This window comes from Clytia hemisphaerica, unplaced genomic scaffold (assembly GCF_902728285.1).
Source record: "Clytia hemisphaerica strain Z4C2 unplaced genomic scaffold, Clytia hemisphaerica genome assembly, whole genome shotgun sequence".
NCBI lineage: Eukaryota > Metazoa > Cnidaria > Hydrozoa > Leptothecata > Clytiidae > Clytia > Clytia hemisphaerica.
This window is the reverse complement of record NW_027104310.1, coordinates 92,309-225,535: the sequence shown is the minus strand read 5'-3', so window position 1 is coordinate 225,535 and position 133,227 is coordinate 92,309. Positions and strand designations below refer to the sequence as shown.

General features: G+C 36.2%; 8 protein-coding genes and 2 long non-coding RNA genes across 12 annotated transcripts; 4 read left to right on the top strand and 6 right to left on the bottom strand.

Moving 5' to 3' along the window:
- Window positions 1-5,210: 5,210 nt before the first annotated feature.
- LOC136817525 (uncharacterized) lies at window positions 5,211-5,669 on the bottom strand. The gene has a single exon (XM_067073852.1). It carries the CDS (start codon window positions 5,667-5,669, stop codon window positions 5,211-5,213), a length of 459 nt encoding a protein of 152 aa, XP_066929953.1.
- Window positions 5,670-13,745: 8,076 nt separating this feature from the next.
- LOC136817535 (mutS protein homolog 5-like) lies at window positions 13,746-66,421 on the top strand. Of its 3 annotated transcripts, XM_067073860.1 has the most exons (17): window positions 13,746-13,925; window positions 43,392-43,454; window positions 44,079-44,207; window positions 46,141-46,213; window positions 48,568-48,677; window positions 50,170-50,253; window positions 52,376-52,421; window positions 52,934-52,975; window positions 53,774-53,870; window positions 55,193-55,288; window positions 59,406-59,532; window positions 60,816-60,965; window positions 61,881-61,955; window positions 63,290-63,427; window positions 64,452-64,592; window positions 65,258-65,331; window positions 65,992-66,421. In XM_067073860.1, the coding sequence occupies exons 1-17, from the start codon at window positions 13,872-13,874 to the stop codon at window positions 66,113-66,115; spliced, it is 1,623 nt and encodes a 540-aa protein (XP_066929961.1). In that variant the 5' UTR covers window positions 13,746-13,871; the 3' UTR covers window positions 66,116-66,421. The 3 variants fall into 3 exon arrangements, with proteins under 3 accessions (XP_066929961.1, XP_066929962.1, XP_066929963.1); XM_067073861.1 differs by lacking the exon at window positions 65,992-66,421 and having other exon boundaries at window positions 13,826-13,925; window positions 65,144-65,261; XM_067073862.1 differs by lacking the exons at window positions 46,141-46,213; window positions 48,568-48,677 and having other exon boundaries at window positions 13,826-13,925.
- Window positions 15,616-18,270, bottom strand: LOC136817524 (nephrocystin-3-like). Its single transcript, XM_067073850.1, has 2 exons — window positions 17,593-18,270; window positions 15,616-17,000 (listed from the first exon to the last, which is right to left on the bottom strand). Exons 1-2 carry the CDS (start codon window positions 18,203-18,205, stop codon window positions 15,616-15,618), a joined length of 1,998 nt encoding a protein of 665 aa, XP_066929951.1. The 5' UTR covers window positions 18,206-18,270.
- On the bottom strand, window positions 21,480-31,742 carry LOC136817536 (kinesin light chain 1-like). Its single transcript, XM_067073863.1, has 3 exons — window positions 30,944-31,742; window positions 27,818-28,854; window positions 21,480-21,830 (listed from the first exon to the last, which is right to left on the bottom strand). The coding sequence occupies exons 1-3, from the start codon at window positions 31,554-31,556 to the stop codon at window positions 21,480-21,482; spliced, it is 2,001 nt and encodes a 666-aa protein (XP_066929964.1). The 5' UTR covers window positions 31,557-31,742.
- A 496-nt stretch (window positions 66,422-66,917) lies between the features above and the next one.
- LOC136817534 (transmembrane prolyl 4-hydroxylase-like) lies at window positions 66,918-77,435 on the bottom strand. Its single transcript, XM_067073859.1, has 10 exons — window positions 76,993-77,435; window positions 75,552-75,630; window positions 72,925-73,100; window positions 72,027-72,085; window positions 71,755-71,783; window positions 70,687-70,891; window positions 69,772-69,939; window positions 69,193-69,283; window positions 67,545-68,582; window positions 66,918-67,013 (listed from the first exon to the last, which is right to left on the bottom strand). The coding sequence occupies exons 1-9, from the start codon at window positions 77,389-77,391 to the stop codon at window positions 67,740-67,742; spliced, it is 2,049 nt and encodes a 682-aa protein (XP_066929960.1). The 5' UTR covers window positions 77,392-77,435; the 3' UTR covers window positions 66,918-67,013; window positions 67,545-67,739.
- Window positions 77,436-80,618: 3,183 nt separating this feature from the next.
- LOC136817533 (uncharacterized) lies at window positions 80,619-82,525 on the top strand. The gene is made up of 2 exons (XM_067073858.1): window positions 80,619-81,449; window positions 82,238-82,525. The coding sequence occupies exons 1-2, from the start codon at window positions 81,002-81,004 to the stop codon at window positions 82,447-82,449; spliced, it is 660 nt and encodes a 219-aa protein (XP_066929959.1). The 5' UTR covers window positions 80,619-81,001; the 3' UTR covers window positions 82,450-82,525.
- Window positions 82,526-84,897: 2,372 nt separating this feature from the next.
- On the top strand, window positions 84,898-94,152 carry LOC136817531 (uncharacterized). The gene is made up of 7 exons (XM_067073857.1): window positions 84,898-84,987; window positions 85,484-85,667; window positions 86,080-86,253; window positions 88,643-88,724; window positions 89,215-89,395; window positions 91,299-91,477; window positions 93,563-94,152. Exons 1-7 carry the CDS (start codon window positions 84,927-84,929, stop codon window positions 94,100-94,102), a joined length of 1,401 nt encoding a protein of 466 aa, XP_066929958.1. The 5' UTR covers window positions 84,898-84,926; the 3' UTR covers window positions 94,103-94,152.
- Window positions 94,153-96,777: 2,625 nt separating this feature from the next.
- Window positions 96,778-101,852, bottom strand: LOC136817527 (uncharacterized). Its single transcript, XR_010848109.1, has 3 exons — window positions 101,754-101,852; window positions 100,987-101,056; window positions 96,778-97,084 (listed from the first exon to the last, which is right to left on the bottom strand). It is a non-coding gene; the product is annotated as an uncharacterized lncRNA (long non-coding RNA).
- Window positions 101,853-113,302: 11,450 nt separating this feature from the next.
- Window positions 113,303-115,936, top strand: LOC136817530 (uncharacterized). The gene is made up of 2 exons (XR_010848110.1): window positions 113,303-113,662; window positions 115,183-115,936. It is a non-coding gene; the product is annotated as an uncharacterized lncRNA (long non-coding RNA).
- Window positions 115,937-117,467: 1,531 nt separating this feature from the next.
- On the bottom strand, window positions 117,468-125,974 carry LOC136817529 (uncharacterized). Its single transcript, XM_067073856.1, has 6 exons — window positions 125,857-125,974; window positions 124,815-125,171; window positions 123,875-124,171; window positions 123,308-123,598; window positions 122,417-122,536; window positions 117,468-118,722 (listed from the first exon to the last, which is right to left on the bottom strand). Exons 1-6 carry the CDS (start codon window positions 125,933-125,935, stop codon window positions 118,049-118,051), a joined length of 1,818 nt encoding a protein of 605 aa, XP_066929957.1. The 5' UTR covers window positions 125,936-125,974; the 3' UTR covers window positions 117,468-118,048.
- Between the last annotated feature and the right edge of the window lie 7,253 nt (window positions 125,975-133,227).

The window sequence follows — 133,227 nt, the reverse complement described above, 5'->3', positions numbered from 1 at the left end:
TATTTAAGAGCAAAATAAAATGCTATGAGTACATGATTCTTTATAAGAACAAACTATATAAGAACATAAGGCTTTGATTGCCAAAAGACTAAGAACATTTTAAGAACATTTTAGGGCTTTGCAGACTCTAAAGCACCATATTCCTTAAGAAAATGGACAAAAATACTCAAAAAAGGTGAAAATAAGAACATGTTACGAATATTTTTAGGCTTCAGACTCAAAAAGTTAAGAACATCCGAAGGCTTCAAAATTTTGGATGTCCTTATAAAAAAATGTGTATCACAATTCATGGAGTGAGATTAAGTTAATTGTCAAATATTGCAATTATGAAAGTCTATACTTGCTTACTGTAAAGAGATATACATATACCCCTGGTGAAGTTTCATCTCGCTTTCACACTGTTTTGGTTTTAAAACTGTAACAAAATTTAGCTGAGCAAGCAGATATCGAATTAATGGCAACAAAATAGTTATAACAAGGGATTGACTGATAAATCAACTATGAAATAACCTCAGCGGTATTGAGGGCTGCCATATCACAGAAGCGTAGGCAAGAGGGACGTAAAATTTGTGTATGAGAGCAGATTTTTTATGACACAGTTATATTATGAATAAAGTTTTGCAGTGTCATAAAAGTCTGCTCTCCTACAGAAAATATGCCCCATTGAGTTTCAAGCCCCAAGTGCTAGAGGCGAGACTCCTGGATGGGAAATGAAACCACTTATTTCCCATCCAGAACGCCCGCGCGTAGTTTTTACACAAACGCTGGAACCTTGCTTGAGAAGGGTTAAAGTTTCGCCTCTAGCCCTTCGGGCTTGAAACTCAATGATATGCCCCTCTTGTTTACGCTACTGCTGTCAAACATGATTTCCAGTTTTACATAATTACCCAACATGCATATCAACTTGGTGCCATTTCAGGGTCGAAATGAATCTTGGGTAATCAGTAGTGCTTGTGATAATGACTGCCCGTTCGCTAAACTCCAAAACCTCCAAAACTCTCGACCAATACACCTTTTCGACCGTAGTCGCGTGGTCAGTCGCGTGCCACTTAATTATTATAGGAGCGAAAAAAGGACGGTTTTAGAGGGATAAAGTGGACAAAAAATGCTTGCGCGGCAATTGGCGGCTACGGTGGAAAAGATGTATATAAAGTCGTCATCGAATGTAGTTAAGCCTTAACCTATCAACTAAACAAAATACAAGCACATTCGAAAAGTACATTCTATAAATATTCCAAACCTTCATTCCCAAATTTGTTATGTAGTTGTGTTAGCAAAGTGTATACCTAATCGGGGGAGGGGGTATCAGGTTTTAATTAGGCAAGGGAAAACTTTGAAGGGGGAAATCTTCGTCATCTAATTATAATTTTGTTACTTTTCCCCCAACAAAGTTTACAATTAGGTCAGTAAGTGATTTTTTGCTGGCTAGGGTATAAAATTTCGGATAAAAGAAAAAGAAATGTGATGAAATGTCGGGGAAAATTTGTTCGACGGGGAAAATTTCGTCGTCCTCTAAAAATTTTCGTCACTTTCCCACAACATTTCCGTGACTTTCAATTGATTGAAGATTGTGCGCAGGCAATAATTAAAGTGCTCTTAATTATCTTTTCAACGGTATTATCATTTGTTATATTTGAATAATTGGTTGGAAAACAGACTCATTGCAGACTTTTTAAAGCGAATGAGTTTAACAGATTGCGACATAACTGATCAAACTTCCTATGCTAATTTGTTCATAAAGAAATAGCTTTTCATCCAAATCCCTGAGTAAATGACTTCATCAATCAAATTATCAGTAATGACAAAAGGTCAATAAAAAGCTATAAAAAGTCAATTACGCTTTGCTAAGGCATTCAAATCTAAAGCTTTTATTGTTAATTAGGAGAACTTGTGATTTCAAAAGGGCAATTTGTTTTTTCTTATTTACAGCGAATGATCTCATTAAATAAAGGAACCTTGTTTTTCCCCTCGATGCTTTAAAAATGGCGCCTTGAAAACAAAATGGTGAATATTACTACTGTCAAAACAACGTTTCGAATTGTGCTATACGCCAAATATTTGAACTAACACAGGGGTCTTAATTAGGCCCGGTGAGCGACGAATTTCGCTGGTGAAAGGCACGAAAAGAATACAATTCACTTGTCTAAAAATTCGGTTTACCGCCTCAAGGACATTTTCACGTTAATCAACACACTGGGCTTTTTGCTAAGAATTCGCTAGCCCAGAATCTAGGATTCGCCGAAGTTAATTTTTCATTCGCCATCCTATCAAATACAAAACAAAACCCCTGTACTAAATATGGTTCCGGATACCGCCGAGTTGCTCTGGTATGGCTAGTAACTTTAACCTTTTTCTTCATATTTAGACCTTTGAAATTCTGCATATCGGGACTTAATCTTCATGATCCAATGTGTCGATGACATAAGTCTTCCCATTTAGCATAAACCTCCTATATCCCCTAAATAAACATACACTTGAGTGTCCATAACCCGAACAAACGCGGGCGACAAAAATTTGTCCAAATTAAAGAAATTTCGAGTTAGGCTTAAAAAGTATTGCTATCTGAAGGGACTATAAAACTTGTTCGAGTTATGGCGACATTCGAGTTCGAGTTAAAGAGACTACACTGTATTAGTTCAGAGGAAGATCTCGCAGAAGGTAATCCTTTTCCAATCCCAAGAAAACATGACATTTTTTCCTTTAGTCCTGACAAACAATATTTTTAGATTTGTTTCATCATCAATCTTTCATTTAGCTCTGATGTCATTTTGACGTCAGACAAACAAATTAAACTGTATTTGCGGAAAACCATATAAAAAACTTAAACAAGCTGTAACGCATTGTTCCCATAACAGCACTGTAGCTGTGGAATTTTGGGATTCAAAAATGCATTTCGGAGGAGAGGATAGCCGGGTTATTAAAACACAACTCATATAAAACACTAGATATAGCTACTCTGTCCCTGGCTAAATCATGACAAACATCAAATCAACCCCGTGGACACAAAAAATTACCCCTGGACATTGCAATTTTTTGGTATTTTTTCAATACCCCTGGACAATTCATCCTCCACCCCCCATGAACGGATTTTTTCTGGAAGAGCCCATTTCAACTTTTTTCAACCGTTATCAAAGCAAAGTATTGTTCTTCTTCAACTGCTGTGGCTTCAGAAAAGCAATTGGAGTCATCTCTCAAGTTGCTGTACTCATTCTCGAGTTTATCGAATTCAAGTCACAATAAGAAGTGTAACAAGAAGCTATCATCTCGTCCATGTTTTAAAAATTCAACATTTTTCGAAATTGGGTGCTTGTTGACTCAAAAAGTTCAATCAGGCGTTTATTTTATAACAGTTTCGAAAAGGAAATCTTTTGGGAAGATTTCGACTGTTTGGTTTGCGTGAATTTGTGAATGGGCTTTTTCACTTGCGTGAATGCGTGAATTGGAAAGCTTTGCGTGAACAAAAATTGCGTGAATTGCGAAAAAACATTGCGTGAATTTAGAAAAAAAATTTGCGTGATTGCTTGAATTGAAGGTCCGCTGGGGGGGGGGGGCTCTTTTATATAGGAGTTTAGAGTATTTCATGCATTTAGATGCATTTAAAGAATCTCCGTCATTCGGGTTTTATGGAAAGGTACCACTTAACTCTTATCATCTCAATAACGTGGGACGTTTGTAAATCTTTCTTCATCAAAAGATGACTCATCTTTCTCATACCTCCCACTTTTTGTTGATAAGCGACTTTATAGATTCCTTAATATACATTACTGATTGCTGAAAAAGTCATTCGTACAAAAACCATGACAAAATACATTTCTTTATAAGAACAAACTATATAAGAACATAAGGCTTCGATGGCCAAAATGCTAAAAACAATAAGAACATCCAAAATTTTTAAAGCCTAAAAATGTTCTTAACATGTTCTTATTTTCAAAAGCCTTCAAAAGCCTTAAATGTTCTTAGCTTGTTCTTAGAATTCGGCCATCGAAGCCTTACTCTTAGGTGCCAAATAAAGGGGGGGGGGGGGTTGGAAAATTTTTTCAAATCAAATATGGACTTTTAAAAACCCTAAAAAATAGACTAAAATTAGGCTTTTTAGAGTAAAACAAGAAACTTTCCTTTTGGTAGCTGGCAATTTTTTCAAAAATTAAAAAACGGGGGGTTCTAATAACGTCCGGGGGTGGTTGGAAAAAAATCGAAAAATTAACAAGCGGGGAGGTCCGTTTATTTGGCACCTAAGAGTATGCTCTTATATAGTTAGTTCTTATACCCAATTCGTTTGAATGCTCCACTGGAACAAGCCACTAGATAAAGTTGTATTACATTACCCTCCGCGTTTGAACCATCATCATCATTGTGTCAACATAATACAGTTAAGTCTCCATAACTCGAACACGCACGGGGAACACGAATTTGTTCGAGTTAAGGAAATTTTGTGTTATGGAGATTGGTTCATAGGGCTTTGTCAACTGAAGAGACCAGAAAGCACGTTCAAGTTAAGAAGATTATTATTGTGAGTTATTAATTTATTTTCAGTTGGTACATAAAGTAAAGGACCTAACGTCCTGTATATTTACGGCCTTTCTACTTTTGAGACAGACATTCGATTTATGGTGGTTCGAGTTAAAGAGACTCTACTCACTACAGTTTTTTTAGAAATATGTCAGACCGTCCTATCTATACATATCAAATTTCTTATAAGAGAAAACAAAACATCAACACTAACTACGTCACAAGTGAAACCACGAGGAAGTTCTCTAAGTATGAGTCATGTCTCAGACAGTAAACATACGAAACCTTGTAAACAAAATATACACCTTATTAATGAGACGAGATGACTCATCCAACTTGCTTTTTGTGAAATTCTTGTCTTCCAATAATAAATAGAGAAGTAAAGATGGCATCATTATACCCCTCACTGATCATAATCCATTTATTCAATAGATAATTATAATCCTATATACATTTTTTATAAGACATCCAAAATTTTGAAGCCTTCAGCCGTTCTTCAGTTTTAATCCTAAAAGTGTCCTTAACATACTCTTATTTTCACTATTGTTGGAGTATTTTTGTTCATTTTTCTTAGAAATTGGATGTTTTATAGTCTGCAAAGCCTTAAACTGTTCTTAACTTGTTTACTTGTTCTTACTTTTTTTCTTATTTATGAAGATTTACAGTCCAGGCACACGAGGGCCTCTAAAGCGATCTATCGTCTACAGGTACAAAGATTTTGATTCGTAGCGCAATGAATGTTCCATCCATGCCTTGGTTAGTTCTTCCTTGAACGCTTTGATGCTAGTAGCGTTGTAAGTCTCTTTTGGTAGCTGTTTCCATGCTGTCACACATCGATAATAAAACGACTTGGTCTGGACTCTAAATTCATCGTCTGCAAAGTTTGGTATCAGTTCGTAATCGTGAATTCGAGATGGAAGCACCCTGCGAATAAACTTTCCAACTGTGGTGTCCTTATCGTAGAAGTGCAAGTGTTTGTAGATCTGAACCATGTCTCCGAAGTGTCTTCTGAATTCGAGAGAAGGCAAGTCAAGTTCTCGTAGGCGCTGCTCGTATGGTAGATTACTTAACCTTCTGACCATCCTAGTGGCACGTCGTTGAACGCCCTCAATTAAGTTGATGTCCTTACGTAGTTTTGGTGACCATACAAGATTGGGCATACTCGAGATGAGGTCAGACAAAGGTTGTGTACAGAGTGAAGAATATGTTCTTCAAAGGATAAGTCAGAGTCTATCAAAAGACAGTATCAAAAGCTTTCGCAAAATCGAAATATATAGTGTCAACAACACTTCCGTTAGCTATACTTTCACAACACTTGTCCAAATAATTTAGGAGTTGTGTGACGGTGGAGCGGCGACTAATGAAACCGTATTGCTTGTTGGCTAGAAGCTTTTCGTCAGTTAGATGCTTCATAATGTGCTTTCTTATAAATGATTCCATTAACTTACAGACTACTGAAGTCAAACTAACAGGTCTGTAATTTATCGCAAGGTTTTGGGCACCCTTGCTTTTATAAATTGGAGTCACATGTTCCATTCCAATCTTTTGGTATTGTTCCCTCAGACAAGGTCTTGTTCATGATGATAGTCAGGGGTTCGGCTAGATGGTCAATCAGTTCAACTAACATTTTCGGGTGTATATCATCCGGACCGAAGGATTTACTCACGCCCAGCAATTTTATCTGTTTTCTCATCATATCTTCTGTTATGATGATGTTCTCAACTTGATTCTCCGTTCGTGTAGGAAAGTCGGGAATCGTTCCTGGGCGCTCATTGGTAAAGACGCTGCAAAACTGTTTTTGTAGGATGTTAGCCTTGTCGAGATCGTCGTGTTTAATCGACGATTTGTCATCAGGGTTTTCAAGTAATGGTGAGACTCCGCTTGATGACTTAAGTTTAGATCTTACATGAGACCAAAATATCTTTGGCTTTTCCTTGGATTTATCACAAATGCTTTTTTTCATAAGTCCTGCGGGCCTTTGACATCAAACGATTAACTCTGTTCTTCCAATAGTGTAATTGACACGATGACGATCTCTGTCGATAGGTGCAGATCTTAACCAACTTCTATGGAGCGTTTTTTTAGCTTGATTTCATCCTAAAGATTCTTATTAATTGGAACTTTACCTTTTTTCCTCCAAAAATCGTTTCCAACTTCTTTCAAAGGGACAAATCGATTTCTGAGATCGATGACAACTTTCTTGAACGATTCCCAAAGATCTTCCACTGATTTATTCACGAATGCATTTTTGAAACCTTCTTTCCATTCCCTCAACGTCGGGTCATTTTTCATTAATTTGAAATTTGCCGAAGCATAGATGAACCTTGTTTGCGTAGGTTTGGAGTAAGCGTAGCAAACGAAATTGAAAGCCAACGAACTATGGTCACTTTTTCCTAGTGGTCTTAGGTAGTCGAGATTCCTAATTTGGTTTTCTTCGCCTGTTAAGATCAAGTATCAAAATGTAAGAACAATTTAAGAACATGTCAGAGCACAAGGGAATACCAAATTTCAAGCGAAGGTTGTTTTATCCATATAAAGAGAACTATAGAAACAGCACAACCCTTTCAACAGAGTTCTGGAAGATCAAAGAGAAGAATGGAAACCCGACAGTTAGCAGGGAAAATAGTGTGCAACAAGAGAGCTTATATCCCGGAACAAACAACCGTTTGTTATGCTTACAGGAGAAATTTGAAATTGCCACCTATCCGGGTCGGAACTAGACTAGTAAACTAGTCGTTGAAGACAGACCCATATACAAAAAATTCAAGCTCCAAATAAAAAGAATCGAAGAGGTGAGGTTGCGTGTCTTTTCTGAATTTCAACGACTAGAAGCTTCTTCCCTCAAAAAACGTTGTTTAATTTTACAACCTTTTTTAGGTTTTTGAGAATCCATCCAACTTTTTTGACTAAATGATATTTCATAGTAACATTAAACATGGGAACATATAAATAAATGAGCATTTCCAAAAATACAATAAACAGAAAGAAAAATAAATGCAATCCCGCACGGGTCAGACATACAGAAATCTGTATGTCTCTCCTTACGAATTTAGGTGAAGAAAAAAAGGCGTTGGAAGAAGCTTTAGTCGGTTATTTTCCTTTTCTCTCACGCGCGCTGAATATTTAATTAGTGTTTACATTATTTGATTGACAGTTTTATTATAAGTAATAACCGACTAGTTTACTAGTCTAGGTCGGAACTTATTAAACAAGCAAACTGAAATCATCGCCAAATACCGTCACAGATGGTAATTTCTCAATTTCTCCTCGAGACTTTTTTTATAAGATCAAACTACCGGGTGCGCCACAAAAAAGTTTCTCTCTTTGAAACTAAATTTCTCAAAATCGAAAAATTCTTAAAGAACCATTCCCATTTCATTGGAAAGAAAAAAGATAAACTTAAATTTTGATGGGTCATTTATTAAATTCGGTTCATTAGATCGAAAGTTATGCTCAATTGAATACAAAAGTTACTTTCAGAAAGTGCTCGGAAACGTTGAAAATTGACCTATCAAATTGTATTTCAAATTTGGTAGTCGCAAAAGCCTTTACATGATTAAGAGCATTTTTCAGTAACTAAACACATAAATTTTGAAACTGAAGGGTCAACAAGAGTTTAAAATATTCATCAAAATCAATTTAATTTACTTTTACCGAAATTTTCATCAGATTTTTGGTTATAGACCGGAAAAAGTTTATGTAAGGCTGGATTAACCTCGAAACCCATATTTGATGTATTTTTAAGAATTTTACCAGATTTTTTGGCCTTTTTCGACGAATTTTCTTCCTTTTATTGAAATTCAACTTTCCTTTATATAACAAAAGATTATTTCGACAGCTAATTATCATTTTTTAATGACTGATTAGAAAATACTGATGTATCATGTAATTATGCTTCTGTTTAATTTGATAGGTCTATTTTTAACGTTTTCAAGCACTTTTTGAAAGTAACTTTTTTATTCAATTGAACATAACTTTTGATCTAATGATTCGAATTTAATAAATGACGCATCAAAATTTAAGTTTATCTTTCTTCTTTCCAATGAAATAGAAATGGTTCTTTTAAAAATTTTAGATTTCGAGAAATTTAGTTTAAAAGAGATAGTCCGGCGGCGATCCAGGATCACCCTTACAATTAGTAAATATGGGTTTTTATTTTATTTTCCCATCATATGGTCCCTTGGGACCCCAAAACCAGTTTTTGCCAGGCTGGCAAAGCTGGGGAAATTTTTTTATGGGGGTTTGAAGGGGGTAGGGTCATTTTAGCCTGGGGGTCCTTAGAAAGTCGATTTTTGAAGTTCTCATTTAGCTAAAACTGATTGTCCCATCAGATAGAGCTTGAAGAGTAGATCTCCAAAATGGGGTCATTTGTCTCATTTAGTGGACTTAGTCCCCCGGAATTGGCCGATACGTCTTCAGAAAGGCAATATTTTGTGCTGACGTCAGCATTTTTGAGAGAATTTCCAGCAAAAGATACCACTTTTAACAGATGCGTCTCGAAGAGTACTATCGATTAGAGGGGTCATTTATAGGGTTTCCTAGGCTAGATCATGAGATATTTGAGTTTGAAATTTTGCTGACTCAGCGTTTTTCAACGTTTTTTGCCCTTTTCTGCTGAGTCAGCAAAATTTCAAACTCTAATATCTCATGATCTAGCCTAGGAAACCCTATAAATGACCCCTCTAATCGATAGTACTCTTCGAGACGCATCTGTTAAAAGTGGTATCTTTCGCTGGAAATTCTCTCAAAAATGCTGACGTCAGCATGAAATATTGCATTTTTGAAGACGTATCGGCCAATTCCGGGAGACTAAGTCCGCCAAATGTGACAAATGACCCCATTTTGGAGATCTACTCTTCAAGCTCTATCTTATGGCACAATCAGTTTTAGCTAAATGAGAACTTCAAAAATCAACTTTCTAAGGACCCCCAGGCTAAAATGACCCTACCCCCTTCAAGCCCCCATAAAAAATTTCCCCCAGCTTTGCCAGCTTGGCAAAAACCGGTTTTGGGGTCCCAAGGGACCACATAATGAGAAAATAAAATAAAAACCCATATTTACTACTTGTAAGGGTTGATGCAAAAAAACCCTTTTCGCTGCCGGACTAAGAGAAACTTTTTTGTGGCGCACCCGGTATATATTTTTTTTTTTTTTTTTTTTTTTTTTTCTAGATATTTTCTTGTAAAATTTCACATCATATAACTTTTCTATACTGTGCTTTGTTAGTATCACATTTTTCTCTATTCCGCTAAGGAGTAACATTTTCATTGATTTTCTTATAAAGAATATATTTTATCTTTAGAAAAAAAAAAAAACTTTAATGGGATACATTTTCGCGGAGCTTTAATTTCGCGGTTGGGACTAAAGAAGTGTGCAAGCCATAAGAACATATGTATTCATTTTTGAAGCCTTCAGGTGTTCTTAACTTTTTGGGCTTTAAGCCTAAAAATGGTCTTAAAATGTTCTTAATTTCACCATTTTGTGACCATTTTTACCTGTTTTCCTAAGAAATTGGCTGTTTTAGAGTCCGCGAAGCCTTAAAATGTTCTTAACTTGTTCTTAACATTTTGGCCATCGAAGCCTTATGTTCTTATATAGTTTGTTCTTATTAAAAAAAAGTGTAACCCTCAAGCTTTTAATTTTTCACTCTGATCGAATGAGGTATGATCAAGTTAACACATTTTAATCTTTTCCTGTAATTTGATTAATGACGTCATTTTTGATAAGCTGTGAACGTCTCTCCCCCGGTCACGTACGTACATTATGTTATGTCTTAAAGTAACGGCACTTTGACTCATTTAAGTAATGTTCTCCAAAGCTTATTATGACCTCAACTGATCTCTTTGTCTACATTTATACGTTTTTTTATAAGCAACATGTTTATAAGGAACTTGAGGCTGAAAATGGTACGAAAAATAAGGAATTGTTAAGGAACTGCTCAGGCTCAGAATAATCAAATAAGTTAACGAACAGTAAGAGTTTCACTTGAACTTCAATCATGGACAAAAGGTTGTAGACAAATGAAATTTCATGAAGTCGTTGCATTGCTTTTGAGGGAACCACAAGCAAAAAATCAGCGTTTTGATACTGGTGTAAGCCAGTTAATCAAGCCCTTGTGGTTAGCCCTTGAAAGACTGCAGTGGGTGACTTTGAAAGACTTTGAACAACTTTGGATGGGTTTGGGAAGCACCCAGAACCTCTTGGGAACTTGTTTTTGATCGATATTGAAGCATTTTGCAAATATTGCAGAAGTCTACAAACCTTTTGTTCATGATTTTTGGACGCGTTTACAAAAACCTAAACAAAAATGTTCACAATACCAAATATTGATGAAATAACATTCAATAAACGACTTTTTCTGTATTGTAGTCAACACAGCATCAAAAATCAGTCCAAACTTAGCAGCTAAGTAAATAGTCTCGAGTTCCTGAGAAGGAACTTTGAGGCTAAAATTCTCTGGAAAAATAAAGAACTCCAGGCTACGAGCAAAGTTAAAGTCCCTTATAAAAGAACGTGTATTAAAAGTAGCAGCGTGTTTGTTTCGATATCAAACGGGACAGGACAAATTAATCATGTTTTGCATGAGTACACATTTTTCCGGTTAGCTGCTTCGTATAAAAAGTCACCAAAATTTCGAGTAAATAAATCATCTCATTGGCTAAAAGCAAAAACATAAAAAAAATGTGCAGAGTATGAGAAAAATGTGCTTTCTGTGCTCTTACTCTGGACATTTTTTTGTTTATGTTTTTGATTTAAGCCAATGAGATGGTTTGTTTACTCGAAATTTTGGTGACTTTTTATACGAAGCATTTATTTTTAAGTATAACAATCATTCTTTCAAAATAAACCAAAATCATCTAATTCTGATAAATCTACAGGTCAGAATCCTTATTTTAATGACGACCTACGTTTTGGGGGCCGTCTCCGATTTGGGGGCCGTCTCTGGGGCCATATACTGCAGCTAATTTTAGCATTCAATCTAGCTCAACTCACAGAATCTCGCTAACCGAAATACACTTCTTTTTTTTTTATTATTGAGCCTTAAATTGTTCTTATCTTGTTCTTATTATAGGGTGTAATTGAGGTATTTTAGGCGTTATACCCAATTTTTACTACTTTAACCCCTAAGTTGCTTGAAATTGAGTAATTTCAGGCTCAGCATTGTTCTTAAATTGTTCTTATTTTTTGGCATTTTTTAGCCTCATTGTTCTTATAAAATTGTTCTTATAAAAAAAAAATTGTAGACCGACACACGGTAAGTTTTTTTCAAAATATAAAAAACGCCTGTGCTACAGACTAGAGGAAATTAAAACAATATCCTCTCTCCAGAATCCATTTACACACTCTCTAACGTCAATATGTCAACACTTAAACCCACTTAAAACTGAGTATTGTTTATTTAAAAGTATGATTCATTCAGTTTTCGGTGTGTATAAAATATTAAAAAAAACACAGAGAATAACGCTCTGGATTTTCAAGGGTGGTTGAATTTTTATCGTATAAGGGAGCGTATTGAAGCGTAGAGCGTAGTTCATGAGAATATTATCGAAGATTCTTAAGTCGGACGAAATTACTACGAAATTGCACGTTTTTTATTTAAGAACAAACTTTATAAGAACATAAGGCTTTGATGGCCAAAATATTAAGAACATTTTAAGACTTTATGGACTCAAAAACATTAAGTTCCTTTACACAACATTACTCTCAAAATGGTGAAAATAAGAATATTTTAAGAACATTCTTCTCTCTCTTCTCTCTCTTCTCTTCTCACCTAAATCAAACTTTTTAACCCAAGTTCACCCCGGGATCTTTTACAACGCCCACTTTTAACGCCAACTTTGTAACACCCATTTAGATAGATATGGCCTCCGATGCATCGGAATGGGTCCTACCCACGGTGGAGTAGGAATCACAGCGCAAGCAGACATTGCAACCCTGCAGATGCGAGCTGCCGAGCCATGGTGCATACCACGACACTCGAACTACACGGGAGAACGGATGTCCTCGCCGGTGTAGAACCTCCTGAGTGTCACGGCACACCACAATGTCTGAAACACCCATTTGTAACACCCATTTGTACCGCCCACACGACTATTGTATCTGGAGACATTTTAAAATATTTGTTGTTCGAATCGTCCTGTATTCAATTTAAGCCACATTTGTGTTTTGATCTTCTTAACCATAATTACTTAAAATCCCGCCTGTCGCCCACATAATGTAAAACCCGCCCATCCCTAACTCACATTTATAGCAACACTTGCTGCTAAACCATAAGAGCCTATTCATGATAGGCACCACTGGGAGAGTCTTCTGAGAACTTTTTAGAATTTTCCACCCAATACGTCACTTAAACAATAGAAAAAGTGACGTATTGGGTGGAACAAAAACAGAAAATTTACATAATTTCGTGAAGTCATTGCAGTGGTGCATACCATGAATTAACCCAAAAGGCTATTTTACAATCTATCCACTATACTACTAAAAATCCTACACAAATGGCTTATCAAACGCCCACTTTAAACGCCCCTCCACCCTCGTATCAATCCCTTTTATGCCAACACGTTTTCAACACAGATATCTTATTCAAAACACTAGACAGAGCTACTCTATTTTTCCCAAGCAACAGCAGGTGAAGCAAAATAATGCGCCATCTTTGCTAGAAACCTTTGTTTTCACTGTCGATGACTGCAAATTTCAAATTTGCAAGGATCTCGCTAGCTATATTGTGACGTCACTTTATTCAAGATGGAAAATTATTTTGCTTTAGATAGGGTAGGAAAAGCTTCATCTAGTGTTTTATATAAGATATCTGTAGTATCAAGTACAGTCATTAAAAAACAACGAGAACCCATTAACCAAAAGAACCGCGATTTCACAATTTGTAAAGAGGATCAGGAAATCTCTTCTGTTCTGGCATTTCATAATTCATAGCTTCTGACGTCATTAACTAACATTCTTGAAATACCAAAGCAACTATTTTGGGAACGGCTTAAAAATTTGTGTGTCCTGGATCACTCTGTCATCTCCTTTTAATTTCAACCTCTTTAATTCGATTTTTTCTGGAATTCGAACTAGAACATTTATCTCGTAAACAATACTCTTCGTAATCCGAATCTCATAATTATTCGATGAAAATTTTTGGTCTCTTTCAGATGAATTTTAAAATCGCAAACTTAAAAATCCTTCAAGAAAACTTCCAATTTTAATATTTTCTTCTTTTTCTGAAATCAGGGATTTTGAATGGAACGAAATCGCAACAGGGTCATCAACTACTCAAAATTTGGTTTTTACGACCGAGCACAAACTTGCAAACCCTTGAAGAACGACAAAAATGCATCAATTTTTTTGCGCAAACAAGAAATATGGAAGCTTTGAACACTCTACAAGATTGCTTGAAAAACACAAAAAATATTATGGTATGAAAAGGTTTTACTTTTTAATTCTTATTTAAAATTTTGATCTACAGTCAATAGACCTTATCGGAGTTTTTTGATTTTTCTAAAACATCAATGCATTGTGGGATTGTTTCGGGGGGTATTACAAAGTAAATCCCTCGAGGAATTCCTAAGAGATTTCTATTGTAATACCTCCGAAACAATGCATCGCTTTTTTAGAAAAATAGAAAACTCCGATAAGATCTATTCTTTCTAATTCAAACCTTTGTAATTCGAATTTTTCCCTAATTCAAACGAAAGGATTGTTACCCTTGGCTAGAAAGTGGTATAAGATACTCGAATTTTTCTCTTATTCGAATAAAATTCTTTGTCCCTTGAAGCTCGAATAAGAGAGAGGCAACTGCAACTTATTAGCAATGTACAGTTTAGTTTAGTAATTTGGGAGATAAAGAGGTAAGCAAATCCATCTTCAGCCTCGGCCTGAACTCGACCTGTGACTTTACCAAAATATCCAATGTTGCAAGGTTGGCTGAAACTATTAAATAATAACCGACTGTTATTATAGCAGACTATTTGTCCTCGCTTTTATCAGGGTGAAAATGGGCCAAATCGTAAGAATACCCTAAGAATACCCTCTAGGATGAGTTTCACAATTTGATAAGAATACAGTCATTTTTTATTTGGTTAACAGAAAAAACTTTTTATTTTGTTAGACTTAGATTGAAACTTTGATGCAGAAATATAATTTTAGCTCCCAATGTGCACTCAAAAGTTCCAAATTCTCAAATAGATAATTTCTCATGTTTGCATAAATGTCAAGTCTAAAAAAGTAAAAATACATTAAGAATATGTCACCCTCAATTTTGGCAATTTCTTAAGAATTCTTCGTTGGAAAATAAGAACACGTTGCCACTAGGGACACAGGTGATGACACTCGAACAATGTAGGAAAGCATTTAGTTTTCCCAAGCCAAAAGCAAGACGAGCAACCCTTAGCAATGTCTGGCATATTACCCACACCCTTGTAGTAGTGGTGCCCAATCCCCATTGTTGTTTTATTTTTTTAAATTTTTATTTAACATACTCCAGATATCATATTATACAATGGTTCTTATCCCTATTAAAATAATTAAGAGTAAAATAAATCTATATTATTTGAAAACTTCATCATAGTGAAAATAATAGAATTTCGAAGAAAACAAGTAAGATACGGATTCTAGGCACTGAACCTGGTGACGCAAAAACAAAAAATATTGATCTAGAAATATTAAGACCTTAACTAATTCGCTAGCGATTGAAATATATCTATGAAATGTTAATTAAATTACTGCTAACGATTGAAATATATCTATGAAATGTTACCTAAATTCGCTAGCGGTTGAAATATATCTATGAAATGTTACCTAAATTCGCTAGCGGTTGAAATATCTATGAAATGTTACCACAAAAATGATGACAGAATGTATGATTAAAAGTAAATAGAAATTATGTTCTTAACTTCAATTTTTTCACTTCAGCTGAGTTAGAAATCTGAGAATTTCTGCCTGCCTGTCAAAAATACTTTGGGCAGCCTATAGTATTCAAAAATGTTCGGATTTAGCTGGCATTTTTGCTCTAGTTGAACCCGATGCGCTGTGCACGTTCGATAATTCAAAAAACGACAATAAAACTATAAAACTAAAAATATTAAGTCAAATTGTATTGGTATTTTACTAGTTAATCAATTCATTGCAAGCTTTTAAGAGTTCCTTACTTCGGACAGTATCTTCGTGGTTTTCACCGAACGTTGAGGTTTGTCTTCTAAAGACGTCTTCTAGTATAAGTATGGCTTTTCGATAATCATTTTGATCGTAATAACAATGAGCCAACCAGTATCTGGTATTCAGAGTATTCTGGTGATTTTCACCCAAAGTGAAAGTTCGTTTCTCACCTACATCCTGGAAAATTTGTATAGCTTTTTGGTAATCATTTTGTTCGTAATAACAAAGAGCCAACATGTATCTGGTATTCAGAGTATCCACGTGGTTTTCACCCAAAGTGAAAGTTTCTTTCTCACCTACATCCTGGAAAATTGGTATGGCTTTTCGGTAATCATTTTGATCGTAATAACAAAGAGCCAACCAGTATCTGGTATTCAGAGTATCCACGTGGTTTTCACCCAAAGTGAAAGTTCGTTTCTCACCTACATCCTGGAAAATTGGTATGGCTTTTTGGTAATCTTTTTGTTGGTAATAACAACGAGCCAACCAGTATCTGGTCTTCAGAGTATCCTCGTCGTTTTCACCCGAAGTGGTAGTTCGTTTCTCACCTACATCCTGGAAAATTGGTATAGCTTTTTGGTAATCTTTTTGTTGGTAATAACAGAGAGCCAACATGTATCTGGTATTCAGAGTATCCACGTGGTTTTCACCTAAAGTGAAAGTTAGTTTCTTACCTACATCCTGGAAAATTGGTGTGGCTTTTTGGTAATCATTTTTTTGGTAATAACCGCTAGCCAACCAGTATCTGGTCTTCAGAGTATCCTCGTCGTTTTCACCCGAAGTGGTAGTTCGTTTCTCACCTACATCCTGGAAAATTGGTATAGCTTTTTGGTAATCTTTTTGTTGGTAATAACAACGAGCCAACATGTATCTGGTATTCAGAGTATCCACGTGGTTTTCACCTAAAGTGAAAGTTAGTTTCTTACCTACATCCTGGAAAATTGGTGTGGCTTTTTGGTAATCATTTTGTTGGTAATAACCGCTAGCCAACCAATATCTGGTAAAAAGAGTATCCCCGTGGTTTTCACCCAAAGTGGAAGTTTGTTTCTCACCTACATCCTGGAAAATTGGTATGGCTTTTTGGTAATCTTTTTGTTGGTAATAACAACGAGCCAACCAGTATCTGGTTTTGAGAGTATCCTTGTGGTTTTCACCCAAAGTGAAAGTTTGTTTCTTAATAATATTTTCACAAAGAGGAATAGCTTCGGCCCACTTCCCATTTCCCCGTAGATTATTTGCTTTCCTCTTCATTTTCTCAATGCTTTCATCTGGTATTGTTTCTTGATTTTCAACAGCGTTCTTCGACAAAGGGTTGTCTTCCTCTCGAATATCTAAAACTATAAGCGTAATATTTGTTACTGGGGGCATTGGCCTGGATATGATAATTTTGTTTAAAGCCGATACATTTGGTCAGAAACTTTGGACGTGAAATCGACAATAGCTTTATTTAAACAAATTTCTTTGAAACCCACAAGAGCAACAAAAAAGATCACATTTTAAGAGCAAAATTTAAACAAAGAAATCTACCGTGGTCTGTATTAAATCATGAAAAATATTAGCATTTTGATTGGCTAAAAATGCTAAAAATGCGTTCAAAAATGTTATATTTCATATTTTCCACGAAGAAAATATAAGTTTTATTCAATACAAATTTGACACACCTATTCCTTGGGTGAATTATGGAATATTTATAGGGCCTGGGCAATACTTTTTGTGTTTGTTTGGCCACAATCTGACCCATTAATAATTTAAAGCGACCAAAGTTGAGCCCAAGTGCAATGCGCACGTTCGACTATGTTTATAATCAAAGTTAAGGTAGTTATCAGGAGAAAAATAATTTAGTGGATGGCTAGTTTTTATGAGGCTTTAAAACTTAGTTTTGCTGGCCTTTATCGATTCAATTTCTATAAAACGAGACAAAAAAATTACCTTTCAATTCATTCGTTGTCTTTTCTAATTTATTTGGGAAGATTCCTTTGGACGTCAAATCTTTTTCCAGAAGTTTGAGTTGATTCGTCAAATACTTTTCATCATTGATGTCACCAGACAAGTCAATATATAATTTGGTTGCTAGTGTTAATCCTAGATTCCCTTTCCAATCCTGAGGGTTTTTCATCGATGGATCAAGAAGTACAGCTACCATTGGGACTTTCGTGCTGGCGTAATCGAATTCAGCTCGACAGTTATCTCTATCAGTACCGAAGACCACTTTTTCGTGGTAACGTCTTGTAATGAAAGCAATAAAACATCTGGTGTTTTCGATCCCGTTTGCCATTTGTTCTCGTACGTTACCAACCATTCGTTCATTATCGAACCAAGTCACGTATCCCAATCCTTTGATCGCCTCGTTGATTTTCTCGACCTTTTTGTGATTAGTTATACCATCTTCACCCCAATCGTGAGATAAAAATACATCTGTTTTTACACAAGAATTGAGTTTTTCAGATGATGTAGAAGCGGCAGCCATTTTGAACAATCGTCTATGCTTGATTCCTACCTCGCTCAAACCTTCCACTTTCACCTCATAAACCGTAAATGACATTCATTATACGAGAAGACTTCCTTTATAAACAAAGGAATAATAAGCTTGTTTCTCTCCCGCTTTGTGCAAACAAGAAATTTGAGAACATTTTATTGTTGACTCTACTTAAAAAAAATATAAGAGGTTTTAGTCCTTCATTCTATATGACGCTTTTTTGTAAGAACCAGTTTATTTTCTTGCCTTCGAATCGAAAATAGCCTTATTTATTTACTAGCTCTTCAAATAAGAGCACTGTTAAGGCCTTAAAGCCATTGACCTTTTACATAGTTATAATGTTTGTTGATTCAGCAGATTGAAATAAATAGAATCTTTTGTAATGAATAAAGAAAAATGTGGAGCAAGATTTTTTTCTTCCATTTATCTACAAATTTGAATGGTCTCTTTCATTAAAATTTTGCTGACATCAGTTTCAGAGGAGTCGGGTGTATATAACACCGTATAATTCCTTTAAGATCAAAAAGGAAATAAAGACTCAGTATTTAACACGAGACAGCTTCCACAATGTATTATGATAGTAAGTGGTTGAACCGTAAGTGGTTGAACCGAAGGCTCTCAAAAATACAATTATTTTCCCCTATTACACATATAAATCTTACTACAACAGCGATAAATATACAATGAAATAATACTTATTTTAAACTACTATTTATATCCTGTTTATATTTCCTTCTTCAATAAGATAGATTAATTAATTGAGTACTTCAGTATTGATAAACAGAAACCTCTTGCTCAAAAGTTCTAAGTCCCCCGGACAAAATCTCCCAAACCCCGGTGGTCAAAATAGGGTGCCCAGACTGTCTCTGAAAACTAGGCTGTTTGAAAGAAACCGTAAGGATGAAAAATTTGAGCAAAGGTGGCAGGATACCCTCATCCTGTAATCTTTGTAATGTTAACTGTAATTTTTTATGCTCCTGACGTAAACTATATACACCCTGGCATGATATTCAATGCACCCTGGCATTTTCTCTTTGTACATTCTTTATGCGTGATTAAAATTACTAAGTTTTTGAGCTATCATTAATGTTAAGATTAGGGGTATGCACATTCGTTAATAGAATGAATTTTTTGACTGAATGTATATAATTTTGTTTTGGTTGAAGTTGCTAAGATAAGGAGAGCTTTATGGGAACAACGTGTGCATATCTGTAATCTGTCATCCCTTTTGAATACCACGCGACTTTTGTAAGAAGAGCTAATTTACAGAACGCAAATTAAAAGCGAAAGTGATATTTTTCGAAAACGTAAATAAATTCATGAATTTTGGCTTAGACTTGACTGTTCTTACTTTTTTGAAATTTTAAGCCAAAATGTTCTTACGATGTTCTCAATACCTTTCTTTACTCAAAAACTTAGAATGGGTTTAAAATCTGTTAAAATCAGTACTTATAAGAATTTCTGAAATCTGAGGCTTAGGATTGTTCTTAATTTGTTCGTAGGTTTTGGACAATTTTTACCCTCATGTTCTTATAAAATTGTTCTTATAAAGAAAAAAGCGTATAAAGCCTCATTGAATAATAGGTAGTTTTATAATATACGTGTGTTTTATAAGAACGTCCACAGTTTTTGAAACTAATTCAAATTTCCCTTAAAGGTAGAATTAAAGGCCATCTACTATACCATCTTTATCATCCCAAGGTTCTTTAAAAAAACGCAAGCTAATAAACCGGGGTTTGCGACGACGGGAACTGTCTAACTTACTCTGTTACAAAGCTTCTGTGTTTTATTGAAAACATTCAGCTTTTTTGAGCTTACTTACCTGAAATGATCAGTTTGTAAAACAATTTTTTTTCTTCGACAGCATAAAAAACTTGTTTTTGCGGCCGGATGAATCTCAACTGACTGTTATATAACAGACTATTTGTTCTCTAATCACATACCTTATCGGCCAAAACTTAGTCGGCCCTAAGTGACTAAATTTTGGCTTGGTGACTAAAATTTGGGCCGACTAAAAATTTAGAAATTGCCAAAGCTTAATTATAAGTCGTCCCTCAGTGACTCAATTTTGACGAGGTGACTAAAATTAGGGCCGACTAATAATTAAGACCGATTAATAGCTAAGGCCGACTAAGTTTTGACCGATAAGGTATTCAAGATATGAAGTCCACCCTACTGGGTCCTCACGAAGAAAGGATCTGGAAAATAACAACACATTGTGTTGCCCAGCCTCTACACGTCCTTTTTATAAGAACATCTAAATTTTTTGAAAGCTTCAAATGTTTTTAACTTTTTTAGTTTTAAAAGCCTCTTTTTTTCACCATTTTGTGATCATTTCTGTCCATTTTCTTAAGAAATTGGCCATTTTAGATTCTGCAAAGCCTGAAAATGTTCTTAACTTGTTCTTAGCATTTTGGCTATCGAAGCTTTATGTTCTTATATAGTTTGTTTTTATGAAAAAAGTGTAGGGACACTGATGCCATAATAATGACAGTCGAACAATGTGGGAAAGCTTTTAGTTTCTCGCATGCCTAGAGCAGGACGAGCAGCCCTCAACAATGTCTGGTATATTACCCACACTCTTGTAGTAGTGGTGCCCAATCCCCATCATTGTTTTTAAAATTTTATTTAACATACTTCGGGTTCCATATATACAATGGTTCTCATCCCTATTAAAATAATTAAAAGTAAAATAAATCAATATTATTTGAAAACTTCATCATAGTGAAAATAAAGAATTTCAAAAAAAACGAGTAAGATACAGATTCTAGGCACTGAACCTGGTGACGCAAAAACAAAAAATATTGATCTAGAAATATTAAGACCTTAACTAATTCGCTAGCGATTGAAATATATCTATGAAATGTTAATTAATTCGCTAGCGATTGAAATATATCTATGAAATGTTAACTAATTCGCTAGCGATTGAAATATATCTATGAAATGTTAACTAATTCGCTAGTGATTGAAATATATCTATGAAATGTTAACTAATTCGCTAGCGATTGAAATATATCTATGAAATGTTAACTAATTCGCTAGCGGTTGAAATATATCTATGAAATGTTACCACAAAAATGATGACAGAATGTATGATTAAAAGTAAATGGAAATTATGTTCTTAACTTCAATTTTTTCACTTCAGTTGAGTTAGAAATCTGAGAATTTCTGCCTGCCTGTCAAAAATACTTTGGGCAGCCTATAGTATTCAAAAATGGTCGGATTTAGCTGGCATTTTTGCTCTAGTTGAACCCGATGCGGTGTGCACGTTCGATAATTCAAAAAACGACAATAAAACTATGAAACTAAAAATATGAAGTCAAAATGTATTGGTATTTTACTAGTTAATCAATTCATTGCAAGCTTTTAAGAGTCCCTTGCTTCGAACAGTATCGTCGTGGTTTTCACCCAAAGTGGAACTTTGTTTCTCACCTACATCCTGGAGAATTTGTTTAGCTTTTTGGTAATCTTTTTGATCGTAATAACAATGAGCCAACAAGAATCTGGTAGTCAGAGTAGCCTCGTGGTTTTCACCCAAAGTGGAACTTTGTTTCTCACCTACATCCTGGAAAATTGGTGTGGCTTTTTGGTAATCATTTTGATCGTAATAACAATGAGCCAACAAGAATCTGGTATTTAGAGTAGCCTCGTGGTTTTCACCCAAAGTGGAACTTTGTTTCTCACCTACATCCTGGAAAATTGGTATAGCTTTTTGGTAATCATTTAGTTGGTAACTAGCCGTCACCCGGCGTCGCACCCGCCGAGTAGAGTGTTGTTGAACACATCAAAAGCCCTTTGGATGGTGGGGCACGGCGGGAAGGTAAAAAGATCTGATTTGTATATTGTAAGCCCAAAGAACAAAATATTACCACTTTTCACTAATCAAAACTCGGAAAACCGCATATTTCATGTTTGGTGACGTCATTTTGGCCCTAAGTGACGTCATCGAAAGGGTAATAAACTTTTTACTTCACTGAAATCAATTTGTCATTCATCCAAAAGATTCTCTTGATGATTTCCGATCCAATGAGGGGTCAACCATTGCTTAAATCCTTATCAAACTCGAGATATTGTATTTTTAAGGTTTTGATGACGTCATCGGACCCAAAATGCCTCAATTTGAATACATTTATTTTTGAGAGTTTCTATATACCCACTCTTATCCCTCCCAACTTGTTCTCCATAAATTTCCGATCCAATGAGGGGTCAATGACCTCCAAACTCCTTTCCAATCTCGAGATATCCCATTTTTTCTATTTTGATGACGTCATCAACTGAAAACGCCTGAATTTTCAGCCAAATTTTAAAGTCATACTCAAGCTATATAAACCCTCCCATCTTATTCTCCATAAAATTCTCGATCCAATGAGGGGTCACCGACCTCCCAACTCTTTTTCAAACTCGAGATATCGCATTTTGAAGTTTTTCCCAAATTTGTGACGTCATTGGGTCCTCTACCCCTAATGTTGTCAACGGTCAATTCGCGAATTTTGGAATTTTTGCGGTGAACGGGTAGCTTGTGCCCCAAGGGTCCCAAAAAAACAAAAAACGTCAATTATTTCCACGGGAAAGTGGGTTTTTAAATTTGCGAAAGATTTGCACTGCAACGACTTCTTTAAAAAAACGCTAATTTTCACTCTTCCCTTGACCACTTTCGCTTTCGTTTTCAACCACCCATCCATCCATCCAACCAAAAAATCGGTCACGTAGCTCTCGAACCCCCATCTCAAAAATCCATAATGGCTCCCCCACGGCTCATAGAGAATTAGACTTTTAGTATATAGACTAGCCGTCACCCGGCGTCGCACCCGCCGAGTAGAGTGTTGTTGAACACATCAAAAGCCCTTTGGATGGTGGGGGAGGGTAATAAGATTGAATTCTAAGCCGAAAAAACGAAATATTACCACTTATCAATGATTGAAGCTTGAAAAATCACATATTTTATGTTTGGTGACGTCATTTAGGACCTAAGCGACGTCATCGAAAGGGTAATAAACTTTTCACTCCACTGAAATTATTTCTTCATTGACTGAAAAGATTCTCTTGATGATTTCCGATCCAATGAGGGGTCAACCATTGCTTAAATCCTTATCAAACTCGAGATATTGTATTTTCTAGGTTTTGATGACGTCATCGGACTCAAAATGGCCCCAATTTGAATACATTTACTTTTGAAAGTTTCTATATACCCACTTTTACCCCTGCCAACTTATTCTCCATTAAATTTCCGATCCGATGAGGGGTCAACCATCTCCTAACTCCTTTCCAATCTCGAGATATTGGCAATATTATTGCATTTTTCCTGTTTTGATGACGTCATCAATTGAAAACGCCTAAAATTTAAGCCAAATTTCAAAGTCACTTTCAAGCCTTATAACCCCTTCCATCTTATTCGCCATAGAATTCTCGATCGAAAGAGGGGTCACCGACCTCCCAACTCCTTTTCAAACTCGAGATATCGCATCTTCAAGTTTTTCCCAAATCTGTGACGTCATTGGGTCCCTTTACCCCTAATGTTGTCAACGGTCAATTTCGCGAATTTTGAAATTTTTGCGGTCAACGGGTAGCTTATGCCCCAAGGGTCCCAAAAAGCTAAAAAACGTCAATTATTTCCACGGGAAAGTGGGTTTTTAAATTTGCGAAAGATTTGCACTGCAACGACTTCTTTAAAAAAACGCTAATTTTCACTCTTCCCCTGACCACTTTCGCTTTCGTTTTCAACCACCCATCCATCCATCCAACCAAAATCGGTCACGTAACTCTCGAACCCCCATCTCAAAAATCCATAATGGCCACCCCACGGCTCATAGAGAATTAGACTTTTAGTATATAGACTAGCCGTCACCCGGCGTCGCACCCGCCGAGTAGAGTGTTGTTGAACACATCAAAAGCCCTTTGGATGGTGGGGGAGGGTAAAAAGATCTGATTTGTATATTGTAAGCCGAAAAAACGAAATATTACCACTTATCAATAATCGAAGCTTGAAAAATCGCATAATTTATGTTTGGTGACGTCATTTTGGCCCTAAGTGACGTCATCGAAAGGGTAATCAACTTTTTACTCCTATGAAAGTATTTCTTTATTGACTGAAAAGATTCTCTTGATGATTTCCGATCCAATGAGGGGTCGACCATTGCTTAAACCCTTATCAAACTCGAGATATTGTATTTTTAAGGTTTTGATGACGTCATCGGACCGAAAAAGCCTCAATTTGAATATATTTATTTTTGAAAGTTTCTATATACCCACTCTTACCCTCCCAAATTATTCTCCTTTAAATTTCTGATCCAATGAGGGGTCAACCATCTCATAACTCTTTTCCAATCTCGAGATATCACGTATTTTCTTTTTTGATGACGTCATGAACTGAAAACGCCTAAAAGTTCAGCCAAATTTTAAAGTCGCACTCAAGCTTCATAACCCCTCCCATCTTATTCTCCATAAAATTATCGATCCAATGAGGGGTCACCGACCTCCCAACTCCTTTTCAAACTCGAGATATCGCATTTTGAAGTTTTTCCCAAATCTGTGACGTCATTGGGTCTCTTTACCCCTAATGTTGTCAACGGTCAATTCGCGAATTTTGAAATTTTTGCGGTCAACGGGTAGCTTATGCCCCAAGGGTCCCAAAAAACCAAAAAACGTCAATTATTTCCACGGGAAAGTGGGTTTTTAAATTTGCGAAAGATTTGCACTGCAACGACTTCTTCACAAAAACGCTAATTTCCACACTCTTCCCCTGACCACTTTCGCTTTCGTTTTCAACCACCCATCCAACCAAACAACCAACCAAAATCGGTCACGTAACTCTCGAACCCCCATCTCAAAAATCCATAATGGCTCCCCCACGGCTCATAGAGAATTAGACTTTTAGTATATAGACTAGCCGTCACCCGGCGTCGCACCCGCCGAGTAGAGTGTTGTTGAACACATCAAAAGCCCCTTGGATAGTAAAGGGGAAACTTTTGACTGATTTAATCCCAAATAACAAAAATTGTCACTCAAGAAAAAGAAGACCAATCAAAACTCGAAAAATCGTAAATTTAATGTTTTGTGACGTCATTTGGGTCCTAAATGACGTCATTGAAAGGGTAATAAATGTTTTACTTGACTGAAATCAATTTGTCATTTACCGAAAAGATTCTGTCGATGATTTCCGATACAATATGAGGGGTCAACCATTGCTTAAATCCTTCGCAAACTTTAGATATTCTATTTTTTATTAGGTTCTGATGACGTCATCGGGCCAAAGATGCCCGATTATATTTATTTTCGAAAGTCTCTTTATACCCACTCTTACCTTTCCCAACTTATTCTCTATTAAATTCCCGATCCAATGAGGGGTCAACCATCTCTTAAAGGCCGGTCCCCACTTGCGCGCGCTGTGATCGCAACTTTGGCTTCAATCGTTTTTGCTTGGAGAAAAGATTACGTCATAAAAACGCAGCGCGCGCTTGGAAAAAAAGTTGAATGTATTTCAACTTTTTTTTCAAGCGCGCGACCGTTACGTCATATCGCACCAATGGAGTTGCTTCATTTTTCTTTTGACCAATAGCGTGGAAGCTCTGCTCGAAGAAGAGCGATTGAAGCGCGCGCAAGTGGAGACCGGCCTTAACTCCTTTCCAATCTCGAGATATCGCCTTGTTGAGTTTCTTAGCTATCTTCCGTAAAAGCCCGGGCTATAAAATATACGGTCTATCACGTTGCTATGTGAACGGATTTAAAGAAAAATGGCGGATTCCCGATATAAACAAAACACAAGGAACAAAAATTAGAAAAAGTTTATTTTCCCAATTTTTCCCTCCCGATTTAAACCATTTTACTTTTTATATAGACATATAATGATTAATAACTGAATACTTTAAAAGGAAGAAGCTAAGCTCGAAGGCCAAAATCATTTAGACAGAAAACATGAATTTAGGGAGGGCAAAAAACTGGTAGGGTAAAAAATGAAAATATATCAAAATATTCATTGTTGCTGCTTCTTCAATATTTTTATAATGAGGTTTAATGTTAATTGAAGAGGTGCTATTGATAAATTTAATGTGTATAAATCTGAATGAAATTAGATATGATGGTGTCAATAACTATAACCTTTTCCTATTTACAACATAATAAAAATGATGGAAAATAAAGTGAAAGTGTATTTTTAATTTTGCTTATCATTGTTCTAGAGTTCTTGGTTAAACAACAACATTGTGATAAGGAAAAAGTCTAATATATAGTCATTGTCAATGATATTCAACCATACGTTTCAGATAATGTACACTATTGTACGTACCAAATATTCATTGTTGCTGCTTCTTCTTGCGCAGCACAGCCCGCAAGCAAAGTAAAGTATCAAAGAGAAACGTATAAGGCGGCAATCACAAATATCTTCATTTTGCGTCCTCGTTGGGTCTAAAATGTGAGTCGGTCGGTCGGTCTAAAATGTGAGTCGGTCGGTCGGTCTAAAACGTGAGTCAGTCGGTCGGTTCAAAAAGTGAGTCGGTCGGTCGGTCGGTCTAAAAAGTGAGTCGGTCGGTCGGTCTAAAACGTGAGTCGGTCAGTCGGCCTAAAAAAGTGAGTCGGTTGGTCGGTCTAAAACGTGAGTCGGTCGGTCGGTCTACAAAGTGAGGCGGTCGGTCGGTCTACAAAGTGAGGCGGTCGGTCTACAAAGTGAAGCGGTCGGTCGGTCTACAAAGTGAGGCGGTCGGTCAGTCTACAAAGTGAGGCGGTCGGTCGGTCTACAAAGTGAAGCAGCGGTTGGTCGGTCTACAAAGTGAAGCAGTCGGTCGGTCTACAAAATGAGGCGGTCTGTCGGTCTAAAAAGTGAGTCGGTCTACAAAGTGAGTCGGTCTACAAAGTGAGGCGGTCGGTCGGTCTACAAAGTGAGGCAGTCGGTCGGTCTCCAAAGTGAGGCGGTCGGTCGATCTAAAAAGTGAGTCGGTCGATCTAAAAAGTGAGTCGGTCGGTCGGTCGGTCGGTCGGTCGGTCGGTCGGTCCGCCGTGGAAATGAACATATTTGTGATTGCCGCCTACAAAGACAACCAAATTACTTGGATGTATTACCATGCAGCAAAAATATGCCACTCTCAATTGTTTCCATTGGTCGGTCTTTGGTCTTTGTTCATTTTGTTAAGATGGTTGGTTGCAATAAGCCCCATATGCCATAATAATTTCTGAAGAACAACTGTACAAATCCATAACAAAATGTTCTCTATTCAAGAAACAGGATACCATGACCATTAGACCATTCCCTATCCATGTACAAACGATGGCACCAGTGACCAGAGCAGAGAGACCAGATCAATCAATCAATATTAAAAAACCAAAGAGCTTCTTGCTTCTATCTGGTTTTATTTACTTTTACGAAAATTACCAGTAAAGTAGAATTTTGAAAACGGAGATACGCTTCCGAACCGGGCGACGTTTCCCGATCGGCAAGGAACCGTAGGCATGTTTTCCGGTGACGTATCTCAAAAGAAACGTACTCCGCCTCGAAAAAAGAACACTGTACTGTTTTCCCGCTCGGAGCTCGATTTAAAAAGAAACTTGGAAAAAAAATCCATAATGGCCACCCCACGGCTCATAGAAAATTAGACTTTTAGTATATAGATAACAATGAGCCAACAAGAATCTGGTATTTAGAGTAGCCTCGTGGTTTTCACCCAAAGTGGAACTTTGTTTCTCACCTACATCCTGGAGAATTTGTTTAGCTTTTTGGTAATCTTTTTGATCGTTATAACAATGAGCCAACAAGAATCTGGTAGTCAGTGTAGCCTCGTGGTTTTCACCCAAAGTGGAACTTTGTTTCTCACCTACATCCTGGAGAATTTGTTTAGCTTTTTGGTAATCATTTTGATCGTAATAACAATGAGCCAACAAGAATCTGGTATTTAGAGTAGCCTCGTGGTTTTCACCCAAAGTGGAACTTTGTTTCTCACCTACATCCTGGAAAATTGGTATAGCTTTTTGGTAATCATTTAGTTGGTAATAACAACCAGCCAACAAGAATCTGGTATTTAGAGTAGCCTCGTGGTTTTCACCCAAAGTGGAACTTTGTTTCTCACCTACATCCTGGAGAATTTGTTTAGCTTTTTGGTAATCTTTTTGATCGTTATAACAATGAGCCAACAAGAATCTGGTAGTCAGTGTAGCCTCGTGGTTTTCACCCAAAGTGGAACTTTGTTTCTCACCTACATCCTGGAGAATTTGTTTAGCTTTTTGGTAATCATTTTGATCGTAATAACAATGAGCCAACAAGAATCTGGTATTTAGAGTAGCCTCGTGGTTTTCACCCAAAGTGGAACTTTGTTTCTCACCTACATCCTGGAAAATTGGTATAGCTTTTTGGTAATCATTTAGTTGGTAATAACAACCAGCCAACAAGAATCTGGTATTTAGAGTAGCCTCGTGGTTTTCACCCAAAGTGGAACTTTGTTTCTCACCTACATCCTGGAGAATTTGTTTAGCTTTTTGGTAATCTTTTTGTTCGTGATAACAAAAAGCCAAAAAGGATCTGGTAGTCAGAGTAGCCTCGTGGTTTTCACCCAAAGTGGTAGTTTGTTTCTTAATAATATCTTCATAAAGAGGAATAGCTTCGGCCCACTCCCCATTTTTCAGTAGATTATCTGCTTTCCCCTTCATTTCCTCAATTCTTTCATCCGGTATTGTTTCTTGATTTTCAACAGCGTTCTTCCCCAAAGGGTTCTCTTCCTTTCGAATATCTAAAACTGTAAGCGTAATATTTGTTACTGGGGTGTTAACTTGAGTATAATAATTTTGTATAAAACAGATATTCGACAATAAAAATCGGATACCGAAAAAATGGAAGTATCGAAAGTACCAAGTATTTTTCTAAGTTTTGAAATTTTTTTAAATGAAATTTGAGATCTTTTTACGATTTTGAAATTTTGAAGGTAATGATTTATTTTTAATCCAAGCTAAATCTTTGATAGTTTCTTAAAGTTTTCTTTTTATTTTTGGAAGTTTAATTGTGTTTCTGTCCCTCACTGTTTACTTGACCACTTTGCGATTTTTCTGCAGAACCCGTACTGTTCAAACCATGTAGTTTACAAATGTTTAATCGCCATGTCCTTTGTAAGTTGTAGCTTTCCATGAAATTTAAGGAATTTACAATACTTTCATTGGTTGAATACCCAGTGATCATGGGTTAATTGTATTCTTTGAGAAATTGACACACGTCTAGAAGTTCTGCCCTACCCTAAATACCAGAACAATAAAACTTTAGATAGGACCCTTTATGGTAACATTTCGTGCTCTGTTTTTGACTAAAACATTATCTATTAAACCATTTTAAGCAAACATGATAAGGATGTGACTTTCATAGGACAGTTTAGTTGAGGATGATTTTGACCCCATCAATGATCCCATTAACTCTGCTTGAGGAATTACTACAAGAACAAAGCGGGAATTCCCCATAACATCCAGATACTTCAACTGAGTTCATAAAATTAATTTTCAAATTTCGATGCAATGAAAAAAAGCATAAAAACTACAGTTTGAAATCATCAATAATTGCTTTGGCACTTTTGATACAAGGAACTGTCTTCAAATTTGACAGAATTGCAAATTTAGGTGATCTTTCAATTTTGAATTTGAAATTTATGAAATTTCTCATTTTTTTAATTTTCAAAATTAAGAAAAATACTTGGCACTTTCGATACTTCCATTAGTAAAATTTCGCATTTCGGATATTTTTAGATATCGATAGCGGGAGCATGAATGAAAGAAGTGTCCTTATCATAAAAACGTAAAATTGTAAATGAATGACGGAATAATAAACAGACAATGGAGGAAAATGATTTCAAATATATTTGTAATCAAAGTGAATACAATGAAATCGACATGTTTAAATGAGCCGCTCGAAATTTTAACCAGTTAAACTATTTATCACACTTTTACTCGTATGTTTATAATCAAAGTTAACCCTTTAAGTGCCAATGTCGTTTATATCAGACATGGGCTATGTAGGAGGGCGAAGCTCTCATGTAATGCCCAGTTTGATTTAGAAATTGTCATTTTTGGTCTAACTCGTAGGAATTGGATTGGGCTTCATGGTCAAGCAAAAAAAAAAAATCAAAAGTAAGTCTTTCCAGCGGACTTTTAAGCCAAAAAGTCAAAAAAATGGAAAAATTTGACAAAATCCACTATTTTAAGATTGTGACCGTTTTTGACCGTTTTTTGACCATTTTTGGTCAACGAGTGATCCAAAAACCTCTAAATTTGGCCCTGCTTTACTTGATTCTGTCTTCCAGCGAATTAATTTGAAGTTTTACCATTGCGCATCTTGCTATCATTCAGGCAGGTCCTGAATTTGAACAAAGGAATCTACCGTAGTCTGTATTAAACACGGTGTATGAGAAATTATTCAGTGGCTGTTTTTGCCTACAGGTATATAACAATTTTAGTAATCGTCAACCAACATGAAAAATATTAGCATTTTGATTGGCTAAAAATGCGTTCAAAAATGTTATATTTCTTATTTTACACGAAGAAAATACAAGTTTTATTCAATACAAATTTGACAGACTTATTCCTTGGGTGAAATATGAAATATTTATAGGGCCTGGGCAATACTTTTTGTGTTTGTTTGGCCACAATCTGGCCTATTAATAATTTAAAGCTGCCAAAGTTGAGCCCAAGTGCGATGCGCACGTTCGACTATGTTTATAATCAAAGTTAAAGTAGTTATCAGGAGAAAAATAATTTAGTTGATGGTTATAGTTTTCATGAAGCTTAAAAACTTAGTTTTGCTGGCCTTTATCGATACAATTTCTACAAAACGAGACAAAAAATTACCTTTCAATTCATTCGTTGTCTCTTCTAATTTATTTGGGAAGATTCTTTTAGACGTCAAATCTTTTTCCAGAAGTTTGAGTTGATTCGTCAAATACTTTTCATCATTGATGTCACCAGACAAGTCAATATATAATTTGGTTGCTAGTGTTAATCCTAGATTCCCTTTCCAATCATGAGGGTTTTTCATCGATGGATCAAGAAGTACAGCTACCATTGGGACTTTCATGCTGGCAAAATCGAATTCAACTCGACAATTATCTCTATCAGTACCGAAGACCACTTTGTTGTGATAACGTTTTGTAATGAAAGCAATAAAACATTTGGTGTTTTCGATCCCGTTTGCCATTTGTTCTCGTACGTTACCAACCATTCGTTCATTGTCGAACCAAGTCACGTATCCCAATCCTTTGATCGCCTCGTTGATTTTCTCGACCTTTTTGTGATTAGTTATACCATCTTCACCCCAATCGTGAGATAAAAATACATCTGTTTTTACACAAGAATTGAGTTTTTCAGATGATGTAGAAGCGGCAGCCATCTTGAACAATCGTCTATGCTTGATTCCTACTTCGCTCAAAATTTCCACTTTCACCTCATAAACCGTAAATGACATTCATTATACGAGAAGACGTCCTTTATAAACAAAGGAATAATAAGCTTGTTTCTCTCCCGCTTTGTGCAAACAAGAAATTTGAGAACATTCTATCGTTGACTCTACTTAAAAAAAATATAAGAGGTTTTAGTCCTTCATTCTATATGACGCTTTTTTATAAGAACCAGTTTATTTTCTTATCTTCGAATCGAAAATAACCTTATTTATTCTAATTTGAAGAGCACTGTTAAGGCCTTAAAGCCATTGACCTTTTACATAGTTATAATGTATGTTGATTCAGCAGATTGAAATAAATAGAATCTTTTGTAATGAATAAAGAAAAATGTGGAGCAAGATTTTTTTCTTCCATTTATTTACAAATTTGAATGGTCTCTTTCATTAAAATTTTGCTGACATCAGTTTCAGACGAGTCGGGTGTATATAACACCGTATAATTCCTTTAAGATAAAAAAGGAAATAAAGACTCGCAGTATCAGTATTTAACACGAGACAGCTTCCACAATGTATTATGATAGTAAGTGGTTGAACCGTAAGTGGTTGAACCGAAGGCTCTCAAAAAAACAATTATTTTTCCCTATTACACATATAAACCTTGCTACAACAGTGATAAATATACAATGAAATAATACTTATTTTAAACTACTATTTATATCTTGTCTATATTTCCTTTTTCAATAAGATAGATTAATTAATTGAGTACTTCAGTATTGATACACAGAAACCTCTTGCTCAAAAGTTCTAAGTCCCCCGGACAAAAACTCCCAAACAGGGCCCACTTTTTTGCAAAGCAAAATAAACAATTTCTTTTCACCTAATTAATTTTTTCTTTTCTGTGCGCGTGCCAAATAAAAACGTTTAGAACCTTTCTAAAAGGGGACAGATGGACACTTAAATAAGTCTAATTATACTCTTTTGTTTTAAACGAACAAACTTAACAGTTTTCTTTCAGAAAATCAGAACAAAAAGGAAGCTGTTTTAGCCAAATAAGACAGGTCAAAATCGAAAATTTTCCGCCCCGTCGGCGCAAACCATGGTTGCGCCTCCTTAGTAACTATATTTTTGTTGGCCCCCTCACTTTCAAAATCGTGGCGCGGGCCCTGCCAAACCCCGGTGGTCAAAATAGGGTGCCCAGACTGTCTCTGAAAACAATCGGGTATACAATGAAATAATACTTATTTTAAACTACTATTTATATCTTGTTTATCTTTCCTTCTTCAATAAGATAGATTAATTAATTGAGTACTTCAGTATTGAGTATTGATACACAGTTAAACCTCTTGTTCAAAAGTTCTAAGTCCCCCGGACAAAATCTCCCAAACCCCGGTGGTCAAAATAGGGTGCCCAGACTGTCTCTGAAAACTAGGCTGTTTGAAAGAAACCGTAAGGATGAAAAATTTGAGCAAAGGTGGCAGGATACCCTCATCCTGTAATCTTTGTAATGTTAACTGTAATTTTTTATGCCCCTGACGTAAACTCTATGCACCCTGGCATGATATTCAATGTACTCTTGCATGATATTTATTGCACCCTGGCATTTTCTCTTTGTACATTCTTTATGCGAATTTTTTTAAGTTTTTGAGCTATCATTAATGTTAAGATTAAGGGTATGCACGTTCGTTAAGGTGTGTGTTCACCTTCCTTGACACATTCTCTTTAATTGATCATATCTTTAGAACAACAAATTTTTATACATCAAAAGTATATATTTTCTGAAAGCCAATAATATTCTCTTTCTAATGGTAAAAGTTTCAGCTGAATTTAAAAAACTGGGCAGGATATAATTAAAATCTTAAGAATTTTAACCTTACCTACTTCAAAGAAGTTAAAGTCACCCATAGCTTTTGAAATTTGAAAAAATAATTTCGATACTATGTTCCCAATAGATTGAACCAAGAAAATGTCTTAAAGTCTGTCCAGATATAATTGGCAGTGGAAACAAGAATGCCTGTAACTTTTGATAGTCAAATATATATAATTATGGAAATTTATTTTGCTTGTTTTAGAGAATCAAAAGCGCTATATTTGAATGTATTTTTGGTTCAAAAATTCGCGATTTTTAGCGGTTAAATTTGCAATTTTAAAATTTGAACTTTTTTTCTACTTACGCTATAACGTTCATTTTTACACCAGTGGTAGTTCAAACTTAGGTTAAGAAGTTTTTTAAATTTCAAGGCAAACAGAAAAGTTCTTCGGAAGATATGGGACCCGAAATACCCCTTGGTAGCACTTTTCTGTGAAATATCAGATCTCCAACTTATCACTAATGTTCTTACGATATTCTTACTACCTTTCTTCACTCAAAAACTTAAAATGGGTTTAAAATCTGTTAAAATCAGTACTTTATAAGAATTTCTGAAATCTGAGGAATAGGATTGTTCGTAATTTGTTCTTAGGTTTCGGCCAATTTTCAACCTCATGTTCTTATAGAATTGTTCTTATAAAGAAAAAAGCGTATAAAGCCTCATTGAATAATAGGTAGTTTTATAATATACGTGTTTTTTATAAGAACGTCCAAAGTTTTTGAAACTAATTCAAATTTCCCTTAAAGGTAGAATTAAAGGCCATCTACTATACCATCTTTATCATCCCAAGGTTCTTTAAAAAAACGCAAGCTAATAAACCGGGGTTTGCGACGACGGGAACTGTCTAACTTACTCTGGTACAAAGCTTCTGTGTTTTATTGAAAACGTTCAGCTTTTTTGAGCTTACTTACCTGAAATAATCAGTTCGTAAAATAATTTTTCTTCGACAGCATAAAAAATTTTTTTTTTGCGGCCGGATGACTCTCAACTGACTGTTATATAACAGACTATTTGTCCTCTAATCACATACCTTATCGGCCAAAACTTAGTCGGCCCTAAGTGACTAAATTTTGGCTTGGTGACTAAAATTTGGGTCGCCTAAAAATTTAGAAATTGCCAAAGCTTAATTATAAGTCGTCCCTCAGTGACTCAATTTTGACGAGGTGACTAAAATTAGGGCCGACTAATAACTAAGGCCGACTAAAACAAGGCCGACTAATAATTAAGGCCGACTAAGTTTTGACCGATAAGGTATTCAAGATATGAAGTCCACCCTACTGGGTCCTCACGAAGAAAGGATCTGGAAAATAACAACACATTGTGTTGCCCAGCCTCTACACGTCCTTTTTATAAGAACATCTAAAAATTTTGAAAACTTCAGATGTTCTTAACTTTTTGAGTTTTAAAAGCCTCTTATTTTCACCATTTTGTGATCATTTCTGTCCATTTTCTTAAGAAATTGGCCATTTTAGATTCTGCAAAGCCTGAAAATGTTCTTAACTTGTTCTTAGCATTTTGGCTATCGAAGCTTTATGTTCTTATATAGTTTGTTCTATGAAAAAAGTGTAGGGACACTGATGCCGTAATAATGACAGTCGAACAATGGTAGAAAAGTATTTAGTTTTTCGCAAGCCAAAAGCAAGACGAGCAACCCTCAACAATGTTTGGTATATTACCAACACTCTTGTAGTAGTGGTACCCAATCCCCATCATTGTTTTTTATTTATAAAATTTTATTTAACATACTTCGGGTTTCATATTATACAATGGTTCTTATCCCTATTAAAATAATAAAGAGTAAAATAAATCTATATTATTTGAAAAATTCATCATAGTTAAAATAAAGAATTTCGAAAAAAACGAGTGGGCGTTCTGGATAGGGAATAGGTAGCTTCGAAAGGAAATTTCCTATTCATATGTGTCACGAGTTTCGCCATTCGGGCTTGGAAATCAAAGGATTCTGGGCATTGAGCCTGGTGATGCAAAAACAAAAAAAATTGATCTAGAAATATTAAGACCTTGCAATCTGAATTGTTGTAAGTTTATGGTATAAGGCGAAAACTATGGTAAAAGATAAACTGAAAAAAACCTGACATAATATTGTCCATGTATTGAGATCTGGTCTTACTAGACACAAAAGGCTTTGGTTTAATTGAATAAAGATATGACTCTGTTTTAGAAATTTGAAATAGCATATAGCGAGTGAGATATTTTAAAACTTAGATTATGAGCTCAGTGCACTGGTATCAATTTAGGATCAAAGAAGTCAAAATAAAGCATAAAATATTAAATTCTAAGAAAAAATACATATATGACAATTAGTATTACATTTTGTTAATAAAAATCTGTAGAAGTCGAAATGGGTAACGAGAAATAGAAGGGCTTGGTAGAAAACTTATTATAGTATTGGAACATGGAATTGAAGGACAAGCTAGATTGAGGTGGGTGTATGTCAAAACAAATGTGCGTTCTGAGATGTATTGAAATTGAAAGACGCAAAAAGAAAATGAATTAGGATAACTAGATTGATAGAACAAAGCTTGAAACTAAAACAAAATTGGAATTCGAGAAAAATCGAGATAAACTCGTTCACAGACCCCATTGATTGACCTAGAAATATCTATTAAAAGTTAATTCAAAAATAATATGATATAATATCTTCCATGTTAGCTTAGGTATCAAAAATTTGGTCATGGGGACTGAAAACTTGAGACTAAATTTAAAAAAAGGTTCTTATTTTTTTGGAATTTTAGGCTTAGATGTTCTTACGATGTTCTCAATACGCTTAGTTTCTTTACTTTCAAACTTAAAATGGGTTTAAAATCTGAGGCTTAGGATTGTTCTTAATTTGTTCTTAGGTTTTGGCCAATTTTCAGCCTCTTGTTCTTATAAAATTGTTACTATAAAAGAGTGTATAATGAAATTGACAGGCGCGAAAAAAGGAGTTAGGATAAATTGTAAAAATTAAGCTAAAGATATTGCTAACGATTGAAATACATCTATGAAATGTTAATTAAATTGCTAACGATTGAAATATATCTATGAAATGTTAATTAAATTGCTAACGATTGAAATATATCTATGAAATGTTAATTAAATTGCTAAAATTGAAAATGAAATTGCTAACGATTGAAATATATCTATGAAATGTTAATTAAATTGCTAACGATTGAAATATATCTATGAAATGTTAATTAAATTGCTAACGATTGAAATATATCTATGAAATGTTAACTGAATTACTGCTAACGATTGAAATATCTATGAAATGTTAACTAAACTGCTAACGATTGAAATATATCTATGAAATGTTAACTGAATTACTGCTAACGATTGAAATATCTATGAAATGTTAACTAAATTACTGCTAACGATTGAAATATATCTATGAAATGTTAACTAAATTGCTAACGATTGAAATATATCTATGAAATGTTAATTAAATTGCTAACGATTGAAATACATCTATGAAATGTTAATTAAATTGCTAACGATTGAAATATCTATGAAATGTTAATTAAATTGCTAACGATTGAAATATATCTATGAAAAGTTAATTAAATTGCTAACGATTGAAATATATCTATGAAATGTTAATTAAATTGCTAACGATTGAAATATATCTATGAAATGTTAACTAAATTACTGCTAACGATTGAAATATCTATGAAATGTTAACTAAATTACTGCTAACGATTGGGATGAGCTGGAGCTTTTATAAGATACTTCACTAATCGGTCATTTGAAGTAATAGATATGACGCGTTCTTTAGAAAAAGTAATAAGATTGTTTTTATTAGAGGCTAACGACCAACCAAATCGCATTAGAGCTTGTAAAAACTCCAGCTTGTCCCTAACAATTGAAATATCTATGAAATGTTAACTAAATTACTAACAATTGAAATATCTATGAAATGTTAACTTCTAAATTACTAACGATTGAAATACATCTATGAAATGTTAACTAAATTACTGCCAACGATTGAAATATATCTATGAAATGTTAACTAAATTACTGCTAACGATTGAAATATATCTATGAAATGTTAACTAAATTACTAACAATTGAAATATCTATGAAATGTTAACTAAATTACTGCTATCGATTGAAATATCTATGAAATGTTAACTAAATTACTGCTAACGATTGAAATACATCTATGAAATGTTAACTAAATTACTGCTAACGATTGAAATATATCTATATAATGTTAACTAAATTGCTAACGATTGGGATATATCTATGAAACTTTACCACAAAAATGATGACAGAATGTATGATTAAAAGTAAATAGAAATTATGTTCTCATCTTTAATTTTTTCACTTCAGCTGAGTTAGAAATCTGAGAATTTCTGCATGCCTGTCAGAAATACTTTCGGAGCCTGAAGCTTTCAAAAATGGTCGGATTTTCCGAGTTGAACCCGGTGCTCTGTGATCGTTCAACTATAATAGTAAAAAAACCCTTCGACATAAACAAGTTATTTAAGTCACCTAAATTTACCTTATTGGTATATTTTACGAGCTCGTAAAAACAAATTTATCTAGTTAGTCCCGTATAAAAAAATAACCGTTTTTTTTTCGTATATGGACTATCAGAGACGTGGTTTCAAAGTGAACGTTCGCCTTTGGAAAATGGAGGTTCCTGGTAGTATTTCGACAGTATTGGTTGCTTTTCGTTGATCCAATCCAGTACGTTGAGGTTTGTCTTCCTAAATGGACGTCCTTCTAGTATAAGTATGGCTTTTTGGTAATCTTTTTGTTGGTAATAACAACCAGCCAACCAATATCTGCTATGCAGAGTATCCTGGTTGTTTTTACCCAAAGTGAAAGTTCGTTTCTCACCTACATCCTGGAAAATTGGTATAGCTTTTTGGTAATCATTTTGTTCGTAATAACAAAGAGCCAACCAGTATCTGGTATTCAGAGTATCCACGTGGTTTTCACCCAAAGTGAAAGTTCGTTTCTCACCTACATCCTGGAAAATTGGTATAGCTTTTTGGTAATCATTTTGTTGGTAATAACAAAGAGCCAACCAGTTTCTGGTATTTAGAGTATCCTCGTGGTTTTCACCCAAAGTGAAAGTTTCTTTCTCACCTACATCCTGGAAAATTGGTATAGCTTTTTGGTAATCATTTTGTTGGTAATAACAACGAGCCAACCAGTTTCTGGTATTCAGAGTATCCACGTGGTTTTCACCCAAAGTGAAAATTCGTTTCTCACCTACATCCTGGAAAATTGGTATAGCTTTTTGGTAATCATTTTGTTGGTAATAACAACGAGCCAACCAGTTTCTGGTATTTAGAGTATCCTCGTGGTTTTCACCTAAAGTGAAAGTTCGTTTCTCACCTACATCCTGGAAAATTGGTATGGCTTTTCGATAATCATTTTGATCGTAATAACAACGAGCCAACCAGTATCTGGTATCCAGAGTATCCTCGTGGTTCTCACCTAAAGTGAAAGTTCGTTTCTCACCTACATCCTGGAAAATTGGTATGGCTTTTTGGTAATCATTTTGTTGGTAATAACAACGAGCCAACCAGTATCTGGTATTTAGAGTATCCTGGTTGTTTTCACCCGAAGTGAAAGTTCGTTTCTCACCTACATCCTGGAAAATTGGTATAGCTTTTTGGTAATCTTTTTGTTGGTAATAACAATGAGCCAACCAGTATCTGGTATTTAGAGTATCCTCGTGGTTTTCACCTAAAGTGAAAGTTCGTTTCTCACCTACATCCTGGAAAATTGGTATGGCTTTTTGGTAATCTTTTTGTTGGTAATAACAACGAGCCAACCAGCATCTGGTATTTAGAGTATCCTGGTTCTTTTCACCCGAAGTGAAAGTTCGTTTCTCACCTACATCCTGGAAAATTGGTGTGGCTTTTTGGTAATCATTTTGATCGTAATAACAACGAGCCAACATGTATCTGGTATTCAGAGTATCCTCGTCGTTTTCACCTAAAGTGAAAGCTTGTTTCTCACCTACATCCTGGAAAATTGGTGTGGCTTTTTGGTAATCATTTTGTTTGGAATAACAATGAGCCAACCAGTGTCTGGTATCCAGAGTATCCACGTGGTTTTCACCTAAAGTGGTAGTTCGTTTCTCACCTACATCCTGTAAAATTGGTATGGCTTTTCGGTAATCATTTCGTTGGTAATAACAACCAGCCAACATGTATCTGGTATCCAGAGTATCTGCGTCATTTTCACCCAAAGTGAAAGTTTGTTTCTTAATAATATCTTCATAAAGAGGAATAGCTTCGGCGTACTTCCAATTTCTCCGTAGATTATCTGCTTTCTCCTTTATTGCATCTATATCTTTGCTTTGTATTGTTTCTTGCTTTTCAGCGGCGTTTTTCGCCAAAGGGTTGACTTCCTTTCGAATATCTAAAACTGTAAACGTAATATTTATTACTGGGGTGTTAACTTGAGTATAATAATTTGTATAAAACAGATATTCGACAAGAAAAATCGGATACCGAAAAAATGGAAGTATCGAAAGTGCCAAGTATTTTTCTAAGTTTTGAAATTTAAAAAAATGAGAGGTTTTTTTTTAAGTGAAATTTGAGAGCTTTTTATGATTGTTAAATTTTGAAGATATGGAAAATGTCCAGCCTCCAATCTTTATATCAAAAGTGCCAACTTAATGATTTATTTTTAATCCAAGCTAAATCTTTGCGGTCTTTCTGTGGAACTTGTACTGTTGAAGCCATGAAATTTACAAATGTTTAGTTGCCATGTCCTTTGTAAGTTGTAGCTTTCCATGAAATTTAAGGAATTTACAATACTTTCATTCAGTGATCATGGATTAATTATATTCTTTGAGAAATTGACACAGATAGGACCCTTTATGGTAACATTTCGTGTTCTGCTTTTCACTAAAACATTATTTATTAAACCATTTTAAGCAAATTGTGATAAGGATGTGACTTTCATAGGACTTTCATAGGACAGTTTAGTTGAGGATGATTTTGATACCATCAATCATACCGTTAACTCTGCTTAAGGGATTACTACAAGAACACAGCGGGAACTTCCCCTTAACATCCGGATACTTCAACTAAGTTCATACAGTTGATTTTCAAATTTGGACGCAATGAAAAAAGTATAAAAACTACAGTTTGAAATCATCAATAATTGCTTTGGCACTTTTGATACAAGGAATTGTCGTCAAATTTGACAGAATTGTAAATTTAGGTGATCTTTCAATTTTGAATTTGAAATTAATGAAATTTCTAATTTTTTTAATTTTCAAAATTTAGAAAAATACTTGGCACTTTCGATACTTCCATTCGAAAAAATTCGCATTTTCGGATATTTCTAGATATCGATAGCGGGAGCATGAATGAAAGAAGTGTCCTTATCATAAAAACGTAAAATTGTAAATGAATGACGGAATAATAAACAGAAAAGGGAGGAAAATGAATTCAAATATATTTGTAATTAAATTGAATACAATGAAATCGACATGTTTAAATGAGCTGCTCCAAATTTTAACCAGTTAAACTATTTATCACACTTTTACTCGTATGTTTATAATCAAAGTTAACCCTTTAAGTAACAATGTCGTATATATCAGACATGGGCTATGTAGAAGGACGAATCCCTCCTGTAATGCCCAGTTTGAGTTAGAAATTGTCATTTTTGGTCTAACTCGTAGGAATTGGAATGGACTTCATGGTCAAGCAAAAAAAAAATCAAAAGTGAGTCATTCCAGCGGGATTTTAAGCCAAAAAGTCAAAAAAATGGAAAAATTTGACAAAAATCCACTTTTTTAAGTTTTTGACCGCTTTTTGACCATTTTTGGTCAACGAGTGATCCAAAAACCTCTAAATTTGGCCCTGCTCTACTTAATTCTGTCTTCCAGCGAATTAATTTGAAGTTTTACCATTGGGCATCTTTCTATCATTCAGGCAGGTCCGCGCAGCCTGACTGCTTTAATTTCCCTTGCCTAGGGTGGTTAGTTTTTTAAATCCTAAAAACTTAGTTTTGCTGGCCTTTATCGATACAATTTCTACAAAACGCGACAAAAAGCTACCTTTCAATTCATTCGTTGTCTTTTCTAATTTATTTGGGAAGATTCCTCTGGACGTCAAATCCTTTTCCAGAAGTTTGAGTTGATTCGTCAAATACTTTTCATCGTTGATGTCACCAGACAAATCAATATATAATTTTGTTGCTAATGTTAATCCTAGATTCCTTTTCCAATCATGAGGGTTTTTCATCGATGGATCAAGAAGTACAGCTATCATTGGGACTTTCATGCTGGCGAAGTCGAATTCAGCTCGACAATTATCTTTATCAGTACCGAAGACCACTTTGTCGTGGTAACGTCTAGTAATGAAAGCAATAAAACATTTGGTGTTTTCGATCCCGTTTGCCATTTGTTCTCGTACGTTACCAACCATTCGTTCATTATCGAACCAAGTCACATATCCCAATCCTTTGATCGCCTCGTTGATTTTCTCGACCTTTTTGTGATTAGTTATACCATCTTCACCCCAATCGTGAGATAAAAATACATCTGTTTTTACACAAGAATTGAGTTTTTCAGATGATGTAGAAGCGGCAGCCATTTTGAACAATCGTCTATGCTTCCTTCTTCGCTCAAATTTTCTTCTTTTGAATTATGTCTACAAAACCGATACGAGAAGGTTCTAGAATCCTATTTTATAAAACCTAATTAGCAATGCTCATAATCAAACTAAGCTGACGGATTAAATAGCTTAAAAGACATCATTCAATATATCTTGGCCCATTTCCGCTTTGTGCAAACAAAAGTTTTGAGAACATTCTATCGTTAATTACGCTTTGAAACAATCCTTCATTCCATATTAAAGTAAATACACACTTTTTTTATAGGAACCAGTAAATTATGGCTCAGCTGTTCTTACTTTTTTGGAATTTTCAGGTTTAAATGTTCTTATGATGTTCTTAATACGTTCCTTTACTGAAATCTGAGGCTTAGGACTGTTTTTATTTTGTTCTTAGGTTTTGGCCAATTTTCAACCTCGTGTTCTTATAAAATTTTTCTTATAAAGAAAAAAGCGTGCAAAGCCTCGTTGAATAATAGGTAGTTTTATACGTGTTTTTTATAAGAACGTCCAATTTTTTTAAAACCTTCGAATGTTAAAGCCTAAAAATGTTCTTGAGATGTTCTTATTTTTTCAACATTTTCTGAAAACTTTTGTGTAATTCTCTAATAAATTGGATGTTTTTGAGTCTGCAAAGCCTTAAGATATTCTTAACTTTTCTTAATATTTTGGCCATTGATGCCAAATGTTCTGTTAAAGTTTGTTCTTATAAAAGACCTTAAAACAATTCATCTCAGTATTTTAAAGAGGTATTGTCGATCCAAATTTTCTCCTCAAAATATAGTTGACAGCTGGATGTCCTCAGGTTGCTAGGATTAAATAAATTAATGAATCAATAAATCAGCAAAGACTGTTTCTTTATTGTAACCCTGATGACTTTTTTCTTGTCCATCTTTGGGTTGTCAAGAAAAATGCAAAACAATCACAGGCCTACTCAGCTACTTTAGATAACCTGACCCCCGATTACTTAAAAGAAAATATGGAAATTAATTTACTTGGCTGATCTTTAAGCAACTAGGATTACTGTCTGGAGAGTTTCCAAAGGTTTTCGAGCCAAACTTATTTTGTATGTACACAGACCAAGTATCTACAGCTAATTTCAAAATTTATTGCCGTAGAAGCGATGCGATAAACTTATTGGGCTATTCCATTTTATATCCAAACAGGGGGGTAGGTGAATTTTTTTCAGGGGATCTAAAGGAATGTTTTTTCATTTTTCCAGTCACACATTCACGTAGGTATGAAAAGAATTTTTCCAAGTGCTTTTTTGCAAATTTTACCATTTTCCAGGGGGTATCCTCACATTTCCAAGAATTTTATTCTGACTTGAAAAGGTTCGTCCACTCCCCTACGTATGGATTTTTAATGGAATACATCATTGGTTAGATTTTAAATCGTACCGAAGCAGTAAAACTCCCTATCATTTGATTGTTTCTTTCTTTTAGAGGATTCTGGGTAAGATGAAATCTTGTGGAATTAATGTCCGGGATTGGCAACATCTTTATAAGGTAATTCGTTATTTTCTATTCCGCATTTTTGTCAAGATTTTAGAGATTTTAAATTCTACTTTTATTTTTATTTATTCGCCGACCGACCGACCTTTTTTGGGTTAGTTTGCACGTAAAACAAAAAAGTAAATTGGTCTCGCCTAAGGTATGTTTTATAAAGTGTTTTCCATTCTATCCATCCTCCCATCCCATCCCATCCCACCCCACCCCCATCCCACCCACTTCATTCATTCATTCATTCATTCATTCATTCATTCATTCATTCATTCATTCATTCATTCATTCATTCATTCATTCATTTCATTCATTCCATTCATTCATTCATTCATTCATTCATTCATTCATTCATTCATTCATTCATTCATTCATTCATTCATTCATTCATTCATTCATTCATTCATTCATTCATTCATTCATTCATTCATTCATTCATTCATTCATTCATTCATTCATTCATTCATTCATTCATTCATTCATTCATTCATTCATTCATTATTCATTCATTCATTCATTCATTCATTCGTCCATCCATTCATCCATTCATTCATTCATTCATTCATTCATTCATTCATTCATTCATTCATTCATTCATTCATTCATTCACAATGCTTTTACCCATTACAGACGATTTTCCATGCGATCTGTATCGGTGACATTTGCAAAGGACTTTCCAAAGACATGCATATTATCCAGGAAATCAACGAAACTTTCTCCAAAGAATTATTGAGTTTGGGAAACCTCATCAAACACATCGTAAGTTGAACCCCCCCCCCTTCAAATCATATAAACGAGACAGAAGTCTTATTCAGGTCCGGCGAATTTTGTCAATCCAATAAGACAAGGAAAAAAATTAGCAGGTCTAGAAATTTGGTTCGCTACAATCATTGTCGTAATATTTGAGAAAAAAGGGAAATCCAGCGGGAAGTTTTGAAACCACAATCGATTTGTAAGTGCTCTAAAGTAGGTTAAAAGGGTAGAGTTTTAACTCTGAGTTTTAAATGAGACTTAAGACCTTAGGATCTGAGGATCCAAAAGTTCAAAAATGGTCCAATAAGGCTCATAATATAGCCTGAAGGTCTATAAACCCGAGCCAAATTGGAATATCCGATTAAATTTGAGAGATGGCCCAAAATCGACTTTCTCGCCCGAACTCCAAATTTCGAAAAACGAGGAAATAAGCTTAATTCTCAATAGATTTCGACCTCAAGTAAATATTACCGAATTTAATTTATTTGCATTTTTGAGGACGATAAAGTGACTGAAGCGGTTGGGAATAACTCGCAGTTTTGAACGGCAAAGTTGAGGACGGTAACAGTGCTGATTTACCGTCGTCCTCAGTCAGTTAGGATATAGAAAAATTCTCCGTCGCAGAAAACACACATACGGAAACTCGGTATTCACGCTAATCAATACACTGCGCTTATTAAAGATTCACCAAACTAGAATCTAGAATTTGCCGAAGTTGAATTTTTATTTGACAACATATCATAAACAAAGCAACAAAAAAACACTAAAAGAAGTTCTGCATGCTGTTGAAGCTGTATCTGTATGTTGAAACTCGTAAAAAAGATTAGTCATATCCATTTTGTAAAATTGTTGACTCAAAGTTGGTTCGAACGAAAGTGCTGCGAGGTAAAAACTAGCGTTCTAAAGTGTATTTATTTGCCTGTGTTCATTTAGCCTATACTAGACGTCACGCGCGTTTTTTTTACGCAACTAACGTCTATTTAGCGAGTACCTCACTAAAAACCGGGATTTTTCATCTCGTTTCTTAGTGAGTTCCACTTTGACGATTTTCGAAAATTAGAAGCCTTTCAAGTGTTTTGACGCAAATTCGATTTTTTCACTACTGCAGGAGCTTCCAAATTTAAAAGTGACGTCAAAAAATCGAATGTTTAGAGCCCGAAAACCCGGGCTCAAAACATTCGAAAAAGTCGCAAAGTGGAATAGACGTTAATTGTGTAAAAAAACGCGGGTGACGTCTATTATAGGCTAACGTCTATTCCACTTTGCCACTTTTTCGAATGTTTTGCGCCCGGGTTTTCGGGCTCTAAACATTCGATTTTTTGACGTCACTTTTAATTTTCGAAGCTCTTGCAGTAGCGAAACTTTTTTATGACGTAATCTTTTCTTCAGGCAAAAAAGGTTAAGAAAAGTATTGTCGCTCATTTCGCGCGAAAGTGGAGACCGGCCTTAAGTAAAAGTTGAGAAATTTCATCACATAAGATTTCGAATTCATGAGATTGTTAGCCCAGCTGGCACACAACGTTGTTTTAACGTTCAAATAACGTTATTTGGGCGTAATGAATGTCACATGGACGTTGTTTTGACGTTGTGTGCCGTCTGGAAGAGTCGATGGATCAGAACAAATTTGTGTTACACATTTTTTATAACAAACAACTGTATAAGAATATGAGGCTTCGGCGGCCAAAATGTTAAGAACAAGTTAAGAACATTTTAAAGATTCGCGGACTCTAAAACATCCGATTTCTTAGCCAAATGGATAAAAAAGGTGTAAACAAGATCATGTTGAGTATAGCCTAATAGAGGCTTAAAATTTGAAAAGTTGAGAACGAAAAAGCTTTCAAGAATTCTTGATGTTCTTATAAAAAATATTTAAATTTTTGGGCAATTCAAATTTAAGTTTAGTTTAGCTCTACAACATTTCTTTTTTGTGAATTTTTAGATTGATTTTGAAGAGTCAGCATTTTTACAACATTTTGTGGTCAAGACGGGAGTCGATGAAGAGTTAGATGAAAGTGAGTTGATGAGTTAGAAACTCGATATATCTAATTCATTCGTTTGCTCCATATTCATGATATTCATTACGTAGCAAGAGTTTATTTAAACTAGACAAAAGTTGGATAGAATTTGCCACTACTGGCAAAAACCGGGGTCTTTCAGTAGAAAACATTACGTCATGAATATCATGACTTGTGAGTTACGCGATGATAATGTTTTTGATTTGATCCTAGAGTTATGGTAAACTTTTCACATTTTGAATCAAAGATACAAAAATTCTTTCTGAGTCGCAGCTTCAAGATTATTTGTAGATTTATATTTTAAGATATCAAGATATTCTAGCGAGTTATTAGATAGCTTGGAAGACTAAATAAAAGATTTTCTAGACCCCTGAACCCTGTATGATATTAGACCCTCCCATCATATTGCAATGAAAAGAATACTAGATAAGCATCATGTCAGTGATGCTGTATTGGAATCTTAATCTACCAAAATCTTTGCTCGGGGTTTTTTTTTTTTTTTGAAAATGGTACCCTAATGGTAGAGAGCACTTCTCCGATACTTGTGATGATGTAGCGTCCAACCTCGCTTCCTGCGTATTACCAGCTTTTTTATGCTCACTGATAGCGCTAGATAATACCCTGGCATTGTCTGGTTTTCGAACGCGTAAGATTACGTAATTCAAAAACAAAACGTCAGATTTCATTTTGTTCGTGGATTTGAAACCATTGCATTTGCAATGATATTAATAGTAATTAAACTAGCCGTCACCCGGCGTCGCACCCGCTGAGTAGAGTGTTGTTGAACACATCAAAAGCCCTTTGGATGGTGGGAGAGGGCAATAAGCTTGAATTCTAAGCCAAAAAAACGAAATATTACCACTTATCAATAATCGAAGCTTGAAGAATCGCATATTTCATGTTTGGTGACGTCATTTGGGACCTAAGTGACGTCTTCGAAAGGGTAATAAACTTTTCACTTCACTGAAAGTATTACTTCATTGACTGAAAAGATTCTCTTGCTGATTCCCAATCCAATGAGGGGTCAACCATTGCTTAAATCCTTCTCAAACTCAAGATAATGTTTTTTTTTTGTTTTTTTTTACTTTATTTTACCCAGGCCAGGTTGTAGCTTGCGCTAACTAATGCAGTTGAGTTATCACTGATGTGGGCCTACATTCAGCAATGACTACCTCCGATTTTTAGACAACCGTCTTACATCTACATGGCTGAATCACAGTAACTGACGACTACTGTGCATCTCATCGCCGAGCTCCTTGAGACAACGTTGAGATGCGCTACTTTCTCATTCATCATCTTCCCAGGAGAATGATGATGAGATTTCGGTAGGAGCCACCAGGGCTCGAATCTGTACTGTGATTGACCCTTGTATTGCAAGGTGCGCGCCTAACCAACTGAGCTAACCATCCTATTGTATTTTTAAGGTTTTGATGACGTCATCGGACCCAAAAAGCCTCAATTTAAATATATTTATTTTTGAAAGTTTCTATATACCCACTATTACCCCTCCCAATTTATTCTCCATTAAATTTCCGATCAAATGAGGGGTCAACGACTTCCCAGCTTCCCAGCTCCTATCCAATCTCGATATATAGCACTTAAAACGTTACAATATATAAATTGCTTAAAATACGTAGAGCTAGGAAATTCAAAGTTAAAATAAAAAATCGAAATCACGACACAAACAAAACTGAAAACTGAATCGCAATACTGTCGAAATAGCACAACCTAGCGGGTCATGCCAAACTCAAAAGCATAACAAACCATTGCATTGCAGTGTAACTTTGCAACGTCAGATTTTTTTATGACGTATTGTTTTGAGAAGCACTGGGCGAAATATAGAAAAGTCATATTTCCATATTTACAAAAGTAAATGGAAATATCATATTTTCAAGATATTTCCAGGATTGGAAATCTCTTATTTCGCCCAGTGAAGTCCCCCCTCTGAAAGGGAGAATTCGCATCAGACAACACCAGGGTATTCTCTGGCGTCAATCAGTAAAGTAAATAAAGCCTGTGGGATACACGGGGACGAGGTTGTGTAGCGTCCTGGACTAAGCTTTATCTATCATCTTTGATCGTAATTTCTTTGAAAGTGGTGCCCGCAAAGAAGCTATTGCAGTGTTGAAACTTGACGTCAAACGGCGCTACATCATCACAAGTATTCCAGGAAAAGTAGATCTAGCGCTTTCGATGCATATACACCGTTAGAGCAATGCTACCACTAGGGTACCACTTTTATTAAAAAAAACCTGACCAAAGATTTTGGTTGACCGGGAATGAGAAACTACCTCCATGCTTTATAATAAAGGTCAAATGTAATAACAAAATGAACTGTTTCATTTGCACAGGGAAAAGAACTTTTGACGGCATACCGAACTTAATGACGAAAGTTGCTCAAAGTGAACTTTCAAAGTTAAACAGGTCCATCACCAAATGCAGCGTCACATATCTTCCACAGGTACTGCCCAGCTGGCACACAACGTTGTTTCAACGTTTATCTAACGTTCACAACGTCCATATAACGTTAGATGAACGTTGAAACAATGTTGTGTGCCAGCTGGGTGATGTTCTACAATCAAAGTCAATAATATTTGAAAAAAAAAGAAGAAAAAATCCCACGAAATCTTATAGCCACAAACGATTAGGGAGAGCTCTAACTTAGGTTGGAAGGGTACAGTTTTAACTCTGAGTTTTAACATTAGACTTAAAATTTAGACCTTAGGATCTGAGGATCCTAAAGTTCAAGAATGGTCCATTCCCAGGGGGGGGGGCACTGGGTTTGCGGACTGACGGTACGTGCGGGCCAAAAATTGGCTTTTAAAATTGCACCCTTACAGTGCAGCAAAAATCAGTGAAAATCATACCCTTAGAGTGCATTTTCCCCCAAATTTTCGATCCCTTTCGTGCAAAAAATGGTCAAAATTCTAGCATTTTTGGTCAAAATATCTAGATTTTTCAAGAATTTTCTGATATTTCTACCCTTACAGTGCATCTCTAGTTTTTCCGACCCTTACAGTGCATTTTGGAAAAGGTACCCTTAGGACCCACACATACCAATCGGTCTTTTTGCCCAGCTGCCCCCCCCCCCCCGGGTCCATTAAAGCTCAGAATATAGCCTGGAAGTCTATAGCCCTTCCCGAATTAAGATACTCGATTACATTGTAGAAATAGCCCAAAAGCGACTTTCTCGTTTCAAATGTCTAAAAACGAGGAAATCTGACATCTGAAATCTGGACCATTTATTCTTCAAAGCTTCTCCTTATCGGATGATGTCTTTCTTAAAATTAAAAAAAAATATGATAAAAGCATTCCTCTGGATCTGTGACAGTAATAACGCTCTCCTATCATGTTCTCCAGCCATTACCTTATACCATTTTTATAAAATGAGATTGTTATCAAGTGTCTTGAACTAATAATGGAGATTCTTCTTAGAGATAGTCTGGACCTAAGAGGAGCGCTTCCTAATGGGTGTCTTCCTAAGGGGGGTCTTCTTAAGGGGTAGTCTTGACCGACGAGGGATTCTTGACCAGAAAAAGATTCTTCCTAAGGGGGAGTATTCCTAGCGGGGTCTTAACCTAGATTTAGAAGTTTTTACTCATTGGAGTAAATTAAAGAGGGGCTATTTTGCAACTTGAAGGAAATGATTTCATTTCCGTTTTTTTTAGGCTGACCACTCTTCGAAAATCTTTACTGTACTTCCCTTCAATTCAACTCTCAGTATGGGTCTTATTTAGGCTCGGCGAACGGCAAATTTTGCTGGTCCAACGCACGAAGGGTTACAATTCGCTGGTCTAAAAATCCGTTTCCCCGACTCAAGAATATCAATAAACTGGACTAGCTAAAGATTCACCGGCCTAGAATCTAGAATTTTCCGGAGTTAATTTGTAATTCACCAACCAATCAAAAATCCTTAATAACTTTTGTTAACACAGTTGCTTTTTACCTTTCAGCTTGGCTACTTGTTGAATTTACCGTTGACCGATGACATGAAGGAGGCTGGGAACTACTATATCGACCCTCTTCTTGAATTCAAGGTTTGCTTCATTTTGCTTTTTTTTAAATCTATAATATAGTATAGTAACACGAAAAAATAGTACAAAACTAAAGGTTCCTGACCTCCCGCAAAAGGACCACCAGATCATGCCGCCAGGAGGAAGGAACCCAAAATAAGCTAACAAAATGAGCAATAATGATTAATAAATGGAAAAAAAACTAATCACAGAGGATAATTACCAACAAAAATGAAGAACAAAAACAAAAAGAGCTAAGAGAGCAGTTAGAGTAAAAGACTAGAATAACGGTCCCCCAAAACGGCTAGTATCACAGATGAATTTTATCGTTATGCTCAATATATCATGATTTGTTACGTAACTTTTGCTATTATGAAAGCAAACGTTCGATTTGCGTAAAGGATCGCTTCTGCAGTGTCACAATCACTGACCTTTATATATCCCTAGACCAAGCTATATCCGCCATCTTTGATCGAAAATTATTTTGAATTGGTACCCGTAAAGAAGCCATTGCACTGTTGAAAATTAACGTCTAACGGCGCTACATCATCAAAAGTTTCCCAGGGAAAGTATATCTAGCGCTCTCGATGCATTTACACCGCTATTGAGTAGTGCCGCCATTCGGGTACCACTTGTCAAAAAACTCCGATCAAAGATTTTGCTTCGTCGGAATTGAGAAACTTGGTCCAGGGTATATAAAGGTCAGCGTCGCATGTGAATTTTTCTTCATGTTAACCTTTAAACGTGAAAAGACTGGGCTCGACTTTACCAGGAAGGAATGACGTCATAATGTCTGAAGTCGTTGCATTGATTTTCTCAAGGACAGAAAATTTCCACGTCATTTACTTGTATTGTAAATTCATTTAATTATTCGTTTTTTACGAAAATATTAGCGCTTTGAACTATTCCAGTATCTCTAGCCTGGATATCCAAATTCTTACCTCAACATACAAAGTTTCTACCGGGTGTCTCTGAAAAAACTTCCCCCTGTTTGATTCAATATTGCGAAAAAGTGAAAAAACATATTAGCTTGATTTTTTCTAAATCGTTTAGAGGAGGGTTTAACTTAAATTTTGGTATATCAAACTTTAAAATTGCTTCATTAGATCAAAAGTTATGACAAAAAGAGTAAAAAAATTGTTTTCAAAAAGAGCGCAAAAAGACGAAAAAACAGGGTATCAAATTAGACAAGAAAACACTAACTTTATTGACAGTAAAGTTTTACTTTTGAACTTCTGTGCATCTTTTTTGTTTTATTATTCGTTTTTAATGATTTTTATTGCCAATTTAGAGCTCCTTTTGGATTCATTAATGAGCTTGAAGTTTAAACAAGCAACAAACTTTTATCAAAATTTTTCCAAAAGTTTCCAAAGCTTAGCGAGTCTATTTGAGTGGAGAAGAGAAAGTTTGAGTGTCTTTTTTTCTAACAAAAGATTTGATACCCTGTTTTTTCGTCTTTTTTCGCTCTTTTTGAAAAAAGATTTTTTACTCTTTTTCTCATAACTTTTGGTCTAATGAAGCAATTTTAAAGTTTGATATACCAAAGTTTAAGTTAAACCCACCTCTAAACGATTTCGAAAAAATCAAGCTAATATATTTTTTCACTTTTTCGCAATTTTGAATCAAACAGGGGGAAGTTTTTTCAGAGACACCCGGTAAAATTTTAGAGTCTGTTGTTGCGTTGCAGCTAAAAAAAGTCTGGTACAGTTTGTGTAATACTGTATATGAGTGAACCCTTGTTGACAGAATCTCAAGACTTTGGAAACCCAGACAGACATAATTACTTACCATAAAACCTCTTTAATAAACTCAAAAAGCTTCTTTTTTTTTGCTATTTCAGCTTTTCCCATAAATTAGGCGTGCGCATAGAAAAAAATCGAAAACCCCGCAAAAATTCTGCCCGCCAATCGACCAATCACATACACTCGCATATGCAGGGAAAAATATCCCTGCAGACAAGTTAGTTTGACCAGACCGTAAACAAGAGATGAGATTATAAAAAACTAGACGGTGAAATAGTTTACGGTCTGGATATCCAGGCTACAGTATCTTCATACCCAAAACTTGTTGTGAAGTGCCCGAGATATTCAATTCATAATACAGTTTTAAGAATGAGAATGTTATCATTAGTTCTTTTTATCTCTAGTTTATGGCAGATGAAGTTGTCTATTACAAATCTGCTGGGACACAAGGTAAACTTTCCCGTTCGTTTGTTCGTTCGTTCGTTCGTTCGTTCGTTCGTTCGTTCGTTCGTTCGTTCGTTCGTTCGTTCGTTCGTTCGTTCGTTCGTTCGTTCGTTCGTTCGTTCGTTCGTTCGTTCGTTCGTTCGTTCGTTCGTTCGTTTCGTTCGTTCGTTCGTTCGTTTCGTTCGTTCGTTCGTTCGTTCGTTCGTTCGTTCGTTCGTTCGTTCGTTCGTTCGTTCGTTCGTTCGTTCGTTCGTTCGTTCGTTCGTTCGTTCGTTCGTTCGTTCGTTTGTTCGTTCGTCGGTTACCTTATCGGGGAAAACTTCGTCGGGGAAAATTTTCGTCGGGGAAAAATATTTGTCACTTGGCCGAAATTTCTTCACTTTTCCCCGACGAAATTTTCCCCGATAAGGTAGTTTCTTTTGTTCAAATCTTTTCGTGTGTATGCTTGTATGGACGTGGTTTGTACCTGTCTATTTTTATCAGCTCAATTGTTCCTTTTGTACCCTTTCTCGTTTCAGAACTTGATGATCAACTTGGAGACTTGCAGTGCGACATTCGAGGTTTCAGAAAACTTTTTTGCTTTTCCCTATTTTACCCTAAACTAATATTTAGGGTAATTTAGCTAATTTAACGCCGGCCCTTATTCTGCCACAGCCTAATTTTGGGCTTACGCCAATTAGGGCCGTAAATAGCGCCAAAACTTATCGCTTAATCGCTATTCAGGCTTCAAAACAGTAAGTATTAACTAAAATTGATTTTCGTGAAGTTTTGAGTAAAAGGAGTAAAAAAAGAGTTAAAAAATGGATAGTTCTCATCCTCTGCTCATGCTTAAAATCCTTTAAATTGAGAAAAAATGGTCAAAAATTAACGCCGCTTTTAGGTAAAACTTGCAAGATTTTAGCCCTTTTTACACCGGCCCTTTTAACACCGCCCCTTATTACGCCACGAACCCAAAAAAAAACGCCAATAAGGGCCGGCATAAAAAGGGCCGATAAGGTATTTTCAAAAAATAGAAGCCTTTCTGTTATTTGCGTAGAAAAAATGCGTGGGTGACGTCTAATAAAGGCTAATGTATGTCTGAAAAAGAAACAAAGTCGTAAATGCAGCGATTGAGGGTTTATTGAAAACAAAGCTGGATAAGTGTGTTTCTTCTTTTCACGTGAAATAAACACCCCTACCTCAAAAACGATTCTGGGAAATCCTAAAAAGTCCTAAATTTAAAGTCTAGCGTTAAAACTCTACCCTTCGAACCTACTTTAGAGCACTTACAAATCGATTGTGGTTTCAAAACTTCCCGGTGAATTTTCCCTTTTTTTTCAAATATTATAACCTTGATTGTACTTTTTAAATCTCTGAAGACCAAGAAACACAGATCATGCATCGATTACAAGACACCATTCTCCAATATTCTGAAGTTCTTCATAAAGTTATCCAACTCTCAGCTGAACTCGATTGGTGAGGTTTATTTTGTCGTTTTTGAGTTTTTTAAGAAAAAATAAACATTAAGCCGCTTTTGCTTAATTTTCCGCATGATTCCTTATAGTAACACACGTTATAAGAAAGTTACTAAACTAAAAAAAGGTTTATTTTCCTGGTCAAAATCTTCTAACTAAGGCTCAGCATCTATAAACAATACTTAAGTTTTTCCAAGATTTGAGTCTTAATATGCTTATAAGGGATATGCTCGAGTTGTGTACTCAGGTTCATTGGAGCAAACAGGAACTGAAACAAAGTTGTATTTTCCTGGTCCAAATGTATTTTCCTATTCAAATGTTGGAAGAACAGTAACAGAAAGGAACAGGAATATTGGATAAATAATTGGAGAATTTGGTGGAAAAGTGTTGAATGCTCGGGTTGTGTAATCAGGTTCAATGGAGCAAACAGGAACTGAAACAAAGTTGTATTTTCCTGGTCCAAATGTATTTTCCTATTCAAATGTTGGAAGAACAGTATCAAAAAGGAACAGGAATATTGGATAAATAATTGGAGAATTTGGTGGGAAAGTGTTGAATGCTCGGGTTGTGTAATCAGGTTCAATGGAGCAAACAGGAACTGAAACAAAGTTGTATTTTCCTGGTCCAAATGTATTTTCCTATTCAAATGTTGGAAGAACAGTATCAAAAAGGAACAGGAATATTGGATAAATAATTGGAGAATTTGGTGGAAAAGTGTTGAATGCTCGGGTTGTGTAATCAGGTTCAATGGAGCAAACAGGAACTAAAACAAAGTTGTATTTTCCTGGTCCAAATGTATTTTCCATTTTCCTATTCAAATGTTGGAAGAACAGTATCAAAACACTTATTTGATGAATTTTCAAAACATTATCCTAACCCTGAGTTTACTACTTTACTTTAAAAGACATTTTCTTCGACCCAAATGACTCATTGCCGTCTTAAGTTTCAAGCTAAAGCATCCTTATCAGACATTTTGTGCGATCCACAAAGCTTTCAGTCAAAGTGTATCCAGTTCAAAATTGACTGGTCCGCCATTTTTTTAACGCCTGTTTTTCGAAACATTCTAATCTTGCTGTTAACGACCAGAAAAGAAAACAACATCTAGTTAGAATGAAATTTGCATTGCCCTCTTTTGACGTCAATGCAATGTCTTCTTTCAACCTTTTTGAAGCAAAGAATTTAACTGCCCACTTTGTGCCCGCTTTGCGCCTACTCTTACAATTAGAATAAGCATTGCAAAAGTTGAGCCGTCTAAACTAGGGCTTAGAGGTCAGGAATTTTGAGCCACTACCAATTCTCTCTCTTTACATACTTATTTTTCAGCCTTCTGGCATTAGCAACGTCAGCTAAAGAATTAAACCTGGTTTGTCCAGAGTTGTTACCAAGGGAACAAGATGTCCTTTACATCGAGGAAGGAAGGTCGGTCCGCAATATTATTTGACTTCGCGTAACTTTTTATTACTGTATTTTCTAAATAAAATGTTGGACTAGTATTTCACTCGTCAAATTATCTTGTCAACTAAATTACTTTTAAATTAACCCATGTCCGTTCGTTCGTCTGATTTCTTGCTCAAAGATGCGTATTAACAATGCCCAAAACATGCCCAAAATTTTTTCCGGCCGAAAATGCCGGAAATATGCCGGAAATCGCCGTTTTTCTGGATTTTCATTGGATATTTTCCTTATAATTGGTTGTTTTTTCATTCAAAAACATTATTAATAGCAATGCCCACCATCAAGCATGTTTCAATTTTCAATAAAATAGATTTTTGAAGCCGGAACTATTCAAAAATCGCCGGAACAACCTATTTTCGCCGGAAAGACAGTATTTCTTGAATTTCTCGAGCTGTACTTTGTATTCTTTTATGAAATTTTGCACACTGATACAAAATGACAATACCTAAAATGTGACGGAAATTTTCGAAAAACATTGTTTTCCGGCCGAAAATGCCGGAAATATGCCGGAAAAACCGATTTTTTTGACATTTTCTCGAATTTTCATCCTTATTTTTCTCTGGATTTTTGCCGAATGATGCGTATTCGCAATGCTCAAAACATGACCGAGTTCGATTTTTGAGAAAATGTTTTTTCCGGCCAAAAAAGCCGGAAATTTCCGTTTTTGCAGATTTTCATTGGATTTTTTCGTTTCATGTCTTTGTTTTTTTCAAACAAAAACATCATTTATAAGAATGTCCACGATTAAGCATGGTTCAATTTTCAATGAAACTGATTTTGGTACAGGAACTTTCTAAAAATCGCCAGAACAGCCGAGAATCGCCGGATTCCATGAATTTCTCGAGTTGTTCTCGTATTATTCCGCATTTTCATACTATTGTTCTCATTTTTCAATTGTCTTATTACATCAATCTTCAGGTAGGTCCATTCAGCATGTAGCTTGTTATTACTGTATTTTCTAAATATAAAATGTTGGACTAGTATTTCACTCGTCAAATGATCTTGTGAACTAAACTAGTCATAGCTTTCACTAAATGCCCCTACATAAAGATCATGTCATGCACTTATAAAGCTTTAATGCTTTAAAGATTAAACATTAAAAAATAATCAGGAATAATTGATTTAATTATTGATTGATTGATTGATTGATTGATTGATTGATTGATTGATTGATTGATTGATTGATTGATTGATTGATTGATTGATTGATTGATTGATTGATTGATTGATTGATTGATTGATTGATTGATTGATTGATTGATTGATTGATTGATTGATTGATTGAGGCGTTTGCTTGAGAAAAAAAATTATATTCCATTATAAAAAAATACATACTTGAAGAATTCATGCAGCTTAATAACTTAAAATTTAAGGAAAAGCTGGAAAAGCCTCTCAAAAATATATTTAAAAAGTTATGGTATCATTATCTTACTGATTTTCACATCTCCTGTTTGTTTGTTTTTTCTCCTAGTTTCTTTCTTATAACGATATATGTCATGATTATTATTCACTAAATAGACCTTTTCTAATAATGCCGCAGATATCTTAGATTGTAGGCAAAATATATGGACATACGCAGTGAATAAATCCACAAGGTTACCAATCAGAAGTAGCTTGTCTTTTTTCATTGGCTGCTATATTTCAACATTTCTCTATTGCTACTTTGCCTAATAAACAATAGTCAAGAGGATACTGCGTATAAAATTTATCAAAAAGTTCTGCGCCATCTTAAGTTGGGTGAAATAGAAACTCACTTATCCTAGTTAAGGCCCGGGCTCCACTAGCGTACGCTGTGATTGCACTTCTCAAGCAAAATCTTCTATTATATGTTGTTGGTCAAAAGAAAAGTAAAGGAATGCCATTGTGGTTCATTCAGACGTACAGTCGAGAAAAGTTAAAATGCGCCTAAATTTCTTTTCAAGTGAATAGTCCTTTTTCATGATGCAATCTTTTCTCCAAGCTGATCGCAGCGCAGACAATGAAGAGACGTGCCTTCAGGAAGCTAGACTTTTTGAGTTTACAGCTAGCGATATACTTTCCCTTTATGGTGTTTCTTTATGGCTGTCTGTGTACCTAGTCTAGCCACCGTTAAATGCCTTCGGGAAGGTCTCTCCTAACTTAGAAAGAATTTGAAGCCAGAATTTGGAGCTATTTCACCAAACCACTGGAGCGTAAGTTATTTAGGCTATCACAACTGCATGAAAAAGTTTAACGTGCGCATGTAAAGTTTAACGAGTAAACAAACTTTTTTCAGGTTTTTGAAAAAGATTTACCACACTGAAAAGACGTAAAAACACTCTAAGTGAGGTAAATTATTTTGAAGACCAAAAGAAATTTAAGTCAACCACGTTTGGATTCAACTTTACATATGCGTACATTCATCTTTTTTGTACTTTGCCGGTTGTTTTACTAAGTTAAGAAGGACTTTCTCGAGTTACGACCATATGATGGTATTTAAAGCTCAAGAAGCCCTATAAACAATAAAGGTAGTTATCAATAAAAATGACAGACAAAAATAAATTAGAGTTTGAACAAAAATATCAAATGTACATTTGAAAACTTAAGCAAATTTCTTTAAAGATTCTGGAAAAAGAATTGAAATCATTGCTGAAGTGAACTTCTGACTAAATTACAGTAGTTAGTATTCAGTTTCAAAGACAAGAAACAAAATTTGACATACAAAACACTTTTTCCAGTCAATGAATCAGCTCATCATCATAACCAGTCTGCCATTTTGTTTGTTTTGATTTGCACAAGTAATATTGTAATTCGTGTTATATCATACACTGTTATGATTTGCATTTATAACACTCGCTTCAACTTTTCAAAGCAAAATCAAAACTAAAATTGTAATGTGTAATAATGGTAATAGCATATAACGTATAATATATGTATACTACCGTCCCGAAAAAAAACCGAACATTTACGGAAGAGACTAACTACGGGGATGCTTGGGCGACAAAACAAAAACGCGCAACAAAATTTCGAGATTCCAGTCCAATATCTATGCGTGAAACTATGAGTGCCTCCTCGTCGCTACGCTCCTGCGGGGGCAATTACCAGTGGATACCCCTTAAAACGCAATATTATTTGACTTCGCACAACTAAATTACTAGATATCTTTATCCCATAGACTTCCTAAATCGTTTTGCATCGTTGAGTTTAAAGCCCCGAACAGGCTAGAGAGGAATCTTCAACCTTTCTCAAGCAAGACAAAGTGAAGCCTTAAGATTTGCGCCACATTTAGAATGACGGATTGAATCTAGTGCTTTCTTTCTTTTCAAGCGGCATATCTGGCGATAAAATTCACTTTCAATATGACGTTTCTATGAATACCACATGGGTCACGCGTTTTGGATCGGAAATAAGTGGCTTCAATTTTTTGCATTTTAAGATTGGAGACAGTGCATGCATACTTGACTGACTTCGTTTCAATAAAAATTTGTCGACCCTGGGTTTACAAACATCTCATTAGACAAGCTATATAACAGCAACTACATTACAATTTAGAAAATGGTTCACAGCTTGACTCACAACTGAACAGATCCATCAGAGTTTAAAGCGCAAATCTTAAGACTTCACCTTTTCTTTTTTGGGTGGATTAAAGATAGAGGGATCATTAACGGAGAAAAATATATATTTGCAGAGTTTCAGCCATCAGGGCGGTTTACGAACAAAGTGGCGGTGGGTGAGTTTAGAGCAAACTGTTGACACCTCCGCCACTAGTTACTCCGCCCCGGGCTAAACTCCGTTTTCAATTTTATCCAGCGTCTTGGATGGTCTAGGTAAATGGTTTTGTTTTTACATAAGTGTTCTCGTTTCTTATCCGACACATATTTCATATCAGGACAGTGTCTGCCTATTCTTAAATTATGCTGATGTAAGCAAAAATATGTTTTTCTTTTCCTCTTTCTGACCAATCTTGCTCCACATCCGTGTCAATCCAATGTGAAAAAGCTTGTAAATTACAGTTGATGAGTAAGCAAACGATATCACTCTTATTTACAAACAAAACCTTCAAAGAATCTTCTCTAGCCTATCGGGAACTTTGGGAACTCAATGAACATTCCTCTCATTCTAGACATCTATTACAAGAACTGTGTGTGGCACAATTTGTCAGTAACACAAGCCATCTGTCAACGGAAGAAGGCAAAATGAGGATATTGACAGGCCCTAACGCAAGTGGGAAAAGTGTTTATATGAAACAGGTCAGTTGGAAAATTGATTGTGGTTTTTTATGTTACATTGTCGGGGAAAGTAATGTCGGAGGAAAATGACGAAAGTTTTGAGGGGGTGACGAAATCTTTCGACATTTTATCACCCGTTTTGCATGGTTTTTCATGTGATATTTTAACCTACTCTCTTATTAATGGCTGAAATGTCGTAATTTAGTAAAACATGAAAATAACAACCTCATCGGCCCTTTTTACGCCGGCCCCTTTTACGCCGACCCTTATTACGCCACAGCCTAATTTTGGGCTTACGCCAATTAGGGCCGTTAATAACGCCAAAATTTGTAAAAATGGCTACATATGCTTCAAATTAGTAACTAGTGACTGAAAATTTACATTAAAATGTCATTTTTTAGTAGTAAACTGTTGAAAATTCCATCGAAAATCACTGATTTTCAAATATATTAAATATTTCACTGAAGTTTTAAATATTGAGTAAAACAATGGATAATTTTCGTCTTCGAATCATACCCAAAATCCTTTAAATTGAGAAATAATTAACGCCGCTTTTAGGTTAAAATTGCAAAATTTTGGCCTTTTCAACGCTGGCCCTTATTACGCCAAGAGCCCAAAAAAAAAACGCCAATAAGGGCCGGTGTAAAAAGGTCCGATAAGGTATATTAAGGTTTTTGTTTACAGTAGCCCGCCCGCCTCAGAGAAATATTAAAACAAATTTTTTTGCCACTGTCATGTAACTACAATGAAAAGTTTCAAGAATTTTCTGCAACTGTTTCTGACTAGCAACTTTTTCATCAAATTGACACTTTTTGTGTGCTTCATTTTTCAAATGTTTTCGGCCCCAGACTATTAGCTTTCCGATTGTCGCTGGATTTAATTGTGGGTGATATGGAATGGGAAGGTCCAAGAGTTTCTAGCACAAGAAAACATACACGTTTTTTTTAAGAAACTAGTTTTACCAAGCAGCCTCAATGTTTCTTAAGAAATCGGCCTTTGGAGCCTTAAATGTTTCTTACATGTTTCTAAACTTTTTGACATAATCAGCCTGCATGCAAAGAAAAAAAAACATTTGTTTTGATTGGAAGGTTCTTAAAAAAACCGAATTAAAAAATGTTATTTTCTCATTCTCAGCCTCAGCATGTTTCTTAGATGTTTCTTAGTTTTTAGGTATTCTGAGCCTCATGTTTCTTAAAAGTGTGTTTCTTAAAAAAATAAATGTATGATCACTTTAACCGCTTAACTTATACTCGCGAAATTATGCAAATGATTAGGTGACCGTCATCAATTTCTTTAACTTTCAGGTTGGATTGATCGTCTACATGGCGCACATTGGGAGTTTTGTTCCGGCAGTGTCAGCAAAAATCAGTATCAAGAGTGGTATTTATACGAGAATTCACACACGAGAAACTGTCTCTGTACCTTTGTCCACCTTCATGATTGATTTGAATCAGGTAAGTGCGGCCAGAAAAAAGCGAGTATGTATTTGCACTTTTGAGGACAGTTGGAGGGACTGAAGCGATTTGGAATAACCCGCAGTTTTGACCCGCGAGTTCGAGCGCGTTAAAAATGCTGATTTACCGTTGTCCTCAGCTGGTCAGGATCTAGTCAAGATAGAACCTTACCGTCCCTTCGCAGAAAAACGCACATACGGTAAAGTGTGCGGGAAGGGTGGTAGTTTTTTGGTAAGTGTGGCCAGAGAAAGCGTGCGGGAAGTGGTGGTAGTTTTGTCTGACCAGGATAAGGCATAGGGCCTGAACAGTCGCACATCAGACATTGTCCGACCAGAAAATTATAATTTTCAATTTTTTAATACAAAATTAAGCATTGGAAACCAACGTTATGTCCGTGTAGAATATGTAAAGTGTATATCGATGGTGTTGGCTTTATTTAAGAACTATGTAAATAGGTTGACTTGTATTAGCCTAGTAGCTATTTGTTTTTATGTCAACGATAAATAACAATTACAGACAAACCAACAGCACTACCCCCGCCTCAAAGATGTGTACTCTTAAACGGGGGTGGGGGGTTCGAATAAACGGAGGGGTTGGAAAATTTTCAAAATTTTAATAAACGTGGGGGGGGGCTAATTGCCGGGGGGTTGGAAATTGTAATTACGAAAACCCAAAAATAAGGTAAATATAGGCTAAAATCAGGCTATTTACAGCAGAATAAGGGACCTTCTCTTTGAAAGTTGAAAACAATTAAAAATTAATAAACGGGGGGTCCTAATAAGGTCCGAGGGGTTTGGAAAATTTTTGTGGATGTGGATGTAAAGCAGCTTTGAAAGGAAACAAATTTTGAAAACTAAAAAATGACAAGAAGACCAAATGCTCTTTATAATTAATTTCTTCTTCATTTTTCATCAGATAGTGACGTCAGTCAACAATGCAGACGAAACAGCTCTTGTTATTATCGATGAGTTCGGTAAAGGTACTTCTGCGGTATGTTTTCCTTTGTCTTTTTCTGACCAATCAAATTCTTTCTAATTCATTGTAATAAAATAGACAATTAAAGTTATGATTCAAAAAACATCTCGACGACTTCTATACGCACTGATGATGTTTTTTATTAAAACGAAAAGCTTATGCTAAAAAATATTTGTCGAAATGGGCAATATTCATGATTGATATCTGTGGTCGCATGCCCAAACCTTCCGCTAGTGTAGTAGTTGGTGGATTCCAAAACACTATCAATGTGGAGATGGATTTCTCCCAATTCACCGTCTGTGACCAGTCAGTAGACAATAATTCACTTCCAGCTCTACCGAGTTGCATTTGAGTCCTCGGGTTCCACATGGACCCGTACCTCAATGGTAGAGCAAATGGCCGCGAATGACATGGTTGTGAGTTCGAGTTTCGTCGGATCCGTTGGTTTTCCAACGGTTCTAGTGGCTGGTCAGAAAACAATATGAGAGCGACTGTATTCACTTCATTTGTCGAAAAATGTTTTTTTGAATCATATCTTTCTAATTTAATAATTCTAGTATTAAAAAATAAATTGCTGGTTCAACAGGGGGGGGGGTCAAGTATTTAGTACATTTATGTACATCTAGTACATGACCGTAGTACAGTGGTAGAGCATCCGGCTACGGTTCGCAAGGTTGTGGGTTCAACCCACAGCCGGGTCATACCAAAGATTCCCAAAAATGGTACTTGATGCCTCTCTGCTTGATGCTCAGCAACTAAGAGAAGGATCAAGGGTAAGTGGAGAAATCCAGGGAGAAAGAGTGGCGCCCTCCCCTACCTTCGGGTAGATAGCTATCGAAAGAGGAGCCTTCGGGTCGCTTCCGACTGCGGTCGCAGACTTACTACTTACTACATGAACCCAGGACACTTTCAACAGGGGGGGGGGGGTCAAGCAGAACCAATGATTCTTTCTACGGTGATGATCTATCTTCATGACCCAGTGTACTAACTACCAAAAATCGAGCTTTTTTGGCAAAAGAAATGGGGGTGGTGTAAATTGAAATTTGACCTAAAAATCAGTTAATACATTGTGTACTAAGTGAAAAGGCGTGGTGGTCCTTTTCAAAATTATCAAAAATCAGTCAGTACTCATAGTTTTCCAGAGTAACTGCTTGACCCCCCTGGTCTCAATGTTATTGATATTTGGATTCTGGAAGCAACAAGGTTAAGATTTACTACCTGCTACCAAGAAAAGGTTTCCTCAGCTTTAGGAAAACCTTGTTTCTTCTTGTTTAAATTTTTTTTTGGACGTTTTGAAGCCTTCCACCCTTTAATTTATCAATCTTAACCCTCAAACTTTCTTTCTATAGACTGATGGGTTAGCTCTCTTAGCTTCAGTTTTACAATTTTGGTCTGATGAAAACAATCAAAGGCCCATGGTCCTGGTTTCCACTCATTTTCATCAAATACGGAAAACGGTTTCTCCATCAAGCTATGTTAAATACCAGGTAAATATACAAAGCTTAATCTATTTTCTTATTGGTTACTCCTCTCGCCTTAGGCTCGTTTTCGATTCCTTTGACTATTTTTGTTTACCAGCCGGTACACCCAACCTATTTTTGTTGCCATTTTCTAGCTTTGTTCCTCATCTGGGGTACCTATTTCCACTACAATCGGAGCAACTATTACTTCCTAGAGCCTGTCCTAGCTTTTGTTCCAACCTACTTTAGAGTCGGTATAATGATTGTTTTATACACAAAAAAAGACATTTTTATCTTTGTACATATTTTTAAAACGAAAAGTTGTTGTTATTATATTTTTAGCTTTATATATACCAATAATGTTAATGGTGATAAAAGAGAAGTAAAAAAAAAAAAAGCTCTTTTATAATCGGGTAGCTCAGTCGGTAGAGCATTCGCCTTACAATCCAAGGGTTGTGGGTTCGATCCCTGGTCATCGCCAACTCAGCGGATGAGTAGCTTATATTGGGTAATCTGATCTACGTGGTAAGAATAGGTGTGGCGCTCCATCTCGGCGCTCGATCTCCTAGGTCCAGCACAAATAGCAAAAAGGATAGGCTCTCTCAACCCCGGCTCTGTCGACAATCACCAATTTAATATACTTGTGATATACTTCCTGATAAACCCTGCAGACTTCTATGCAAATATGTTTGTTTTTTGGAAGCTGCGCTATTTATACTTTGCCTGGCAATATATCACCTTAAAATATATGCCAATTCCTTTAGCCAAGTAGCAAAGCCCTAGGATATCCTTTCTTGATTAGTTCTTCCGCACCGATTTTATTTTACCTTGAATATCCACTGCTTTGACAGACAATAGATGTCATGCTTTTTTACCTCGATTATCTACTTTGCTTTGACAGATACTAGATGTCATGTTTTTTTACCTCGATTATCTACTTTGCTTTGACAGACACTAGATGTCGTGCTTTTTTACCTTGAATATCCACTTTGCTTTGACAGACACTAGATGTCATGTTTTTTTACCTTGGTTATCCACTTTGCTTTGACAGACACTAGATGTCATGCATGGAGAGGACGAAGAATTGGTCTTTTTGTACTCTTTGAAAGAAGGCTATGTTGAATACAGCTATGCAGCTCACGTCGCCCGGTCCGTTGGAATACAGGCTGATATCGTACAACGAGCTAAAGAGGTAAACACATTTTAAATAGTGAGGCTAGTCAGTCCGCTCACTTCGCTCAGTTGGTCAGGATACGTAATACGTTGAGGGAATTAATTTTAGTGGAAACTATTTTTGGCGGTCTAAAAAAATGTGGAAATTGCATTTCGCGGGATTTAAATTTTCGCGGTTTTGCTCTTTTGGACACATTCCTAATTTTTTGATGAAAATTGGCAAAATTTGTAATTTGCCGTTTCCAATTTTCGCAGATATGCCAATAAACTGCGAAAAAAACGAAAATTAGTTCTGATATTGTACAGCGGGAAACGGGGTAAAGTTTTAACGGATCAATCACCTCCAAAATTATTATATCTAGGTTTTAGCATAGGAAGTTTCGAAAAATCCCTCGGAAACTAGCGAAACTTCAGATTACTGATTTTATTTATAAAGAAAGAACACTGACCCACCAGACAAATTCTCTCATTTCAGATTACAGATTGTATACTGAAAGACCGGACACTCAGACCACACTGACTCCAGACATAAAAGAACACTGACCCACCGGACAAATTCTCTCATTTCAGATTACAGATTGTATACTGAAAGAACACTGACCCACTGGACAAATTCTCTCATTTCAGATTACAGATTGTATACTGAAAGAACACTGACCCACCGGACAAATTCTCTCATTTCAGATTACAGATTGTATCCTGAAAGAACAGCCGATCGCGAAGAAAAACCACCCTTACAAACAGAGAGAAGAAGAAGAGTGAGTAAAGCTTACGTCAAATTTTTCTTCGTGAACGACTTCGACATTTTTGCGAACAACCTCTTTGAAGCAGAACAGAAAAATATTTTTCCCGAAGAAACTTCGACACTTTGCTTAAAAATTCGCTACTTTTCCCCTGTTAAGGTTTCCTAACTCTATACAATAAGATTATACGGGCAATCTAAAATTTCCATGCTAACTAAAGTTGTAACGAGCGTCTCAGAATAACTCTATTTGAACAACTAGACGATTTTCACAAATCAAAAAATACCCTTCCTCGGAATTTTTATTCCGTTAGTGGTCGAAACCCATTTTAGTTGCCGTAACCCCACCTTTTGCGTGCTGAAACTTATCGTTAGCTCTCCAAACTGCATCTTCAACAGTCGAAGCCCAACTTTTTCGGCCCAAATCTGTCCAAAAACGCCAACCGCCCATAAATTTTGCTCCACCCATCCGCCCATTGAAGAAACTTTTTGACTTTTTTTTACTTTTATTTGACTTTTTGACATTTTTCTAAGAATTTTTGACTTTTTTTTTGAGTTTTTGACTTTATTTTTGACTTTTTTGACTTTTTTTTTGACTTTTTGTAGAGGTGTACGATAATTTTTCGAGTGATTTACCCCTCGAAATTTTCAAACACATTATGCTTTTCTTTTTCAGACTGATCAAAATTGCGGACGAATTTCTGACCATGGATTTGTCGGACGAAAATGTCATCGGGTTATTCATACGCCGTCTTTGTGAAGAAATCAACGAAGCGAGCGCCACGGAAGTAGAAGAGTAACATATATTCCAACGAACAAAACAAATCAAAGGGATTGGTATGAAAGATTTCATTTTCATTTGTGAATGGCTGGGAACATTTGTTACGTTCAGTGCCACCATGATGCAAATTTTTAATTTTTCAAACAAAACATTTTTTGAAAAGAAGGCAGACAGAAGGGAAAATTCATCTAGAAAATTTCTCCAAGATTGTTTTAAAATGGCATGAATGTTAAAATGTGGGCTAAGAAGTTATTATTTCAGTCAAAAGAGTTTCTTGATGATTTCCCGGATTTCCCGGATTTAAAGAACGTTATTCTACAAAGTGAAGGACGACGGAAACGAATGTTGATGTCGTTTGTCAATGTTCATTCGAATTTAAAGGGACATAACAGTACTTGAGAAATTTGTAAACGGAGCGGATACAACATCGAAACAAATGTCACATGTCAAAATAGAAAATCAAACCAAACTTTGATTGTTCAATTGTTTTACAAGTTTGTTTTGGACACGTGATTTTGATTGTTCTCTTTAATGAAACGTGGTTCGCGCAATGTTTACATTTTACTACTTTAATGTCCCTTTAATATATCGCACTGCGTTGAATCTAAAAATAGATTGTATTGTTAACATAATCATTACTCTTGATGTGTTTGTACGAGTTCCAATCCCGTCAATCTTTGCGTTAATCTCTTTTGCACGTTAATTGCATCGTTTGACAAAAGATATATAACAACTTGCATGTATCTTTAATTGAGCCGCATTGAATTGTGGGATTGCAACTCGTACAAATGTAAAAAAAAGTGAAAGTAACAATTATGACGTATGCGTTGCGGAGCGCTATTGCAATACAACTCTACAATGTATGTTGATAGTAAAAATAGCATTTGGGAATTATAAAATTAATTTATTAAAATGAGCTGTAAACCATTTGCCAATGATGTAGGGTATTTTGAAAGCCCTAAAATGTTTAGTTTTGTATATATCAATAAAGTATTCAAGCTTTCTCGAGTTTTTCTGATGTTCATCATAAATTGAATCCTTTCCAAGGTTCTTCCGAAAATTCAATTAGTTAAGGCTTGGGGACACGAGAAGTTTCTTTCGCGTTGGTGCAATGCAGCATGCTCCATCCCACTAACACAAAAAAAGTTTATGTGTCCCATGGTTTCTTTTTTTGTTTCATGGCACAAAAAGTGAGGGAAATACCAAAAAGACACGCTGATTTTGTCCCTGGGACAAAAGTGAGATTTCACTTTTATTGGTAGAAAGAAAATGAGGTGGGGACACGAGAAAGCGTTTCAGGTTGGTGGGATGGAGCATGTTGCATTTCACCAACGCGAAAAAAAACTGTCCCCAAGCCTTTGTAAGTATTATTTTTTGTAAGGCAAGTACCCATCCTAAAAAACTATATCAACTCTAAATTTTTTGATTTTTCCAAAAGGGATCAAGACTTCTTTTAAAAAGTTTCTGGTAGAAATTTCGTTACTTTTATATTTTTGTGTCTAAAACTTTCCTCATAGACGCCAATTCATGTCAAATGATTATTCAGTCTCGTAAATTCTGATCTCGAATCGGAAAATCTGATTTTCTTCTATCAATCACCGGGCTCATAATTTTTTAATCGGGATAACCGGTAATCACCTTTTCTACCGAATCGGGTTAACGATCAGTGGTATGCAATTCAACTGTAACTTTTCATGTAAATTTCTCGCCAGAATTTCAAGCTCTTCTCTCTCCAGCTCCTCCACCAATAAGAGTGAAGCTTTCAAAAGTCCATTCTCTATAACTTTCCGCCCTACAAATGGTTCAGGGTCTATAGGGCGTTTGGGTGGTCCTAATGGAACCTCACGCCTCTTCATTTTAGGGTGGAAACCTAGAGAGGGCGTATTCTCACTGTCGAGTTCAGGCCCAATCGGCTCCAACACTTTATTAGTGTCTTGAGCTTTATCAGGCTGGGTGATTTCTATATTGATGTCTTTTGTATTCGAGTTAACAACTATCTCTTGTGTATTTTCACTCGCCGGCGAGTTTTTTTCAATCGAATTTTCCTCCTCTCCATTTAACGGTTTCAAAAAGTCATTGTCTTCAAAAACTCTCTGTGGAGAAGGTCGTTTCTGTTTGTAACTTTCACGAAACACGTGTAAATACGGCTCTCCTTCTCTATAGAAATCATTACGTAATCTTTCAATCAATCCTTCCTTTTTATTGGGTGATTTCAACCAATTAGAAGCCATTCTCCACGGCTTCAACTCGTGAACTCCATCCCCGATAATATTCAACCACATTTTTGCTGACCAAGCATTTTGTCCTTGGACGGGGGTTATACCACTGATTGTCCTCGCTTCTAGTTGGCCCATCCAACCAGTGTATGGAGAAATCTCATGATTGTACCAAAATATGGCTTTCCCAGTTTCTGGTTTGATCACCAACTTAGATGTGGTTGTGTTTGGAGCTAACTCACATTTTCGTAGTAAATCGCTGTTCAGATTCTAAAAGCAATGAAAAAACCAGGCCATAATACAGTTCTCATATTTGTGATGGGTATGATTTTACAGATGTATATCAATCAAACTATGTTCAACCAATATATTCAAATGCTGGTTGTGGATCCCGTGAAAACAATCCTAAAAAGTACTAGTTTACTGGGCTGTCCACGTAAAATATCGACTCAATCTGTTCTCTCGTGTTTCTTTTTCTAGCGCAGTACGGTTCGTAAGTTTTACGTCACCTTGCTATTCACGATCACTATATCTATCTGCCGTATCAGGAGGCGCCCCAAAAGCCCGCCCACCCCAAAGGTCTGCGGTTTAAAATTAGGCCTTTCTTTTTAACGTGATGGTGTAATCAATAATCACAAAAAAAGCGTCATTTGTGAGAGAATATTTCCGGCGTGACGTGGGGATTTTTTTGGCGTGTCGGTAATGACGTATTCAGGGACTCCGTTGCCCCCAACATCTATATATTCGAATTCTTTATCTCGTGTTTCCATACACTAAACACAAGGTTTTGTAGGAAAATTCATTATTGCCCATTGGGAAAACCAATATTTTTGTCTCGTTTTACCAAACACAAAATACATTGTTTTGTACAGAAACTTACCTGCCAGTGAAACGTTTCATTATCAGCGATTGGGAAAGCGAGTTCACCTCCATCGTGATCATCAGACAAAAACACAAACATCGACATATATCTGGAAAGAGTATTTAAAGGTTGAGAAGTGCTTTTTTTGTCGAGGGAAAGGCTTTCATCAACCCAGCTGGCACACAACGTTGCTTCAACGTTCATCTAACGTTATATGGACGTTGTGAACATTAGATGGATGTTGAAACAACGTTGTGTGCCAGTTGGCTTTCATCAACCTTTATTTGAATCTTTCTCTAATTTCAAGAAAATATTTGGTTTCTTGGAAATCGATTTCGGAAAGTTAACAAAGGCCATTTTACAGTCGAAATGAATCATGGGTAATCAGGCCTGGTTGCACTTTAGTAACGACTTCCGGTTGGCTAGACGCAAATATCTTCAAAATGTTTCAAAACTTTGGACCAAAAGTAAATCGTCATTAGCGCGTAGTGGTCCTGATTACCTTACTTCTTTTTATATTCGCCTGATAAGGCCCTTTTTACACTGCTAAAGATTGTGCTGAGGTAAATCAACCCTAATGTAAAAAAGGGGTCTTACCTGCAAGCTCTGCAATCAGTTTTCCCATATGTGCAACAGGCCTTATTTTGAACAACAGGTTCAGAGTCTTGGTTGCATGAAGCAAAAGCGTTTTCTTCCAACTGTAGAACTTGAATGGGTTCTGAACGTTCTACTAATTCTTCTGGGATGTCTGTAACTTTTGAAATTCTGAAAACAAAACAAAGGAAGTATTCACAAAATTGTATGGAGGAGTTGTTGAAGCCACATTTGGAGCCTGCTTTGATTTTCACCCTCATCACCCCAAGGATTTACCCTGGATTCACTTTCCGACCAAGAGAGACTAGTAACTTTTTGGAATCGACCCAAAGCCTCATCGAGTTAAAAGCCCCAAATGAGGCTAGCGATGAAATTCTTGGATGGGAAATGAAGTGACTTAGCTCTAGTTTAAACGGCCCACATTTTGCCCTGCCTATTCTAATTGTGAATTAAAGTTGGCATAAAGTCGGCTGTCTAAAGTGATGCATAGCCCACTTTTGACGTCAATGCAATGTCTTCTTTCAATGTTTTCCAAGCAAAGATTTTAACAACCAACTTTGTGCCCTCTTTCTGCCTACTCTAACAATCAGAATAGACAGGGCAGAAAGTCGGCCGTCTAAACTAGAGCTTATTTCCCATTGGAAACGTGTGACCTGAGTGGTTTTAACACAAACTGAAAAAGATTCCTCCCTAGCCTTTTAGGTTAAAAACTTGATCCTCATACCTTTCCTTTCTAATAGACGATATCGACTTTCCGAATTCTCCCCGAATGATTACCCATGATGCATTGGTATCGTCATCAATATCGTCCGTGAATTTTTTTTGCACAATGCATCATGGGTAATCATTCGGGGAGAATTCGGAAAGCCGATATCGTCTATTGGCTAATCAGTGTCACGTGACCTCATCTTTACTTACCTTTGATGGAAATCTTCATACAAATTTTCATAAGCTAACAATTCGTCTTCATCATGCCACACCCAAGCTTCGTGACCTCCCTTTCGTTTGCGCTCACTTCGATCGAGTTCTCTTTTTTCCAGAGCTTTTTTGATTCGTTTGATACCTCCTCCCCAATCTCCTTCATCATCTTTTTCGTTTGAAAGTTCTTCGAAAGAGAGATAACCTGAGAAAGAAGAGTTTGAATTTCGTATTAATTAATATTCCCTGGACAAAGTTTCGGAATTTATTACTACTTAATGTGGGTGAAAAAAATTGTTTAAAAGGAAAAAAATGTTTAAATTATAAATTGACCCACATCGAGTAGTGCTGCCATTAGGGTATCACTATCACAAAACTCCGATCAAAGATGGCAGCATATAAAGGTCAGTGGATAAGTCAGATCGTCTTTTTCAGTCACTTTAACAAGGTGTGGCTTTGAAGACCTTGTACATAAAGCCCAACCTCATTCCCTGCGCATTATCAGCTTTTTTATGCTTACTGATAGCGCTAGATAATATTCTGCCATTGGCTGGTTTTTGAAAGCGTAAGATTACGTAATTCAAAATCAAAACGTCAGATTTCATGTTTGTTCCTGGGTTTGAAACCATTGCATTGCAGTGTAATATACAAACTAAATCCCGTAACAAAACCTTATCGGGGAAAACTTCGTCGGGGAAAAGTGACGACATTTTTGCCAAGTGGCGAATATTTTTCCCCGACGAAAATTTTTCCCGGCGAAGTTTTCCCGGATAAGGTAATCGTATTATCCAACCTCGTTCCCTGCGTATTAACAGCTTTTTTATGCTTACTGATAGCGCTAGATAATATGATAATCAATCAGTAACGTAAACAAAGCCTGGGATACACGGGGACGAGGTTCCAAAAAGCCTACAATTTTGAATATATTTTGTGTATGTTTATAATGAATGCATTGGTGAAATTATGGATTGATCTTTGCTTCATTTTTCAACCGACCAATGACTTTACAAAAACGTCAAAAAGTTTTCGCTCATGTTGCGCGAAAGTGGAAAGCGGCCTTTATCTTACCATCTTCATCCTTGTCAATTAAAGAAATCCTGAAGAAAAAAAAATTGGAACAAAAATTTTATTTGAATTTCCAGCTTTTCGAATTATAGAATTATTCGAATTACGGAGTGTTTTAGACGACTTTTAAGTTTAGTGGACCTCTGTAATTCGAATAACAGAATGATTCGAGATAATTAGAGGGAGTTGATCGTAGCATGAATATAAAATTGTAAACATTTTTCGATCATTTGAAATTAAATTAAATTATTGAAGACTAAAGACTAAAAACTTACAAATTGATGATATCCTCCTTGGTCAGTAATAACCCATTCAAATTTTGCAATACACCAATCTGAAATAAAATGAAAATTGTGCATGACAACATTGATACATCCAGTGTTGCAACTTTTCCGTCTGTAGACGGATATCCGTCCAGTTGAGATACAAATATATCATTTCCGTCTTGCCAGTAAGAGGGTTTTTGGTTCAAATGACCATCTAATCCTAAGGTTTCCGTCCATATTCACAAAACCTAGCTCAACACTGTACATCGCTCGATCCCAAACTATTTCTGAGCACTGCCTTCAATTTTTTTCGTAAACGTATTATATATTAGCAAAGTGGTAAAAATCCTTCACCAATGAAACATGGACAGCCAATGCTAAAGGTCTGGAGCCGCTTGAAACAAATTTTATCACAATGAAACATAAACAAGCTGCAATTTAATTGCCAAGTTTTGTTACAAATGATCCACCCGCTTTGAGAGTCGAACGTGCGCAACGCACTGGGCTCAACTTCAGTGGCTTCAAATCATTCATAGGCCCAATTGTAGAACCCCAGATATTCACCCAATGAACAAGTGTGCCAAATTTCAACCAAATCCGATCATTTTGGAGGCCTGTAGACTGCTCCAAAGCTTTAGCCTCGTTTTGGCGTTTTATGCAGAAATAGATAACAAGACGGGAATGCTCTACAAGGCTTCTGTAACTGAAAACTAGAGATAAACTCATGAACCCTTTTTAGTTTAGGCTGCACGCATCAAAATTGGGCTAACTTTCGGACGGGAATTTTTTTCCCTTTATATCAAAATTCCCTTATATCAAAACATATCAGAGGGGGGATGCGTTCAGCCTATTTTTGGTGTAACTTGGTAAGTGATTTCTTCGTTGGAAAAACCGGACCGAGTCTTACTTCATCTGCGGAAACTTTTCCATCAAAGTTTGTGTCCCACACATCAAAAGTTCGCTGCTCCATCTCATCCACCAGAACGACATTTGGTACTTTTGAAGTACGTTCTTTAACCCCCCTTTCTTTTGCGAGATCGATCATGAGCTCTGTTTCGTTGGTGCTGAGAAAATTGGACACCTCTGAAAAATAAATGAAAAATAATTCATAGTGTGAAGAGGGGTCCAGCCCCCAGCATTTGTCAGGGGGGCTAAGGAAAGTAGTCCCCGGCTAAATTCTAGAAAGATAGCCCCACCTTCACAAAGCAAAATATCAAAGAAATTTTGCATGAAAATTCTCAAAAAAAAATTTCAAAAGGGTTAAAACTTTCCCCACAGTGGCGTTGTGGCAGGGGGGGGGGGGGGGCGGGGGCCATGGCCCCCCCCCCAGCGGAGCTTTTTTGAAGGGGCGCCGAAGAGCAAGGGGCGCCAAAAGAGATTTTTTAAACGCCCCAATCTTAAAAATCATACTTTATGCGCCTTAAATTGCGCCCAGGACCAATTTTACCGAGATAATTTTAAAAACTTGCACTTATTTTTCGCTCGCTTCGCTCGCAATAAAGTTAATTGGTAACTTCTTTGCAATCTAGGTATTTTACAAGTTTTTTTTGTGTACAATATAGCATTATTAAATGAAAATCTAACTGCGCCCCAAGACTAATTTGCTGACAACAATAATGAAATCATAAACCATCCATTTTTCCGCTCGCTTCGCTCGCATTACACATTGTTTCTTTAAGTTTCTTTTCACTCTAGCAAGTGTCAAATTTGTCCATTTTTATTTAGTGATTTAGTGTTTCTTGGCAGTCGATTTTTAAAAATTTTCTAGTCGGCCCCTACCATGGTGGGCCTGTTTTTCCCTTTTTCCATTCATCAAAGATATATCTACTCTTCTCCATTAAATATTTCCTTCCTCATTATGCCTAGGCAAATGAATTAGTAAAAGTTTAGAAACTGGTGGGTGAGGGCACTACTTTGGAAAATTGGGGTGGGGGCGCCATTTAAAAAAAATGACTTTGGCCCCTCCAAAAAAATTTTCCCACAACGCCACTGCTTCCCCACAGCATTTTCAACATAATGTAACCTATCATCTCTGCCCCCAGTTCTATTAACCCCCCCTAGCAAGCTAGCCCCCAGTATTTTTACACCTACCCCGGTGGAGGTCCTATAAATTAACCTATGTTTGTTCGTCCGTTCGTCCGTTCGTCTGTTACCAACGTTTCTCAGGATTGAATCATAGGAATCTTTTGATTTTTGGTATAAAGATGCAAAATGGTGTTGGCCAAAATGTGACGGAGCCCGATTTTCGAAAAAAAAATTTTTGGGACAAATTTGGGCCAAGTTTATCTATAAGAATCACTATTAATAAGCATACATCAATGTTCTTAGTCAAATTACTAAATTTTTTATGAGATAGATGTTTTTTTTGCTCACGAGGGCTTATTTTTGAAAAATATGTGTGTTTAAACATGAAATTTTGGTTGCTTGGCGTGTTTTTATAGAAAAACTGGCCAAATTCGATTTTTTTATAAGCACATTATCAATTACTTAGGTATTAGCTTATCTCTTTCATTCTTTATGATTTTTTGCACAAAGATGCATAACTATAAACCCTCGAATGTGACGGAGCCCAATTTTCGAAAAAAACTGGGCAAATTTGGGCCAAAAAAACGGCTAAAAAACGGGTTTTTTGTACTTTGTGAAAAATTGGATCATTAGTTTTTTCTGATTTTTTGAATGAAAGTAGGGTACCATCATAGGTAAAAGATGGTTCAAGCAGATTTTTGCAAACAAATTTTGTTGGCTCAAAAAACACATGTTTATCTATAAGAATCACTATTAATAAGGATACATCAATGTTCTTAGCCAAATTACTCAATTTTTTGATGAGATAGATGTTTTTTTGTTCACGAAGTCTTGAATATGAAAGGATATTTCAAGGGCACGAAATTTTGGTTTCTAAACGTTTTTTTTATAAGAAACAAACGACTAATTTTAACAGATCGTCACTATATGCGTTCTGAATGATTGTTTAACGGTCATGCTCACGTAGATATCAATTATATATGTGTTAAATGCATAACCAGGTAGGTCCATAAAAGTATCACTTGTTCCTTTTAGATAGAATCGATGTTTTACGTGGATAGCCCAGTAATCTAAGACTTTTAGTCAGTTTTTTTGGGGTTCACGACCAGCTGACTCGGTTATTTAAGAACTGAACAGAAGATCAGAAAGAGCAGAGACTTGAACCATCAACTCCTGGTTTGAAACGCTTAAGCCTTCACCACTTTGCCATCCCTCCTTAGTAGAGGTAGTGAGATTGCTGATTAGATTTTATGCTCATAAAGAGGGTAACTCTTTCCTCACGTTATGTAACATGGGCCCTGGTGAGCCATTTTGAGCAAGGGGGGGCAATATTTTGAAAAGGTTGGGCGACGAAGAAAATTTTTCACTTTCCACCCTCAAAACACCTTAAAACGTTATCTAATTGGGGAGAAAAAATTATAAAAGTTTTTATGGCTTAAAATATTAACTTTAAAAATAGTATGGCATGGTCTGCAAAAAAATCATGTGTAAATATTCATTTCAACGCACCGAATATATATGGTATTTGACTGAGCACCTTGATTTTCATTTCCCTGTGATTCACTGTGACTTTCTCTTTGTGGCCAACCTAAAATGTGTAAAGTTTTTGAAAATAGACAGATAGAAAAATATTAAAGCTGAAAGTGTATTTGATCTCGCAAGCCAAAGAAAAATCGCGAAATTTTCAAATATTTCACGTGAATTTGGTTTCGTTAATCAGCTAAAAATTGAAAAATTGAAAATGGCCCTCAAAAGTCCAATTTTTATCACTCAATTCAAATTTTCAGGGTATTATAAGATTCAAATCTGACCTTTGAAATTTTTCGTGGATATAATAGACCTGTTCGTAAATTACGTCACGAACATCACTTGCTTTGTTTTGAAATTATTGCCATGGTGATTAACTCCCAGCAGATTTTATTACAACTACTTTCTATTAATAAAAAAATCCTTTAATGTCTCAAGGGATGTGATCACCATGGAAATTACTTAAATACGAGGCAAGTGATGTTCGTGACGTATTTTATGAAAAGGTTTATTTCGCGAGGATTTAATTTCTTGAGTCAGCAATCTCACGCAAGTTAGTTAGAGTTTTCTCGAAAAGGCAAAAAAAGCGCAAAAAACGCTGAAACGCATAATGAAATCTTCCGAAAAATTAATCCCTTTAAAGCATTCATTTGTTATCCTTTTTCAAGCATTTTATAGCATTGTCTAGGTCCTGTTTTGCTTTCGTTAGGGTAGCGCATGCCTCGTTCCTTGCGTATTAGCTTTTTGATGCTTACTGATAAGGCTAGATAATATTCTCTGGCATCAATCAGTAACGTAAATAAAGCCTGGGATACACGGGGACGAAGTTAGGGTAGTGCTTGATGCCGCACTACAGACAATATCTAGCCTTGATAATCACCTTACCTTATCGGGGAAAAATGCCGGAGTTTTATTTAGTCGGGTTTTTTTTTTCGTCGGGGAAAAATTTCGTCACCTAAAGGCATTTTCGTCACTTTTCCCTGACCAAAATTACAAATTCGTCACTTTTCCCCGACCAAAATTTCGAATTCGTCACTTTCACCCGACTAAATTGTCCAAAAGAAATGGTTTCCTTCACTAGCTCGAAAATGGATCTTTTAATTCGACGTTTAAAGCACAAATTTCGGTAAATAAAGGTGTAAAAAAATTAGATATAAATTTTGGTTGCAGTATAAAATTTTGGGTAAATGTTTTGGTCGGGGATAAAAAAATCGGGTAAAAGTTTTGGTCGGGTGATAAAATGTCGGGGAAATATTTCGTCGGGGAAAAATTTCGTCACCCTATCAAGATTTTTCGTCACTTTCCCCCGACATTTTTTCCCCGATAAGGTATATCATGCTGTACTCTAACTCCAGGTAATTAGTCTCGATTCCATGCCCTTTCAAAAGGTTTGTCTTGCTTGGATTGAAAGAGGTTAGATTACCTGATACATAGCTTTTCTCGGTAAGTACAAATGAACCGGTTGGTATCGCGGTCCAAAATAAACCTTCCCGTCTTTATTCATCTCACTAACAGTTTCCTCTACCATTTTGTTTGAATTTGGTGCTTTAGTAACACCATACTGTAGTGGTGTTACATCCTCACCAAATTTATCTTTCATGTAGCTGACATCATCTTTGGAGCATTTTTCTTTCTTTCCTTCGATTAAGCACGCATAGCGATCCGATTGCGAAAACAACGAACTGAGTGGTAGATGTGTTTCTGCATTCCCATCATCCTTTGCGAGATTTGGGACACCTGATTTCTCAAAAGTAATGACCTCAGCATAAATTGAAAACAGGGTTGAGAGTAGGCAGATTGTCCTTGATAATACATGAAACATTTTTGAAGGAGTTCCGTGTTGCGTTAATTAACCCATTCTATAATTTTCTAGAAAGTTGTCGAAAAAAAGATTATGTATACACGTTTTTTTTTATAAAACACCTACAATTTGAGTCTGGATGTGCTTATTTTTTTGCAATTTTCAGCCTAAAATGTTCTTAAATGCGTTCTTACTTTTTCAGATTACTCATAATCGACAATATCATGCAAAATAAAGAGCACTTAGAATCGGTAAAATTTGGACAGTATTTGGTATATTTGACTCTCGATTTTAGAAAATCCATCCTTGAAAAGAAGAAAAAATTGTAAATTCTTGTCAATTTTTTCCAAAAACAAAAACATTTTTGATTTTTCTAAAAAAGCGATGCATTGTGGGATTGTTTCGAGTGTATTACAATAGAAATCTCTTAGGAATTCCTCGAGGGAATTCTATTGTAACACACTCGAAACAATCCCACAATTCATCGCTTTTTTAGAAAAATAAAAAACTCCGATAAGGTCTATTGGACCATTCCTAAAAAGAAATTGCATGCAAAAAGTGCTTTAAGCAGAAAAAATGCTCCCAGTCCTACTCTACGTGCGTTTTCATGCATTATCAATCATGTTGGCTAAAAACAATGTGAAAATCCTTAGATTACTTTTATATCCTACATAAAATATTGACTTTGATATTTCAACGTCCAAAATGAAGCTTCGTTCTGACCTTATTCCTGATATCATATCATTTACCGACGTACTCTCTGGTACCTAATAGCCGGGGGGCCCGCTAATTAATTTTTCGAAAATTTTCCACCCAGGACATTCTTATTCCAACCCCCCCCCCCCCGCTTATTGATTTTTGGGAAATTTTTCTTTGAAAGTGACCTCTTTTGCCCTAATTCTGCTGTATCAGCCTCCTTTTCGAACATTTTCCACCCAGGACATTTTTATTCTTTATTCCAACCCCCCCCCCCCCGCTTATTAAATTTTGAGATTTTTTCCAACCCCCCTGCTTATTTCAAACCCACGGCTATTAGGTACCCGAGAGTAATTTTAAAAAGTTTCTCCTGACCATTATCATACACATGAAATTTCAACGTTACAAAAAAACGAGCTGCGATTTGGCTCTGCACATTACTTTTTATAAGAACAAACTATATAAGAACATAAGGATTTGATGGCCAAAATGCTAAGAACAAGTTAAGAACAATTTAAGGCTTTGTGGTCTCAAAAACACCCAATTTCTTAGGAAAATACTCAAGTATACTCCCAAAATGGTGAAGATAAGAACATTTTAAGAACTTTTGTAGAGGCTTAAAACTGAAATACAAAAGAAAACATAAAGGCTTTCGCATGTACATTCCTCATTTTAGCTCACAAACACAGCAAAAAGTCAACCCAAAAAAAACACAATATTTTTTTCACTTTAAGCTAAAAAAGATTTCCCTTAAAATATTATTCTCTCATCCATTCTTTATTTTCAAACAGCGCCACCAAAGTAAAACTTTTCCTTGTGAACAACCAAATCTGCATGATTTCAAAAATACAGAAAAAACAAACTCGTACCCAATCCACATCTATTACAACTTTTGCATGATAATCAAGAGGTTTGGAAACGAGGTTGTATTATTCTGAAAGAGAGTTTGGTGTTTATTTGCAAACATTTGGTTGAAGGTTCATTCGAGAAATGTTCTAATGTTCCAAAGAAGTTATTTTGTAAATTCGAAACACATGTATGGTTGTTTGAAAACAAAACAAAACAAAACAAACAAACAAAATGTTTTTATAAGAACATAAGACTGAAATATGAGCCTCAGATTTGTTAAATCTGTTTAATGTAATCGAATATTTCAATTTGGGAGGGTTTTATAGACTTCCAGTCTATATTGTGAGCCTATTTGGACTATTCTTGAACTTTTGGATCCTCAGATCTTAAGTAGTTTCTCCTTAGTCTAATGTTGAAACTCAGAGTTAAAACTCTACCCTTCCAACCTAAGTTAAAGCGTTTCCAATTCGTTTGTGGCTATAAGATTTCGTTGGAATTTCCCTATATTCTCAAATATTATGACCGTGATTGTAGATTGCTTCAAATCTCTAGATCTATCCTTAAAGAAAAAAATCCGCTAAATTAAGTTCCCGCAAAAATTAGTTTTTTCCGCCATCAGCCACAGTAAATTCTTGTCAAATTTATTCTTTCCTCAACTACACTATTTCAGGAGAAAAAATGTGCTTCCACCAAATTTAATTTTTACAGCCATGTTTAGGACATCGAAGCTGCTTAATTTTGGATCTAAAAAAGAGTTCCAGATCCAGAAAAAAAGCATCGGCACCGTTAGAACCTCTTGGTCGTTTCTTTGAAACTCTCCCGCCGATTTCTTTTCCGTATACCACCATAACGGTGGTAAATTCCGCCCGTTTAATATTGCCCGCCTTTACTATCAGTGTAATAGACGATAACATGTCCAGGCCTAAACTTTTCTAAAAAGGAAGGCATTGAAACGGGGTTGTTCCTATTCTCACCTTGAATTTGTTAAGTGAAAGACGACGATTTAACGTTTTCTGAACGTACTTTTGACCAGTAAAGATAGCAAATGAAACCCTAAATATTTTGGGAGAATTTCCTTTAAGACTTTGTGTAGTGGAAATGTGATATAATTTATTTTGATCAAGTAGGAGAGACTTTGATCTATATCCGGGGGGGGGGTACTTAGGCAAAAATGGATGATGGGTATGTGGGGACGGTAAGGGTCGGTTTTTTCACCTTTCAAAGCCTCTCTAAGTCGGAAAATCAGAAAGTTCTAAATTAGTCTCTCTAAGGGTCGGAAAATTCAGGATTTTTAGGAAGTCTCTCTAAGGGTATGACTTTTTTCAAAAATCAAAAAAAAAAGTTCAAAAAGTCTCTCTAAGGTTCACCTTTTCAGCAAAAATCAGTCTCTCTAAAGGTCGGTTTTCGGAGGTCCCGTCCGCACATACCCTCATTCGCCAACCTTAGTACCCCCCCCCGGATCTATATTTTACGACTAGGAAAATATACAAGGATACTGTTCAGCGCAGAAAAGGTTTTGGACTTTTGTTCCACTTGATTCTTTATTTGATTTCTTTTGTTGAAATTCGAACGTTAGAATGTTTTGTTTTTTCGAACGATGCTGAAAATGAGCAAATCGTGAATTTGATTTAATCTTTTCTTCAACCGAAACAAAAAGAATGTTTTCTTGAGAATTAATTATGCTAATTGAAGAAAGAGTAATTGGAGTTTCGAAGTGCGGCTAATGGTATCGGGGGAGTAATTCAATATTTATTTAGATTTATTTGAATTGTGCATGCATCCATTTTGATTATTTTATATTACTGGTGGCGCTTTGAATATCACCGTGTTCGAAACAAGGAAGAAAATATTGACTATTTTTTTACTTCCTTCATGGTATTGAGGTATAATTCAACAAACTAATCAAGATTTAGTATCCATTTTGATTTTACTCGTTTGATATTCTTTGACTGAAAGGTGGGATACTGACTATTCCATTATTTATGAATATCACCGTATCACCACCCAAGGAAGAAGATTTTAACCATTTATCACACAGATTTTTGTCCGAAAATTAAGAACTTGTTTATAAATCGGACACGCCAAAATGAAAGTCATACTCGTATTATGTTGCTTAGCAACAATCTATAGAGCGTTGTTGGCCAGTCCGGCAGCCTTCAAAGTATTGTCCCAATTTATCGACCAAAACAATGGAGATGAAACTGATGACGTCACCGGATTGAAATTAACTAAAACTGATGACGTCATTAAAGAAAATGGTGGTGATGAAAAAGACAGTGATAGAAAAGAACTTGGTAAAAATGAAGATGAAAAATTAGAATTTCATCATTTCGAAACAGACAATGAGAAATCAGAAGAATTAGTAGAAAAACCGAAAGAATCTTCGCTTAAAAACGAGGCTGATGACGTCATCTTTTCAAGATTACGGTTACCGATATTTGACAATGTGAAGGAGAACCAGACGTTTAACACTCTCCTTCCAGGAGATGTTGAAGTCAACGTGACAGTTCTTAGTGTTTCGCCCTTCATATTTGGTAAGAAGTTTTGATCCGCTCTTTTCTTTTAAGAACAAATAAATCTAAGACTGAGACTCCGGTGATCTTATATTTTTTTCACCATGTTCTTAGTACGCTTGCCATATTGACTTATAGCTTAAAAGGGGCTTAAAAATCCAGATGTTTCTGAAATGTGTAACTGTGATTGGTTTGAATTTATCCTTGGTGCTTCGAAAAACCTAATAAAGCCTACGAAAGTTTTTCAGGAAAAATATTTTAAGTTACTTCTTTACCCTGACTCTTCTGCAAGTAAGAGTCTCTTTTTCACGAATCTCCGAACCAGTATATTTTCCATCAAGACCATCTTACAGATATCATTTTCCTTTCCACACTAGATCGGATAACTGCTCACATATTTTTCGTGAAATTGTATCCAGTTGTTAAACTGACTATTCCGCCATATTGTTTTCCCTTTTACGTCAGATTTTTGAACGTTTCAATTTCAAAATATTTGAAAAGCACTTTTGATGGTAAACAGAATTGAAAACGAAATGGCGGACTAGTCGGCTCCAACGGCCACATTTCCTATAACAGGAAGCCCGATCCGGCTAACTCATAGATATCATTACGCCACCTCGGGTCACAAAGGTTTCCCAGCTGCTTTATTCAAGACATCTTCCTCTGTCTATTAGGCACGCAAGTGAAGAGGCTTCAGTTTATGCTATCTATATATTAATAAATAAACTTGTCTCCTGACGTTTGTTCTCGTTGGTTTCATTATAACAAATTCCTGCTTGATTAAACTTTAAATTTTCTTGCATTTCCAGAGGTTGATGGGTTACTCGATCCCGAAGAATGCGATCTTTTGGTTGCCATAGCGAAAGGGAAAGGCATGAAAAGCGTACGTCAGCATATGTCCCCGTTGAAGACGAACGGTGGAGCGGAAAGATTATTGAGGGATTGGGATTATAATCAAGACGGATTCATATCACATGACGAGGTTTGTTTTGATTTCTCCCTCCGAAGAAGGGTCTCTTAGTTAAAAGTTCCCGTATAAGGTTGTAAGTAAACTCCTCCTTTGGGATTATGATCAAGACGGATTCATATCACATGATGAGGTTTGTTTTGATTTCTCCCTCCGAAGAAGGGTCTCTTAGTTAAAAGTTCCCGTATAAGGTTGTAAGTAAACTCCTACTTTGGGATTATAATCAAGACAGATTCATATCACATGATGAGGTTAGTTTTGATTTCTCCCTCCGAAGAAGAGTCTCTTAGTTAAAAGTTTTTGTATAAGGTTGTAAGTAAACTCCTACTTTGGGATTATAATCAAGACAGATTCATATCACATGATGAGGTTAGTTTTGATTTCTCCCTCCGAAGAAGAATCTCTTAGTTAAAAGTTTTTGTATAAGGTTGCAAGTAAACTCCTACTTTGGGATTATAATCAAGACAGATTCATATCACATGATGAGGTTAGTTTTGATTTCTCCCTCCGAAGAAGGGTCTCTTAGTTAAAAGTTTCCGTAAAAGGTTGTAAGAAAACTCCTACTTTGGGACGGATTTTATATCACATGATGAGGTTTGTTTTGATTTCTCCCTCCGAAGAAGAGTCTCTTAGTTAAAAGTTTTTGTATAAGGTTGTAAGTTAACTCCTCCTTTGGGATTATAATCAAGACGGGTTCATATCACATGATGAGGTTAGTTTTGATTTCTCCCTCCGAAGAAGGGTCTCTTAGTTAAAAGTTTTTTGTATAAGGTCGTAAGTAAACTCCTCCTTTGGGATTATAATCAAGACAGATTCATATCACATGATGAGGTTAGTTTTGATTTCTCCCTCCGAAGAAGGGTCTCTTAGTTAAAAGTTTTTTGTATAAGGTCGTAAGTAAACTCCTCCTTTGGGATTATAATCAAGACAGATTCATATCACATGATGAGGTTAGTTTTGATTTCTCCCTCCGAAGAAGGGTCTCTTAGTTAAAAGTTTTTTGTATAAGGTTCGTAAGTAAACTCCTCCTTTGGGATTATAATCAAGACAGATTCATATCACATGATGAGGTTAGTTTTGATTTCTCCCTCCGAAGAAGGGTCTCTTAGTTAAAAGTTTTTTGTATAAGGTCGTAAGTAAACTCCTCCTTTGGGATTATAATCAAGACAGATTCATATCACATGATGAGGTTTGTTTTGATTTCTCCCTCCGAAGAAGGGTCTCTTAGTTAAATATTTTTGTATAAGGTTGTAAGTAAACTCCTCCTTTGGGATTATAATCAAGACGGATTCATATCACATGATGAGGTTTGTTTTGATTTCTCCCTCCGAAGAAGGGTCTCTTAGTTAAATATTTTTGTATAAGGTTGTAAGTAAACTCCTCCTTTGGGATTATAATCAAGACAGATTCATATCACATGACGAGGTTTGTTTTGATTTCTCCCTCCGAAGAAGAGTCTCTTAGTTAAAACTTTCCGTGAAAGGTTGTAAGTAAACTCCTTCTTTGGGATAACTTCAAGACGGATTCATATCACATGTTGAGGTTAGTTTTGATTTCTCCCTCCGAAGAAGGGTCTCTTAATTAAAAGTTTTTCGTATAAGGTCGTAAGTAAACTCGCATGATCTCTATGCGAAGGTCTCTTTTTAAAGGTTATCAATAACTCTTGATGTCCAAGTTAGTAATTTTTCACTGCGAAGAAGGGTACCTTTTTTAGGGAAACTTTACACCTTTTCGACTGTAGTCGCGCGGTCAGGTGCGTGCCACTATATTATTTAATTACCCCCCAAATCAATCCAATCCTTCTTTTACACCTTTTTTCTGTTGTCCATAGGTGCGAAAAAATGACTAGGACTGTTTTAGGGTGGTGAAAAGGACAAAAAATGCCCACGTGGCAATTGGCGGCTACGGTCGAAAAGGTGTATTGCGTCCCTCACACGACTTAAGGTTTAATCTCAAAATTAATACCTTATGAAATTTAGAGTTTTACTGTGGTGGTCATCTTTGAGATTGAGATTGCCCTTTTTTCATGTAGAGGAATAGTCGATGTTTTCATATGACAAAAAGGCCAATCTCAAAGGCAGAACAGGATTGCAAGATTTCCAATTTTCCAAGACACTTATTTTGAGATTGAACCTTTAGTTAGCCTTTACGAATGCCCTCAACAGATATTGGGCTTTTCCAGAAAAAAATCGTGCACCCCCTGTTGAGGAGGTCCATTTCCGTTCCAAGGGGGTAAGGTTTGAAATGTAGTGGAATTCCATAAGGGTAGACGAAAATCCGTCAAAAATAAGCGGAATTCCAAGGGGGTAATGATTGAAAATTTGTAAAAATTCGGAATTCCAGAGGGGTTTGATCCTAAAACTGCCTGGAATTCCAAGGGGGTAGGTCACAAAAGGTTGAACCTCCTCAACAGGGGGTGCACGGTTTTTTCCTGGAAAAGCCCAGCTGGAAAGAAAAAACTTTGTTTTAACGGCTATACAAAACAAACTTTTCCACAGGTGCTTCTGGTTCCACAATTAGCCGATTTGAAGATGAATTTGGAGCAAGTGGATGACATGTTTTTCATGCTCAAAATGGACCAGAATAAAGATGGTAAGATTACTAGCTATATTGAGAGAAGAGTTTTACACATCCAGTTTCCTGGTTATCCAATAGCAACTTTTCTAATTTTGTGAGTATAAATTTCATAGGGTGGTGAATTATACTGGAAAGAAATAAAGCGGTCAACTTCTCTGCTAGATGATGTTAGGTTAAGCCTGGGATTAAGGGTGTAGGACAGTTGTAATTGGGCGTAATCAGCTGGCACACAACGTTGCTTCAACGTTCATCTAACATTATATGGACGTTGGGAACATCATATAAACGTCGAAAGAACGTTGTGTGTCAGCTGGGTAATCAAAACAAATCAAAACTTGATCTAATTTCTATCAATATAAAGACCAGCAACATTTCAAGATGGTGAGCATCAAAGATTACATCCCAGCTGGCACACAACGTTGTTTCAACGTTTATCTAAATGTTATATGGACGTTGTGAACGTTAGATAAACGTTGAAACAACGTTCATAAAATACACTTTTTTCATTCAGGAAAAGTCGAGCTTAATGAACTGAAGAAGATCGATTTATCTTCCATTGGCAATTACGTCACACAATTACGTCATGATCCATCACGATTACGTAATGTGACGGTCGAAAGTGGTTGGGTATGGGCGGATGAAGATGATTTGTTGAAATATGAAAAGAACGGATATTTTGAAGACTATCACGCCAGGTAGGTGATGAGTACCTAACCAAAAACCGGGATTTTTCATTCCGCTTTTTGGTGAGATAAAGCCTATACTAGACGGTATGGCTTTTTTTCTGCGCAGTAGCGTCTATTCCACTTTGCTATTCCACTTTGTGACTTTTTCGAATGTTTGGAGCTCAACTTTTCTAGATCCAAACATTCGATTTTTTTTGCCGTCACTTTAAACTTTCGAACCTCTTGCTGTAGGGGAAAATATAATTTACTTCAGAATACTTAAAAGGCTTCTTTCACTAGAATTAAAGGCCGTTACATATCATCATCATTGACGAGCAATGATGATGATGATTTAGGGTAGCCCCAATCGAAACCTAAAAACTTGTGGTGTCGGAAGGCAAAATTAGATTCAGTAGATTCATCCAATGTATCTTGTGTTTAGATTATCAACATTAACAGAAGTCCCGTCCATCCTCTGGGAAATGAGCGAACCGCTACAAATCCGCCATTATGGAGCATCACAATTCCAAACACATCGCCATGACAGCGAGGCACCAAACAAAGACATCCCATGCTGTCTCTATGGTGATCAAGACAAAAAATGCCGCGTTTGCAGGTAGGTTTTATTTTTATATTAGATCTAAACTTTCCGCTATGCTTTTCAAGGCTGTAAGCATTGAGTTTGAAGCCCAGAAGTGGCTAGAGAGTAATCTTTAACCTTTCCTAAGGTGAGGCTTATTCAATTTGTTGTTTAAGCTACCAAAAAAAGAGGGTTGTTTGGTCGGCGAAAAAATAAAAATAAAAGTAGAATTTCACCTATAAAATCTCCACAAAAAGCAGCAAAAACTACTTCCTCTTGACAAAAATGTGAAATAGAAAATAAAAAGACACAAAAAGGTTGAATACATGGATGAAATGAAAAATTTAACATAAAATTCTCAAAAGCTTGGAAAAACTACCAAAATTTTGAAAATTTGTGAGTCTGATCTTTTGATTCAACATTAAATCATCGAACAAACACAATGTCAAATTCAGTCTCTTTATTCGCGTTGTTTTTTTTTCAAAAATCCCTAAAAATGACCCTTTTGACCTTTTGATGACGTTATAATATTTCATGCACCATTTTAGAATTTTGATGTAATTGGTGCCTATAATGTGGATATATTTCAAGGACATTGGACTACCCTGCTAGAAATCATTGAAGGGGGTTTAATGTCCCCCCCCCCAGGGGGGGGGGGGGGGGGGTGGAGGCGAAATGATCTTATAATCAAGAACTTCTCATTTGAAAACGCCTATCAAAAACTGAATCTCACTTTGGTTCAATGTTGACAAAGAAAAATATATTTGAAAAATAAGATTAATTAAAATTACAATAAAATAGTTAATTAAACTTTTGAAGGCAATGCATTCAGGTAAAAATAGCCTTCTGTTTTTTTGTTTGTTTTTATTTCCAATAGTAGGAAAAGTCTGGATAATTCTTCTCATATCTAATTATCTGATGCCATTACTCGTGGGTGGGGAAAAACCATACAAAAATAACGAGTTCATTTCTGTTGGACGTGCAGATGTGCATTTGAAATATTACAGTCGTTGCCTTGGAAACGGCTAACAAACTTAACTTACTGGTAGACATGAATGAAAACAATAGCTGATTTCAAATCGCCGTAAAAAAAATCTTCAGGAATATCTTTGTAAGACCATTGTTCAAAAGTGTCACGTTTGTTAATTCTTACCATTTGTGCGCATTTATTTGAATCGGTAGGGTGGAGCACAGAAATGGTTACATTCTCCCATAGGCTTTTTGGGAGCCCTTGAACCATAAATAATCGTTTTTGTTCCAACATAAGGCACGTGCTCAAAACTAAACCCAAGTAATCTTTACACTCTTCAAATTCCTTCTTCATAAAGGAGAATTTTTTCGTTCTGTAAAGTTCTTTGTTCCCCATAAAGGAACTTATATTTTCATACCATTCCTTATACGAGGGGTACAAATCAACCCGTTGTGTTATGTTTCCTTCAAAAAACATCTCAGCTCCCCAAACAAGTCGACCTAGCTTAGAAACAGGAGGATTTTGTGCATCATTTTGTCCCAGCTTTATTTTAAGCAACTCAATTTTATGTTTTAGCGTTTGAATTTCACCCTCCAAAGCACGATTAACTGCAGCTTGTTTTTGGTCTACTTTTAGTTTAATAATTTCTTGGTCATGTTTGAGATTTTGGATTTCTTTTTCCATCTCTAAACACTTTATCTGGTGTTTCAGATTTTCTTTTTCCTTGTCTTCTCTCAACTTTGCATTTTCTTGTTTAAGTCTTTGAATTTCTTCCCTCGGATCCATTCCTCGATCGACTGCGCAGTGTGCTTCGTTCATTGTGATTATGATTAAAGTTTCTCCACTTTACTTTTTTACGTACAACTTTCACTTCTATCTAAATTATCGTCAATCATGAAAAGTTTTCGATATCAAAGGTTCAAACCCCCCTATGTTTAAAAAATCTACAACTTTCCTGTACATATAATGAATTGTGTTTTCAAGTATATTGGCTAAAAATGCCTTCTAATACCACTATTTATTACCTATTAAATACAAAATTAATCTTTCAATACCATTATTTTATTTTATTTGTTATCTAATTAATGTGCATTTAGCATCGACAAGTATTTTGAGTATTTGTTATTAGAAAATGTATGGTTTTCGATCCGAAATTTTTTAACAAAATCTAGAACTAGAGTCGTTGTTGTATAAAAGATTATTTACTCGAAATCGATTTTTTCCAGAGCGAAGCCTCACTCAGATATGAACAATTTTATAAAGGACCACGAGGCTGAAGTTTTGCAGAAACTTAAGAACATTCTGAACGACGAGGCTTAAGTTTTGCCGAAACTTAAGAACATTCTGAACGACGAATTATAAAGTTTTAAAATAAGAAATCGAAATAATAAGAACAAGTGAGGTTAAGTCAAAATTTTCAAAATTTAATCCAGTTCATCTGATTTCCACTCATAGATATCTTTCTTTCACCATGTTCTTGAACGATGTCGAAGAAGGCGGTGAATTGGTTTTCCCGCTCGCCAACAACCCCTTCAAAGTGAGTTCAAAATGTTATTTTAATCCACAAGAGGATATAGAAGTCATTTGCTATGAAAGTTTGATTCGAGGCAACCAAAAAAAATTGCCGATCCAGAACACTACTCTGATACAAGAGTGTGGGTGATATGCCAGACATTGTGGTGTGTGGTTTTACTCATCCCGTTCTGTGCCTGAGACGAGCTATATGCTCTCCCGCGTAGTCCAAGTGTCACCACTATACATCATGGTATCTGTGTCTCGCCTGCACAGAACCAGCGGTGTCTGGACAGTGCTATGCATTCCTACTTGAGAAAGGAGGAAGGAGTAGTATCCATTCCCCGATGTGGAGGACTCTTATCATTGTATCAACAACTGCGAAAAAGTGTGAGTCCACGCAAAATGGAAGCTTGGATGCTTGATAGGCTGTAGATCTAGAACGCCATCGCTTAATTAAAGTTGTTTGATGGTTGTTTTTTGAATACATTCAACTACCATTGATTTGTTTTCAGGACATCATGAAAAATTCTGGTGAATGGCATGGCTATTATCTATACTCCAAAACCACAGGCAGTAGAACATTTTTCACCGTCGACATGCATTTCACACCAGGAGAAAACGACAATGGAACTTTCAATGCGTCTGGACGTGAAAATGGTGGAGAGTTCGTGTTCCGTAATGCGGTAATTGAAGGTATTTAAATGATTTTTAGGACTTTAGAGTTCACTTTGTCAACAATTTAAAAAAACTAGACCATAGATTTATAAAGCCCGAAGGGCTAGATGTCCTGAGATGTCGTGCTTTTTGTCGTGAGGTTAAGTAGGAAATCCTACCTAGGTCACGTGATATTACAATAGAATTTCAGCGCTTGACCAAGAAGAAGCTCTGGCAGTCAAGAACACCTTCAAATTAGCCTATCATAGACTGATTAGCCTATCATAGGCTATTTAGACTATTTTATATAGGCTATTTAGCCGAAAATCGATAAAAACCTCGATTTCTGACGAAATATAAATAGTCGCGTCTATTTTTCACCATTACTTCATTGCCCAAAGCCAAAAGAATCTTTTTCACTTAAACTAATATAACATTCAATTTTGGAAACAGAAATATGAATAAATTTACTATCCATCGGCTAACTAACCGATTATAGGCTAATTTTCTGATAATGAAGTTCTGCTGAATCGACAAAAAGCCCGATTTTCTTACCCTGCGCATGCGCACGCATGCGCAGTACCAAAAAGTGGAATATTTCCTAAACCAAAACTGACCCAAAGTCAAAATTTGTCATGAGCATTTCTCTGACAATGAGAAACCATGTATTCCTTAGAGAAGACGCGACTATTTATATTTCGTCATAAATCGAGGTTTTTATCGATTTTCGGCTAAATAGCCTATATAAAATAGTCTAAATAGCCTATGATAGGCTAATTTGAAGGTGTCCTTGACTGTCTGGGGGTTTTCGAAAACAATAGCAGCAATATTATTTGCGATATTCACTTTTTTCTTTTGCTTGGAAGAGCTTAAAGCACGACACCTAGCCCTTCGGGATTATTTTACGGGATTTTGTCGATGTTTTATCTTTTAGCTAGACCACTGACCTTTATAAAGCATGGACAAAGCTATATCTACCATCTTTGACTACTCGATGTGGGGTCAATTTATATTTCAATGAAATTTACTGCGTTTAACAAAGGTTTCCACCCACCGAAAAACTCTGATAAAAAATTTGAGTGACTGTGTCCAAGCAATATAAAGGTCAGTAAGCTAGACTCCTTTGTAGTGTAGTCTTGAACAACTTAAACTAACAAACTTTAAACATACTGAAATGAAAATCAAAATCAAAAACAACAAACTTTGTCTCTTTATTGTGTTATATTTTCACCGGGATTTTCGCTTCCTTGACGTTAGAAAAATGGCGTCTGAAATATATTGGCAAAAAGTGAATTCGTCTCGATTTCATGCAAAATTCTGATGCTATTTCGTTTGAAACTTTTGCCTGTGGCATTTTCAAATTATATCACCTTTTCTTTTAACATTTTCTTTTAACTGTCCCTTCAACATTTTGACCATTTCTATCATAGACCGTTTCACGGTCGAAATGAATTATGGGTAATCATGACTGATTAAATCAACGACTTCTCTTTAACACAATCAGAATTTTAGAGCAGCGCAACAGAAGGATGCAATGAAACGCTGTGGTCCTACTTACCCATGATTCCTTCGACCGTGAAATGACGTATATAAGTAAGTCCGATTGGGAAATATAGACCACAGATATCTTATAAAACACTAGATAAAGCTACTCTATCCTGCTTTACCAAGCTAAGGAGGGAAGCAAAATAATACGCCATCTTTGCTGAGAGTAGGTCACAGTAGAAGCCCAGGTTTTCACTGTTGAAGTTTTTTTGACTCTGCAATGACTTCAAAATTTCAAGGATCGCGCAAACGAAATTGTGACGTCAGTTTATTCAAGATAGCGCGTCATTTTGCTTCAAATAGGGATTAAGAGGAAACTCTATCGAGTGCTTTATATAAGATATCTGTGGAAGAGACAGGATCTCCCACTTCAAGGACATTCTTCTTTCGCATCTAGGAGAAACGGTGAAATTTGAAAAAGTTTACAAACCATCCGAAGCTGAAGAGACTGGAAACGAACAAGGGATTCGTTACCATGGAAAGATCATTGAACAGACACAAATCATGGGATATTGGTGGGTTCCTGGCAATCAACGAATGAATGGCCGTTTCTTCATGTGGAATCGAGAGTTTGAGGTACGTCTTTTTCGTTCGTTCGTTCGTTCGTTCGTTCGTTCGTTCGTTCGTTCGTTCGTTCGTTCGTTCGTTCGTTCGTTCGTTCGTTCGTTCGTTCGTTCGTTCGTTCGTTCGTTCGTTCGTTCGTTCGTTCGTTCGTTCGTTCGTTCGTTCGTTCGTTTCGTTCGTTCGTTCGTTCGTTCGTTCGTTCGTTCGTTCGTTCGTTCGTTCGTTCGTTCGTTCGTTCGTTCGTTCGTTCGTTCGTTCGTTCGTTCGTTCTCAGCTCTTCTTGGAGGAATATTGGAAAGATATTCCCAATTCAAAATTTCGTGTCATTATAAGCATTTTGTTTGATTTTACTCGTCTGATGATTTTTTTCTCACACACCAGATTTCATAACTGTGTCCGTTTGGTATTCTGGCATTATTGTTTTCAAACTTTTGGCCAGCAAAAGTACGAATAGAAAAAGTTAGAGAACTTTTTAGAAATAAGAGTATTTATCATTTTTCAAAATCAGAGTCCTTCGAGCCGCCATGACAGTTGTCCTTTGCGGACAAAGCCTGTACATTGATTGTTTTCTGAAACAATAGAAAGACAATACTTCGCTCTCCAGTTTCATTCGATGTTTATCCAGAGTCTCTATAATAAATCCATGATGTGACGAAGCCTAATTTTTGAAAAAGAAAAATTCTTGGTTCCCACATTTTCTCAAGGCCTTATTTATCGGTAGTTTAGCTTTCTCTGAAATTTAACCTGTGGAGACGGACTATAAGAATTTCATTGCGCATGTCTCAATCATAAATGACACGACCTTCAACCAAGATTCTGGGTGATTCCCATGGCAACTTTTGTCTTCGTTAAATGTGCTTTGAAAAGAATATCTGTCGTCACAGTGTACTTTTTTTCTTCTATTTGGTTGAGTCGCAGGAGGCTTTGAGGCCCATTTTCGCAACTATAGACGCTTTCAATTAGCTCCCCGTCAGCACCTTGAACTAACTACCCAATTCCCCTCACATGGCATGGGTTGACCCGGGCGAAGGTTCATTCACTTGCCAAGTGAACCGCTGCGAGTGGGAATCGAACCTCAGTTGCCTGTGCAGCAACCAAGGTCAATGACCACTATACCACAGCGCCTGTACAATTCACACACTGTGAAGCTCATTATGCTAAATCAATTTCTTAATTACCAGTATGTGCACAATTTACTATCATTAAAAAAAAATTAAATCCGCTTTTTTGTCAGCCATAGTTTCCTCCCCCTTTTCTGCTAGGGGGGGGGGGGATTTTTTGGAAACTTTTTGCCAAAGAAGGGGGGGGGGAGAAAAAAACATATAGTCTGAATCACAGACCTCTATAGATATAGGTACTTGCTATAAGAAATCTTTTCGATAGAGGATGAGCATAGGCCTGACCTTCAAATAGACCCTGGAGGCAGTTTTTCGGCCCTGGCCAAGCAAAATCTTTAGATCGGGGTTTCTTTGAAAGGGTACCTTACCCTAATGGTAGCACTATTAGTATGCATCGATACTACTTGTGATGCAGTGCTACTTCGATAGTTTCTGTATGTGGCTCCCACGCAAATTTTTTTCCGTACATGGAAAGTATCATCGATGGTCGGGAGTATCTCATATTTTTTGTTTGGTTTTGTTGTTTGGAATTGCTTAGGTCAGGGTTGCTAGTAACGGCTCGAATTTCAGTCAGGTTAAAAAAGGGGCAATTTTACCCATATTATAATAACATTACCCCGTCTTTTTTGTCATTATATAAGTATTTCCTAATGTTGTGTTCTGCTGTGCGAGTGTGGCTCAACGGATAGCGCGCTGGGTTTCTGATCAGAAACTCTTTCATTTGGTGGGTTCGAACCCCGGTCGGGTCTATATTTCAAGGTTTAAGATAAGTTTAAGATACTCCGGCCCGTCGATGATACTCCCGACCGTCAAGATGAGATACTCCCGACCATGTACGGAAAAAAATTTGCGGCTCCCACTTTTAAAAAACACCAATCAAAGATGGCGCATAAAGCTCTGTCCATGATTATAAAGACCAGTGTTGTCATCCCGTTTAAAATGATACCGTTAATCATATTATTTATGCCCCCTTTTTCAGATTTACTCCGCCCGCGCGGTCGACCAATCAAATCGAAACGAAGGTTGTTTGAAAGCTCCTTTGAAAATCAAACCGAAAAAAGGAAAAGCTGTTTTCTGGTACAACCATCATTTGAACCCCCTGAATGATATGGTTGGACCTTTAAATCATGAGGCGATTTTCGCACATTGTGAAGTGAACCAAGGGGTCAAATGGACCGCGTCTGGTCGGCTAAATATCATCGGAGATGGAGAGCTTAAATTACGTACGTGGAGAAGAGGAACTAATTTAATGCATGACCGGAAAAAAATGCGGAAAATTTATCAGCGGTTAGGAACGAACGAACCAAAGCGAGAAATCGAGGAATACGAAAAAGACTTTTATGAAGAAATTCACGGTAAAAAAACTGGGAATGATTCTGCAAAGGATTCTGGGTATAAATATAAACAATCGAGTAATGCATTGCAAGCGTTGAACCTGTTGGTGAACGATTTATCGAATGAACAATTATCCATAATGGCAGCCAATGTGCATCGCATTTTAGGCCTGCAGTGTATGTAAGAGGGAACACCGGAATCAGTCGAATTTTTTTGGGTTTTATTAACTACAGTACCGTATTTAGACGATGATATGATATAACATAGTTTGTTTATTATAAAACGTAATATGTTGCGCAGTGGATATAGTCTGTGTTTACAGCTACCCCCGGAAAAAACTCCCGTCTTCACGTTTGTTCCTCTTAGATGAAAACTATAGCATAGTCTATAACGTATTCTGAGTCAACAAAATGTCTGTCTGGAGATTAAACTCCCGGACTTAAAAAAAACATATATTTGTTATGCTAGTATGAAAACGAATCATTTCCATTTTATAGTTTTAAAGTTTGAAGGCGAACCTCTAACCCTTCTCAGGCAAAAGAAGTCGAGGCCACTTATTTATCATCCAAAACGCGTATATAACGCGCCGTAATCATGACGACGGATTGTAACTAGCGGTCCCTTTGTTTTTGAGGACTACATTTTTTGGAATCTAGCGATAGATTTTCGTTTCAATTCGGCGTTTGTGTAAAAACTACGCGCGGGCGTTCTGGAGAGAAATAAGTGGTTTCATTTCATTTTCTCACCCAGGAGTTTCGCCTCTAGCCCTTCGGGCTTGAAACTCAACGCCTTCAACGCCTTTTTTAAAGGTAAAGAATAACAACCGTTTTCCATTGTTGGATCTGGTTATCTCAAAATTGCTGATTTGCCACAATATTTTTACCAAAAAAAACAACCTTTAAAATTCGTGGCAATTTATGTCGTAAATTCCTTGATTTTGTTACCTCGGTAAAGTTTCTGTTATTGCGAAAGTTTGTACAAATTTGTACGCTTATAGCATGTCTAACGTTTGAGAACATCCCTGTCTTACAGCCCCGATGGAACGTTTTTCCTTGGTGGGGATAAAATTTCCTATTGAAATCCTGATGCCGATAGAAATTCTATTGTTCTAAAATCTAGTTGGGATGGAATTGGAGTGCAATTATTTAACACTGGATTTGAATGGGGATGAAATTAAAGTCAGTTTCCCAGCGGGACTAAAATTCCAGGGTATTTTCCCACCAGGTGCGAAATTTTTGACAAATTTTCCAGTAGGGGATGGTGTCCCAGCGGGTCTGTGACTCAGGGGTGTCTGAGAGTTTTTGAATCCTAAAACAACGAAAAATCTACAGTAGTAGCTCGTAGTTGAAATCAAAACCAATAGGGGATAAAATCGGGGAATTCTTTTTGAAAAAGTATTACTGAGTGATGTGAGAGATGGAGACTTCCAAGACTGATAACCACCGTAACTGGTAACCACTACTGCGCTGAGTGCTGCATGTAATATAATATTTTTGAACCATTTTTTGTAAATATTTACGTCATAAATTTTAAACTAGGCAAATATATTGAAATATTGAATTAACGGTAGGTAGGAAATAATTTAAACACAACTAAAATTAACTCATTTGTATATATGATTTCTCTTTGACATCTTGGACTCTGATGAGGCTCCCAGCGGCACCCCCTAATCACGCCATCACGCAAAAAAGTTTTCTCCATCACGCATCACGAAAATTGCTAAAGTTTGTCATCACGCAAAAAATAGCGAAAAATAGCACAAATCACGCATCACGCCTTAAATTTTTGCCCTATCACGCATCACGCCAAAATCTTGATCACGCCATCACGCCAAAAAAATCTCTTATCACGCCATCACGCAAACCGCTCTCTCTGATTGGGGGACTTTTTAATGAAGAGCTGCGTCAGTCAAGAGACGGGTCGTAGAAGGATAGGCGAAATACTTGAAAAAAAATATCTAATAAATTGACGTATTTTTAGCCAATAATATTCTTCGCTACGATATATACTCTATTTACATCCATTTACAAGAAATATTTTCTACAGAGTACCTTAAGTGGATAAATTTTGGCGGGGATTAAATTTGGCGAATTTGGCGAATTGTGATTTAAATCCTCGCCAAAATTTCCAGATTCGCCAATTCGCCAAATTAAATCCCCGCCAAAAATCGTATTTTAGCCAATCGCCAAATTAAATCCACGCCAAAATTTATCCACTTAAGGTAGTTCTAGATATTTATTCAAGAGAAAGTTTTCCCTATCAGGGCCCCGGGGGCTGAGGGTACTCACACCCTCAAGAGTCTCTCAAACAGGGGTATCAATAAGCCACAAAATAGCAATAGCTGACGACAGGGTCCCAAAAGTTCGATAATGAATCATAATTTGAACTAAGTTAGAAAACTTTTGCTGACAATTTGAAAAACATAGAAAATGGACAAAATTTTCGAAATTCAGTCTCTCGCAGTGTGCATTTTCGAACTTTTGCTTTGACTTACTTCTCACCTCAGAAACCTAGTGTTAAAAACTCTCCCTAAGGGTAAAACATTTTGCAAAAATCGAAGAAATTTAAAGGACACTTTTTCACCAAAAGAATTTGGTCTCTCTAAGAGTCCGTTCTCGGAGGTCCCGTCCGCACATACCCCTCATCTACCAACTCTAGTCCCCCCACAGATTAAAGGCAATCCACCAGTATGATCAGAAAATCTTGGGATTGCAATAACGCTCTCTCAACCGTTGAAATTCAGCATATACATGAGCTGTTGTGGAAATTCTTTCACTAGCATATGTCTCCTTGACTCGAGCAATTTTTCTCCATACCTTATAAACCTTACTCCATAATTCGAACAAAATTTGCGTTCCCCGTGCGCGTTCGAGTTCGAGATTCCACTTTAGTAGCCTTACGTGGAAAAGATCTTTCGAACGTTCGGTCTTCAATCAGGTGTTCGGCCCTTTTACTTCATTTATTCGTTCGTTCCACCGTTCGTGTTTTTGAAAATATTCGGAACGCATGTGCACGGTGAGAGCCCCCACATTATCAAATTCTGTAAAACTGAAGGCGGCCCGGTAAATATCCTTGCAAAACATCCAGATGGACACGTGTTATTTGCATTGCATGATGGGTAAGGCGTTGAAATACAGTTCGGCGGGGGAACTTCGTTGATTTTTTGCTAAAAGAAAAAAAATTGAATACAAACTTTTTTTACGATTTGATGTTTTCGAGCTTTAAGATGTGTAGTTTGGGGTTGAATTTAACGTGGGATACGTAGGCAGAAAAAAGGTTCATGGGTTTTCCCATTTGGAGTCTTATTGGGGTAAGTAACAAAAAGAATTACCAAACCCTTACCCTCGGGTAAATAATCAGTTTCCTGTCTCTTTTTGCTTAGATTTTTCTTTCTGGTTCCTCCTTCTGAGCTACCTTCTGAGGGTGTTATTTGCACCATTGAGTTTGAAGCCCAAAGGGATAGAGTAGAATCTCTAACCTTTCCCAGGCATCAAGGAAAAGTGGAGCCACTTATTTCCCATCCAGAACGCGCTAAGAACGTGCCGCACCCGGGACGACGAATTGTATCTAGCGGTTCCTTTGTTTTTTATCTATGCATTTTTTGAAATCTAGCGATAGATTTTACCTTCAATCCGGCGTTTGTGTAAATACCAAGCGCGGGCGTTTTGAATGGGAAATAAGTGGCTTCATTTCCCATCCAGGAGTCGAGTCTAGCCCTTCGTGCTTGGAAGTTAATGATTTGCACTTGTCTGGACCATAGATTAATAAGCCCGAAGGGCAAGATATATTACAGGAAAAAAAATTGAATACCTTATCGGGGAAAACTTCGTCGGGGAAAATTTTCGTCGGGGAAAAATTCGTCACTTGCTGGTAGTTGGTAAACGCATTAAGGCCGGGAAAAATTTTCGTCGGGGAAAATATTCGTCACTTGTCCAAAATTTCGTCACTTTTCCCCGACGAAGTTTTCCCCGATAAGGTATCGGAAAAAATATTGTTGCTATTGTTTTCGATCAAGCGCTGGAATTTTATTCTAATGTCACGTGACTTAGGTAGGATTTCCTGCCTAACCTCGGTGCACTTTTCAGCAAAAGCCATTGAGTTTAAAGCCCTAGAGTAGAACCTCTAACCTTTCTCAGGCAAGAAAAAGTGAAGCCTTAAAAATTGCGGCGTATTTTTGACGACAGATTGAATTTAGCAATTCCTTTGTTTACGATTGATATTTTTTTCGAAATTTAGCTGTAAATTTTAGTTTCAATCTGTCATTTGTGTAAAAACCAGGCGAGCCGCTCAAGGCCGCGTAACTTTGGGGTAGGACTTGTTGGCTTCAAATCCTACCAAGGAGATTGGGCTTATACTTCATTGGCAAAAGCACCCTATCTAGCCCTTCGAGTTTTATAAATCTATGGTCTTGAGTCTTTGATTATAAAAACACAGCGAAGGAGTACCGCACTTTGAAATCGATTACTATACTCTCCCATGAGAATATCTTCTCATCCAATCAGAAGCGAATAAAATTTAACGATCGTTTTTTCCTTGACATTCGAACCATTTTTAATTATTTTCTATTGTTCTCTTTTAGTTTAAAAACAAAAGGAAAACTTTGGATGAGATTTTGACGAAATTTGTCAGTATGTATTTGAAACCATGTGCGCATGAAGAGAGGAAAGACGTTTTTATTTTTTGGAAAAAAATTATGGAGAATTAAATGGCTATTTCGAGTTGATTTTGGAATCAAGGCTGGAGGAATCAATAAGAAGTTTTGTCGATAAAATGCAAAATGTTGATCTAGCTTCTAGGCATATGAAAGAAAAGATTTTGTAAGTTTGATCTTTTTACATTTTTGATATTTTTTTGTCGTTCGAGATTTAAAATTCCCGAGGAAAAATAAACCTCTTTTAGAAGAGCTGAAGAGAGACAATGAGTGTTATTGCTATTCGTTAAATTACATCCAAAGATTAATGGTGGATCTTATACACCCCCTTTTCACAGACCCAGTGGGATTTTATCAGTCAGTGGGGGTAAAATAACCGACCAAAACTCGATGGGGATTGATATTCCCATATTTTCTATGGCTGGGGATTTTAATTCCAATGTTTTCGAGTGGTCAAAATTCAGTGGTGATGGAACAAATAGCACATTATTTTCCAGTTGAGGATTTGCTTATTTGATTATTTTCAGCGGGGACAAAAATCTAGAGTATAGTTTTCCACTGAAGGTGATATTTTGGCCAATTTTTTCAGTCGGAAGGGTTCCCAGTAGGTCCTGTGAGAAGGGGGTGTTCTTATGTTATAAACGGGGCTGCTATGGTGAAACTAGGTGATTATTAAAGGTGTTCACTTGTTTGAGGTAGATTCTCATTTTATTTTGAGATCATTAAGATTTTTTAGGCAGCTCTGGGTTTCTCTGGGTTGATGTGTTTTGACATATTTTTGTAATTTTCTGGGTTTTTTTTGGGGTGTTCGATATTATTTTGGGCTTTGGCAGTTACATCAAAATGCCTCGAAAATGTCAATATGAAAATTGCGTAATCAGAGAAACGTATGTCTCGCTCATTATAAAAAGGCCGAGACAAACTTTAAATAATTGGATTGTAACATCGAGTTAGTCTCTTTTGTTAAGTCACCAGGGGGTAAATAAAACAGACCTTGATACATTTATCGTTCGTTTCAACTTGACCATTTGTTTAAAACTCAGCCTCCTAAATATTTGTGGTAGGTAAAATATGTACAAAGAAATTCATACTTTTCCAACCCGGCCAATCTTTAAAAAAGAAGCGAACAATAAAATGTAATTACCCTTTCCAAATAAACCTCTTCGGTGGCGAGCGTAGTCTACTCTGACGTAATTGTAAAATTTATGTAATGGGAGTTTGACATAGTAATGTAATGTTGTTTGGGGAATTATGAAGTTCTCTGGGATTTTGATTGCATTTATTCAGGTTGATTTTTTATGACTTCTAATGGTACTTTTTCTAACGAGTTTGATTACTCTGTTCTCACACTTATGTCTTTTTTTTTCGCGTCCTTTTCCGTGATTACTTTTATTTATATTTTTAAAGACAGGTAAGAAGGCATATTGATGTAACTGTTTGGGATTTCTGGGATCTGAGAAAAATTTCGAAACTTCTTGGTATTTCTTTTGAGATATTTGAAATTTTTTTTGGAATTATCGGAATTTCTGGGATTTAAGGTTCCTGTAATCAATTTTTTTTTCGACTTGAAATATCGTTCTTTCAATTTAATCAATGATTTTTTCAAAGTGAATCTTTTTGTACTTGATAATTGCTAGATTGAAAAGAAAAATCTTAATGAGTTTTTGGACTTGATTGATTGCCAACCAATTAATTTCCTTTTGTTGACGATCGGTGGATTAACATTTTAATGAACTTTACTACGTCATTCATTAGAGTTGGCCTTTAAACTTAAAAATTCCTCATTCTTTTAACGTGGGAATATTCCGCTGGAAGTTTAACCATTTTCATGACGTCATCATTTATTTTTTCAAACCATTCAAATTTTTCTTTTGAAGTTTTTATACTGTGTTGAGAGGATGAGTTTTAGAAAATATTGTAAATATAAAGATTAAAACGGCTCATATAGCTTTTGAGGTGGGAAGTTGAACTCCCTTGGAGGAAGGGTGGGGTATTCTAAACTAAAACCAGATAAAACGGGTAAAATATCCAACAAGCTTGTATAGGGAAACGTTCCTTATTCAACCTATGTAATTGTGTCAGAGATTTTTTATAAAAACATCCAAACTTTTTGAGTTTTAAGCCTAAAAATTTTCTTAACATGTTCTCATTTTCACCATTTTTTGAGTATTTTTGTCCATTTTCCTAAGAGATCGGGTGTTTTAGTCTGTAAAGCCTTGAGATGTTCTTAACTTGTTCATAATATATGGTCATTGAAAACCTTATGTTCTTATAAAAAATACGTGTTTTTCTCAAAGATTAGTAAAGAGACAGAATACGTCATTTTTACTTTATTTGTCGGTTAATCAATATTTATCGGTAAATTTAATAAAATACGTGCATTTGAGGAAAAGTGATAAGTGTAGGTTTTGACTTACCGCTGGTAAGGCTTGTGTCTGTGACGTCAGTAGAAAAATCAAAAGCAGTTGCAGGATCATACTCCACATCCTATTAGAAAAATGGTTACAGTTAAAAATCTCAAAAGTTACAAATTTCTAGAAAAATCAAAATTTATTTGGCTTTGGGAAGTTCTATCCGCGTTGTTTTGAGACATATCTTTCTTTGATCCTCTAAATATTTCGCTTTGTGAAGACTTTTGGTTCTTTTTCAAAGGTCAAAAAGAGCACTAGGAATAAGACACCCCTGTCTCGCAGCCGCGGAGAAACTCTCTACCACAGCATTGGGAATGAAAATTTCTATCAAAAACCTGCGGGGGATAGAAATTCTATTGTTCACAGCTCAAAAAATCTAATATGCTTTTGGAGTGCATTTTTCTTCATTCATATTAAATAGGGATGAAATCAAAGTCAATTTCCCAGTGGAGCTGAAATAGGGTATTTTCCAACTGGGGACGAAATTATGTCCAAAATTTCCAGTGTGAGGAGGTCCCACCGGGTCTGTGACACGGGGTGTAATAAGGCTATGGTTACTTTTGCAGTTGGATAATTTTCCACCGGGGACGATATTTTGGTCAATTTTTCCAGTGGGAAGGGCTTCCCAGTGGCTCTGTGAGAAGGGGGTGTTTCTAGGGATTTCACTTTATATAAAATCTGTCCCAGTTTTTTCCAGACACACTGAATTCAGAAATTTGAACCATAACATGGATGGCTATTTATCTCAATGTTTTAAAAAGTCTCAATTTTACCTTGATTCTCCGTATTAGATTTTTCTTCCTCAGTGGACAACCTTCAATTCAAATTCTAAACTCCTCACAAATTGTTCGAAAATGTAAAGGCGTGCTTTAACCTTCCTTACATGTGTGCGTATGAAATCTTCTTCGTTCGTTAGCCTTTGATCTTAAATCACTTTTCTTTTAACCTCAAAGCACACTGCTTCCTCGAGTAAAGTGATGCGTATTTAATCATCAAGTTAGAAATCATTTCAATTAGTTCTATTTATACTGCCCGCCTTCTGAAACATCTTAAGATTGGCGTAATCACAGATCCGGACGTCATTTGAACGTCTTTTGAACGCCATGATGCTAATTTTCTTATAATTAAAAAGTACCCTCTTTTGTTTTTCAAATCTGAGATAAAATGCATTAAGATAAGGAGCCAATCTGTTTAGTTTTTCTCTACGAAATAAAAAGACCGAAATAGACGAGCTACGCATAAGCTTTTACAAAATCTAAACAAAGGAAGGAGGAAGGTGTTCGCTTTCGTTTCCTTTTAAAAGTTTTCCTTCTTTCAAAATTATCCGAGCCTTCAAATTTTGACGAGTTCTTATAAACAGCGAACACTTTTTCTGTTGCCAAATAAAAGGGACACATGAATGAAGTAAGGTCATTAAATTTTTGATGATAATGATCCCTACTTATACCGTGTAGGTGTTTTCTTTATACGTCTTCTTATCATATAATCAATGTGATACAATTTTCTGTTTTCGTTTTGTTGTCTCTGAGAGAATATTTCCGATTATATCAGCGACTACTTACATGTAACCATGAAAACTTTGAAAACGGTCTTGGCCGAAACATGTTGGAAATTTCTAACATCTATCTGATGGTATTTTTTGTCTCGATCCTCGAATACTTGGCAATTATGACTAAAGGTTTGGGGACACGAGAAGTTTTTTTTCGCGTTGGTGCAATGCAGTATGCTCCATCCCACCAACCTTAAATGCTTTCTTGTGTCGCCACCCCATTTTTCTTTCTACCAATAAAATTTGTGCTTCACTCACTTTTGTTCCTGGGACAATGGAGCAAAATTGATTCGAATCGATTTTGCTCCATTGTCCCAAAATCAGCGTGTCTTTTGGGTATTTCCCTCACTTTTTGTCCCATGAAACAAGAAAAGAAACCATGAGACACGCACTTTTTTCTTGTGTTGGTGAGATGGAGCATGTTGCATTGCACCAACACGAAAAAACTTCTCGTGTCCCCAAGCCTTAAGGATACGTCCGCTAGTGTGGCGGTGGTAGGGGTTAGGTGAGGCTAACTGGCCCTCTTAGGGGTCGATTTGTTTTTGGGGAGGGGAAGGTGGTGGTTGCCAAACTTGTTTAAGATTTTGAAAAAAGACTTTAGTCAAAGCGCGATTTTCCCTACGCTTACACTCCTAAGAAATTCCAATTATCATGTATATCCCTAAGATTTTCCCAATATGTTTATGAGAATTTAGATTAGTTTGTCAGCAATGGAAAACGAAATTTCATTCGGGCACAAATTTATGTGTTTTTTTAGTGGAAAGGAGACAGATTTGTAAGATGTGACAATAACATAATCCTTCATTCTATTTCTTTCAAAAACAGTTTTATTTTGATCTAGCCCTTATAACTTTCTACTAGACAGACAACAATTTGGGTGAGGCTTTTAACCAACCCACGGACGAAAATATTTTCTTCGTATTATTTCAATCGAACATAATTGTAACCGCGAATTCACGTCAGACTTTTCGCATATTTTTGGTTGTCTAGATGAGTTTTTAATAAAACGCTATTTACTGTAACGGTTCTGTTATTTTTGGACTTTTGGATGCCTTAATGTTAATTACTGTGATTACAAGTAGATTTGAAATTACTTTTTAATTTGTTTATTTGCTATGAATTTCTCTGATCATATGCAGTTGACGGTATCCTTGGTTAAATTGTGGACCAGTGGGTTTCACTGGTCTATTTGTAATCCAAATAACTTACTTTGACCAAAATTTTATTTTACAGACCAGACTACCACTGGTCCATTATATTTGCCCTAAGTCCTCGACTGGTCCACTATTTGCCCCAAATCCTCGACTGGTCCACTATTTGCCCCAAATACTCGACTGGTCCACTATTTGCCCAAAATCCTCGACTGGTCCACTATTTGCCCCAAATCCTCGACTGGTCCACTATTTGCCCCAAATCCTCGACTGGTCCACTATTTGCCCCAAATCCTCGACTGGTCCACTATTTACCCCTTTACCAACCCAAATCTCTTGAAAGTCTTGTCAAATATTCTGCTCAAACGCTCCAGTAGAGAGGCTTGTGGGTTCGAAACGGCCTAGGGAAATGTCCAAATTAGAAGCTCGCCAGTACAACAACTTTAAAAGGGGTGAAGAAACGTTCATAATACACGCTTTTTTTATAAGAATGGTGTTTTTTCATTTCATCATTGAATATTCATCCTAAAATCATCCTAAAACATTCTTGGGGTATTTTCTTAGGTTAGGGTCAAAATTTAACCAAAATTTAACAAAAAATACACACCATAAGCAAAAAATACACACCATAAGCAAAAAATGGCATTTTTATATTTTGTGATAATTTTGAGCCTTACTGGGGGGAAACTGGCAACTTACAGTCAAAATTGCTTTGTAAATGGCATTCTTAGATTTTGTTGCCTAATTCCATGATGGTGATATTCTTGACATATTCTTAATTTTTTGACCATTTTCATTATAGACATTCTTGTAAAGTGTATTCTTATAAAAAACAAAGCGTGTAGTAGCTTGGAAGGGTTTACAAGAACACAAGAACACTAAGACATGGGTGTTATAACAGTATCCAGGGGTGAAGAAACGTTCATAATAGTAACCATAACCAGTTAGATGAACGTTTCCAGCTTGGAAGGGTTTACATGAACACTGAGACAGGGGTGTTATAACAGTATCCAGGGGTGAAGAAACGTTCATAATAGTAACCATAACCAGTTAGATGAACGTTTCCAGCTTGGAAGGGTTTACAAGAACACTGAGACAGGGGTGTAATTACAGTATCCAGGGGTGAAGAAACGTTCATAATAGTAACCATAACCAGTTAGATGAACGTTTCCAGCTTGGAAGGGTTTACATGAACACTGAGACAGGGGTGTTATAACAGTATCCAGGGGTGAAGAAACGTTCATAATAGTAACCATAACCAGTTAGATGAACGTTTCCAGCTTGCAAGGGTTTACATGAACACTGAGACAGGGGTGTAATTACTGTATCCAAAAGTTATAATAATTATAATTATAATTAACATAGTATTGATATGATTACAAAATATAAGTGAATTTATGAATCGACAAAGGGTCGCCTTTCAATATGTTCAAGTCCAATATCTTCCACCATTGCACAAATTCTTAAAAGTTGAAAGAGTTCCCTTTTTTAGACAAGAGCCCTTGTTTAACATCTTTGGCACATGTTTTCGAGGGCTTGTGATCTTAAAAGATTTTTGGTTTCGTTTGTATAAATGATATATTGCACGAAAAATTTTTGTTCCGCATTGAAATGACTATTGAATTTCACACTCGAGTGTATTTTTATTTTCCGCATAGAGTATAGGCTGCTGGCATCCACTAACAGATTTGTGCTCCTTATAGATGGATTATATATCCTTATACTCCTATACTACCTGGGGTTTTGTAGAGGTCTGCTATTCAGACTACATAGAGTAGGTTTTAAGGAAGATATTTTCTGATTGCATATAAACATTTCGAAACTAAAGGAAGCTACCACCACTAACTTTTATATACCCTGGAAAAGATTTCTCAATACCAGCCAAGCAAAACTTTTGATTGTAGTTTTTTGAAAGTGGTACCCTAATGGTAGCACTACTCAATAGCGGTGTAAATACATCGACACCGTTAAACGTTAATTTTTTAACATTGCAATGGCTTTTTTGCGGGTACCCCTTTAAAAAGAAATCCCATCAGATTGCGGATATAGTTTTGTCCAGGGATATATAATAGACTGCTCATCTAACGTTTCCAGACCATCTAAAAAGAACGACAAATAACTATTAAAAATCGACAAAAAGAAAAAAAATATATTCTCACCCACAGGTTGACTGGTGAATCATTGCATTAGATTACTCGGAAACGCCGTTGCATTCCTCATAGAAATGAGTAACTCAATAAAATGATTCATTCACCGACCTGACGACAGACAAATATTTTTAGCACCCACGACTATCTAATTTCAATCTCCCATTTTTGTATTAGTTATTTAATAGAAAATTCGTCATTTCAGTAAAAGCCTAATAAGTTTCTTTGATGAAAATTGAGCGAAAATCAAGAACATTTTTTGTAACCTGAATATGTGAATATGCGTCACCACATTGCTAAAATGTTTTATTTACAAAATGTGTGTCTTTAAAAAAAGCAAAAAATTCGTGAAATTTCAACCAAGGGAGGGTAGCCGATTTATAAAGCGCTGTTTGATTGGTCCAAATGATTCATATCCGTTGGAAAGATATGGTGCCTCAGGAGCCCTTTTTTCAAAATTTAATTGCCCTGATGCTCAGGTCCACCCTTTAAATTGAGCTAATCGAATTTCGTCCAAAGATTTTGTTTGATGTGTCCGAAATCATTGCTTGATGTGTCCGAGATTATTGTTTGATGTGTCCGAAACCATTGATTGATGTGTCCGAAACTATTGCTTGATGTGTTCGAAATCATTGCTCAATGTGTTCGAAATCATTGCTTGATTTGTCCGAAACCATTGATTGATGTGTCCGAAACTATTGCTTGAAGTGTCCAAGATTATTGCTTGATGTGTCCGAAATCATTGCTTGATGTGTCCGAAATCATTGCTTGATGTGTCCGAAATCATTGCTTGATGTGTCCGAAATCATTGCTTGATGTGTCCGAAATCATTGCTTGATGTGTCCGAAATCATTGCTTGATGTGTCCGAAATTATTGCTTGATGTGTTCGAAATTATTGCTTGATGTGTCCGAAATCATTGCTTGATGTGTCCGAAATTATTGCTTGATGTGTTCGAAATTATTGCTTGATGTGTCCGAAATCATTGCTTGATGTGTCCGAAAACTATTATTCATCATAATCATCCTCTTCGAAGCTTTGTTTAAGAATCTTACCCGGCCTCTTAGACTTCACTCACATGCTACCGTTTTGTTTCTCACTGAAACGAAACGAAGCCATTCCATTGGCTAAATTCAAGTTTTACGTCACTTTTAACCAATAGAATGGTTTCATTTTGTTTCGGAACCGTTACGTGCGAACATGGTCTTAGTCTTCATCACTGTCACTTTCATCTCGGGATTCTTCATCAGAATCCAAATCTGAATCGACCTTGTTGTAATCTTTCTCATCCGAAGTTCCTTACAAAAAAAAGTAAACAAAGCATCGTTAACTCTCTGGGCGAGAGAAGAATCGGTTAGTTTAAATACACGGGTTGTAAAATTATATCAATGCAGTCAAAACATGTTACTAATCGAAAAAGTTCACGTGGTTTTATTCCCATGTTACTTGCTTTACAACAGCTGATAACTTTATTAGTGTCAATAAACTCGAAACTCCAACCAATCAGAAATAAATGTCATGTAATAAAACACATAAAAAGTTCGAGTAAAAGCGTGATTTGTCCATCCTGTGGGGATGGTTTTGGATTGAAAATCTTTATTGGGATAAGTCAATTTCTGTCTGGAGACGCGAACGTGGCCTAATTTTCCAGTGGGGCCGGGCCAAAATCGGGTCTGTGACACATGGGTGTATCCAAGACATGCACAAATACAGCAAAGTCTCTTTAACACGAACCTCTATAACTCGAATGTCTCCTTAACTCGAACAAGTTTTATGGCTCCTTCAGTTTACAATGTCTTATAAACCTCACTCCAAAACTGGTCCTTTCAACTAACAATGCCTTATGAGCATTACTTCACAACTCTAAGTTTTCTTAACTCGAACAAATTTTTGTTCCTCGTGAGCTTTCGAGTTATTGAGACTCCACTGTAGCTTAATTTAACAGTATTAAAAATTGTGGTTTTTGCTGAGGATTTCGACTTAAATGATAAAGAATAAATGTCGATTTGTACTATTTTGTCGAGTGCGTAGTAATGTAGCTAGACCTCTTCTGAGGCGTTATCGTGACTTTTGAGAGGATGCAGAAAATCAAGGGAAAAGTTTTCAAATTTACTTTAAAAACAGTTAAACTTTCTTATCCGGAGAAACATTCCTAGCTCATTTCCGGGATCTTTTCGTTGTTTTTTAGGTATCTATACTGGAAAAAATGCTGTGTACAAATGCGTACACAACGGCCTTTGGATTGATTGATTACTTAACAAATTGAAGCCACTTTTGTACTAGACTAGAGTCTACTTCTGACTGAACTTTGCTTTTTGATAATTTTTGATGACGCTGAGTCCAGTGAAGTAGACTAGGAGCATTTGACGAGGTTGCCATTTAAAAAAAAAATGTTTAAAATCCAAACAACAAAAAAGCTACTTGAAGTTGAAAAATATAATTAAGAATGAGAAACAAACATCAATTGAATCATTTATTATTCTCTTTCCCTGTTTTACAGTCCGCCTAAGCAAAAACATATTACCATATACTGCCGGGCCACTTAATCGCGCCATTCAGTCTATAAAAAAAGCTTTAAGTGGACCCCGGGCTACTTTTGTACTTACTTTTCCGTTGTCGGACTCATTCATTTCGGTTACTTCAACGAAACCCGATATTTCCCCGATTTCATTATTCCAACTGATGGCACGAACTTTCACAAATTGGATTTGCTCAAACAGGATTTGAGAAGTGCAATCTCGGAATTCCAGTTTCTCCGTACTTTAACTTCTTCTGTCTTTTATGTTTGTCGAAACCGTGAATGTCAAATTTCTCTTTGCATCTCGATGTTTTTGACATTTTAAAGATCACACATTTCTGTTGCGCCTCGTTCCTCGTCTGTCTCAAAGCTTTGATATTTACAATTTTAGGTTTATCTAAATGAAAAGAGAAAAGAATGCATCTTCTGACAGATATCAGTGGTTAGTAAGAAAACACCCCCTTCTCACAGAACCACTGGGAACCCTTCCCACTAGAAAAATTGTTCAGAATATCGTCCCCATGGAAAATCATCCTCCCATTTTTGTCCCCACTAATAATAATGAAATAAACCAACCCTCACTGCAAAATATTGTGATATCTTTTTAATCCCCGCTAGATTTTCTGACTTGAAACAAAAGAATTTAAATCCCCAGCCATGAAAAACATGCGAATATTAACCCCCATCGAGTTTCAGTCCTTTCTCACGGGCTAAGAAAATCCTACCGGGTCTGTGAGGTAAGAAACTAAAACTTTTCCCCCTACTTTTGCGGGCAAAAACTTTCACGTTTTTCGCGATTTTGATCCTTTTACGCGAAAGTTTCTGCCAGATGAGAAATGAAACCTGAAAAACGCGAAAGTTTTTTTCGCGGAAAAAAAACTTTCCCACTCAGTTTTGCACTGTTTGCTAAATTTTTGCGTGTTTTATGAGTTTTTTTTACCAAAAAAGGTCAATTTTATATGAATTCGCGAAAGTTCTATCTTTGAAATTTCGGCTAAAACCATAATTCGCGCAAATTAAATTAGCTAAATTTCGCAACTTTTTGACTTTGCGAAACTTTCTTCCCTCCCTAGAAATTTCGCAACTTTGTACTAAAAATCGTACTGTCGTTGAACTAGGATCTGACAGAGCCAGTTCTGATATCAAAAATTATAGCTATAACTATTTCATGGAGAATGATAAGGCAAACAGGTAAGAACAATTTAAGAACAATCCTGATACAGGAATAACTAAATGCCCAGGGCCCGGTTGTTCAAAAGTCGATTAGATTAAATCCCGATTAGCGTTAATCGCGATTAGGTTTCTATTAGTTAATCTCGGCGATTAACTTCCGTTGTTTGAACGTCAGATTAACTAATCGTGAACATTTTGAAAATTAAGAGAAATAACTGAAGAAGCCCACAATACTTAAATTTTGCCCTTGAAATAATGAAATCTTGAGACAAATGCCAGGATCAAAGGATAAAAAATTAAGAAGCACCGAGGCTGAACAAAAGTTTATTTATTGTTTTTATGAAATAGTTTACTGTCCTGTGTCATGTAAATTCGATCGCTCACAATCGAGCAATGAGAATCGTCAAACATACTCACAGATTTGTAATGCCAAGATTTGAAAATAGTTGCTTTGAAGCGAATCCTTGGCTCACAGTCCAGGTGGAACTTTCTCCACAGCAAGGATAGAAATTATATTGTTCCAAGTTTGATAAATCCAGTGGGCATGGTTTTGGAGTGAAATTTTTAAACATCGAATTTCGAATGGGGATGAAATCAAAGTCAATTTCCCAGTCGGGCTGAAGTTCTAAGGTATTTTTCCTACCGGGGATTAACTTCTAAATTTTCTAGTCGGGCTTGGGCCCTAGTGACACAGGGGTGTATTATACTCACATTTGACTAGTACAGTAGATTCATAATTCCAAGTTTTGTAACCAGTTGAATCGAATCTTAAAACCACAATGTTCTCTCTTGATACTTTCCACAAGCTCAAAATTATATTGCTACATCTTAATGGCTTTATCCAAAAGTCTTCCCGGAATCTCCTTTTCTTTCCGTTCCAAGTATATTTTAGTTTTGGTCCAGGATGCCCGCATAAAGTAAAGTTTGATCTGATTTCTTGAGCCTCACCTAAAGTATAATTTTTCCTTGGTTGGTAATTTCCACAAGTATTTACACCTCCTAAACAAAGAAGATTAAATAAAAAAAGATAAATAAATAAAAACCAAACTCGTACCCTTAACCTTCTTGCGTTTTTAAGATGGGAAAATGAATTTGCGAAAATCGACCCTTTGAGAGACTGAATTTCGACGTTATTGCTACCGTTTAAGACTTTTCCCAATTTTAAGCTCAAAATTACCTGATTTTGATATGACCCTTTGAGAGAATTGATTTTTTTATTCGTAATCTTGGGATTCAATTGGTCAGTTATCATTTTTTGTACCCCTTTGAAAGACTTTGGAGGGTTTAAGAAAGGGACCCTTACGGCTCTTACGGCTCACACATACCCGACAACCATTTCCCTAGTACCCCTAGTTTCTTAATCCCTTCGAAGTGACTTTGACCCGGAAAAGGTTGGTTCCCTTGTTAGAATTATCATGCAGTAGAATTGAAGCTTAGTTGCCTAGACAACAGATATCTTACATGAAGGGTCTCTGTCATGTCTTTCCTGGACCATTCCAGTTCAAAAAAAAAAACAATCTGCCATCTTGATGAAAATAGACCAGTTCGGTACCGGCAATTTGTTGAATTCAAAGCGAGCAGACGAGAGAATGGTCTTAATTGTTTGATCTTTCGACACCGCACTGTAGTCCACTTAAAAAGATAGCGCGTTATTTTGCTTCTATCAGAAACGGGTCGTGTTTTATGTAAGATATATGTGGCTTAACATAAATTAATTTTCCGATTTGTTTGTGATTTGATTGACACTTGTCACTAATTATGCCTTTAGTGTATCACGTGAAAACATAAGCCAGCATAATTTCAAAAAACCAGAGAATCTCCGGTTTCTTCACCCAGTGCCTTTCATGTGCGCTATCTGATCACAGATCTGTAAAGCCCGAAGGGCTAGATTCGCGACCTTTATCGAAAAGTGAAGCAAGTTTTGGTAGGATTTCCTACCAAAGAAATCACGTGACAAAAAGCAATTTCACTGATTTGAGAGATGCAAAATAGCGTTTGCCGCCTACTTTTTTTGATCTCGCGCTCCGAAAATAATTAAAATGCTAGATCCTATCCATCGGCACGAAATTTAAAAAGTCAAATTTTTGCTTCACTTTTTTTTGCTGGAGAAAGCTTAAAGTTATCTATCTAGATATCTGTGTATCAGATTCATAGAAAAGTGAACTTAAGAGACTGGGCTCGAGTTTGAGAGCTGACCTTTGATATAATCGATCAAGATTGTCGAGTTATCCGTACCATCATCGTTATAGTTATGATATTCAATCGCTTTACACATGAAAGTGAACTCGTCCCCATACTTGACGACGGTCGGTAGAATCGAGAAACTTGCCTCCTTTTCTGATAGATAATTAAATTTCTCGTCCATATCTAAGACAAAGTCCATGTTGCTACCGATATTCAAATATGTCCCATTTTGTAATTTCATGCTTACATGGGAGTAACGGATGTATGTTATATTCCATTCCCAGCTGGCACACAACGTTGTGTGCCAGCTGGGTTGTATCGTTGTTGGTCTTCCAACTTCAATCTCGATTCCTGGAAAACAAAGCAAACATAGAGTGCGGAACCAAATATATATAATATATATAACGAAATGCATATGCTGCTCTGCCACCCAAATCTCCTGAAAGAAGATAGTTGGACAGAAATTCTTTGAATTTCTTCACATATATATTCTTTTTTGAGACCATGCAGTGTTGAGGCTTTCCTCCCTCTTGGTTCTCTTCCTAGCTTGACTCCAGAGGAGTCATTCACAGAATTCCCTGCATTTCGTCCTTATTAGGACTCGTTAGCACTGCATACTGCACCCTGGCGCCATAAAACCAATTGCGGCGCAGACTGAAAGAAGAAGTGAACAGAAGGGAAATAGACTGCCGACATGAATAAACGGAAATCTTTATAAACTTACACCAACTGGGTACCCCACTCTGCATAACTTTCCAGAAGGTGAAGCTATGACTTTCATGATGTCAGACGACCACATCAATAGCTGCAAAGCAGGTTCTTCTCAGTGTGCTACGTGCCCAGCAAGATCAAACAGAGTGAATGAGAATTATGTGTCAACAAGAATATGCGGGTCGGGGATAATGGGTCACCGTGTTTCATGGGAAAAATAACATAAGGTTTTGCAATGAGGATTGGTTTATTTGATTATTTTCACTGGGGACGAAAATTAGTTTATAATTTTCCACCGGGGTCGATATTTTGGCAAATTTTTCCAGTGGGAAGGGGTACCAATGGGTCTGTGAGAAGGGGGTGTTTAAGTGTACGGATTGGGTACGATTGACTTTACATCAATTTGCTAAGGGGACAGAACAGAACTTAGTGAAAGATGTCCAAACTTGGTGGTCTGTTACTTGTTGACAAAATATGATTAAAAATGAATAGATTCTCGTTAGAATTAACTTTTGGTCAAAATTTTAGGTTGAAGGACAAAGTTGCCAAAGTGGCGACTTTAAGTTCAAATATTATCCCGATGGTTCAATTTCCAAATTTGAATCATAGTATTCTTAATAGTCTGTTTCAATTAAAATGGAATGCCACATATTGGGCTTTTGAGGATACCCCCTGGATATCCTACTTTATTAGTAAAGACACCCCTGGATATCCACTGTTAAAAATATGCTTAAACCCCCTGGATATCCTCTCTTGCTTACCCCTTGATATCGTATTTTTTTACTTTAAAAGACACTTTAACCCCTCGATATCCGCTCTCTTGTAAATATTTAACCCCCTGGACATCCACTTTTGAACAAAAATCGTTAACCCGTTAATCGTTAATTAAATATTTCCCTACTATAGGGGAATATTTGTTAAAACGGCCTTTTTCCGTCTTTTCTTCCATTTTCGATGTTAATGTTTTCTTTATTCGTGCTGCACATTATGACTAGGCTCTTCAGTCACGTGACTAAAAATCGTCGCGAAGATTTAGCGGGGAAGAAAATAGTATCCTTCTATCAAAATATGGCAGGGGTTTTTACCAGCTTTTCATAAAACAAATGATTGTGTGTAAAGCTCAGAGGACTTCCTGAGTTTCTCTCGTGTGTGCTGAATTTATTTTTTCCCATAAGGAGAAGAAGAAGGGTGGAGAAAGAAGCTGAAACACATGGAAATCCAATCCATTCCTATCTTGACTTGAGAAGAAGGTGAGCATAAATTTCTTTCTGATTTCCATCATGTATATATTGTCTAGATATTAATGGTCAAAACTTGGAAAAGCTTGCACTCTTCTCAGTGCCCCATTTTTAGCCTTGATGCCAGATGCTAAAAAGAAAACTAGATCATAATAGATGCTTTTACTCCCTGTTTACCTTTGTATCTTTTGTGTGCGCTCTCTGGGATCCTTTGGTACGTTAGGACCCTGTTGACGCACCGTACTGTCTGGTGTATTTGTCCGGTGGCAAAAAGTATCCTTTCGCTACACCGGACAAAATAAGTCCGGTGTTCGTTAAGTCCGGTGCGTCGGCATGGTCCTGGTACGTTTTATGTGGTCCTTTTTGTACACTACCCATGGTCCTTTTTGAATGCTTTCAAGGTACCTTTTGTTAACCTGAGATCAGATTGTGAATGTTTTCTGCACACCACGCTGAAGCTCTAAAGGGATGTGTGAAAACAAACAATCTGACGAATATACAATCTCGAAATCGTAAGGACCGCGTTCGTCTAAAAGGACTAGGAACGACAACAAAGTTGCGTGATTGTGTTTATGAATAGGGCGCCGTATCAGTTTTTACACTTTCCGGCGCACAACAAGATTCTTGTTGTAGAATTTTTCGCGGGAGGGCTATTTTCCTCAGATGTATAATTTTCAAGCGCCTTCAGAGGTTTACCGTGCGCGTAAGAAAATTACGAACAGCTGTTATCAGGTTACCTTTTGTACGCTCTCCGTTGGTCCTTTTTGTGTGTTTCTGGGTACCTTTTTGTACGCTCCCCGTGTACCTTATTGTACGTTGTTCCAGTGTATCTTATTGTGCCGTTCCCCGTATACATTATTGTACGTACCCTATGTACCTTATTGTACGTTCCCCAGTACCTTATTGTATGTTCCCTGTGTATATACCTTATTGTAGGTTCCCTGTAGGTTCCCTGTGTACCTTATTGTGCGTTCCCCGTGAACCTTATTTTATGTTCCCAGTATACCTTATTGTATGTTCCCCGTGAACCTTACTTTACGTTCCCAGTATACCTTATTGTATGTTCCCCGTGAACCTTATTGTACGTTCCCAGTGTACCTTATTGTACGTTCCTCGTGTACCTTATTGTACGTTCCCCTTGTACCTTATTGTACGTTCCCCTTGTACCTTATTGTACGTTCCCCTTGTACCTTATTGAACGTTCCCCTTGTACCTTATTGTACGTTCCCTGTGAACCTTATTGTATGTTCCCCGTGAACCTTATTGTATGTTCCCCGTGAACCTTATTGTATGTTCCCAGTGTACCTTATTGTACGTACCCTGTGGTCCTTTTTGTACGTTCCCGTAAACTTCTTTAATGGCTCAGTTTATATGCATGGCAAACATAGCTCAAACCATCAAGCAGAGTCTCACCCTTTTAAAGCCTTTTTTTGGGGAGATTTCAGCGAATGACCACACATTTGGCATTGATTACTGTAAAGAGATTATTTCCCATTATGAAATTTTGAATTTTTCTTTCCTTTCACATTCAGGTGCCAGGATTACAAATTCAACAAAGTTTGACGACCTCTAAAGCTGACAATACAATGTAACTTGCTGGCAATGATGTAATGATAATGTTGCACACAATGAGAATATGAACAAAGATAAACATTCTTGCAATAATTGAACCAAGGAACTCTATTGTTCCAAGATGTGATTTAATGATCAATGATACAAATGTCATGGAGTTAAGTTTATCAAGACACAAATTTCACAAAAAAGTTTGCTGGAAAGTGTTGTAAATATTCAGCAATACTGTAACTAAATGTGACAATTTCAAGGTTGACAATTTGGTATATTATCACATGAATACAAATGTAACAGATGTTATGCACTGGAAATCTAAATCTGTAAAGAAGGAGATCCATTTTTAAGTAACTTTTTACTTGTGGATGGTATAATATGGTGGTTTAAAATATTGATGACAAGGAAGTTTTTCATATGAAACTAATGTGTACAACATATTTCGATATCTCCCAAATTCATATTGCCATATTTCCATATTAGTCCCTTAGTAGACAGTCTCAAGATATTTTGGCACTTTCTTACTCAGATGAGTCTTAGAATAATATCAACTTGTAAATCTAAGATTTTATTTCCTTAATGAAGGTAAAAAACAATATTAGTTGAATAAAATACATTTTTCTTTGTGTCAAAATGGTTATCATTTGCATGCAATTTTTTAACAAGTTTTTAGACTTATATCATCTGTGAACATGTCTATGAAATAAAGACAATTTTTAGCAGGAATATGGTTAAATTTTGTTTTGCATCGGATATTGCTTAATATAAAGGCTTTAATAAATCTAAGTTACTAAGTTGGGGCTTTAGGATAATCTGTGGGGTTCGACTGCGACTACAATCTATGCTCTGAGCTATTGGAGGAAATATTTAACCACATCTTTGTGGCTCTTGTCGTTAATCGTTAACAGGGCTTTCAGGCCTTAACGCCGAACAAGTTTCTTCCTACGCTTACCTAACTCTACTCTTACTTTTCCCGCGTGATATCGTGCCAGCCCGACTGGCGTGCAAGTTTAATATTTCAAAAGTAATTTTATTTTGTGTAAAATGACCCTTGTCTTTGGAAGGTACGAACTTACTACGTGGGGTGCGGACACTGACTTTTATAAAAACTGGGCCAAGCTATATCCGCCATTGATCGGAGTTTTTTTTTGCAGTGGAACCTGCAAAGAAACCATTACAATGTTAAAAATTAACGTCAAACGGCGCTACATCATCAAAGGTATTGGAGGAAAAGCAGATCTAGCATAGTCCCGATGCATTTACTTCGCTATTGAGTAGTTCTATTATCAGGTTACCATTAAAAAAAACTCCGACCAGAGTAAAAATTGGTTCCAGGGTATATAAAGGTCAGTGGGTATTTATACATAGAAAATTTTGATTTGTTCATAAAGCGATACTTTATTAAATACAAAGAAACGTAATAAAAAGCCAATCCATACCTGTTAAAATTGCAAATGATGATAAATTTGTTATTTACAATAAATGGAATATATACAGTCCAAAAAAAATCGGAAAATACTTGTTTTTTAGAAATTTTACCCAATTTGCAATATTGAAAGTTCTCTTTGACTCTTTCTTCAATACCTGTCTAAAAATGTTCAGAAATTTTTCTCAAAATATTTTAGAATTATTTTCTGAAATATGAGGCTTTAGAAGCAAAATTAAAAGGGCTTCGTTTAGAGGAGTGAAAGGGTGACTGTTTTAAAAGAATTAATCTGAAAAAAATTGACTGAAATTTTACCAAGTCACTTTATTTATTCTATTAAATATAAATTTAGGCTTATTCCTACACATTAACTTATTGTAGATAAGCAAAAGCAAAATAAGGCGAAAATAAAAAAAATGTAGTGTTTTTGGAATGCGGGTCATAGAAAAAAGCTCCCATGCGGCCGGCCGGTAAAAAACTTTTTTTGATATTTTTGATCATTGAAATAGAACTTTTAAGATAACTTTTATGTACAAACAGCATGAAGCAAGCCCTGAACACTAATGTATCAACTACTCACGAAGTCTGCGTCCGGTTCAGAAGATTATTTTTTTTTCACCCGGCCGGTTTCCGGGAGATGCCTTGGAGTTTTTACAAGATACTTCACTAATTGGTCATATAAAGTGATAGAAATGACGCGTTCTTTAGAAAAAGTAATAAGATTCTTTTATTACATCTTAACGACCAACCAAATCAAATAAGAGCTTGTAAAAACTCAAGCTTGTCCCGTTTCCGGAAACACTACATTTTTTCATTTTTGCCTAAGGTATCATTTTTAAAATAACTATTGCATTCTACAATTCCAAAGCTCAACTTTTTGGATCTTTAACCAAGCGTTCAAATTTCCATTTACATTACATATTTTTCTTTTATAATACACAGCTCAAATTTGGGATCCAGGGCTAAGATTGTTAAGAATTTGCTGATTTCTTTGAAGGTAAATTATTTAGCATCTTCCAAGATTTCTGGTTTCTGTCTAAATAAGAAAAACTTAACTTTAAGACGGTTCTCTCCAACATGTAGTCTGTACAGCTGTGTACTTTAACATCAGGGTACTAACGTTTAGAAGCCTCTATTTCCCTGAATGACACCTAATAGTCGTGAATCAATTTGCCACGAACATGTTCTTTGCAGCTGTTATATAATTATACATTTCTAGCACCAAGTTGTGCAGCTTTACCAAGTTAAATTCAAATGCTTGTGAAATTTTGGTGAAACATTGACAGCACGCATTTTTTTCTGATGTTGCTGAAGTATACGGGAAGTCATTCGCCAGTTTGCAAAAGGTGATGAAGATCTCCAATCAAATATTGTAATAATCCAAGAAGAAATTCAAAAAATTTTGATCATCGATTAAACTTTGGAACGTTGACCGGTTGAAGGGGCGTAGCGCCTGGAGCAGTTGGGCGTTGAAGTTTTTCCCATGTGGGCGGGTTGTTCCGGATACTTGACTTGGGGTCATTGTATACGGGAACTCCGGTATTAATGTTGTAATTTTCCGGTAAAAGATGGCTTCCTTTTTGTTCAGGGTAGGACGAATTTTGGACATTTCCTCCTAAGCTTTGATAGGTATTATCCTGCTCATTCGGTGAGTCAAAAATATCTTTCGGAGGCGAATTCAAACATTCTCTGAGTGCATCCGATTCGCGGGCCTCGGCGTAATTTGATTGCGGAATCGGTGCATCTCTTGGTCCCGTACGGCCGCCTTCTCCGAGTTCCGAATACACACTCCTGTCCGGATTCTTTTGTGCATTTTTTGCTGCCGAGTAACTCTCGTATGTATTGTCGTTTGTCGGTCGTCCAGGCTCGTAATGAGCCGGCGTATTTTCATTGCTTATGTTAACGTAATGTTTATTGTCTTCGTTATCAGTCGGCTGTTGTCGTGAGTTGTCGTTATTATTTGGTTTTCGTAAAAGGTCGTACGTATTCTCGGTGTCGTTGTTAAGTTTTTTGTTTTCGTTAGTTTTGTTGTTGTCATGGCAACAAAAGCAGAAGACTGGGACGAAATTGGACGAGCATCCTACAAAACGAAGGATGGGTTAGTTTCAAAATTTGAAGATGTTGTGTTGTTTTCCTTCCTTAGAGGAAAAGGAGAAAAACGAATCACTAAATGGGTGTAGGAAATATACTTGGGTTGTCGCTTGTACTCTAAAAAGAAAGGGGAGGCGTTAGAATTTGATGGGGGGGGGGGTAGTAAGCACTGACCTTTAGTACCCTGGACCAAGTTTCTCAATCCACGACCAAGCAAAATCTTTGATCGGAGTTTTTTGAAAGTGGTACCCTAATGACGCCACTACTCAATAGCGGTGTAAATGCAAGGAGCGCTAGATCTACTTTCCCTCGAAAACTTTTGATGATGTAGCGCCGTTAGACGTTAATTTTTAACACTGTAATGGTTTCCTTTATGGGTACCAATTCATAAAAAATTTCGATCAAAGATGGCGGATGAAGCTTGGTCCAGGGAAACATAAAGCTATTAAGTCTAAGTCTAACCATGAAAGTACAACTTTCCTTCCAAACGAAGGACCCAGGCATTTAGTGTATCTATGTTGAGGGTTAAAAATCTTAGTCAAGTTAGTTTTAGTTTGACCACAGACTTGCAGTACATGTGGCTTTGCAATGATTTAAAAAGGATTTTTTATCACTTCAGTCACAAATGTGTATTTTAAATACTATGGTGTGTTCGGGAAATTATACAAAAAATTCGCTTTAAGTTTAATAGGAAACTTGGGTGATTTTGAGGTCGTAGAGCTGACTTTCTTCTTTTCTGAAAGAATTAGATTCCTAATGGCGGCATCATTGAATGCTGTAGAGAAAGAATTGTCTTTATCACCAATACACGTTTTATTTATAAGAACAAACTATATAAGAACATAAGGCTTCGCTGGCCAAAATGTTAAGAACAAGTTAAGGCTTTCAGGCGTTGTGGACTCAAAACACCCTATTTCTTAGGAAAATGGTCAAACATATTTATAAAATGGTCAAAATAAAAACATGTTGAAAACATTTTTAGGCTTAAAACTAAAACAATTAAGAGCATCTGAATGCTTCTAAATTTTTGGATGTTTTTATAAAAAAACGTCTATCTAATTCATTGTGCTTTTTTCCGGACACACACTGTAGTGTAGCAGTTAGGAGAAGGTTTAAAGTAATATCAAACAGGTTTAAGAATATTAACGATGTTTCTGTTTTAAAAAAGTGGTTTGAATAACGGCAAGAATTCAAACATAAAAACTATGTTATGTACATAAGTGTTAATAGAGCCCTGCTGGCACACAACGTTGTTTCCAACGTTTATCTAACGTTCACAACGTCCATAATAACGTTAGATGAACGTTGAAACAACGTTGTGTGCCAGCTTGGAGTTCATAAAAATATAAGGCGTTGTATTAAGATTATAAATATTACAACAAACAAACTTCATATCATCATCAAACAAACAAACAAACTTCTCTCTATATCATCCATAGTCTAATTATTAGTCAGTCAAGAACACCATCAAATTAGCTTATCATAGACTGTTTAGCCTATCGTAGGGATGGATTATTTTATAGTCTTATTTGCCGAAAATCGACAAAAATGTCGATTGCTGAGGGAATATCAAAAGCCGATATCGTCTATTGATATCATATTTTTTTAGGTTTAGAATTTCCGGATCAATGATTTTATCCGGGGGGGGGGGGGTACTACCCTTGTCGACCGACGGGGGTGCTCCGCTGAAGTTCGAAAAATGGACCCTACGTGGGACTCGAAATTTGCGAAAAAGTGACCCTGAATGGGACTGAAATTCCAAAATTTTCTCAAATTTTCTACTTTTCCCCCAAATTTTCCACTTTTCCCCCAAATTTTCCAAAAATAGGCACCTTACGAGGGACTGATTTTTCTGTTTTAATGTTTTTGCGACCCTACCCTTAAAAAAGGTACCCTGACCAGCGGAGCATCTCCGTAACCCATCTTGCCCTAGTACCCCCCCCCCGGGGATTTTATTTTACGTTAATGTTTTGCCAGTTTAAAATACTCAATTAGCGTATAGTTCGGTTATTCAAATGCAGCCGTCAATAGAGAACAATAACTTCAATTGGCGAACACCGAGTAGTTTAGGAATAGAGATTTTTCATGCTTTATTAAATCACATACTCACTACCGCTATTATGTAAACAAACGTTTTATTTACGCAACGGATCACTTTTGCAGATTTGAAAATTTGCTTTCATAATGGCTATGCTATGCTAGTATGTGACTTAACAAAACACGAAACATGTCTTTTTATCATGTTCATTTTTCAATGTTTCCAAAAGTCTTTCGGATTTAACTTTAAAGTTAACGATTTAGTTTTCCGATTCGTGTTAAACGTTTATTTTTATACAGACCAGATAGAATGGTTCACGTGTTAGTATTAAGAGAGTACGATCCACTCGTTTTCCGGTCCTTAATTTTAAACTGTTTACTTCCAGTGCTTTTGGTACCAGCTCTGGTTTTGTTCATTTTCTCTGAAAAAGAAGAGAAAGGACAGTGATTACATGTATTAAAAGAGCCTGCTAAAAGTCTTGTTTCCATAACTTAAATGTCCCCTGTAAATGGAGAAATTATATAACCCCTCTCATCGAACCAAACCTTTTGAGTATGTTCCATAACTCGAAGAATTTAGGTTATCTGAGCGCGTTCGATTTATAGAGAGTTCACTATCTTTATACCGAACGTTTTACCCACTGTTCATTTATTTGCATAAATTGGATGGTTGGCGAGTAATTGAACTTGATATAACCTTATCGGGGAAAACTTCGTCGGGGAAAAGTGACGGAATTTTGGACAAGTGACGAATATTTTTCCCCGACAAAAATTTTCCCCGACGAAGTTTTCCCCGATAAGGTAGCCTTCCCTTCGTGTGCTATCCTTTACTATAATCCAAAAAGTGGAGCCCGACGATTTAATCTTTATCGAAAATGAAATATCTAAAGTTCTTATTGCAATAGTCTATACATCTACGGCTACCTTAAGGGAACTAATTTTCGCGGAGCTTATTTTCGCAGTGCGGGAGTACTAAATTGGCGCATTTTGCGGAACTAATTTTTGCGGTTGACACCCATTTTTTGCCGAATTTCTTTCATATTCCTAGAGGTTTTTTGAGGATTTTTAGTAAAAATTGCATTTCGCCGAACTAATTTTCGAGGTAGACACCCAAAAACGCGAAAATTAGTTCCCGTGAAAAATTCATTGCCGCAGGGGTTGATTGTCATTGTTTTTTCTGATTTGAGATTTTTCAAACCGATTGCTGCGATGGAGTACGGGTAAGAGATGGGAGCTACGAGAGAAGTCTTGCTGTAGCGCACCGCGCCGAATCTAAAAATAGCTTTTATTTTTGACATAATCATTACTCTCGGTGTGTTTGTACGAGTTCCAATCCCATCAACCTTTGCGTTAATCTCTTTTTCACGTTAATTACACCATTTGACAACAGATATATAACAACTTGTACGTATCTTTAATTGAGCCGCATTGAATTGTAGGATTGCAACTCGTACAAATGTCAAAAATAAACGAAAAGTAATAATTATGACGTATGCGTTGCGGAGCGCTATTCATAAATATTCATAAATCATACTTCATCGCAGAGTTTTCCGACAAATGACAATGCGAACAAAGTGTACTGCAAAACGATAAACGCTAATAAAATCAACCAGCGATGCGATTTACGAATAAAAATATCTACTCACGATTATGTTTCTTGCATACGAAAAAGATTGCGACGACCACAAAAATGACTAAGACAATGCACACAATTGTCACGATCAACGTTGTGTTGCTGCTCTCTCCACTCGGAATTTCCTTTTCAACTGAAAACAAAAAGCGCAAAATTATTGCAATAACAATTCCCAAGAATAACCCACATATTGGAGAGGGTAATTTCATATTCATCGATAGGCTTCTTGAATTTTCCATTAAATTCCCGCCACGTCGGTTAACTTTGGCGAAGGTACATTCCCTTGTTAACTGAATCATGGCACCGAGTGGGGATCAAACACTGACATCTTGATCGACCACTCTACTACACGTTTTCTTATAACAACATACTATATTAGGCTTCGGTGAGCAAAATGTTAATAACCAGCTACTCTTGTCTCCCGAATAGACGCCCCCCCTCTAATTGTTAAAAGAAAAAAATCCAACCCCCCCCGCTCTTATTAAGTCCCCCCGCTAATTAAATTCGAATAATTCAATATTTTATTACAATTTAGATAGACCTTAAACCTGTTAAAAATTTCCCTTTTTGTATGTATTGCTTCTTATTTTACGTGTTCATTTGTTAAAGTTTCTTTTTTGTTGTTGAAAAAAATTCTGTCTTCAAATTACTCCCCCCCTCTTATTCCACCCCCCCCGCTTATTAGAATTTAGAAAATTTTCCTACCCCCTGCTTTTTCAGACCCCCCGTCTATTCGGGAGACAAGAGTAAGAACATTTTAAAGCTTTGAAAACTCTAAAACACCCAACTTCTTAGGAAACAAAATTACTCGAAAAATGGTGAAAGAAAGAACATTGTTCTTATAATGTTCTTATAAAAAACACGTACTGCACCTTTTAACATAATGCCTCTTGTTAATACTTACTTAATTCTTCTTCAACTTCCACAAAATCAGACATATCTCCGACTTCATTGTTCCAACTGATAGCTTGAACTTTAACGAATTTGATGTCATTGAACAAGTCTTTGGCACTACAATCTTCAAACTCATTTTCCTCATACTTCAAAGACTTCCATATTTCAGTTTTCCTGCTGTCATAGCCAAAGAAATTGTATTTTTCCTGACATGCGGGTTTTGGCATTTTGAAAACTGTACAGTTTTGACCGCTAAATCGCATTTCTTTGACAGCGTTGATACCAGCAAGCCTAGGTTTGTCTATGAGAAATGAACGAAATATTATTATTGACTATACATTTTTCTTTAACGATATTTCGACCTCTTACGTGTCTTTTTGAAGTTATAAAGAAATAAAAGAAACGTCAACTTCAATTTCGCATAGGATCTTTTACAGGGGAATTGGTAAAACAACTAGCTTTTAGAAAAGTCTTAGAAAATTGCAACTGTCAATTCCTTGGTATGCGATTTTATAAAGGTAAAATATCTAGTAGAACCTTTGCAAGTTTGCATTTCGATATTATTAATAGTTCTTACATGATACTTTGAGATTCGATTCGTGTTCCCAAGGCTTGAACCCTGTCGCTTGGAATTTAATTTTTGAGCCACACTGTTTTCTGTTTATATTTTCAAACTTGAGCTGGTACTGGTACATTTTCTTTTCTGGACTAACTTCCTTCCAAACTGCTTTCTTTGTCTTTCCGTTCCAAGTATACATTAGATTAGGTTGAGGGTTTCCACATAAAGTGATGGGAAATTTACTCATGCCATCTGCTTCCGGTAAAATATACTCATTTTCAATTTGAAAACCCCCACAAACACTTGTTACGCCACCTAAAACGAAAGGGGGATTTGTGTCATTAACACTTTTGAATCCCTAATAAAGTTTAGTCCTAAAACGGAGAGAGAGCTTTATATCACTTTTAGATCCCTAAAAAAGTTTACTATAGTTTGTGAACAATAAGATTACAGTTTTAAAGACGCCTCTGTTTACTAACTTTAGCGTCACTTAGATATGGCAGTTTTCGGTCAAAAAGAGAGAAAAACACAAAATTTTCGTGCTAGCTTCGCTCGCGTAATTTTTAAAAGATATTTACTTTTTAAAGGGGGCGCCAAAAACCAAAGTCTTCTAAAATTGCCTTCCCAGTTTGTGCAAAATTTAGTCGACGGTGGGTTTAGCGACGGAGTTTAGCGTGGTGGGCTACTGACAGTAACGAGTATATCCGACCTGAGGCGATGCCCGTTTGATCTGCTTCGGCTCGGCAGAAAACAAAAGGTTTCGAGTTTCCTATTGTTTTCGCGATGTTTTGAAATCAAAGTGAAAAAAAAATTTCGTTTTAAGAAATTCTGACCGTTATTCTTAAAGGTATTTCGTCAACAAGTGCCCAAAATTTAATTATTTTTCACGAGAGTTCGAGAACTAATAAAATTTGGTCACTAAATGTTTAAAAAAAGTACATCCGAGTGATTAACAAACCTTTTATATCTCCAACAACAACTCCTTTCTCATCGATGTCTACCCCAACTGTTGGGGTTGTGATCGTCCCAAACGCTTTACATGTGAAGTTTAATCCATGATCTGTATATAAAGGGTTTTTGATGGTCAATATCGCCGAGTATGGGCCAACTGTAACAAAGAATTTATCCTTTAAATTTTTCGGTAAAACAATGCTTTTTCCATTATCTCCAATTTTAGTACGAGCACCATTTTCGTTTAAAAATAGTTGAGTTGACTCTGCGTCGTATAATGTCCTCTCAAAATCTATTGTCCATTTTATCTCTGCTGGTTTCCCAAGTTCGTATTTTTCTGGTTCTCGAACGGTGATCTTTATACCTGAAATGTAATGGTAAAAATCTTATTAAAAGGTTTTGCGGGTTATAATTACTGTAATTAATTAATATTTCAAAATTAGATACACAAAGGGAAAAATTCATGATGAAAATTTGATACCTTATCGGCCCTTTTTACGCCGGCCCTAATTTAACGTTGGCCCCTTTTACGCCGGCCCCTTTTACGCCACAGTCTAATTTTTGGCTTACGCCAATTTGGGCCGTTAATAACGCCAAAATCTTTAAACATGGTTACTTATGCTTCAATTTAGTAGATAATGACTAAAATTTACATTAAAATGTCATTATTCAGTAGTAACATCGATGGTAGTAAAATGTTGAAAATTCCATCGAAAATCACTGATTTTTAGATATTTTAAATATTTCATTGAAGTTTTAAATATGGAGTAAAACAATGGATAATTTTCGTCTTCGAATCATACCTAAAATCCTTTAAATTGAGAAATAATGATAAAAAATTAACGCCGCTTTTAGGTTAAAATTGCAAAATCTTGGCCCTTTTTACACCAGCCCTTTTAACGCCGGCCCAAAAATACGAGCCCAAAAATAACGCCGATAAGGGTCGGTGTAAAAAGGGCCGATAAGTAATGCAATATGAACTTAAGGTGGACTATAAACCGGGATAGGCCCTTACAAAACGACATTACAACCACGAATATATAACATACCTTGACTTGTTAAGAATTGACAAAGCAAAAAAGCAAAGCCATAAAACCAGCTTCGATTGTGCATGTTTCTATTTCTCATACTGAAAATAAAAATACTTTTAAATTAAACTAAAGTCAAATATCTCTTTTGCTCCTACCGTAGCTACTCGCTTTCCCTTCTTCTCTTAAATCCTGGAACTCTCTACAATATAGTGTTAAAATACAGCCAGTCATTTTCTGCAAAGTAAACTTCTTTGGAACCAAACATTAGATATAACGGTCAATCTTGCTACAATCTATAACATAAAAAACTTCCTCCAAGCCTCCTCAGACAGGCTCTAGAGTATGAACAAGCGGCTGGTTTTCTATCTTGAAACGAAATAGCGAACGTCTTTTAGAAGACAAAATAATACATGACTGTTCATGACTGCTTTTGTGCAAAAACTTATAATCATTTTTCAGTGCCAAGGTTAAAAGGTTAAGAGGGAATGTTAATGACATAATAACGAGACAATTAATTCTGTCTAAAATGACGTTTTCGAAGAATCATTTCTCAATACAACTATTACTAAATTCACCTTATACTAACTGCATCTTTTGTAATAAAGTGCAAGACTTTTTATGTTTCAAACAGTTTTACAGAATCATAACGTATTAGCCTATGTTTATCTGACAAAATTTTCATCTCCTTTTAAGTTTTCTTACAACTTTTAAAGTAAAGCGTTACAGTTTATCTGTCTGTCATCTCAAATTTCATAATAAACTTTAACGTGCATTTCCGCATCATTACATGTTTGTTATTGGCAAAACACAACGGAAACTCGATCCGGAAAACTCTAGCTAATGACGTCATATATATACGTGACACTCATTAACATTAAGGGAACTTTGACCCCTTTTATTGTAATCTTTATCTTGAATAAATTGACGTTGCAAAACTTTTCGATGAGGTGAAAACGGAATTAATTTCAAATTTTGGCGGAATTTTCAATCAAAAATTTTGGCCAAAAACGTGAAAAAGGCTAAAATCGCTAAAATTTTGATGTGTTTTACTAAATATTGTCCTCCAGAGAATAGATTTTGCTTTTTCCAGTGGCACTCTATAAATCGATCCGCCTATTGTTTTATACCTTTCGTATATTCCTGTTCCTCAGCCGCCAACCACCCCGACCTTCCTTAATGGGCGGCGCTGATACAGATGAGGCTCGAAGCTATCCAACGATCTTCTAAATCCGGAAATATGACGGTTCAAAAAGTTTGAACCAATAGTGCAGGATTACTAAACTTTTTTGTTCCCGGGAAACTCCCCCATCGACCTTTACAACGGAAAAAGAGCGAAACTCTGGGTAGGTACAAAACAGTGTTGCAATTAGGTTTTGTGAATATAGACGGAAACCTTAGGATTAGATGGTCATTTGAACCAAAAACCCTCTTACTGGCAAGACGGAAATGATATATTTGTATCTCAACTGGACGGATATCCGTCTACAGACGGAAAAGTTGCAACACTGACAAAAGTAACTCAACTTGTTAGGGGGGTTTCAGGGGTCTTAAATACCGTCATACCGACAAAGTTTTGGGTCAAATACCGATACCGATATTATATTTATGTTTTTTTTCGAAAATAATGAATTTTCAGTTATCAAATCTATTGTTTAGTAACCAATCAGAAACTGTACAAACAAGTCTTGTACTTTATGAGCCCCCCCCCCCAGTCAACCCTCAATTCAGGTATTCACGCACAAAATTTTGTCAATTCTAATTCACGTATTCACGCTCGAAAAAAACCTTTTTCACGTTCACGCACCAATTTTGCTTTTACATCTTTGGTTAAACAATTGAAACCAACCTTATTGGGCTAAATTTAACCTTTTTATGGTCTCTTTTAAACAGATTTACCTATTCTTATACTAAACATTTTTGCCAATATATAAAGTTTTCTGCTAGTTTTGTGACCTTATTCTCGATATCATCGACTTTTTAAGGCCTCTTTTACAGCTATTTGAGCTTTCATAAAGCAATATTTAAGTTCTGCTGCGCCAAAGTTACTTGCTTGTTACGGGAAGCAAATGCAAAATTAAGCCTTTCCCCAATAATTTCTTCATCGCAGACCCGTAAGATGTCTTTTATATTGAGAATTAATTTAAAATCGAGGTTTGGGCCAATCATGGTCTGAGAAGCTATAGACTTCAACACAGGCTTCATAGAGGTGGTGCTGTGAAAAATTTTCGCTCTCCTTTGTTATTGAAAAACGGTATTGTTACCCAAGTATGCCTTGTTTGGTCACACAATTTTTTATTTTATTTAACACTGACCATTTGTTGGCAAAAGTATGGTACGGCGAGCGACGTAGATTGCCTGAAAATGTATCATGTGCATCATGATGTGAATTATTTTTTAATCGTTCGTTGCTGCACAAGATGTTTTAAGAACTACCTACTTTTACTAATTATTGAAGGAGTAAATACCGCCTTTACTGTCTCTAAGTTACTGCAGTATCAGTGTATTGTATTGTAGTAGCAATATAAGTGAATACGGAGAGACGACCATATCATTTAGTGCTTACAGAGAAAATTTTATCTAGACTCATTCGTTGGATGCAGTATTTGCATCACAAAAGTTGTCGAAAATGCGCCCGCAGAAAAATAACGAAATTTTTGTTTAGATATCGTAAAGTTTTGCTTATTTTGAATAACGTGACCATGTCAATAAGTGAATAGGACATCGAAGATTGTGCGAGCGAAGCGAGCAAGAAAATTTTACTGGTTAATAAAATAGCGGAATAGACTTATCTTTTTTGAAAATTTTTCAGTATGAAACTCATGAAGAAACTAAAAGATAAATAGTTTTATACCGAAATACCGTTTTTTATTGATAAAAATATCGAAATACCGACAAAAAAACAGGCAATTTACCGATACCGGTAGAAAATAAAATACCGTAATCCCGTCGTTTTTTTCTCGTAATACCGATTTACCGGGGGTAAAAAGGTCCAATACCGTCATACCGTAAAAGTGAAAACCCCCCTTTGTTAGTCATATTTATTCTATGCAGCAAAAACATATTCATAATACACATCACTGTAATGTCTTCGACATCACCCAACAGCTGATTGGTTTTAAGTGACAGTCAATATGTCACTTGCAACCAATCAGCTTGTGGGTCCGTGGCAATGCTGCATATCATGAATTGCCGGAAAGATCCCGGGAATGCGCCAGGATTGTTCCACAGAGAATGAGAAAGTTTAGCCATCCTGTAGTAGATTTTCAAAGACTTAAGAGTAAGAGTAGAGAACAAAGAAAATCTCAGGAACTTCCTTCATTAGGAGAAATGACGTAATCTTACCACGCCCTATAAACATAGTTATATCCTTCTGTATATGCTACTCTCGGCTTTGTTTCTACGTAGCAACCACTGACCTTTATATATCCCTGGACCAAGTTATTCAATGCCGGCCAAGCAAAATATTATGATCGGAGTTTTTTTTAAATTGGCACCTGCGGAAAGAGCGCTAAATCTAGTTTCGCTTGGACACTATGATGTAGCGCCGTTTGTCGTTAGGCAAAATTTGAAACACTACAATGGCTTCTTTGCGGGTATCAACTTTCAAAAAAAACTTCGATCAAAGATGGCAGATATAGCTTGGTCCAGGGATATATAAAGGTCAATTTCTAGTAGCCTCTTGTACAGCAAAAAAAGATAACCTACTTACGTCAAAACATTTAAAAGACTTCCGAAAAGACTAATCTCATAAACAGTGTCTTTTTCCCGATACTCTGTACGCTGAAGTAGGAATATCTCCGTAGGCGTAGCGAGATATCCTGCAAATTTAATGAGGGAGTGCAGACGTTTATGACATATTCATTATCTTTTGATAAAACAAAGACAATAATTACAGTGTCGTAAAAACCACTCTCATCCATAAATTCTGCAGAGTATCTCGCTACGCCTATGTTCTCTCTCTGTTGATATACAAGGAACTTTCATATTCGAATTTTTACACATTTGAAACTAGTTGATTCAAAATACAAACAATACAAGTACTTTTACTTTCGAGCAGAATCCTGAAATATGAAAATAACTTTCGACATCATTATTGTTAGTGTCAAATTGAATCATGCATCACTGTTGTTGGAGAGAGAGTAGAAGAATGACGTAACAATGACAATTTTATTGATAGTGCTAGATAATACTTTCTGTTCATCAGCCCGTGATAAACAAACCCCAACTCACAGACCCACTGGGACCCCTTCCCACTGGAAAAATTGGCCAAAATATCGTCCCCAGTGGAAAATTATACTCGAATTTTTGACCCCGCTGAAAATAATAAGAAATGCAAATCCTCAACTGCAAAATACTTTGCTATTTCAGGGATCGAATTAGCGTATCGCATTTCGCAATTCGCGATGCATTTTTGGATTACTTACAAGCTAAAAATTGAAAATTGATCCATTTTAGGATGCAAAATCATGCTTATCAAAAAATTGCGACGCACTTTCTATCCCTTATTTCAATGCCTGTATTTTTCTTTCCCCATTGAATTTTTTGGCTCGAAAACAATGGAATTTAGATCTCCTAGACCCATGAAAAACATAATAGGAATATCAATCCCCATTGAAATTTGCTCCTTTATCTTCAACCCCCACCGGATGAAAAAATCCCACCGGGTCTGTGAGAATGGGGTGTATACACGGAGACAAGGTTGTTTCTAGTATAGTAAGGGTCCTCGAACGCATGTCTTACGCTTTAGCACGTATTGGAAATAACCACGCTTCTTCTAGTATGCAGCTTTGAGAGATCCGTAAAAACAACAAACCTCGTCTAAACATAAGACTCATTACAATCAAAGCATTAACTTGTACAAAGAATCATAGTTGTATTATGATGCTATTAGCAGCGGTTGAAAAAATTACCTCTTGAAACTCGTTTAAAAAACCACTTAAATCTGAACGACGAAAGTTTGAGAGAATTTTTCTCTACGTTTAGCCTGTACGTATTATAAGGTCAGCATTACGAGCCTTCACTAACTAATATCAGGAAAAGTTTTAAAAAACACTTAAAGGTTTTTTCCATAAGTGTTCCCATTTCATATCAGACACATATTTCATATCAGGACAGTGTCTTCCTATTGATATGTTATGCTGATATGAGCAAAACATGTTTTTCTTTTCCTCTTTCTGACAAACCTTGCTCCACATTTATGTCAATCCAATGTGAAAAAGCTTAATTGTAATTTAAAATTGATGAGTAAGCAAACTCTAAAAACAAAACACTTAAAGCTTCGTGAGACGTTTTGTATTTTATTTTTTAGACAGGTCTTTATCCGAAACACATTTTCTCAGTCTACTGATTTGAATAACTCCATTTTTCCGTCAGAACGATAATCTAAAAGGATTAGAGCGACCATTTCTTTCTTATAAACAAATAATGATATTTTCACTTGCGCAAGAGCTGGTCATAAAACAATTTTATCCCATTTCTAGGAACTCTGGTCTATTGACGTAAATGACGCATTTTCATGTTATTTTTGCCTCGCCGTTAAAACATTTAGATATCAATTGATTTCAAAGCCCCGAATGCGCTAGATTTGAAACTCTTAGATGGGAAATAAAGCCTCATAACTGCGATCCAAAAAATATCTGCAATCTGATTGGTTAAAAAGAGTACAATATATCTTGTATTTTACATGTAAAAATATAAATTGACGAAAAGATGTTGTTGCATTGTAGCGGTAGAAGCAGTCTAACGTCACTTTGCACTACAAAAGTGCCCTGCGCTTTCTTCCAACACAAAAAGTGTATTTTTTTGGGTCACCGATAAACCAGTTATCAGACATTTGCTCGTACAATATGGAAATATTTCACTCGTTCCGGATTGACTGTCCGATAACTAATACTTATTTCGCATCCAAACGCGTGACCCACACCAGATTAAAAGTAAATTCCATCACCAAATTTTGTAAAAGATATATCGCTTAAATAGGCTAGATTCAATCCGTGCGTCATGCTAAATGCGGTGCAAATATTAAGGCTTCGCTTTTTCTTCCTTGAGAAGGGTTGAGGATTCCCTTCTAGAACATTCGGGGCTTTAAACTCAATGGCCTAAACCTATTTTCTAGTTCTTGTTACAAGATCGTGGCAAAGAACATATCGAATTACGAAACATTGGCCAATTTACTGAGAATTATTGGTTAAAAGAGGCTCTTCCAGAAAATGTCCGCACATGGGGGGGGGGGGTGGAGGATATATTGCCCGGGGGGTAGCGAAAAATCATCAAAATTTGATTTGCCTTGTCCGGGGGGTAAATTTGCTCTGTCCGGGGGGTAATTTAGGTTGTCCGGGGGGGGGGGGGGGTCAAATGATGCTTGTCCTTCTTGAAACTCAATCATGTGAATAGAATAGTTTAATGTTTAATTTCCCATTAACTTTGTTTAATTCGTATAATCCAAGAATCACGTCACCTCGTAGGAGAACTTTCATAAAAGCAATACCCTCCACCACACCGTTATATTAGATTGCTCAAAGTTTAACAGCAACCGTTAAACACTTTTTTCTTTTATAAGAATACACTTTATAAGATAATTCATGATGAAAATGGCCAAAAAATTTAGAATATGCTAAGAATACCACCATCATGGAATTTGGCAACAAACCCTAAGAATGACATTTAAAGAAGAATTTTTGAACTTTGAATTACCAACTATCACCAAGTAAGGTTTAGCACCTTCATAAAAATGCCAATTTTGTGCTTCAGATGTGTATTTCTTGTTAAACTTAGTTTGAGTTTCGATCCTAACCTAATTGCCCCCGCAGGAGCGCAGCGACGAGGAGGCACTCATAGCTTCACGCATAGATATTGGACTGAAATCTCGAATCTTTGCGTTTTTGTGTTTGTTTGTTATTTGATTTCCGGCCAATTAAGTGTTCCGCAAAAATATGGCGGTAAATTATACAGCGGTAAATGTTATACACATTTTCATATTACGTTACATGCTATTACCATTATTATATATTACATTTCATTAGTTTTGATTTAGCATTGAAAAGCTGAAGCGAGTGTTATAAATGCAAATTATAGAAAAAGTATATAATTACACCATAACACGCAGTACAATATTATTTTTGTAAATCAAAACAAACAAAATGACAGACTGGTTATGATGATGAGCTGTCTTTGACTGGAAATGTCTAATTTTGTTTCTTGTCTTTAACTGAATAAATACTGTAATTTAGTCAGAAGTTCATTTCAGCAATGATTTCAATTCTTTTTCCGGAATCTTTAAAGAAATTTGCTCAAGTTTTCAAATGTACATTTTGTTGATATTTTTGTTAAAACTGTAATCGCACGATGGGTTATTTTTTCTTATTTGGCGCGCCCTCAAAGGGAGCAATT

Bases quoted from the DNA above. Each gene is read 5' to 3' on its own strand.
- LOC136817536 (XM_067073863.1), bottom strand. From the start codon at position 31,556: ATGTCATTTACGGTTTATGAGGTGAAAGTGGAAATTTTGAGCGAAGTA. The intron at 28,855-30,943 runs GTAATTTTTTGT...TTACGCTTACAG, and splicing joins GACAACGAATGAATTGAAAG to TTTTAGATATTCGAAAGGAA. The intron at 21,831-27,817 runs GTAGGTGAGAAA...CCAATTTTCCAG, and splicing joins CTAAACAAATTCTCCAGGAT to GATGTAGGTGAGAAACAAAG.
- LOC136817529 (XM_067073856.1), bottom strand. From the start codon at position 125,935: ATGAGAAATAGAAACATGCACAATCGAAGCTGGTTTTATGGCTTTGCT. The intron at 124,172-124,814 runs GTTTGTTAATCA...CTTTCGTTTTAG, and splicing joins TGTTGTTGGAGATATAAAAG to GTGGCGTAACAAGTGTTTGT. The intron at 118,723-122,416 runs GTGAGTAGATAT...TTCGTTTTGTAG, and splicing joins CGTATGCAAGAAACATAATC to GATGCTCGTCCAATTTCGTC.
- LOC136817531 (XM_067073857.1), top strand. From the start codon at position 84,927: ATGAATTTGGAGCAAGTGGATGACATGTTTTTCATGCTCAAAATGGAC. The intron at 86,254-88,642 runs GTAGGTTTTATT...TTCCACTCATAG, and splicing joins AAAAAATGCCGCGTTTGCAG to ATATCTTTCTTTCACCATGT. The intron at 88,725-89,214 runs GTGAGTTCAAAA...ATTTGTTTTCAG, and splicing joins TCGCCAACAACCCCTTCAAA to GACATCATGAAAAATTCTGG.
- LOC136817533 (XM_067073858.1), top strand. From the start codon at position 81,002: ATGAAAGTCATACTCGTATTATGTTGCTTAGCAACAATCTATAGAGCG. The intron at 81,450-82,237 runs GTAAGAAGTTTT...TTGCATTTCCAG, and splicing joins TGTTTCGCCCTTCATATTTG to AGGTTGATGGGTTACTCGAT.
- LOC136817535 (XM_067073860.1), top strand. From the start codon at position 13,872: ATGGAAGCTTTGAACACTCTACAAGATTGCTTGAAAAACACAAAAAAT. The intron at 13,926-43,391 runs GTATGAAAAGGT...TCTTTCTTTTAG, and splicing joins AAAACACAAAAAATATTATG to AGGATTCTGGGTAAGATGAA. The intron at 43,455-44,078 runs GTAATTCGTTAT...TACCCATTACAG, and splicing joins ATTGGCAACATCTTTATAAG to ACGATTTTCCATGCGATCTG.
- LOC136817524 (XM_067073850.1), bottom strand. From the start codon at position 18,205: ATGTCATTTACGGTTTATGAGGTGAAAGTGGAAGGTTTGAGCGAGGTA. The intron at 17,001-17,592 runs GTAATTTTTTTG...TTACGCTTATAG, and splicing joins GACAACGAATGAATTGAAAG to TTTTAGATATTCGAGAGGAA.
- LOC136817534 (XM_067073859.1), bottom strand. From the start codon at position 77,391: ATGTTTCATGTATTATCAAGGACAATCTGCCTACTCTCAACCCTGTTT. The intron at 70,892-71,754 runs GTAAGATAAAGG...CTTCTTTCTCAG, and splicing joins AATTGACAAGGATGAAGATG to GTTATCTCTCTTTCGAAGAA. The intron at 69,940-70,686 runs GTAAGTAAAGAT...TTTTGTTTTCAG, and splicing joins TATGAAGATTTCCATCAAAG to AATTTCAAAAGTTACAGACA.
- LOC136817525 (XM_067073852.1), bottom strand. From the start codon at position 5,669: ATGCCCAATCTTGTATGGTCACCAAAACTACGTAAGGACATCAACTTA.